The 144,179-nt window shown below is 45.1% G+C and overlaps 4 protein-coding genes across 5 annotated transcripts; all 4 read right to left on the bottom strand.

Moving 5' to 3' along the window:
• Positions 1-31,583: 31,583 nt before the first annotated feature.
• mindy4 (MINDY lysine 48 deubiquitinase 4) lies at positions 31,584-95,959 on the bottom strand. Its single transcript, NM_001079472.1, has 18 exons — positions 95,793-95,959; positions 93,971-94,090; positions 91,641-91,882; positions 88,762-89,029; positions 87,706-88,064; positions 77,525-77,577; positions 72,374-72,483; positions 71,690-71,806; positions 64,407-64,486; positions 61,530-61,631; positions 60,640-60,703; positions 56,682-56,747; positions 55,964-56,031; positions 47,226-47,289; positions 44,897-45,058; positions 37,605-37,785; positions 34,798-34,870; positions 31,584-31,853 (listed from the first exon to the last, which is right to left on the bottom strand). The coding sequence occupies exons 1-18, from the start codon at positions 95,853-95,855 to the stop codon at positions 31,805-31,807; spliced, it is 2,241 nt and encodes a 746-aa protein (NP_001072940.1). The 5' UTR covers positions 95,856-95,959; the 3' UTR covers positions 31,584-31,804.
• Positions 95,960-102,158: 6,199 nt separating this feature from the next.
• Positions 102,159-111,593, bottom strand: selenon (selenoprotein N). The gene is made up of 3 exons (NM_001077433.3): positions 111,581-111,593; positions 103,741-107,449; positions 102,159-103,515 (listed from the first exon to the last, which is right to left on the bottom strand). Exon 2 carries the CDS (start codon positions 107,447-107,449, stop codon positions 105,761-105,763), a length of 1,689 nt encoding a protein of 562 aa, NP_001070901.1. The 5' UTR covers positions 111,581-111,593; the 3' UTR covers positions 102,159-103,515; positions 103,741-105,760.
• A 3,016-nt stretch (positions 111,594-114,609) lies between these two features.
• On the bottom strand, positions 114,610-121,748 carry dnajc19 (DnaJ heat shock protein family (Hsp40) member C19). Of its 2 annotated transcripts, none has more exon segments than NM_001016942.2 (6): positions 114,610-114,782; positions 115,576-115,646; positions 116,880-116,956; positions 118,669-118,742; positions 118,969-119,020; positions 121,647-121,748. In NM_001016942.2, coding segments are annotated over 6 exon segments (348 nt in total). In that variant the 5' UTR covers positions 121,650-121,748; the 3' UTR covers positions 114,610-114,711.
• Positions 121,749-126,127: 4,379 nt separating this feature from the next.
• Positions 126,128-130,931, bottom strand: pomp (proteasome maturation protein). The gene is given in 6 exon segments (NM_001005093.2): positions 126,128-126,415; positions 126,555-126,648; positions 128,838-128,939; positions 129,292-129,352; positions 130,294-130,394; positions 130,837-130,931. Coding segments are annotated over 6 exon segments (429 nt in total). The 5' UTR covers positions 130,840-130,931; the 3' UTR covers positions 126,128-126,347.
• Positions 130,932-144,179: the final 13,248 nt, after the last annotated feature.

The raw sequence follows: 144,179 nt of genomic DNA, 5'->3' as shown, positions 1-144,179 counted from the left end.
TCCGTGCATCTATTAGACAGGGAAGCAGTTCTGTGTAATGAAAGAAGAGACGTCCCGCTAAACGTTTAGTCAAATATTTATTCTTCTTTGCACAATATTTTCATGCATTTGTAGGAATTTTATTGCACATTTTGTCGCCTAGAACTGTTCCGCTGCCCCGAGGCGAAGCTTTGAGCAGGTTCTCCAGCGTTCTACTTCCAAACAAAATGAATTCAAATGGAACCCAAGTGCCGTTTGTGCCAGAAACAATTCTCTTCCGATGGGAAAAATCTCACTCGCAAGTAAATATATTTTCCTTTGTTTCTAAATTGCCGCCAGTAATAGCAAATTCCATGGGATAAAAGTCTGGAAGAAGGTCCGGCTTCAGAAGGGACTATTTCTCAGATATTAGTGCGACTGATCTTTATTGTTCTAATAACATTAAATATTCCAAGATTAAGGTACAAATGCCCCTGTGCCCCCAATCCCTCAGCTTAATGAAGATGCTGTATGATCCTTAGGTCCATTACCTGGGGGAGCTTTGCCCCGGAGAGTAATAATATTGTTTCGCTGTGAAGTTTAACTCTCTTTTTATTGCTGCTCCTTGGGTGGAGGGAGATTAATTTGAGGAATGTCTCTATAAAGGAGGAATGTTCTTCCCCTCTTAGGACTTTTTATCTCTTGTGATTTTTGGTTTATGACTGTTCAGTCCAGTTTCCCTCGGTGCGAACCCGCGGGAGCCGCTCATGTCTCTACGGGGATTTGTTTGGATGTTTGTAGCCAAATCTGCGCTTAGGGAACGTTCTTATCAAACATGGCTGACCGATGCCCCCCAACGGCTACGGGTCTCGGCTATTTCATTAGTCTCTGGTGAAGCAACTGCGTTTATTCTTCATTTCTCCTGAATACGTAACCAGCAGATTCCAAACTGGAATATATATATATCAGTAAATATTGCCCTTTTACATCCTTTCCCTTGAGCCGCCATTTAGTGATGGGCTGTGTGCCCCCTCAGAGATCAGCTGACAGGAAGTGATGCAGCTCTAACTGTAACAGGAAGTAGTGTGGGAGCAAAAGGCAGAACTCTGCCCATTCATTGGCTGATGGGGCCTAGCATGTATGTGTGCCTTGGCTTGTTTGTGTGCACTGTGACTCCTATGATCCCAGGGGGGCGGCCCTTAGTACTTTAAAATGGCAGTTTTATATTTAGGATTACCCAATGGCACAGCAAAAAATTGTTCCATAGACATTTTACCCAAACTGAGGTCCATGATGGTCATCCACTTCCATTTGTTTATTGTCTTTCTTGGAAAGCCAGCCTCACAGTGTAAAGGCCCCCATACACGGGCCGATTGTAGCTGCCGATATGGGTCCCTTGGACCGATTCGGCAGCTATTGGCCTGTGTAGGGGCAGGAACGCGGGGCCTGAAATTGGCCAGATATCGATCAGCCAGGTTAGAAAATTCAGTCGGATCGGGGACTGCATCGGCTCGTTGATGAGGTCCCTGAACCGACTGCCCCATTGCCGCCAATATAATTCGATATATTGGTTCGAAATTAGCAGATTTCCAACCAATTAGATATTTGGTTCTTAAGGTCCCCATACACGTTAAGATTCGCTCACTTGGCGAGTGCCCTGGGGCCCTGGGGCCAAACGATCAAATTAGCCTACACTCTCCCTGATATCGCCCACCCGTAGGTGGGGATATCGGGTGAAGATCCGCTCGCTTGCCGATCTCGCCAAGCGAGCAAATCTTAACATGTATGGGGACCTTAAGAACCAAAGATCTAATTGGTTGGGAATCTGCTAATTTGTTTAGAGAATGGGGCAGAACTGAGTACTCTCTTTCTGCAAAAAGGTGGATACAACAACAAGTTCAGGAGGACCAGGTTCTTAGGTTGGAAGAAGCCCCTGGAATAATGGGTCTGTAATGAGTAGCGTTGAAGGAGGGATAATATAACAATGCACAGGGAGAGGGGGTGCCTGGTACTGTGGTTCTTGGGGACAAATGTCCAAAACGACAGAACTTTAGAATTAATTTCTATATTCCAGGAATGTTTTGTGCCCAATACATACAGTTTGGGACCTTACTGGGACATCCCAGTGCCGTCAATGCAGAGGAAGATGAAAGCAAACAGGTTTGTCACATTCAAGCTCTCTCCAAGGGAACAGAGATAATAAAAAAGGCACATTTTGGCATCATTAGTTGCAAACGCAGAAGTTGGCTCAGAGGTCGGGTTCTGGCTGTGAATAAGGGATCACAATCTCTTACTGGGCCCACGTTGGAATTCCATTGTCCTTTCCTTCTGTACTTGGATGAGTAACTTGCTGACCATCCCTGCCTGCCCTGGCCAGCTAGTATTAATGATTTATTTCTACGTAACAGTGTTGCGCACACAGTCGTCAAGGCACATTGAATTCTTGCACCCTAGAGATAACCTTTTTCTTTTTTTGCTTGGTGCCAGAGGCAAAATGAACCTGCCCAAGGCCACAAGCAATGACACCGAAGCCATTACTGGGCACTAAACCCCTTGCCTTAGCCACTGTGCCATTACTGGGCACTAAACCCCTTGCCTTAGCCACTGTGCCATTACTGGGCACTAAACCCCTTGCCTTAGCCGCTGTGCCATTACTGGGCACTAAACCCCTTGCCTTAGCCACTGTGCCATTACTGGGCACTAAACCCCTTGCCTTAGCCACTGTGCCATTACTGGGCACTAAACCCCTTGCCTTAGCCACTGTGCCATTACTGGGCACTAAACCCCTTGCCTTAGCCCCTGTGCCATTACTGGGCACTAAACCCCTTGCCTTAGCCACTGTGCCATTACTGGGCACTAAACCCCTTGCCTTAGCCACTGTGCCATTACTGGGCACTAAACCCCTTGCCTTAGCCACTGTGCCATTACTGGGCACTAAACTCCCTTAGCCACTGTGCCATTACTGGGCACTAACCCTTGCCTTAGCCACTGTGCCATTACTGGGCACTAAACCCCTTGCCTTAGCCACTGTGCCATTACTGGGCACTAAACCCCTTGCCTTAGCCACTGTGCCATTACTGGGCACTAAACCCCTTGCCTTAGCCACTGTGCCATTACTGGGCACTAAACCCCTTGCCTTAGCCACTGTGCCATTACTGGGCACTAAACCCCTTGCCTTAGCCACTGTGCCATTACTGGGCACTAAACCCCTTGCCTTAGCCACTGTGCCATTACTGGGCACTAAACCCCTTGCCTTAGCCACTGTGCCATTACTGGGCACTAAACTCCTTGCCTTAGCCCTGTGCCATTACTGGGCACTAAACCCCTTGCCTTAGCCACTGTGCCATTACTGGGCACTAAACTCCTTGCCTTAGCCACTGTGCCATTACTGGGCACTAAACTCCTTGCCTTAGCCACTGTGCCATTACTGGGCACTAAACCCCTTGCCTTAGCCACTGTGCCATTACTGGGCACTAAACCCCTTGCCTTAGCCACTGTGCCATTACTGGGCACTAAACCCCTTGCCTTAGCCACTGTGCCATTACTGGGCACTAACCCCCTTGCCTTAGCCCCTGTGCCATTACTGGGCACTAAACCCCTTGCCTTAGCCGCTGTGCCATTACTGGGCACTAACCCCCTTGCCTTAGCCACTGTGCCATTACTGGGCACTAAACCCCTTGCCTTAGCCACTGTGCCATTACTGGGCACTAAACCCCTTGCCTTAGCCACTGTGCCATTACTGGGCACTAAACCCCTTGCCTTAGCCACTGTGCCATTACTGGGCACTAAACCCCTTGCCTTAGCCACTGTGCCATTACTGGGCACTAAACCCCTTGCCTTAGCCGCTGTGCCATTACTGGGCACTAAACCCCTTGCCTTAGCCGCTGTGCCATTACTGGGCACTAAACCCCTTGCCTTAGCCGCTGTGCCATTACTGGGCACTAAACCCCTTGCCTTAGCCGCTGTGCCATTACTGGGCACTAAACCCCTTGCCTTAGCCGCTGTGCCATTACTGGGCACTAAACCCCTTGCCTTAGCCACTGTGCCATTAATACTCCATAATCAGCTTCTGCTTCATCCCCATTTGCTCAGCCTCCCCCCTTAGTTTGTATATTGCCACGAAAACATGATCAGAACAAATACCCTGTAATAGTTTTGATAATATTCTCAAACTCCCCAAAGGTCACCTTAATTAGAAATCTTCCCCAAAAGTCACCCTAATTCGAATCTGAACACCCCTAGAGTCGTTTCCAAGGGGAAGGCTACTCAGGGGAAGGCCGATTCATGAAAACACGAGTTCGGATCGTGAACGGGATAAATTCGGATTGGATACAATCATTTCTGAAGATCGCAAATATCACGAAAATGCTTACGAAAAAAATCGTATTAGACACGATAATATAGTATTGGCCATCGGAAAGTTGCAAAATTTTCGTACCGAACAATTGTAAACAGCGGCGAAACCTTTACGATTTCCAAAAAGTCGTGCAAACGTCGAAAAAATTTAGCGAAAATAGGCTTGGAGTGTTCCAATGAACGCTCCAAGGGTTCGTGTCTTAGACTGGTCTTCACGGCAAATCTAGCAATGGCAATAAATGCGCCCTCTCCCTCCTAAATCTCATACTAATGAGCCCCGCTGCTCCCTTCTTCAGTCCCCCAATGGGCACCAGTCCCGTAATATAGAAACCACGTCCTTAGAAAGAAATACCCTACCTGCTTTCCTACAATTGCCCCCTGGGCACCTCTGAATTGATGCCATGGCAAACCCATTATTTGTATTGCCCCAGCCTTATGCCCAAACAGATTGTCCGCGAATGTATCCGGCCGTTCCAGACTAGCGGACTGAGTGCAAGGGACGTTCTCCCATTAGGGAACCCTATAAACTAATTATGACCCTGCTAATGAGTTTTAAAGCCGTCGTCACTATAGCAACCCACATGGATGGAAAGTCAAGTTCCTAATGATACAAGGTCATTCCGGCCCCACCTTGGCCGCCGGCGGAAAGAATCCTCAGGTGATTTGCTCGTCCTTTACTGAAAACACAGGGTCCCTGCGGAATATCCGCCGTGCGTAGATCGTTACATTCTCAAGAACCCCTAAAGGATTAAAAAGCGAAATAAACAAAGGAGTGTTGAGGTAAATTACGCAAAGTAGGCAAGACGCTGCTCTGATTACCGTTAGACTCCTTCCTTTTTCCTTTCTCAGACGTACCCTTGACCAGCAATAGGAAATATCACATAACGAGTATTTAATGGAGCGCTAAATATAGCTTTCTGTAGCGCTAATGAGGCGTTGATGAGCTTCAAAATATTTTGGAAATGGAGAATATTTGGTATCTAGTAATGTATTGGGACCAGTACAATAAACGCTGTATAATAGCCGGGACTGGGGCCACATTATATAAAGTCTATGTAGCAACCTGCAGCCCATCTTTGTTTAACTGTAGCTCCCAGCATCCCCTTCAGCCGAAATAGAAGGTGTTCATCAGCTGAAGGGGGCAGGTTGTACAGACCTAGAATAACATGTCACTGGGACCATCTTGTCTTACTAAACACACTGTCCCACAGTTCCTTCCCAAGAAATGCAAAAGAGCATAGAGTTGGGTTGCCAGTATATGACCAGCCTAGCCAGTAAATCACCAGTTAAGGTCGGCACTGGTATAAAAATTTTACTGGCAATGTATTTGGTAATGGTCTACAAATCCCTCCCTTCCCTGACCCTTTCCACTGCCGATCACCCAACTATGGGCCCGCCTCTGCTCCGCCCATAACCCCAACAGTCTGCCCATTTCCCTAGCCCCATCCACCTTTCCCCCACACAGCCCACCCATTTCCCTGCCAGTTATACCATAGCCCCACCCCCAAATGGCATCATGTCACGCCCCCAACCCAAAGGCCCGTATTAGTGGAGAAAAGGGTGGCAACTCTAGCTCTGAGGTAGGAAAAGAAAGACCTGATAAGTAGGAGTAGGGTTTTCAAGCAAAATGAGTGATGCCCCCACCATTGCAGGCCGACTGTACCGCCACCCTCATACCCTGTACATGGGTTGCTCTGTAGGAGACATGAAAGACTTGGAATAATATTAGCAGGAGATGAGAACTGGCATTTGAATTACTGCCATCTTCCACATTCTGTTCGGCACTACTAATTACCCTAAAGCAGGGGTCCCCAACTTTTTTCACCTGTGACCAACATATAAATATACTGTCTGGCAGTACACATGGTCTTTATGCAACCAAAAATTGCCACCAAGCCAGAAAAAAATCCCCTGCTTTGAAGCCACTGGGGGCAACATCCTAGAGATTAACTTTTCCTTGAAAAGGGGTGAAATAGAAACCAATGAGGGGATTAACTTCCTCTTGAAAGTGGGTGAAATAGAAAACAATGAGGGGATTAACTTCCCCTTGAAACTGGGTGAAATAGAAACCAATGATGGGATTAACTTCCCCTTGAAAATGGGTGAAATAGAAAACAATCATGGGATTAACTTCCCCTTGAAACTGGATGAAATAGAAACCAATGATGGGATTAACTTCCCCTTGAAACTGGGTGAAATAGAAACCAATGATGGGATTAACTTCCCCTTGAAAATGGGTGAAATAGAAACCAATGATGGGATTAACTTCCCCTTGAAAATGGGTGAAATAGAAAACAATGATGGGATTAACTTCACATTGAAACTGGGTGAAATAGAAAACAATGATGGGATTAACTTCCCCTTGAAACTGGGTGAAATAGAAAACAATCATGGGATTAACTTCCCCTTGAAACTGGGTGAAATAGAAACCAATGATGGGATTAACTTCCCCTTGAAACTGGGTGAAATAGAAACCAATGATGGGATTAACTTCCCCTTGAAACTGGGTGAAATAGAAAACAATGATGGGATTAACTTCCCCTTGAAAATGGGTGAAATAGAAAACAATGATGGGATTAACTTCACATTGAAACTGGGTGAAATAGAAAACAATGATGGGATTAACTTCCCCTTGAAAATGGGTGAAATAGAAAACAATCATGGGATTAACTTCCCCTTGAAACTGGATGAAATAGAAACCAATGATGGGATTAACTTCCCCTTGAAACTGGGTGAAATAGAAACCAATGATGGGATTAACTTCCCCTTGAAACTGGGTGAAATAGAAACCAATGATTGGATTAACTTCCCCTTGAAACTGGGTGAAATAGAAACCAATGAGGGGATTTACTTCCCCTTGAAAATGGGTGAAATAGAAAACAATCATGGGATTAACTTCCCCTTGAAAATGGGTGAAATAGAAAACAATCATGGGATTAACTTCCCCTTGAAACTGGATGAAATAGAAACCAATGATGGGATTAACTTCCCCTTGAAACTGGGTGAAATAGAAACCAATGATGGGATTAACTTCCCCTTGAAAATGGGTGAAATAGAAAACAATGATGGGATTAACTTCACATTGAAACTGGGTGAAATAGAAAACAATGATGGGATTAACTTCCCCTTGAAACTGGGTGAAATAGAAACCAATGAGGGGATTTACTTCCCCTTGAAAATGTGTCAAGGACAGGCTGTCACTGATTATTCTATTCCTTTATATAAATCTCGAACGTTTGTTCGTTTCTCAAATTTTCCAATAAAATACTTTGCATTATCTCAAATTTTTCGAGACAAAACTGAAACGGTCGTATAACGGGCCCCTGAATGTCGGCATTGGAGCCTGATTGGATGCAGTTATAAACCCCAGATTTGTCGTAAACCATTAAGAAAACGCAATTCTTTCGCTACTTAATGAACCCTTTCCCCACAGGGGGCCCCGCAGCTCGGGATCCATGTAAATCCATTCACGGGGGCCGCAAAATAAACTGCAGCCCCAAAGATGAGCTTCCACACAAGCAGCCATTGTATCTCCCCATGCAGATTTATGGGCTGCCCTGCCCCGGGGCAACAATACCTATGTGGGGCCCATTATGCCCCTCGCTCGTGTTGCTGGGGAGTCCGTGTCGACTGGGTGAAGGATTTTGTAACGGGTTCAGAGCTTTTTTTTAAAGAGAACTAATAAACCCTGAAGGAGTTTACAGCCCCGGCACTTGTTATCCTGTTGTTGGAAGGAACTGGCAGTTGGAAGGAGGAGGATAACAACCCAACAAAAACAGTAATAAATGGGGTGTTAATGCCCTCGCTGCTGCTCACTTCGTTTATTATAGCAAAATGTCATTGGAGCAGCCGTATAAAACATTGCATGCAGGTAGGATCGGCCTATTAGGGACAATATTCAACGCGTTTCGCGCCCCTGCGCTTTTTCACATCACGTCACATTTACTCTTATATACCAATCCTAATTAGCCCATTATAATTCCAACTCCAATTGGGTTAATTAATTAGGATTGGTATATGAGTAAATGTGACGCTATGGGGGCGTTCTTGAAAAACGCAGGAATGTGAAACGCGTTGGATATTGTCGGCAATAGGTATTAGAAAATATTATTGATATATTGGCACATTCCATAGTGAATAGTCCTACTCTGTATCCCTGTTTTAAATATAGGAATATCTGGGGTATTTTACTTCTTTATCCTTCTGTGTATATGTATATACCGGCAGTGTTATAACCCAACCTGATTGGTAAAATATACGTATGGTGATGGATTGGGGCAGGTTTTTATACGTAAAATGTTACCATTTTTTTTCAAAATGTCAGTTTAATAGAGGAGCCTGCAAATAGCCAGCTCAGATGGTCAGTTGTGTGCAAGTTGTAGGGCAGGTTTATCTGTTTGCAATCACTTCATCCATCCTTCAATGGCGCCCAATCAAAATCTTTTGTCTCGCCCGATTGACTAGACGACCGATATCCAAAGCATATACAATATCGGTCACCTCATCAATCCACAGTACTCACACCGACTATCGTACAAAGCCTCGTTTCCCAAGGTGAAGAGAGGAGACACAGGTAGAAGAGAGGAGGCGCAGGTAGAAGAGAGGAGACGCAGGTAGAAGAGAGGAGGCGCAGGTAGAAGAGAGGAGACGCAGGTAGAAGAGAGGAGACGCAGGTAGAAGAGAGGAGACGCAGGTAGAAGAGAGGAGGCGCAGGTAGAAGAGAGGAGGCGCAGGTAGAAGAGAGGAGGCGCAGGTAGAAGAGAGGAGACGCAGGTAGAAGAGAGGAGACGCAGGTAGAAGAGAGGAGACGCAGGTAGAAGAGAGGAGGCGCAGGTAGAAGAGAGGAGGCGCAGGTAGAAGAGAGGAGGCGCAGGTAGAAGAGAGGAGACGCAGGTAGAAGAGAGGAGGCGCAGGTAGAAGAGAGGAGGCGCAGGTAGAAGAGAGGAGGCGCAGGTAGAAGAGAGGAGGCGCAGGTAGAAGAGAGGAGGCGCAGGTAGAAGAGAGGAGACGCAGGTAGAAGAGAGGAGGCGCAGGTAGAAGAGAGGAGGCGCAGGTAGAAGAGAGGAGGCGCAGGTAGAAGAGAGGAGGCGCAGGTAGAAGAGAGGAGGCGCAGGTAGAAGAGAGGAGACGCAGGTAGAAGAGAGGAGGCGCAGGTAGAAGAGAGGAGGCGCAGGTAGAAGAGAGGAGGCGCAGGTAGAAGAGAGGAGACGCAGGTAGAAGAGAGGAGACGCAGGTAGAAGAGAGGAGACGCAGGTAGAAGAGAGGAGACGCAGGTAGAAGACAGGAGACGCAGGTAGAAGAGAGGAGGCGCAGGTAGAAGAGAGGAGACGCAGGTAGAAGAGAGGAGACGCAGGTAGAAGAGAGGAGACGCAGGTAGAAGAGAGGAGGCGCAGGTAGAAGAGAGGAGGCGCAGGTAGAAGAGAGGAGGCGCAGGTAGAAGAGAGGAGACGCAGGTAGAAGAGAGGAGACGCAGGTAGAAGAGAGGAGACGCAGGTAGAAGAGAGGAGGCGCAGGTAGAAGAGAGGAGGCGCAGGTAGAAGAGAGGAGGCGCAGGTAGAAGAGAGGAGACGCAGGTAGAAGAGAGGAGGCGCAGGTAGAAGAGAGGAGGCGCAGGTAGAAGAGAGGAGGCGCAGGTAGAAGAGAGGAGGCGCAGGTAGAAGAGAGGAGGCGCAGGTAGAAGAGAGGAGACGCAGGTAGAAGAGAGGAGGCGCAGGTAGAAGAGAGGAGGCGCAGGTAGAAGAGAGGAGGCGCAGGTAGAAGAGAGGAGGCGCAGGTAGAAGAGAGGAGGCGCAGGTAGAAGAGAGGAGACGCAGGTAGAAGAGAGGAGACGCAGGTAGAAGAGAGGAGGCGCAGGTAGAAGAGAGGAGGCGCAGGTAGAAGAGAGGAGACGCAGGTAGAAGAGAGGAGACGCAGGTAGAAGAGAGGAGGCGCAGGTAGAAGAGAGGAGACGCAGGTAGAAGAGAGGAGGCGCAGGTAGAAGAGAGGAGGCGCAGGTAGAAGAGAGGAGGCGCAGGTAGAAGAGAGGAGACGCAGGTAGAAGAGAGGAGGCGCAGGTAGAAGAGAGGAGACGCAGGTAGAAGAGAGGAGGCGCAGGTAGAAGAGAGGAGACGCAGGTAGAAGAGAGGAGGCGCAGGTAGAAGAGAGGAGGCGCAGGTAGAAGAGAGGAGGCGCAGGTAGAAGAGAGGAGGCGCAGGTAGAAGAGAGGAGGCGCAGGTAGAAGAGAGGAGGCGCAGGTAGAAGAGAGGAGGCGCAGGTAGAAGAGAGGAGGCGCAGGTAGAAGAGAGGAGGCGCAGGTAGAAGAGAGGAGGCGCAGGTAGAAGAGAGGAGACGCAGGTAGAAGAGAGGAGGCGCAGGTAGAAGAGAGGAGACGCAGGTAGAAGAGAGGAGACGCAGGTAGAAGAGAGGAGACGCAGGTAGAAGAGAGGAGGCGCAGGTAGAAGAGAGGAGACGCAGGTAGAAGAGAGGAGACGCAGGTAGAAGAGAGGAGGCGCAGGTAGAAGAGAGGAGGCGCAGGTAGAAGAGAGGAGACGCAGGTAGAAGAGAGGAGGCGCAGGTAGAAGAGAGGAGACGCAGGTAGAAGAGAGGAGGCGCAGGTAGAAGAGAGGAGACGCAGGTAGAAGAGAGGAGACGCAGGTAGAAGAGAGGAGGCGCAGGTAGAAGAGAGGAGACGCAGGTAGAAGAGAGGAGGCGCAGGTAGAAGAGAGGAGACGCAGGTAGAAGAGAGGAGGCGCAGGTAGAAGAGAGGAGACGCAGGTAGAAGAGAGGAGGCGCAGGTAGCGGTGGACAAGTAGGTGACATTATTGGGAAGACAAGAGAGAAGACAAAGGGAATATTGGGGGGAATGACAGGCAGAAGTGTGGGTACTTGTAGTTCTACACTCACTACCCTCTCATTACGATGCACCGGCCTCATTCCCACTCACAGAGGTGGCACCTCGCGTTACGTTCTCATGTGAACAAGCGCTGCTCTCTCGCTTGGCCGGGCTCCCACAGCTCCAGTTGGGCATACCCTAAGCGTGTTTGATCCCCCCTTACATTCCTGATCAGTGACATCAGATTGCCCTAATGTTTGTCCCCCCCACCCCCCCCAAGGGGAAACAGCCGAAGGCCACTGTCACTTTGTGGAGGCCACTCGATGTGGTAATGATCCCCCTGTGCCTGTTTGGCCGGCGACCAATTCCGTGAAGCCCTTGGCTGTTTGCTCCGAGCCTCCCTTGTCTCCCAGTTGCTTAGCATTGGCCACATTTCTTCTTTTATTAATGAGCCGATTGTTTTCCTTCCAGGCTTCTCCTCGCTCCCAGAATGGCGCCCGGCTCATTTGCACTCACTAACTGTCACTCCATAACAACGAAATCCTTCGGCCCCGCGACAGGCCCTTTCTTCGCCTCTGTTTGCCTTTCTCCTTATCTGGAGATACAGACCTTCTATATTTTCTTTTTTGCCCAAATACATTACTCGAGGTGCTTAAACAAAATGGCACGGGCTTCCCTCATTTTTTAATGCTTCCTTTACAATGAGTTGTAAAAATACAACAGGCATAATAACCCGCGTATTGTGAGACATCCGATGGGTGGAAGTAAACAGGAATGAGGAGGATATGGACACAAAGCCCAGCACCGAGGTGGCAACGTTAGGGTGTCGGGGAGAGGATAAGGTGCTAAAAGCAAGACGAGAGCTGGAAGTAGCGGCTCCACCCTGGGATAATGGGCCCCGTTTTGCTCTTCCTTTCTGGTTTCGCCTGCTGTTTGCGTGTTTATTTTTTGTTTTCCTGTCGTTTCAGGCTGAGTGCATCCGGCGGCCCAGAGGGTCCAATGCGGAGGGTGAAATGGTCATTGTGTAGACCAGTGCTGTCCAACTGGCGGCCCCCCTCTGTGTGGCCAGGGCCGGATTTGTCTTTGGTGCGCCCCGAGGCCGCCCCTGTGGGAGTCCCCCATGCGCATGCGCGAACGCGCACCCCAGTGCGCATGCGCAAACGCGCCCCCAGTGCGCATGCGCAAAGCGCCAGCTCCCCATTGCGCATGCGGAAAGCGCCAGCTCCCCATTGCGCATGCGCAAAGCGCCAGCGCATGCGCGAACGCTCTTTTTAACTCCCATACGGAGCAGTGGGGAGAGGTCCCGACTGCTCCGTATGGGAGCAAAATTAAAAAATGTTCTTGTGGCGGGGCGGCATGCCGCCCCTAAACTTCTGCCGCCCTAGGCCCGGGCCTTTGTGGCCTCTCCACAAATCCGGGCCTGTGTGTGGCCCCCCACCTGTCTGGCTGCTTTGATGGCTTACTTTTGTGTAAGCTTTAAATGGTATCAGTACTGAGATTAACTGCCCCCCTGCATGGTTCTCACCTCAGATTCAGGCTGTAATCAGGCTGTATTGTTTAAATATGTAATTCCCTGTGTTGTTCACACCTTTTAATCTCTGCATTGTTCCCCCCCTGCAGTGTTCACACCTCAGGCTCAGGCTGTAATCACCCCCATTGTTCACCTGTTCACACCTCAGGAGCAGTAGAAACCCACAAATAATCCCTGCACACTACAAAAAGGACATATACTGAGGTGGTACTGCAATTAAAAAGTTTTTTAATATATAGTTATTGTGCAGACTGTAGGAGCAGTGCCAGCATTGTGTCACTGTATGCTGCCTGTGTGTGCCATACACACAGGCAGCATAGGGCAAGCAGAGTATGGCACACACAGGCAGGGTAGGGAAGGCAGAGTATGGCACACACAGGCAGGGTAGGGCAGGCAGAGTATGGCACACACAGGCAGGGTATGGCACAAACCAGCCAAGTATGGCACACAGGCAGGGTAGGGAAGGCAGAGTATGGCACACACAGGCAGGGTAGGGAAAGCAGAGTCTGGCACACACAGGCAGGGTAGGGAAGGCAGATTATGGCACACACAGGCAGGGTAGGGCAGGCAGAGTATGGCAGGTTTTTGCTGTACTACAACCATTAACATGGGTATGGTCATGTGATAACATGGGTGTGGTTTCAAGTGGGTGCAGTTTCAAAAAGGGGAGTGGTCAAAACTGGCTTCCATTATCGGCCCTCCACCACGTAGGTCGGAAAAATTCCGGCCCTCAGTACAACAGAAGTTGGACAGCACTGGTGTAGACGATGGAAATGAGTCCCATTGCGCTGTTTGCTTTGGGTGGCACCCAATGGATTCCAGTTGGGAGATAAGGGGACAATACAGTGGCCGTTAGGCATTTAGGATACAAGAGAATGTTTATTATAAGTAGTGATGAGCGAATCTGTCCCGTTCAGCTTCAAAAGATCTGCGAAGCGGCGAAAAATCAGCGAAACGGCAAAAATGTTGCACGTCAAAAAAATTGTCGCCTGCGACTATTCTTTTGTCGCATGGCTATTCTTTTGTCGCCCGCGGCTATTCTTTTGTCTCATGGCTATTCTTTTGTTGCGCAGCTATTCTTTTGTCGCATGGCTATTCTTTTGTCGCACGCGGCTATTCTCTTGACGCACGGCTATTCTTGACGCACGGCTATTCTTGTCGCACGGCTATTCTTTTGTCGCCCATGACTATTCTTTTGTCGCACGGCTATTCTTTTGTCGCACAACTATTCTTTTGTCGCACGGCTATTCTTTTGACGCCCACGTCTATTCTTTTGTCTCATGGCTATTCTTTTGTCGTCCGCGTCTATTCTTTTGTCACCTGCGGCTATTATTTTGTCGCACGGCTATTCTTTTGACGCCCACGTCTATTCTTTTGTCACCTGTGTCTATTCTTTTGTCGCACGGCTATTCTTTTGGTATAGCCCATATATTTGGGAGATATGTCTTTCATGCTTTGCACATTTTCCCACTTGAACTTGCTCCTTGTATCTCAACCAGGAGTGGGCCAAGCCGACCAGGTGCCGTAAGTAACCCGGTCAGCCCTCTCGTCCCTGGGTGTGATGCGATAGGTCATTGCCCCCACTGCGTAATGACATGGAGAGGCTCCTGCCTGGCACCCTCTATTCGATTTGCCCAAGGCAGCCTACCCCTAGTTCCAGCCCTGACCTCAACACACAACCTTCTGTGCCCCTAGAATGGAGGGCAATGGGTAGCACCCCTCAGTATGGCCAGGGGGTGGACAGAATAGAAGGGGTTCCCTGGAATGGCCACATTGATAATAGGCAAGCTAGGGAACCCCAGGGGACCGGGGTCGGACTGGGGAGGTGCAGGGCCCACTGGGACTACTGCCACAAGGGCCCTTGTACCGCCCAATGGGTCCCAAGTCGGACCCTGCACATAAGGGCGCTCTAAAGGAGCTGTCTGGCACCCAAGTCGCACATAAGGGCGCTCTAAAGGAGCTGTCTGGTACCCAAGCCGCACATAAGGGCGCTCTAAAGGAGCTGTCTGGCACCCAAGCCGCACATAAGGGCGCTCTAAAGGAGCTGTCTGGTACCCAAGCCGCACATAAGGGCGCTCTAAAGGAGCTGTCTGGCACCCAAGTCGGACCCTGCACATAAGGGCGCTCTAAAGGAGCTGTCTGGCACCCAAGTCGCACATAAGGGCACTCTAAAGGAGCTGCCTGGCACCCAAGTCGCACATAAGGGTGCTCTAAAGGAGCTGTCTGGCACCCAAGTCGCACATAAGGGCGCTCTAAAGGAGCTGCCTGGCACCCAAGTCGCACATAAGGGCGCTCTAAAGGAGCTGCCTGGCACCCAAGTCGCACATAAGGGTGCTCTAAAGGAGCTGTCTGGCACCCAAGTCGCACATAAGGGCGCTCTAAAGGAGCTGCCTGGCACCCAAGTCGCACATAAGGGCGCTCTAAAGGAGCTGTCTGGCACCCAAGTCGCACATAAGGGCGCTCTAAAGGAGCTGCCTGGCACCCAAGTCGCACATAAGGGTGCTCTAAAGGAGCTGTCTGGCACCCAAGTCGCACATAAGGGCGCTCTAAAGGAGCTGCCTGGCACCCAAGTCGCACATAAGGGCGCTCTAAAGGAGCTGTCTGGCACCCAAGTCGCACATAAGGGCGCTCTAAAGGAGCTGTCTGGCACCCAAGTCGCACATAAGGGCGCTCTAAAGGAGCTGTCTGGCACCCAAGTCGCACATAAGGGCGCTCTAAAGGAGCTGCCTGGCACCCAAGTCGGACCCTGCACATAAAGGAGCTGTCTGGCACCCAAGTGCAACCGACTGAACTGAGCGCGTTATGTTCCTTCCCCGCGTATGCGCAGCGGAAATGTGCACAATATTCACAATGGTTTGTCATAATTTGTGTCCTTGGCATTGTTTGATAATAGAAAGAAAGGCGAAAGTGTTGACAGATATTAATATTTTGGCAAGAGGTGGAAATGTTTGCGTGTAGAGAAGGGAGCAGCCGTTCCCACAAGGAACCCCCCGTACCCACACACAGACGCCGGGGGGCTGCAAACAATGCTCGGCTTCACTCAAATATCACTTCTACTGCAGCGGCGCCTCCCCTGCACTTCAAGTATTAAATCCAAGTATTAAGTATTAAGCTAGGACTAAAGGGGAACTATGACTGGGGGGGACTAAAGGGGAACTATGACTGGGGGGGACTAAAGGGGAACTATGACTGGGGGGGACTAAGGGGGAACTATGACTGGGGGGACTAAAGGGGAACTATGACTGGAGGGGACTAAGGGGGAACTATGACTGGGGGGGACTAAGGGGGAACTATGACTGGGGGGACTAAAGGGGAACTATGACTGGGGGGGACTAAGGGGGAACTATGACTGGGGGGACTAAAGGGGAACTATGACTGGAGGGGACTAAGGGGAACTATGACTGGGGGGACTAAAGGGGAACTATGACTGGGGGGGACTAAAGGGGAACTATGACTGGGGGACTAAAGGGGAACTATGACTGGGGGGGACTAAGGGGGAACTATGACTGGGGGGGACTAAAGGGAACTATGACTGGGGGGGACTAAAGGGGAACTATGACTGGGGGGGACTAAAGGGGAACTATGACTGGGGGGACTAAGGGGAACTATGACTGGGGGGGACTAAAGGGGAACTATGACTGGGGGGACTAAAGGGGAACTATGACTGGGGGGACTAAAGGGGAACTATGACTGGGGGGGACTAAAGGGGAACTATGACTGGGGCTAGGGGTGGGGGGACTAAAGGGGAACTATGACTGGGGGGACTAAAGGGGAACTATGACTGGGGGGGACTAAAGGGGAACTATGACTGGGGGGACTAAGGGGAACTATGACTGGGGGGGACTAAAGGGGAACTATGACTTGGGGGGACTAAAGGGGAACTATGACTGGGGGGGACTAAAGGGGAACTATGACTTGGGGGGACTAAAGGGGAACTATGACTGGGGGGGACTAAAGGGGAACTATGACTGGGGGGACTAAAGGGGAACTATGACTGGGGGGGACTAAAGGGAACTATGACTGGGGGGACTAAAGGGGAACTATGACTGGGGGGGACTAAGGGGAACTATGACTGGGGGGACTAAAGGGGAACTATGACTGGGGGGACTAAAGGGGAACTATGACTGGGGGGACTAAAGGGAACTATGACTGGGGGGGACTAAAGGGGAACTATGACTGGGGGGACTAAAGGGGAACTATGACTGGGGGGGACTAAAGGGGAACTATGACTGGGGGGACTAAAGGGGAACTATGACTGGGGGGACTAAAGGGGAACTATGACTGGGGGGACTAAGGGGAACTATGACTGGGGGGGACTAAAGGGAACTATGACTGGGGGGACTAAGGGAACTATGACTGGGGGGACTAAAGGGGAACTATGACTGGGGGGACTAAGGGGAACTATGACTGGGGGGACTAAAGGGGAACTATGACTGGGGGGGACTAAAGGGGAACTATGACTGGGGGGACTAAGGGGAACTATGACTGGGGGGGACTAAAGGGGGAACTATGACTGGGGGGACTAAAGGGGGGAACTATGACTGGGGGGGACTAAAGGGGAACTATGACTGGGGGGGACTAAAGGGAACTATGGCTGGGGGGACTAAAGGGGAACTATGGCTGGGGGGGCTAAAAGGGGAACTATGAACTGGGGGGGACCTAAAGGGGAACTATGACTGGGGGGACTTAAAGGGGAACTATGACTGGGGGGGAACTAAAGGGGAACTATGACATGGGGGGACTAAAGGGGAACTATGACTGGAGGGGACTAAAGGGGAAACTATGACCTGGGGGGACTAAAGGGGGCACTATGACTGGGGGGGACTAAAGGGGAACTATGACTGGGGGGACTAAAGGGGAACTATGACTGGGGGGGGACTAAAGGGGAACTATGACTGGGGGGGAATAAAGGGGAACTCTGACTGGGGGGGAACTAACAGGGGAACTATGCTGGGGGAACTCAAGGGGAACTATGGCTTGGGGGGACTAAAGGGGAACTATGACTGGGGGGACTAAAGGGGAACTATGACTGGGGGGACTAAAGGGGAACTATGACTGGGGGGACTAAAGGGGGAACTATGGGGGGGCTAAGGGGGAACTATGACTGGGGGGACTAAAGGGGAACTATGACTGTGGGGGGACTAAAGGGGAACTATGACTGGGGGGACTAAAGGGGAACTATGACTGGGGGGACTAAAGGGGAACTATGACTGGGGGACTAAAGGGGAACTATGACTGGGGGGACTAAAGGGGAACTATGACTGGGGGGGACTAAAGGGGAACTATGACTGGGGGGGACTAAAGGGGGAACTATGACTGGGGGGGACTAAAGGGGAACTATGACTGGGGGGACTAAAGGGGAACTATGACTGGGGGGGACTACAAGGGGAACTAGAACTGGGGGGGACTAAGGGGAAACTATGACTGGGGGGACTAAAGGGGAACTAATGACTGGGGGGGACTAAAGGGGAACTATGACTGGGGGGGACTAAAGGGGAACTATGACTGGGGGGGACTAAAGGGGGAACTATGACTGGGGGGGACTAAAGGGGAACTATGACTGGGGGGGACTAAAGGGGAACTTATGACTGAGGGGAGACTGAAAGGGGAACTATGACTGGGGGGACTAAAGGGGAACTATGACTGGGGGGGACTAAGGGGAACTATGACTGGGGGGGACTAAGGGGAACTATGACTGGGGGGACTAAAGGGGGAACTATGACTGGGGGGGACTAAAGGGGAACTATGACTGGGGGGACTAAAGGGGAACTATGACTGGGGGGGACTAAAGGGGAACTATGACTGGGGGGACTAAGGGGAACTATGACTGGGGGGGACTAAAGGGGAACTATGACTGGGGGGGACTAAAGGGGAACTATGACTGGGGGGACTAAAGGGGAACTATGACTGGGGGGGACTAAAGGGGAACTATGACTGGGGGGGACTAAAGGGGAACTATGACTGGGGGACTAAAGGGGAACTATGACTGGGGGGACTAAAGGGGAACTATGACTGGGGGGACTAAAGGGGAACTATGACTGGGGGGGACTAAAGGGGAACTATGACTGGGGGGGACTAAGGGGGAACTATGACTGGGGGGGACTAAGGGGAACTATGGGGACTATGCTGGGGGGACTAAAGGGGGAACTATGACTGGGGGGGACTAAAGGGGAACTATGACTGGGGGGACTAAGGGGAACTATGACTGGGGGGGACTAAAGGGAACTATGACTGGGGGACTAAAGGGGAACTATGACTGGGGGGGACTAATGGGGGAACTATGACTGGGGGGACTAAAGGGGAACTATGACTGGGGGACTAAGGGGGAACTATGACTGGGGGGACTAAAGGGGAACTATGACTGGGGGGGACTAAAGGGGAACTATGACTGGGGGGGACTAAGGGGAACTATGACTGGGGGGACTAAGGGGACTATGACTGGGGGGACTAAGGGGAACTATGACTGGGGGGGACTAAGGGAACTATGACTGGGGGGGACTAAGGGGGAACTATGACTGGGGGGACTAAAGGGAACTATGACTGGGGGACTAAGGGGAACTATGACTGGGGGGGACTAAGGGGGAACTATGACTGGGGGGGACTAAGGGGGAACTATGACTGGGGGACTAAAGGGGGAACTATGACTGGGGGGGACTAAAGGGGAACTATGACTGGGGGGACTAAAGGGGAACTATGACTGGGGGGGACTAAAGGGGAACTATGACTGGGGGGGACTAAAGGGGGAACTATGACTGGGGGGACTAAGGGGAACTATGACTGGGGGGGACTAAAGGGGAACTATGACTGGGGGGACTAAAGGGGAACTATGACTGGGGGGACTAAGGGGAACTATGACTGGGGGGACTAAGGGGAACTATGACTGGGGGGGACTAAAGGGGAACTATGACTGGGGGGACTAAGGGGGAACTATGACTGGGGGGGACTAAAGGGGAACTATGACTGGGGGGACTAAAGGGGAACTATGACTGGGGGGGACTAAGGGGGAACTATGACTGGGGGGACTAAAGGGGAACTATGACTGGGGGGGACTAAAGGGGAACTATGACTGGGGGGGACTAAAGGGGAACTATGACTGGGGGGGACTAAAGGGGAACTATGACTGGGGGGGACTAAGGGGGAACTATGACTGGGGGGGACTAAAGGGGAACTATGACTGGGGGGGACTAAGGGGGAACTATGACTGGGGGTGCTAAAGGGGAACTATGACTGATATAAAATTGACAACACACAAGCCATCCAGGCAAACTGATGTGGCTTCAAAATAAGTTCTTAAAGTCGCAGTAGGGCTTTATAGTATGTTAGAGAATGGCCAGTTCTCAGCAACTTAGTCTTAATTATTGGCCTCTTTTTTCAGACGTTTCCAGCTTTCAAATGGGGGTCACTGACCCCGGCAGCCAAAAACGATTGCTCTGTGAGGCTCCAGTTTTGTTATTGTTACTTTTTATACCTTATTTTTGAATGTAGCCCCTCTCCTGTTTATATATCAGTCTCTCATTCAAACCACTCCCTGGTCACTAAGGTAATTTGGTTCCTAGCAACCAGATCGCTGCTGAAACTCCAAACTGCAGAGCTGCTGAACAAAAAGTAAAATAATTAATAATCTAGAAATAATAAAAATGAAACGTATTTTTGTGCTGAAAAAGAACTTTTTAAAAAGTGCCCATTTGAAGAAATTTCAGCAAAATTTTGTTCTTTTTACAGTTTCGCGATTTTTTTTGCTAAAGTGAAGTGGGCTAATTTCGCTCATTACTAATAGGCAACCTCAGTGGGTAATAGCCCAGGCTCCACCTCTAATACTATCCCAATTTATGTCAGCCAATCACCATCTACCTCCTTGCCCCCAGCAATCCTTAATGGCTGACCCGGACTTTTCCAAGATGGTGGTCTCTTTGATAGGTTTTGGAAAACATGGCGCATAATTTGAGCAAAATTCTCCAGTTAGATCAGCCGACAACTGTAGAACATTTATCAAAGAGAAGTCCTGATTAGATCCCCAGTTCTGTTCTTCACATGGGTCTTTAGGCCGTCTGGGTTCTAGAGCTAGAGGTGAAAGGCTTGACTATACAGCTTCCATATTGGCTCATCTCTGGTTCTAGATGATAGAAAGATGTTCTGAAAAGGCAAAGTCAAGAATCATTGGAAAAGTTGTAAAAATATTGATTGGGGGGGGGCAAAGGCAAAATGTGCAAAAACCAAAAAAGAAGCAGCTTCCCCATGGGGCAGAGGGTTTATGTTTCCGATATCCTATGTTTGTCCCGCAGCTCGCGCTTGTGCTATCCTCGTCCGTTACCAACTTTAAACTCTATTCTTCGTGCCCTCGGGGGAGGAACAAGGTCAGGAGTTGAGCAAACACCAGTGGAATAGGAAACACTCGTCTTTGCCACTCCGACTGGGGAGCCATTAATCAGCACAGCGGCACCTCAAATCTCCTACATTTGCTTTGGAACGGCCTCTTGTTGACTTGCTGCGTTTCAGGGCAAATCCCTGAAGTCCTGTGTGACCGGTTAGAAAAACACGAACGTCGGCCCAACTGGTGATTATTATATAGTGATTACGTCCAGATAAGCAAACGCTCCGGTGCCGCCATCATATATAGGAAATATTCTGTAGTGCAGATACAGCTGAGAAAGGTCCAGTCCGGTATTCGCCTATAATTATGGTGGAACAGTTTGTCATGTGAATTTGTTTTTTACTTAGACATAGACAGTATATAGAAGTGCTGCATCTCATTGGCTGGCTACTTTGTGTGCTCTGGTTGGTAACAATCACATTGGGCAATCAAATTGGGTAACTGATATGAGCCCTCTCATTGGCAGCCTGTTGTCTTTCAGTTGCCAGTTCCTTTGGTTCTCTATATATTAACGGCAATGTGATGCGGTGGTGAGTTACCCCAAGTATTTCGAGATAATCATGTCCTGACCTTTGGGGTAAAAGAATAAGTCTTAACCCACCCCTGGAATCCCCAAATGATGAGCTGGAAATGTCATAAAATCAACTCCATGTCAATCAAAATCAACCAACCATCAACTCCAATCAAAATCATCCATGTCTATCAAGTGTTTATCAGAGTTTTTATGACACCTGCAAGTAGGGTGGGTTCGGGCCGACCAACTCCTCCTCTAGTGGGTGGGTGGCAGGCCTGACTCTTCCTCAGCTAAGTATACCCTCCTTACCCTGCCCAATCCTAACCCCCTTTTCTAACTCCCAAAAGTTGCTGAACACCTAACCCCCACACTAGGGTTGCTACCTTTCCGGTTTTGACCCGGTCAGACAGGTTTTTTGGTAGGGCCTTATTTGGAAAACCTAGTAGGATTCTAAGACTGATGCGACGATTGGCCAATTGCAGATCCCTGCGTCATAGCCCCACTCATGTGATGGCATGCACCGCCTCCCTAACCTGAGTTCCCGGGCAGGAGAAGTGGCAACCCTACCCCACACTCATATCGGAGATGTGCCGAAGTGTGTTCCCCGGTGTTTATTAGAGTATAAAATGCCGGCGGTTTCACAGATCTGCACGTCTCTGGTGGTTGTATGATTTCTGGCTTTGAAAAGCAATTAGCGGAATACCAACCCCCTAATTTGCATATTCAAATTCTTAAAAAGTTGCATCACCCGTGAACAAAAGAAATATGTTGCATTCAGTTGTCTCGAGCATTAAAGTCACATGTCCTGGTTTAAAACGTAGGTTTCTGCTAATTCCAAATCTTTCAAAATGTGCTAGAATTTGGCAGAATTCTGGATTTGGCGCATCGCCAATTCTTTGCTTTGTTATAATTCTCCATTTTTCTTTCAACCCCACCAGCCCCAACCAATATTTTGCAGATATGTTGTAGAAAATCCCTCGCCGCCCCATTAGCTCTGCCCTACATATTTGCACAATCGATGATTCTCTTTAATAACTGGCGCTTTTGTGAAACTCGTTATCTGCTCCCATGAATCCTTTGTATCGTGCATTTTAATGAATCTGCCTCCCCGTTAATAAACTATAGTTTCCGGATGAACGACTTCACTACGATGCATTAACCCAAAAAACTTCCGTCCGTCTATGGAGCGCAGAGGTTTCCAGGCATGAGAACTAGTTGGGCCAGATGGGCCCCGTAAGTCGGGGAGCTGTAATTGGTTGTGGCAGCAGGATTTGACACTTGCAGTTCGATGACAATAACATGAAAAAAAGACGTGTGACCTTTTGACAGGGGCCATATTGGTTTTGAAAGGCTTTGGATTCTTTGATAATTGTTGGTTCTGGAAAACACGGCACCCATTTTTTAATCAAAGATTCATTTTAAAAACTTGAGAGAGTGGATCTCATTGGCTAACAGAAGGCAAAGAGCTGAAGAATGCAAGTTTTTTATCCACAAAATATAGTTTTTTCTTAGAATCCAACATCGACATTATCAGAAGATAGCAGCAATGCATCAATAATGGGATAAACCATGGCTGTAAATCAGGAGTAATCCGTGATCAATGGGGTCATTGTTTGGGAGTATGTTCTTATGCTCAGTGGGTGCATATCAGATGGGCGCCAGTATATTCAGTATCCAGGATTCATAGCAGTTCCTTGGTTCTAGTAACCACATGAGTTCCAACAACACCCAAGACAGGTCTCCTTAGTGGCTTTCCTTTGGGACACACACTGGAAGCTGGCCATAAATGCACTGATATAAAACTAAGTTTCCTATGATTTTCAGACTGTGTGGGCTCCAAATTATTGTCCCGATAATTTTCGTACCATGGCGATCGGTCAGTCGAAAATTTCGGTCAAATAAGGATAAAATCTGCCGATACCCTTAGGGGACATACAATGGAAGTCACTTTCGTATGATTGGTGCCTGCTGACTATTTCATGTTCAGAACATCCTCCCATTTGTTATTTTTAGGGCTTTATCCTACAATTTCAGGCTAAATATTTGTTTTTGATCGTTTCATTTAAATGTATGATCGATATCCGAACGTTCATCGGAAGAAGGCTGAAATCTGAACATGTATGGGCAGCTTAAGTCCAGGCACTAGAGTCTCTATGTTGGTGGATTCCTCACCCAGGGTACCCAGCAAAGCTTCTTACTAAATAGCCTTCAGATTACACTCTTACCGGTACCAACGGGTCTGTAACCCACTCACTGTATAAAGGGTATGGCATTGCCTCCTGTTCAATAGGACTCCTACATAGTAAGACATCACAAAAACTCAATCCCTGGCCTCCTATTTGGCCTAAATGCCATACTACTCCCCTGCATGATGTTATAAAGTTATCATTTCATACTATACTAATTATAAGGGAGTTACAGACCCCTTTATTCAAACCACCATACTTTATTCTCTGTGGAACAACATGGCGTGACCTGGATACTGATGTCCAGCCTCGGGCAGAGCTATTCTGTTGTTCGTGCTTCCAGCACAGCGGCCAACTGGCACTTTATTCTTCGACCAACAAGCAGCAAAGCCCCAGAAGCCGAAGCTTCAAACGCTACAGTACACTGCTTTACACCACAGCCCTTGTACATTTGAGTCAAAGGGAGATGTCTGTGCTGGGATTTGGCATTCAGCACTTGCTGGCAGCAGTCGGGGTTGGCACCACAGTACAGTAGGTCAGAGAGATTTGTCAATTTGCTCCAGTGAAAAAAAACCCAAGTTCCACAAATTTGTTATATCCTGTTCAACATCGTACGCTATTAACATGAATGGCATGCAAAGTACTTAGTGTGCCTTCCTGAAGAGCAGAGTTAAGAAGCAACAGCCTATTTATTGGTCATTTTATTTTATTCCCATGGCCAACACCTTTATTTATTGAAGATTTTCAAAGTAGTCCGTTCAGGTGGGAACAAGTGTTCAGAGACTCCATTTATACCCACCTGCTGCATTATATATGCCATTGTATAAGGGTTCTAGAACCTTTCAATAAATATAACAAGGTTACTTAATCTTTTTTGTATTGATTTATTGAAAGCCACTCGGCCCGGGAGGGGCAGGACTGATGGCCACTGGCGATGGCCAACCAAGACTTGGCATGGATCTGACCAATAGTTGGAATTGTTTAATCTTTATTCTCCTTCATTAATCAGACCTTGAGCAATCCAAAATAATTCCACTATGATAATGCCAAACAAAATAACTTGTATATAGAAGGCACTGATCTATTGGTAGAAATAAAAGATGAGAAGACACTGATACTTCCAACAGTTTCTTTCCTTTAGCTCCAACCACACATTTTGCCCATTAACATGGTTTCCGCCCAACCCAATCCAACTCTTTAGCTTCTGTGGCAGTTCAGGCCACCTGGTTGAACAGAGCTCCTGGCAATCAGGACTCAGTTATTGCCACCGTGCCTGTTAACTAGGGATGCACAAAACCCAGGATTCGCCCAAGTTTAGGCCTTTTTCATCAGGATTCGGCCGAATCCAAATTCTTGGATATGCAAGTAGGATTCGGATTCGGTATTCGGCTGAATCTTTCGCAAAGGATTTTGGGTTCGGCTGAATCCCAAAAGAATGGATTTGGTGCACCCCTACTGTTAACATCAACTGAACACAACCCACTTAAGATTCTTGTTCCATGGGAAAGCACACTTATTACAATAATAACCTAAACAAAATATTCCCTAGAAGCCATTGCTGAGCAAAGTAAATGAGGTATCAGTCCAAAAATATTCAACAAACAATACGCCGCATTCTTTGTTTTGAATGTGACACTTGCGCAGCCCTTTAGGTATTTCAACGATTCTTCTTCGAAGCTCTGTTAGTTTACTTTTTTGACTTTCCATTAGGGTTCCAGTTTGGAATTCCCAGACCTGCTTCAATCTGTGCCATATAAAACGATTAGCAGGGACAAACACAAAAAGCTGTGAGAATTCAGTCAAATTTTGTGAAAACCCCATCACTTAACCTGTGCCAAAATGGTCATTTACGCGTGACCTACGGGTCAGGTCTCGAGAAGAAACTTCCTAGCAAACAAATGTAACAAGTCAGCTCGGATTCTCATGGGAACCCAGTTACAAACATCAACGCTTAATTATTGGGATTTCCTACATCAGCCTCGCTTGGCACCAGATGAAGACAAAATGCAATAAAATGAAGGAAGTACATTGTTTTAGTTTGTCCTGTCCAACTCATGTTCGAAGAGGCGTTGGTCTTCAGTAAAAATGAATCTCCCTGAGTATTGTTCATTCTGTGTGTCTCCGAATCGCTCTGCGGCATCCCAAATGCCAAGGCCGTCACGTGACGTCAGAAATCTGCATTATGAAATATATGAACGCTTTTTTGAGAGACAATTTGCCTTCCATTAGGAAAAAGTTGTGCCTGGGAATAATGTCTGGAAATGGAAAATGTGTTATGTGCTGATTAGAACTAAAGGCTGCTTTGGATTCAATGAAATGACGTTCGATTAAACAAAGGCCATGGAGCAACTCGGTGCCGGTGATACAAATATTGTACCAAGCTTGTGTGTCATAATGTGGGAAAGAGATTCCAAAAGGAAAAAGGTGTTGTTCAAGACCTCTTGGTGTTCTTATGGGTCATCTTAAAAGCCCATATGACTAACTAGGCTCCAGTTTGTCCGAGAGGTATGCAGTGACTGCCAAAATCTTATCCATCACCAGTAAAGACTCCAAACGATTTTAGTGATGTTCTCACAAGCTTGGGAGGATCGGAGGCAAACCAACTTTATATTACCATCTATGATGCCACATATTGGCAGGAATAGTGTAATGGTCACTGCCATTTGGGCTCTGGTGCAGTGGAAACACATCCTCTGGTGCAATAAATGGCATTTTACTGATGGACTGAAAATTTGGGATTTGGCAGATACTAGCGGAACACAAGCTACTTGACTGTATAATGCTGATGCTAAAGTTTGGTGGAGGAGGAATAATGGTCTGGGGCTGTTTTCCATGGTTTAGGCTTGGGCTCCTGCTTCCATTGAAACCCAACCTTAAGGCCACAATGACATTCTTGACAATGTGGGCTTCTCCCTTTGTGGCAACAATTTGGGGACGGCTCTTTTTTGTGCTTCAGCGTAATAATGTTCCCATGGACAAAACCAGGTACATATGGAAAGGGTTTGCTAAAATGGGAGTGGAAGAACTTGACTGGCCTACACACAGCCCTGACCTTAACCCAACTGAACCAAAGTGGGATGGTGTGGAATGATGCCTGTCACCCAGGCCTGATCCTCAACATAAGTGCCCAACCTCACTAATGCTTCTGTGGCTGAACACAAGCAAATCCCACCCACAATGTTCCAACATCTAGAGGGACCTTCCCAGAAGAGTGGGGGCAGTTATAGCAGCAATGGAAGGACTTCATATTCATTTCCTTGGTTTAAGAATGAGATGCTAGGCAGGCAGGAATCCTGATACTTTGGTCATATAGTGGATTTCACCATCTGATGCAGATGGACTGAAAAGTCAGGGTTTGGCAGATACTGGGAGAATACAAGCTACTTGACTGTATAATGGTGATGGTAAAGTTTGGCGGAGGAAGAATAATAGTCTGGGACTGTTTTCAATGGTTTAGGCTTGGGCCCCTGCTTACACTGAAACCCAACCTTGAGGTTACATTAAGGCAACATTCTTGACAATGTGGGCTTCTCACGTTGTGGCAACAATTGGGGAAGGATCTTTTTTGTGATTCAGCGTAATAATGTTCCCATGGACAAAACCAGGCACACATGGAAAGGGTTTGCTAAAATGGGAGTGGAAGAACTTGACTGGCCTACACACAGCCCTGACCTTAACCCAACTGAACCAAAGTGGGATGATGTGGAATGCTGACTGTCACCCAGACCTGATCCCCAACATCAGTGCCCAACCTCACTAATGCTCTTGTGGCTGAACACAAGCAAATCCCACCCACAATGTTCCAACATCTAGAGGGACCTTCCCAGAAGAAGTTATAGCAGCAATGGAAGGACTTTATATTCATTTCCTTGGTTTGGGAATGAGATGCTAGACAGGCAGGAATCCTGATACTTTTGGTCATATAGTAAATTTCACCATCTGATGCAGATGGATTGAAAAGTCAGGGTTTGGCAGATACTGGGAGAACACAAGCTACTTGACTGTATAATGCTGATGGTGGAGGAAGAATAATGGTCTGGGGCTGTTTCCCATGGTTTAGGCTTGGGCTCCTGCTTCCATTGAAACCCAACCTTAAGGCTACAATGACATTCTTGACAATGTGGGCTTCTCACGTTGTGGCAACAATTTGGGGACGGCTCTTTTTTGTGCTTCAGTGTAATAATATTCCCTTGGACAAAAACAGGCACATATGGAAAGGGTTTGCTAAAATGGGAGTGGAAGAACTTGACTGGCCTACACACAGACCTGACTTTAACCCAACTGAACCAAGTGGGATGGTGTGGAATGATGACTGTGACCCAGGCCTGATCCTTAACATCAGTGCCCAACCCCACTAATGCTTCTGCGGCTGAACACAAGCAAATCCCACCCACAATGTTCCAACATCTAGAGGGACCTTCCCAGAAGAGTAGGGGCAGTTATAGCAGCAATGGAAGGACTTTATATTCATTTCCTTGGTTTGAGAATGAAATGTTAGACTGTCAGGTATCCTGATACTTTTGGTAATATAGTGGATTTCACATCTGATGAAGGTTTCAAAGTCTATGATGTGTCAATCAAGGGCCAGCTTTCTTTCCTTCTTTTATCTAATATACAAGGAAGGAAGTCTATTAGTATTGGAGAATAATCATGATTCGGCATATAGTGCAGTCATTATTGAGGCTGTGTCTGTAGAACAGAGGCAGGTCTTTGTTATAGTAAGCAGGTTAGTGAGTTGGTTATGAACAGGTGGAGGGTAGATTTGTTTGTTGCAGACAGAAATGGCAAAATATTAAGGTTTGGTTGCTGCCATTAAACATTTTCCGTGTGTTTTGCCAAGAGTACGACTTCTTATCCCACAAGTCTGTCTGTTCTGCCAACAATAAATTCTGGCAAAATGTGTCATATGGCATTACTCATGGCATTACTCATGGCATTACTCATGGCATTACTCATGGCATTACTCACGGTATTACTCATGGTATTACTCAGCCAAGTGAAAGCACCTAAATACATAGAAAGTCAAATAAAAACTAATGATTACAAACATTACCCACTGATCTATCATTATCTGTGGGTGCCACAATGGTGACTCCACGTGCTCTAGACCTCCGTGCCGAGACATGGAAATACTAATCCTCCTTGCTCAATGTCAAAAAACAGACAATGAATGTGGCTCATAGAGGTAATTAGTTGGTCTGTTTCTTAATACCTTGCATTGTATTCACTACTTGGCAGTACGGTGGCTCAGGGGGCAGCAAGGTGGGTAGTGGGTGGACCCATGCCTGACTCTAACCCGCCCACTCCTGACCCAACCCCGGGAGTCACCCCTCCATTTCAGATGTGCGCCTAGAAATACAGGCTGCCAGAGGTGGAAGGGGGGTATAGTAAGGTTTTAGGGTCGGCAGATCACAGAGTTTGGGCCATCTATGTGGATGTCGGCACAAACCCATGAGTGGTCCATGAGTATCCACATATGTATTCATTAGATAAATAAATCTATAACTATAAATACAGGCTGTCAGAGATGAAGGTATGGTATAGTAAGGTCGTGGATGGGGTGGGCAGACCCCAGACGGAACCCGTCCTTGACCTGCAAAGAAAGTGTTGATGTTGGGCCAATCCTGCCCGACCCGCACATCAATAGTATTGACCCTCAAATTCCTAGAGGGACAGACCCACGGGTCGATGACTACTGGTTTAAAGTGATAGATCTACGTGTACCATCTGTTGCAGACCGACTATGATGAAATGAAGTCCTGCTGGACGAGATACCATAGAAAGTTTGATGCTCTATGGGTGGCCATAAATATAATTGCCAGTAAATTTGCAATTCCTCCTATTTCCTAAGTTTCTCCCCCTACATTTACCCCTGACCCGCTCTTAATGAACAGGACCTCTCCACGGACCCAACATCCAAATTTGCCAACCCTGACACACATATTCCTTACCCCCAACATGTCCACTCCCTACCCCCAAAACACCCAATCCCCGCCCCATGATGTAACCCCTCCCTAAACACAAGCCAGCATCTAAGGGGGAAAATGGTGGCAACCCTAGTTCTGGCCCAAGCCTTAAGCACCAACATTTTCGGCAACGCTGTAACACTACAACCAAAGTTATCAAAATGTGAGATTAGAACGGTCACTTAAGCCACTTCCTATTCATTCCTACAGGATTTTTAGAAGTGCATTAATCAAATGGTGAAATTTTGCTAAATCTGCTAATTAATAGCTCGGACTTCATGCACTTACAGCTTGGCTACGTTATTTCATGTGGGCTGAAAAGACAACTGCCTCTGTGCGCACAAAGCAGCTTCCTCGGTTTATCCAAGTTATTCGCAGTTGGGTACGAGTGAAGTGGCCAATACAAACAAATACAGCGCGATCATTTGTACATAGGAAGTGCTTCCTGCTGAGAAGGGATGCTGTTGCTTACACTGCCCGCCCCACAATGGAGTTCTAGAGAAGTCAATGAAGGTTCCTTATCTGTGTGCTCCCCTCCAATCACTGCCCAAGCATTATACCGACTGTTTAACCTGTACATTCCAGTAAGGAGCCTTATCCTGAATGCAACAGTCACCCATCAAATGAACAAACTGACCCCAATGAGTTTGAGCAGCCAAATCAGTCGGGCCATATACAGAATATATCCATACCGATTGCAACATTGCCCCATTGCCCTGATTAGGGGGGCAAAGGATGAGATGTCCATGGGTAATGATAATATCAGGGATCAAAGGCCATACATCTGCCACTTGAACGGATTCTGTCATGATCTTTATGGGGCACTGTTTATCTCTAAATGACACCGTTACACAGCAAATAATTCCCTCTGCCATTTAACCTTTTATTCTTCAACCAACAAATGTATTTGTAGCTGTAATATTGGTGTGTAGGCGCCATCTCAGTGCCTTGTGCCTGAGTCTGAGCTTTCAGCCAGCGCTACCCATTAGAACTGCTTTCAGCTAACCTATTGTTTCTCCTACTCCCATGTAACTGGAGGAGTCCCAAGCCGGACTTGGATTTCTTACTATTGAGTGCTATTCTGATACCTACTGGGAGCTGCTATCTTGCTCCCTTCCCATTGTTCTGCTGATTGGCTGCTGGGGGTGAGGGGGGTGGGGTACCACTCCAACTTGCAGCGCAGCAGTAAAGTGTGAGTGAAGTTTATCAGAGCACAGGTCACATGGCTGTGGCACCCTGGGAAATGAAGAATATGGCTAGCCCCATGGGAAAAACAGATTACAATGCAGGAGAAGCTCTATTAACTGATGGGTTTTGAAATAAACATGTTTCCCCATGTCAGTATCCCTTCACAATACACTGGTTTTGGTGAATTTGGCTTCTCTTGCATTTTCAGACTTTGGGGCTACAATTTTATTGTTACTTTTAATTTTTTATCTTTTTACTTAGTCATACTCACACCGCTGCCTAGTTGCTTATGTAAACAAGACCCTAGCAACCAGATAGCTGCTGAAATTCCAAACTGGAAAGCTGCTTAACTAAAAGCTAAATAACTGAAAAACTACAAAAAATAAAAAATGAAGACCAATTGCAAATTGTCTCAGAATATCATTGTCTACATTATACTAAAAGTTGATTTCAAGGTAAATCAACCCCCAAATGTGCCGTTGAACCAAATCCAAGCCCAAAACATACAGCTAAATCCAAATTCTTGAAAAAGTGTCAGCTCCTGAGCTCAGCAGCTCACAATATATACATCGATACCTTTAAAGTGCTCTCTCTTTGCCACTTGTGGTGGCCATGAACTGGAAGCAGAAGACCACAAGGGATAAATATTCTTCTGCTCCAATAAATGAGCAGTAAATAGAGTAGAACATTCTGGAAGCATGCTAAAAAGATGAAAAAAGGCAATTTAATAACATATGGGAGAATGAGGGGAATTAGGAAACATGAGTTCTGCGGAAGAAAATAATAAAGGCCCCACGGTGACGTCATGTGAGGGACAGAGGTCTCCGTTCTGCCCAATGAAATCACTGAATGCCCTCACATGATTCCTGGCACCACGACTGCTCCAGCCAGAGGTTTCCCTTTATCGCTGCTCATCAGGGCGCCTACAGGATGGGTTCTGTGCCGTTCCAGTCTATCACTGCTCCTTTCCATCTGCAAAACAGAGATATCCAATCCCATCATTCACTCTGCTCAAGCGACATTCCTTAGGTTCATATAAGATATACATAACCGGGATCTTAAAGGAAAGTCATTTTGGCATTTTACTGCCAATAGATTAGCCACATTAGTGCCACCTAGAACCCTATATTTATTCTGCAGAAACCATTACCATACCTGACTAACAGCCCTAGAAAATTTCTCCCTTTGTTTAAGATAGCAGCTGCCATTTTAGGTAGCTTCCTGCCTGCAGTCTGGCCGTTATAGCTCAGATTACACATTCCTAAAGGAGTGGGGGAGGGAGTTCTTAGCATTCTGGTGGGAGGGGGAGCAGGGGAGAGAAGAGAACTCCGCAGACTCCAGCCCCGGGAATTAAGGCTGTTTCTGAGAGAGTAAGTCAGACACTGGAACATCCTGTTTACAAAAATAGAGACAAGAAATCCTGTGTTTCTTTTGATAGAGGACTCAGTGGAGCATTACTGTGAGTGCTTATGGCTGTATTTACACAGACCTTTCTGATAAAGCTTACTGAGTTTTTACCTTTCCTTCTCCTTTAATGGATAAATGATGATGCCCCGATCGTGCTTTATATAGTAAATGCGGTCATTGTCCAATGGGTCTCCCTAGGCCTAACAATGGTATCAGCCCAGAATGTGAGTGGCCAAATCAGGGCCAGATCCACTCATTTGGAGACTTTTTCTAAACAAACGGATCTGGACCTTTACGCACCCAGTGAATCACAATCAAACACTGTTTGGAACCCGCACTCTGGAGGTGACGCAGCTCAAATTGCGTCCTTGGGAGTGTGCCCACAATTATGCTGCGATTATTACAAAGAAAAACAGCATTCTGGGTAAAAAACACAATGATTTGTGTCTGAAATTGCACTCTGCACATGTATTAGCAAATGACCCCATTTCTGTTCCCGTTCTACAACATCTGGATCCTTTTAATGGCTCACTGGGTTGACCGACTTACATATGGAGATTAGGAACGGATACATGTTCACTCATTGCCAAGTAGTGAATGGATGTAGAACAGAGAGAATCCAGAAATGTCCCTTGCCCCAGTGTCTGTCCATCTACCCCACCCAACTGGCCCTTCTCCACTCTGACTTTTCCTGTTATGAAAATAGACTCAAAGCTACAAACAGCAGGTGTTATGGAACCATTAGAAACCTCAGAGACTCTCAAGCGGTGAATGATTAGGATGTGTGTGGAACGGGCACCGCTGGAAAAGCAAAATAAAGATTGAATTCTAAAGATGATATATATATATAATGATATACAGGTATGGGACATCTTATCCAGAATGCTCAGGACTTGGGGTTTTCCAGATAAGGAGACTTTCCATAGTTTGGATCAACCATACATTAAGCCTACTAAAATATCATTTAAACATTAAATAAACTCAATAGAATAGTTCTGCCCCCAATAAGGGGTAATTATATCTTAGTTGGGATCAAGTACAGGTACTGTTTTATTATTACAGAGAAAAGGGAATCATTTAACCATTAAATAAACCCAATAGGGCTGTTCTGCCCCCAATAAGGGGTAATTATATCTTAGTTGGGATCAAGTACAGGTACTGTTTTATTATTACAGAGAAAAGGGGATCATTTAACCATGAAATAAACCCAATAGGACTGTTCTGCCCCAATAAGGGGTAATTATATCTTAGTTGGGATCAAGTACAGGTACTGTTTTATTATTACAGAGAAAAGGGAATCATTTAACCATTAAATAAACCCAATAGGGCTGTTCTGCCCCCAATAAGGGGTAATTATATCTTAGTTGGGATCAAGTACAGGTACTGTTTTATTATTACAGAGAAAAGGGAATCATTTAACCATTAAATAAACCCAATAGGGCTGTTCTGCCCCAATAAGGGGTAATTATATCTTAGTTGGGATCAAGTACAGGTACTGTTTTATTATTACAGAGAAAAGGGAATCATTTAACCATTAAATAAACCCAATAGGGCTGTTCTGCCCCCAATAAGGGGTAATTATATCTTAGTTGGGATCAAGTACAGGTACTGTTTTATTATTACAGAGAAAAGGGAATCATTTAACCATTAAATAAACCCAATAGGGCTGTTCTGCCCCAATAAGGGGTAATTATATCTTAGTTGGGATCAAGTACAGGTACTGTTTTATTATTACAGAGAAAAGGGAATCATTTAACCATTAAATAAACCCAATAGGATTGTTCTGCCCCCAATAAGGGGTAATTATATCTTAGTTGGGATCAAGTACAGGTACTGTTTTATTATTACAGAGAAAGGGGAATCGTTTAACCATTAAATAAACCCAATAGGGCTGTTCTGCCCCAATAAGGGGTAATTATATCTTAGTTGGGATCAAGTCCAGGTACTGTTTTATTATTACAGAGAAAAGGGAATCATTTAACCATTAAATAAACCCAATAGGGCTGTTCTGCCCCCAATAAGGGGTAATTATATCTTAGTTGGGATCAAGTACAGGTACTGTTTTATTATTACAGAGAAAAGGGAATCATTTAACCATTAAATAAACCCAATAGGGCTGTTCTGCCCCAATAAGGGGTAATTATATCTTAGTTGGGATCAAGTCCAGGTACTGTTTTATTATTACAGAGAAAAGGGAATCATTTAACCATTAAATAAACCCAATAGGGCTGTTCTGCCCCCAATAAGGGGTAATTATATCTTAGTTGGGATCAAGTATAGGTACTGTTTTATTATTACAGAGAAAAGGGAATCATTTAACCATTAAATAAACCCAATAGGATTGTTCTGCATGCATTTTATACACCGCTTAGGGAAGAAACATGTATACTGCTTACATGTATACTGCAGAGGCAGTGCTCCCAATATTGCTGAACTACATCCACACAACATACACAGAAGCCGCTGGGGGGGACACACACAATGGATATGATTTCATGGAATAACTTACTTGGTTCTTATACAGTGCTCCAGAGGCGGTGTCAGATCATTCTCTTGCTCTTCTATATACGTTGCGGCCGTGTCTGACAATAACAGAGGAACAGGAGCTTAGTAAAGGCATTACGGTTCCATAAAAAGCCCTTTAATATAGAAGCGGCGAGATTTTCCTAAAAGAACTGGAGTAAATCCCTTAAAGACTGTCATTTTGTTTACATATTCTAGAATACAGACGGGATTAGCGATGGCTGCTGTATCGCGGTGCCGGACACGTCTCTACGCACGATATTCACTTTGGCAGAGCTTTCTTATTATTTTATCAAATACCTTTATAAGGAGAGACATCTCTGTGACTGGCTAGGAGATAAATGAAAGGATTCGGCCATTGAAGACTGGAAAAAGAGCGTTCTAGTGGAGACAGTGCCTGAAAGACTATGGCACGATAGCCATGATATAGAGATCCCCATTAGAGGAATACACAGGTATAGTAGCCATGATATAGAGATCCCCATTAGAGGAATACACAGGTATAGTAGCCATGATATAGAGATCCCCATTAGAGGAATACACAGGTATAGTAGCCATGATATAGAGATCCCCATTAGAGCAATACATGGGTATACTAGCCATGATATAGAGATCACCATTAGAGGAATACACGGGTATAGTAGCCATGATATAGAGATCCCCATTAGAGGAATACACAGGTATAGTAGCCATGATATAGAGATCCCCATTAGCTGAATACACGGGTATAGTAGCCATGATATAGAGATCCCCATTAGAGGAATACACGGGTATAGTAGCCATGATATAGAGATCCCCATTAGAGGAATACACGGGTATAGTAGCCATGATATAGAGATCCCCATTAGAGGAATACACGGGTATAGTAGCCATGATATAGAGATCCCCATTAGAGGAATACACAGGTATAGTAGCCATGATATAGAGATCCCCATTAGAGGAATACAGGGGTATAGTAGCCATGATATAGAGATCCCCATTAGAGGAATACACAGGTATAGTAGCCATGATATAGAGATCCCCATTAGCTGAATACACGGGTATAGTAGCCATGATATAGAGATCCCCATTAGCTGAATACACGGGTATAGTAGCCATGATATAGAGATCCCCATTAGCTGAATACACGGGTATAGTAGCCATGATATAGAGATCCCCATTAGCTGAATACACGGGTATAGTAGCCATGATATAGAGATCCCCATTAGAGCAATACACAGGTATAGTAGCCATGATATAGAGATCCCCATTAGAGGAAAACACGGGTATAGTAGCCATGATATAGAGATCCCCATTAGAGGAATACACGGGTATAGTAGCCATGATATAGAGATCCCCATTAGAGCAATACACGGGTATAGTAGCCATGATATAGAGATCCCCATTAGAGGAATACACGGGTATAGTAGCCATGATATAGAGATCCCCATTAGAGAAAAATTACATGAAGAGATCCCCATTAGAGAATACACGGTATAGTAGCCATGATATAGAGATCCCCATTAGAGCAATACAACGGGTATAGTAGCCATGATATAGAGATCCCCATTAGAGGAATACACGGGTATAGTAGCCATGATATAGAGATCCCCATTAGAGGAATACACAGGTATAGTAGCCATGATATAGAGATCCCCATTAGAGCAATACACGGGTATAGTAGCCATGATATAGAGATCCCCATTAGAGGAATACACGGGTATAGTAGCCATGATATAGAGATCCCCATTAGAGGAATACACGGGTATAGTAGCCATGATATAGAGATCCCCATTAGAGGAATACACGGGTATAGTAGCCATGATATAGAGATCCCCATTAGAGGAATACACGGGTATAGTAGCCATGATAAGATCCCATTAGAGGAATACACAGGTATAGTAGCCATGATATAGAGATCCCCATTAGAGGAATACACAGGTATAGTAGCCATGATATAGAGATCCCCATTAGAGGAATACACGGGTATAGTAGCCATGATATAGAGATCCCCATTAGAGGAATACACGGGTATAGTAGCCATGATATAGAGATCCCCATTAGAGGAATACACAGGTATAGTAGCCATGATATAGAGATCCCCATTAGAGGAATACACGGGTATAGTAGCCATGATATAGAGATCCCCATTAGAGGAATACACAGGTATACTAGCCATGATATAGAGATCCCCATTAGAGCAATACATGGGTATACTAGCCATGATATAGAGATCCCCATTAGAGCAATACACAGGTATAGTAGCCATGATATAGAGATCCCCATTAGAGCAATGCAAGGGTATAGTAGCCATGATACAGAGATCCCCATTAGAGCAATACACGGGTATAGTAGCCATGATATAGAGATCCCCATTAGAGGAATACACAGGCATAGTGGCCATGATATAGAGATCCCCATTAGAGGAATACAAGGGTATAGTAGCCATGATATAAAGATCCCCATTAGAAGAATACCAAGGTATAGTAGCCATGATAGAGAGATCCCCATTAGAGGAATACCAAGGTATAGAAGCCATTTAAGAGCAGCTGCCCCCTATAAATACTGTGCAGCTAGAGAATGGCAGTAGGCAGTGCTTCAGTGTGGCAGCCTAGCGGTTCCATGGGGCACACAGTACAAGGACATGGCATACATAATTCATGGAGCACAGAATAAGTAGACAATGGAATTCCTGCAGAAAATGAGATTCCAGTCCAAGTGCTGCCATGCATTCCTCAGTAAAGCTGATGTCCCATAGACGTGGCAGGCTGGCTTTTTCCCACATTGACTGCTACATATACTGCTATTAGTTACCGACGGTCAGGCGTATCTCGTCCTGCTGGTTGGCCAGCCCGTCATAGTAATACAGATCAAACCGTCGCTCCATTTTCCAGTCGCTCATTAGCTCACGGCGCACACAGAACAGGACACTGAAGTGGCTCTCACTGCATATCACCCAGATCGGGAACCTTGGTGTTTTCAAATAGGAGCCGACCTGTAAAGCATACATACGTGTAAGTGTCAGTATGTAATAATACCATTAAAGTGCCTGTCGGTGCAGCCCAGATCCGTATAGTGTTTCTCCTACTCCCATGTAACCGGAGGAGTCCCAAGCCGGACTTGGATTTCTTACTATTGAGTGCTATTCTGATACCTACTGGGAGCTGCTATCTTGCTCCCTTCCCATTGTTCTGCTGATCGGCTGCTGGGGGTGAGGGGAGGGATATCACTCCAACTTGCAGCGCAGCAGTAAAGTGTGCCTGAGTCTGAGCTTTCAGAAGGAGCCAGTGCTACACATTAGAACTGCTTTCAGCTAACCTATCGTTTCTCCTACTCCCATGTAACTGGAGGAGTCCCAAGTCGGACTTGGATTTCTTACTATTGAGTGCTATTCTGATACCTACTGGGAGCTGCTATCTTGCTCCCTTCCCATTGTTCTGCTGATCGGCTGCTGGGGGTGAGGGGGGGGGGGATATCACTCCAACTTGCAGCGCAGCAGTAAAGTGTGCCTGAGTCTGAGCTTTCAGAAGGAACCAGTGCTACACATTAGAACTGCTTTCAGCTAACCTATTGTTTCTCCTACTCCCATGTAACTGGAGGAGTCCCAAGTCGGACTTGGATTTCTTACTATTGAGTGCGATTCTCGATACCTACTGGGAGCTGCTGACCTTATTAAAGGGGGGCTGAGTGCAACACGCAGGTAATTATGGTTGTTGGCATGTAATTATGTTATAATAAGCCTGGGAACAAGCATGGCCTAATATTGCTGCTATGCATCAAAGCGCAGAGAGAGATTTCAGGCTTGAGTTCTGATTAAATCTGCAAAGACAACAAGGCATATTGTGGCCCCAGGAATTGGCCCCCAGGTGTGCCGTACGTTCTGCCGTTCCAGATGTTCGATGTGGATAAATGGCTAAATGTGTCACTTGGCATTGAGTTAAGACCTGATCAAAGCAGAGGGCATGTTTCACCCTTGCCGGGCTATTAAACTTATCACAAACAGAGCCGTATGAATATGAGCCCCACTAAATCCCCCCCCCACTTAGCTAATCTCACTGACAGCGAGCGCAGATGTTTAAAGCATATTACTTTTGTTCAGGACGGACATTCCTGCATTCTCTTAAACTCTGTGTGAGGGGGGGAATTTCCTTTGCGAGAGATTTCAGGATCTGCCGTTCGACCTCAGGGCTCCGAGGGGGGTCACCGCCAGTTGAGCCCGAATGAATGGACGGCAGGACATTCCTATTACATAACCTGCCCCAAGTTACCGGGGAATGGGGGGGTGGCGGGACGGGGTTGGAAAGGCCTCTGTTCTTTGGCAGGGATTCCTGCTTTTTATTGCTGGCTGTTAGGCCTGTGTTTGGCAGCGGCACAGTGGAACCTGCGGGTCTCTAGATGGTGATGTTCCACCTGCTGAGCTTTCTATGTTGCTTGAGGGCCACAGGGCGACCCATGTTGAGCTACAGATACAGCCGGTCTGTTGCGGGCATCTAAGGCTTCCAAGTGACTACAATAAAGGGGTTGTTCACATTTGAATTAGTTTTTAGTATGATGTAGGGCAGTGATCCCCAACCAGTGGCTCCTGTGCAACATGTTGCTACCCAACCCCTTGGATGTTGCTCTCAGTGCCCCGAAACCAGGGAGTTATTTCTAAATTCCTGACTTGGGGGCAAGTTTTGGTTGGATAAAAACCAGACATACTGCCAAACAGAACCTTCTGTAGGCTTCTAGTCCATATAGAGGCTACCAAATAGCCAATAACAGCCCTTATTCGGCACCCGCAGGAACATGTCTTATGCTTGTGTTGCTCCCCAAATCTTTTTACATTTGAATGTGGCTCACAAGTAAAAAAAGGTTGGGGATCCCTGATGTAGAGAGTGATGTTCCCAAACATTTTGCAATTGGCCTTCATTTTTTATTATGGGCATTTTTTAAAATGATTTTGCTCTCCAGTATGGAATTTCAGCAGCTATCTGGTTGCTAGGGTCCAAAATACCCTGGCAACCAAGCAGTGATGTGAGCGAGACATTAGAATATGAATAGGAGAGGGCCTGACTAGAAATGCAATTGGACTGAGGACTGCATCAACGAGCCGAGGCGGTCCCTGATCTGATGGGAAAATCAAACCTGTCCAATTAAGACCTGCCCAATTTCAGGCCAGATCTTGAATTGGCCATAGACAGGGCAATTTGTAGTTGCCAATATCGGTCCCTTAGAGCGACTCGGCAGCTTATCGGCCCATGTATGGGCTTAACTGGGTAATATAGCCAAAGTCTATGCCCAAAGCTAATTAATACATCTCTGATACAAAATGCCCCAACCCCAATCAATACAAAGATAGAGTGAAAGCTGGCAGAGTATTATCCAGCACAATTGCACCTTGTTAGTGCAACACTGATCCCGAGGGAGAGTCTGAACCTAGAACCTTCTAGACGAGTTATAGAACATACATCTCCACATTGGCAGCTTATCGGCCGTGTATAGGCACTGAAGACGGGCCTGAAATCGGCCATATATCGATTGGGAAGGTTTAAAAATTTAGTCGGATCGGGGACCGCATCGACTCATTGATGCAATCCCCGAACTGACTGCGCCTATACTTGTCGTTCTAATTCGATCGTTTGGCCCCAGGGCCAAACAGCCGAATTAGTCAATATCGCCCACCCATAGGTGGGGATATCGGGAGAAGAACTGTTCACTTGGCGACCTCACCAAGCATGTGGATCTCAGCGTGTATGGCCAGCTTTGGTCAGGTAGGCCCAGCGGGGGTGCCCATACACGGGCAGATAAGCTGGCAAATCGGTCTGAAGGAGCTGAATCAGCAGCTGAAATCTGCCCATGTATGGGCACCTTTAGAGGACAGTAGGGAGACAATTTCAATAGAAAGAGTTTCACTGGGTAATATAGCCAAAGTCTGTGCCCAAAGCTAATTAATACATCTCTGATATAAAATGTCCCAACCCCAATCAATACAAAGATAGAGTGAAAGTATTATCTAGCACAACTGCACCTTGTTAGTGCAACACTGATCCCGAGGGAGAGTCTGAAAGAACTAGAACCTTCCTGCCGAGTAATAGAACAAACATCTCCGGAAGAAAATTCCATTTGATGGGAGATCTGGATAACGGCAATCACTTGTATAAAACAATTGTCCAGCGGTTCAAAACCGCAAGTATCTCTGGATCCGAAGAGCTGGCCTCTTCACAGAGAAGGAAAGGAGCCGTTTGGTGATTATCCAATGAAGAATTGTCCGCTATAATGCGCTGCAAAATCTTCCTGTCAACATGTTGTTCTGAAAATTACGCTTCCCAGTTTATCTTCGGTTTATGTGGAACTCCCATTACAAGTATCGAGTGCATCCTATAGTGCAGTGCTACTGAATAAGTAAAATAGAGTTTAAAGGACAAGTCAAGCCAAAAAATATATTTTTTGCCTAAAAGAAAACATAATTCCAAGCAACTTTTCAAGATACATTTTTAAGTTATATATAATGGCTTTTAAAAGCAGTGTTTGCCTGTCTGTTTATATTCCCTGCCCTGGCATATGAAACAGTGTAACACAAGGCAGCAGCCTGACAGACCTGACTCGCTGGGGGAGACTGACCCCTGAAACATTGTAAGACAAGGCAGCAGCCTGACAGACCTGACTCGCTGGGGGAGACTGACCCCTGAAACACTGTAACACAAGGCAGCAGCCTGACAGACCTGACTCGCTGGGGGAGACTGACCCCTGAAACAATGTAACACAAGGCAGCAGCCTGACAGACCTGACTCGCTGGGGGAGACTGACCCCTGAAACAGTGTAACACAAGGCAGCAGCCTGACAGACCTGACTCGCTGGGGGAGACTGACCCCTGAAACATTGTAAGACAAGGCAGCAGCCTGACAGACCTGACTCGCTGGGGGAGACTGACCCCTGAAACACTGTAAGACAAGGCAGCAGCCTGACAGACCTGACTCGCTGGGGGAGACTGACCCCTGAAACAGTGTAACACAAGGCAGCAGCCTGACAGACCTGACTCGCTGGGGGAGACTGACCCCTGAAACAGTGTAACACAAGGCAGCAGCCTGACAGACCTGACTCGCTGGGGGAGACTGACCCCTGAAACACTGTAACACAAGGCAGCAGCCTGACAGACCTGACTCGCTGGGGGAGACTGACCCCTGAAACAGTGTAACACAAGGCAGCAGCCTGACAGACCTGACTCGCTGGGGGAGACTGACCCCTAAAACACTGTAACCCAAGGCAGCAGCCTGACAGACCTGACTCGCTGGGGGAGACTGACCCCTGAAACAGTGTAACACAATGCAGCAGCCTGACAGACCTGACTCGCTAAGGGGGACTGACCCCTGAAACAGTGTAACACAAGGCAGCAGCCTGACAGACCTGACTCGCTGGGGGAGACTGACCCCTGAAACAGTGTAACACAAGGCAGCAGCCTGACAGACCTGACTCGCTGGGGGAGACTGACCCCTGAAACAGTGTAACACAAGGCAGCAGCCTGAGAGACCTGACTCACTGGGGGGAGACTGACCCCTGAAACACTGTAACACAAGGCAGCAGCCTGACAGACCAGACTCGCTGGGGGGAGACTGACCCCTGAAACACTGTAACACAAGGCAGCAGCCTGACAGACCTGACTCGCTGGGGGAGACTGAGTCCTGAAACACTGTAACACAAGGCAGCAGCCTGACAGACCTGACTCGCTGGGGGAGACTGACCCCTGAAACACTGTAACACAAGGCAGCAGCCTGACAGACCTGACTCGCTGGGGGAGACTGACCCCTGAAACACTGTAACACAAGGCAGCAGCCTGACAGACCTGACTCGCTGGGAGAGACTGACACCTGAAACAGTGTAACACAAGGCAGCAGCCTGACAGACCTGACTCGCTGGGGGAGACTGACCCCTGAAACACTGTAACACAAGGCAGCAGCCTGACAGACCTGACTCGCTGGGGGAGACTGACCCCTGAAACACTGTAACACAAGGCAGCAGCCTGACAGACCTGACTCGCTGGAGGAGACTGACCCCTGAAACAATGTAACACAAGGCAGCAGCCTGACAGACCTGACTCGCTAAGGGAGACTGACCCCTGAAACACTGTAACACAAGGCAGCAGCCTGACAGACCTGACTCGCTAAGGGAGACTGACCCCTGAAACAGTGTAACACAAGGCAGCAGCCTGACAGACCTGACTCGCTGGGGGAGACTGACCCCTGAAACAATGTAACACAAGGCAGCAGCCTGACAGACCTGACTCGCTGGGGGAGACTGACCCCTGAAACAATGTAACACAAGGCAGCAGCCTGACAGACCTGACTCGCTGGGGGGAGACTGACCCCTGAAACACTGTAACACAAGGCAGCAGCCTGACAGACCAGACTCGCTGGGGGGAGACTGACCCCTGAAACACTGTAACACAAGGCAGCAGCCTGACAGACCTGACTCGCTGGGGGAGACTGAGTCCTGAAACACTGTAACACAAGGCAGCAGCCTGACAGACCTGACTCGCTGGGGGAGACTGACCCCTGAAACACTGTAACACAAGGCAGCAGCCTGACAGACCTGACTCGCTGGGGGAGACTGACCCCTGAAACACTGTAACACAAGGCAGCAGCCTGACAGACCTGACTCGCTGGGAGAGACTGACACCTGAAACACTGTAACACAAGGCAGCAGCCTGACAATTTGATTGTAAGCTCTACAGGGCAGGGGCCTCCTTCCTCTTGTTTCTTTGACACTTAGCTCTTAATCTTTAATGCAGGTGTACTTAATACTGTAATGAGTCTGGTTTGTTCTATTAATTTGTTGTTCTGGTAGCTTTATATTATAGCAAGCAACTCCATTATTGATGAATTATCACCTTCATCAAGAGAGCTGGGTGATAAGAGGCCCCACTAGCCAGGGTTTGGGAGGAGGAGCAAGTAATACCCACCCACTCCAGGCCCCTCCATGGGCAATTAACTATTTGCTCCTCCCCAGAAGAGAATGGAAGTAACACATGACCCTACTTTTGAGCCATTTTCCCTCCACTAGGCTTGGGATATATTTAAACTGTAAAGCACTTTTTCTGCGAGAAATGTGAAAAAGTAGATACGAAATGCTAAGCTGATTTATCTGAACTTTGAGGGAAAACTAATAGAGATTTAATGCTGAAACAATGTGCCTAATAAAGCAACTTTCCCCAGCCTAATGCCCCAGTGTTTATCTTTCCCTGAACAGACTGTTTTCCCAATGTGGCCATGTAACACGGGTCAGCTGGAGAGCTTCACAGAGAACAAACATGTGGGAAATAGGTTCTTAGCGTTGGCTGGAACAGATCTTGGAATATCTGATGTATCCGTGTAATGACTTGCACAGTTTTTGTCGTAGGGAAAAACGGGGCTGCTCTGAAGAAGCAGCACATTTGCCCAAAATTCAGTCAAAATTTACTGCTGTGCTGCAAGATGGAGTGATATCCCCCCCCCCCCTCACCTCCAGCAGGCGATCAGCAGAACAATGGGAAGGGAGCAAGATAGCAGCTCCCAGTAGGTATCAGAATAGCACTCAATAGTAAGAAATCCAAGTCCGGCTTGGGACTCCTCCAGTTACATGGGAGTAGGAGAAACAATAGGTTAGCTGAAAGCAGTTCTAATGGGTAGCGCTGGCTGAAAGCTCAGACTCAGGCACACTTTACTGCTGCGCTGCAAGTTGGAGTGATATCCCCCTCACCCCCAGCAGCCGATCAGCAGAACAATGGGAAGGGAGCAAGATAGCAGCTCCCAGTAGGTATCAGAATAGCACTCAATAGTAAGAAATCCAAGTCCGGCTTGGGACTCCTCCAGTTACATGGGAGTAGGAGAAACAATAGGTTAGCTGAAAGCAGTTCTAATGGGTAGCGCTGGCTGAAAGCTCAGACTCAGGCACAAGGCACTGAGATGGCGCCTACACACCAATATTACAGCTACAAATACATTTGTTGGTTGAAGAATAAAAGGTTAAATGGCAGAGGGAATTATTTGCTGTGTAACAGTGTCATTTAGAAATAAAAAGTGCCCCATAAATATCATGGCAGTGTCCCTTTAAGGGGGGGAATAAAAGGAGCCAGGGTGGATCTAATATACCTGGCACACATTGTAGTGCTCAAACAGAGAAAGGAATCCGATGTCGGTGCGGTGAGCGACTCCTCTGAGAAGGGTGATGTTCCCGTTACCAGAATCGAGCTCCACGACATCATTGAACACGTTGGACACGGCTCTGCCGCTGAGGATGAGGTTCACAAGCTCCTGGTTTTAAAGAGCAAACAGAATTAGCAAATAAAGTTGTGTTTAAATTGAATATATGCTAGGAACATTGCTATATGCATTACCTCCCTCCCCTCCAGAAGATGGAACACTTGCCCTTTAAGCTGACTTTTTGTATGTTACAGAATGGCCCAGTTTTTAGCAACTTTTCAGTTGGTCTTCATTTATCCTTTGAATAATTTCCCTTCCTCTTCTGACTCTTTCAAGCTTTCAAAAGGGGGGTCACTGACCCCGAAAGCCAAAACGTTTTCTCTGTGAGGCTCCAGTTCTATTCAGGCCCACTCCTATTTATATTCCACTTTCTCATTCAGAGCAAAAATGATCATAATCTGTAACAATGGCCCCTTTATTGGAGCCCCCTATAGATCCTCTCAGGTCCCTGTCTGTGTTTCAAATGAAGGGTGGGCGTGTCCTAACGTCCCCTGCCAGAAGCGCAGTAGGAGGGGCAGAGCCAATCACAGCCCTGCAGTCTCCCAAGCACAGACAGGCTTCAGTTCCCTATCAGCTCAGCCTAGCTGCTGATTGGTTCTCCCCAGCACCTTTATAGATGATTATTTCCCTCCAAGGTATACTTGGTGGGGGTTCGTTGCTAAAGTAACGTCTAGCCTTTTCATGTGTGCCCCAGAAGAAATATTGTGGTGATACTTAATGGCTGTATTTACAGCAACCTTTCCTTGTTGCCATGGGTTACCATATAGATTTTCAGAAAGCCACCGTGACATAAATATAAGAGCAACCACCAGTTAATGAATATGCGATTCACAGTGATTGCTATTGTTGAACCCTTCCAGGGAACAAATAATCAATAATTTCCTTCCGTTTGAGTCACTCAATCTTGTTTATCTCTCCTTCTTATCTTTAGATTCAAATCTACACATACTTTTAGCAGAAACCACTGGTATTAGGAAAGGAATACTTCCTACCACTGATATCATATCCACACAAATGGCTTCCTACATTGCCCAGCAATGTTTGCTTATCCGTTGTAGGACACTCTGGTCCATGCTGGTTCCCCACAGCTATTCAGCATTTATCTGAGGCTTCAGAAACTGCCTCCATGCCTGATATAGGGCTCATTTAGAGTTGTCAAGTCCCCCTTGTAGGACCTGAATTCCTTATCTAGCTCCTTATAATATTCCTGTTCATCGTCTAGTCTCCCTGGTTCTGTTCTAGTTCTGCTCCTGTTTATTCCTATTGTTTGTCTATTTATCTGACTTCCTGCTGGACCCTAGGCCTGCTTGACCTTGTCGATCTCTAAGTGAACCTGACATGTGTCTGTTCTCTGTTGTAGGATGCTCTAGTTGATGCTGGTTCCCCAAAGCTATTCAGAATTTATCTCATCTGAGGCTTCAGAAACTGCCTCCGTGCCTGATATAGGGCTCATTTAGAGTTGTCAAGTCCCCTTTGTAGGACCTGAATTCCTTATCTAGCTCCTTATAATATTCCTGTTCATCATCTAGTCTCCCTGGTTCTGTTCTAGTTCTGCTCCTGTTTATTCCTATTTTTTGTCTATTTATCTGACTTCCTGCTGGACCCTAGGCCTGCTTGACCTTGTTGATCTCTATAGCTGGCCATACACGGACCGATAATATCGTACGAAACCTCGTTTTGTACGATATTCGGTGAGTCAACCGATATCGCAGGAAGCTGCTGATATCGGACGACTCACCGATCGGGCGGGTTAAAAGATTTTGATCGGGCGCCATAGAAGGTGCCTGAGCAAAATCTGCCTTCAGGGCTGAATCAGCAGAAGAAGGTAGAAATCCTATTGTTTCTACCTCCTTATCTGACGATTCAGCCCTGAACGTTAGTGGTGGATTGGAACGATCTTTCGTGTGACCATCGAAAATCGCCACCTGACATGTGTCTGTTCTCTGTTTCTACCCCTTACTGGTACTTTTACAACATCCTGTGAACTTAAGCCTCTTCCTATTAACCCCCACCTCTCACTTGCCCTTGTGGGTGCATTTGGGGCCCTGCTCTATGGGCTCATAGGGCTCCTTACAAAGGGAAATGGGGCACTTATAGACATAGGAGCGTGCCACGCCTTGGCTCATTCAGCTTTTGGGTAACCCGACGGGACATATTTTGGAATTCCTAGGTGTATGTTCTTCTTCCCAAGATAAATACGAAATGAAAGCCTACTTACTTGTGTGCAGTAGGAGTGGGCGCCAATTAAGCAGTTTGTGGAAACGTCAAAATCCTTCTGCACTCTGCAACAAACGGCAAATTACAATTCAAACATTTTCCTTCCAGATAAGCAACAAAAATGTGTCTGAGGAACACGTCGTGGCCAAATCACGTTAGGATAGGTAAATAATATACGCGATTTGGGAATTCAGGAAACTCGGAATAGTTTATGGGGAGTGTTTTTCCTGGCAGATAATTAGAAAGTCGTTAATCTAAAGACAAAGGTGAATCGGGGGCCATCTTACGTATCAGAACGTACAATAGGCGAGATACTGGTAAAACAACACACGTTCTGAATTAGGAAATAAGCTGTTCTTTATATTTCCTAGATTCTAGTACAACAGAACATGGGCTGATTACGAGCGTTTGTTATCAACATCAGTTCGTTGCTGCATCCGGCAAACCAGATGGTGAATCCAAGCGTCCAACATGGCCGCCCTGAGGGTTACAAAACACTCAATCGTCTAAATTCCCCATTAGCTCTTGCTTTCCAGCATTGCATCACTAGCAAAGAAACTCTAATGTACCCTACTGAAGCATTGGAACATTTTGCTTCAAGAACCAAAGTACATACACCTCACTGGGCCAACTGAACAATCCTTCTTACACTGGGGGGGGGGGGGGGGGGCTGTTATCCTTATTACAGACAAAAATAAAGTGATGAAATAGTAATACAGATATTTTTTTAATCCGGAATGGAAGAAGGTTGGCTTCATCCACAGGACAGCGGCACAGAGGAAATAATCACCGTAGCGTCTCTACCCACCGGGGCTCATGGTTTGTGGAATATCCCAGAGGAATATTACAAAACCTGTAGAACCGTGTTAGCCAGTAGCAACAATAATAAAGGAAAACACAAAAACTGTTATTGAAATGATACCTATTTTGGCTAACAATAAAAAATGCTGGTAGCTCAGATTACACCGCACATTTGGGAGGGGGAGCAAGAGATGATGGGACGAGGAGGAGGAGAAGGGAGGGGGAGAGAGGAGCAAATTGAGCAGACTCGTGCCCGTGCCCTGAAGGATTTTTCTGAGAGTAGAAAGTCTGACACAGAAGGACATGTTTACACAAAAGAAAAGAAATCCTGTGTTTCTTTTGATAGAGGACTCTGTGTTCTGTAAGTGCTTATGGCTGTATTTACATAGACCATTTGGATAAAGCTTTTGGGGTATTATACATGGCATAGGCACTGTATTTATCCTGCCATGTGCACAAAAGGAGACAAAGTCCTGTGTTTCTTTTGATAGAGGACTCTCAAGGCTGTATTTACATAGACCTATCTGATAAAGCCTACTTAGTTTTACCTTTTCTTCTCCTTTAAAGGAACAGTAACACCAGCAAATAAAAGAGCTTTAAAGTAATTAAAACATAATGCACTGTTGCCCTGCACTGGTAAAGGTTTCTTTTGATAGAGGACTCAGCGTTTCGGTTAGTGTTTATGGTTTAATTTACATACACCTTTCTGATAAACCTTACTTAGTTTTTACCTTTCCTTCTCCTTTAAGGCCCTGTCTTAATGTGTTAAATAACTCCATACACTTGAATTGATAGATCTTTCTTTCTCGTTCTGTTTTAAAGTTTCCTTTTAGAATTAAGACCCTATTTGTAACTTTCTAATTTATTTCTCATGAACCCTACTCTCTTACCTAAAGGTACACTCGCTTGGCGAGCGGATTTTCACCCGATATCCCCACCTACGGGAACGTGTAGGCTAATTTGATCGTTTGGCCCCAGGGCCTATAACGAAGGGTATAGGCAAAGTCGGTTCGGGGACCCCATCAACGAGCCGATGCGGTCCCCGATCCGACTAGATTTTTTAACCTGCCCGATCGCTATCTGCCCTATTTCAGGCCAGATATTGGTTGGGCAGGCCCGTCGGTAGTGCCCCTACATGAGCCGATTAGCTGCCGAATCAGTCTAAGGGACCCATATCGGCAGCTAGAATCAGCCCTTAACAGTATATATGCTGTGCCATTCCAGCTTCCATTTGCATTTTGCCTGACGAAGGGGCCTTAGAGCTCCAAAAGCCTGCAATGTATTTGTATTGTTAGCCAATATAAGTCTCATTTACAGAGGAATATTGGGATTCCCAGAGGAATATTGGATTTCAAAAGCTGAACTAAACACTGAATCACGAGATCAGCAGTAAACATTCTATACAAGTCTGACTCGGCAATGATCTCCCCCCCCCCCCGCCCACTCATTAAAAACCGACAAGGGGAATAGACACATGGTGTAACATCTCCCCAGAACACCGTTTATAGAAGCAGAAATCTGAAATGGAGAGCCTTGATTCCTCTTGTTTTATCAGTAGGGCGAGAATCCAAGCTAATTAAAGAGTTTGGGTGCAGCTTTCAGCCATGGCATGGGTTATTACTAGTACTCAGTATACCAAGTGATGGAGGCAGGGATCTGCTGGAGAGATTAGGTGCCTGTGACAAAAGGAGGATATTCCGAGTGCATGTTTAGCAGTAAACACTATGGGAATCTACAAACCATCACGAGAAGTGCACCTGCATAACGAATTATCTCCGAATGAAGGAAGTCCCAATCAGGAGGGCTCGGCAGGAACGTGGCTGCCAAGAAACACCCCAGATTAACTGTTCTCTCCTAGGTGCACTTACTCCTAACACAATCTGGGCAGTGACTATAAGAATAGCTAAGACACAAATAGTTGGGAATTGAGCTCATAATTTCATGTTAATTTCAAACATCGGGATGGTTCCCCATAGTACTGTATGGTTCCGTATAGGGCAGGGGTGGGCAAATTATGGCCAGCGGGCCACATCCGGCCGTTTGCCTCTTTAATCCGGCCCCCTTAAAAGAATGACAGGCCCTGATTGGTTGCGCCCCGTGCATCCTTTTATATCCTTTATCTTTATATAAAAGGATGCAGTGGGGAGGCTGGGGACAGAAGCAGCCAAGGACGGAGGTAGTAGGGGGTTGCTGGAGGAGGGAGCTGGAAGGGGCCCAGGGAGGGAGGGGAAGATGGAGGATGCTGGGGGGAGCTGGAGGGAGGATTTTGAGGAGAAGCTGGAGGATGCTGGGGGGGGGGGAGCTGCAGGATGCTGGGGAGTGGAGCTGGAGGATGCTGGGGAGTGGAGCAGGAGGATGCTGGGGGGAGGGAACTGGAGGATGCCGGGGAGTGGAGCTGGAGGATGCCGGGGAGTGGAGCTGGAGGATGCCGGGGAGTGGAGCTGGAGGATGCCGGGGAGTGGAGCTGGAGGATGCCGGGGAGTGGAGCTGGAGGATGCCGGGGAGTGGAGCTGGAGGATGCCGGGGAGTGGAGCTGCAGGATGCTGGGGTGGCGAGTTGCAGGATGCTGGGGAGTGGAACTGGAGGATGCTGGGTGGGAGCTGAGAGGCCCCATGATTTCTGATGGCAGCCCTGGGTGTAACGCTGGCCAGGCCCATCTGTAAGTCAATGTGGCCCTTGAGCAAAAAAGTTTGCCCACCCCTGGTATAGGGGCAGAGCTCAAAAGCTATTGGCAGCTAAGAAATTTGAATGTGAACCTAATGAACTGCAGCACTCGCACATTATTCGACAAATACAACTCATCCTATCTAGTGATTGGGTATTTATTTCTATAAATATTATTACTATAAAACATTTTCCACCAATACAGCTCCTAAATGAATGTTGGAAACAGTGGCACCAACCTAGAGGCACCAACCTACATAACCCAATTAGGTGACTGATGGGCCCATCTGCAAGGGACGTGGAACAGTACAGACTCACAGATTGAGAGAATAAACTTATTTGTCTGGAAACATCACTCTCCAACTGCTTCACAAACTCTGAGGTTGGCCATACATGTAACTATCCGCTTGTTGGGCAAGGCAGTCAAACAAGCAGAATTTTTACAGATATGACCACCTTGAGGTAGATGATATTGGGTTGATGGTTCCCAATGCACTACAAGCAGGCAATTGTGGTGATGATCAATGAATCGATGCATCCCTTGCCCCAATGGGGTTTTTAAACCTGACAAATCAACATCTGGTCGATTTTCAGGCAGATATTGGATGAGGGAGCCTTGTAAGGCCCCATACATGGGTCTGTCGGCAGCTTTTATTGACCCATGTATGTAAAAAAGTCCCATCGGTAATCTCAAAAGTAAAAATAGTAACTTTCTGACTCTCTTTTTATACAACCTCCACTTACTTTGTTGCTGGAAACCTTATTTAGCCATGTTTATGTTTAAGGTTAATGACTATATGACCATTTCTCCACAATGACCAAATGACTGCCAAGGTCCACCATGGCCTCCTCATCTGTCTTACAGCAAAGAACCCAGCATTGATTGATGTTGTTTCTGTCTGGAAACATCACTCTCCAACTGCTTCACAAACTCTGAAGCTGGCCATACACGTAACAAACCACTCGTTGGGCAAGGCAGCCAAACAAACAGAACTTTTATAGATATGACCACCTTTAGGTAGACAATATTGGGCTGATGGTTCACAATACACTACAAGCAGGCCGTTGTGGTGAGGATCAAGGCATCCCTTGCCCCAATGGGGTTTTTAAACCTGGCCAATCAACATCTGGTCCATTTTCAGGCAGATATTGGATGGAGGAACCTTGGATGGTCCCACATGTGGGTCTGTCAGCAACTTTTATCAGCCCATGTATGGCCACCTTTAAAAAAAAAAGTCCCACCAATTATCTCAAAAGTGGAAATAGTAACTTTCAAACCCTTTCTTTATACAACCTCCACCTACTTTGTTGCTTGAAACCTTATTTAGCCATCTTTATACTAAACTCTATGGTCTGTAGAAGCTTAATGACTATATGACCATTTCTCCACAATGACCAAAGGTCCACCATGGCCTCCTCGTCTGTCAAAGAACCCAGCATTGTATTGAACATTTCATGTTGTATTAACAAAATAAATCAAACCAACCTAGGATATAATAGTATATAGTGTACTCTTCCACTAACCTAAATAATCCGTTTATGGGTATCTTTAGTGCATTTTGGCTTAAATAACAACTACAAATGTCCTGACATTACTTGGCTTTGTGGGTTATTTCACTAGTACATTAGGTCTAGTTCAAGTGATATTATAATCTAAAATATGTTCAGCACTGATAACCACGGGACTAGGAGGGTTGGCTGTATACACAAATGATAAAAAAATCTTATACTATTAAGAGCACGGATGATAGTGGTGAGTTTGATAAAAACAAACATTTTAAAAATGGTATAAATATTCATAATTAAAAAAATGGAAAAAGCACCTGACACTTTAAAATTACTCCTATCTTTCAAGACTGATTAAGAAGTATACAGAATAAAGGGAAAGTTATCCCTTATCCAGCTACCCAAAAGCTGGGGCTAACTTTGCCCGTGTTTGGGCACTTCGGGGCTGATGAGTATTGAAAGTGATGTTCGTTGGAAAGTCGTCCTGCTGTATTCTGCTCTTTATTTCTTCCATTTGATTCTGGAATCGTTGCACTCTGAAGAAGGTGTGTGCTGCGAAACAGCAGTGGGAGTTCACCGTGATTCTGAAATGTTTGAAGAGTGTTGGCAAAACCCCAAAAGGTAATTTACGACCGGTGCAATTATAGAATGGCAAAGTACCTTGGGATCAGTGGCAGAAGTGGGTAAAAAAATAAAAATAAAGGAGGGAAGATGGTATGCAGCATGCAAAAGCAATAAGCCCCATGCACTGTGAAACAAGGCCTAACCCAACCACATGGCCTTTGTTACACCTTTTTTAAAGATTCCAAAATAAAATGAAAATGTTGGATTGAGGATAAGGCCTTTTATGGCACAGAAGCCCCAGCAGTTGATGGCACAGTGTTGCCCTAACAAGTATTTATATTAGACATGTACTAGCCTCCTCCCAACCTTGCTTGTCCCCTGTGCAAAGCTTCCCCCTGATGTGTTTTCCCACTGCCAGGCCTCCTCCTCCTCCTGGCACCACCCCTATACATGTAGGTCACCCCTATACATGTAGGTCTCTTTTTCTTTCCACTCTTTAACATCTTCCCTGCGCCTCCTGTCCCAGATGCCAACCCTCCTTTCTGTGCTGTCCAGATAGTATCCAGTATTCAAAAATGTTGCATTCTGCATGGTTAAAACAAGCTCCTATAATCCCAGAGACTGATCTGATCATTGGTCTCCTAGGCCAATGATCAGATCTACACAATTTGACCAATGCAAAAAAGTTAGGCACACCCAAGTTTTTGTATTTACTTGCCATATAAAAGTATGCCAGGTGGAGACAGAAGTCGGAGGATGCCAAAGTAGCCGCACCGCGCTGTAGGTCCCTGGGGGGGGGGGGGGGTGGAGCATTCTGGGAAGGACGCTGGGGGGAGGATGCTGGGGAATGAAGCTTGATTATGCTGGGTGGAGGAGCTGGAGGATGCTGGGGGCGGAGTTGCAGGAAGCTGGGGAGTGGAGCTGGAGGATGCTGGGGTGGGGAGCTGGAGGATGCTGGGGAGTGGAGCTGGAGGATGTTGGGGAGAATGCTCGGGTGATGAGCTGCAGGATGTTGGGGAAGATGCTGTGGTGGGGAGCTGCAGGATGCTGGGGAGTGGAGCTGGAGGATGCTGGGGTGGGGAGTTGCAGGAAGCTGGGGAGTGGAGCTGGAGGATGCTGGGGTGGGGAGCTGTAGGATGCTGGGGAGTGGAGCTGGAGGATATTGGGGAGAATTCTGGGGTGAGAAGCTGCAGGATGTTGGGGAGGATGCTGTGGTGGGGAGCTGCAGGATGCTGGGGAGTGGAGCTGGAGGATATTGGGGAGAATGCTGGGGTGAGGAGCTGCAGGATGTTGGGGAGGATGCTGTGGTGGGGAGCTGCAGGATGCTGGGGAGTGGAGCTGTGGGATGCTCGGGGGTAGCTGAGAGGCCCCGTGATTTCTGACGGCAGCCCTGGGCGTAACACTGGCCCGGCTGTACGTGAATGTGGCCCCTGAGCCAAAAAGTTTGCCCACCTCTGCTATACAGACTGCATTATCTCTGTTAAAACAAACTATTGGGGAAGTGATGGAGATGGAGTAAGGGGGGAAAAAACAATGACCAGAGTCCCCCCCTTCAAAGTAGTTTTGGCACGCCTTGGTCAAACTAAGAACTATGCATACTTTCCAAGTCATTAAAAGATATAGCAGACAATATCAGTATTGTTTGTTCATGGCCATGTGATGTTATGTAGCAAATCTGAGATGATTAATTGGATGGCAGACATTTTTGATAAACAGTGAAGACCTCCCCGGCTGGTGGAAACGTGATAAATACAGACCAAATCCAAGTGTCCCTCCCTGACTCTCCGGCCTGTGCCAGAACTATGCCAGTTATGTAAACAGAGTTTAGCCCAAAATAGTGGTACCAGCAGCCACAGGTACAGGCTTCTCAGCAGGTCAAATGGCGAAATTCACTTTCATTAGGGGAATAAATCAATTACTGCAAATGTCATAGAGGGCTGCTTAGTTCTAATGCTGGTGTTAATAACATTCCATAGCTGGGAATATAAAATCAGCAGATTAGAAGATAAATATTTTAGAAGTAAATCTACAAAGAAGTGTGTACCTAAGGAATCATCCAATCACAATATCTTTTTAATTAGAGTTTCCCAAATTGTAGTGTGGCCCACTCAGAGGGGCTGGCAAAGCAATAAATGGCGAGGGCAACCTAAAGGCCACTAATGGTGACAGGTTGGGGTAAATATTTCATATCAGTCTTTGATATTTCTTAACATTCACCAGGAAAGCCAAACCAGCTTGTATTTAGGAAAGAACACTTATCTGTTTTAGACAATAGCAGCAGGAAACATAACTTTATTTTCATACATTTGTATCCCTGTTCTACATTAATGGGGGTTGGCATCACCTGTAGATCCACGAGGCTGCTCCTACCTGTCAACTTTTTAGGAGACAGCGCCGGATTTCTAATGGTGCGCCCAGAGGCCGACCCCCCACCACCCCCACCCCCCCTCTGCGCATGCATGAACCCCCGAAACACGGACAGTAAAAGTCCCATACGGAGCAGTGGGGAGAGGTCCCCATTGCTCCGTATGGGAGCAAAATTTAAAAATTGTGCTGTGGTGGGGCGGCATGCCCCCCTAGGTTTGTGCCGCCCTAGGCCCGGGCCTTTGTGGCCTCGCCACAAATCCAGGCCTATCAAGAGACACAAACACTAAGGGGCAGATTTACTGAAACTATATGAAAAACGAAACCAAAAAAAAAAAATAAAAATCAAACTTTTCTCAGAAACCCCAAGACTAACCAATCTATTGATTTATTTTTTTGGAAAGTTAAGTATATAAGACTATGGCCATATTTGGTACTAGTCGCTAGATCAGCGTAAAGCCCTATGTGTTTCAGTTCAGATACAAAGTGCTAAGAATATGCTATTATGTATAGTACTGACAGGGAGAGGCAACAATAGTGGCCAGGAAACCATTTGGGGCCATGTGTTTTGGTTGCAGGAAAAGGTCAGAAGAAACAGTAGCAGAACATTAAACATACAGAATACATCATACAAACATATAAAAAGGTCCTAAGAACTTGGCATCAAACAGGCAGTGTTTCAAGGCGTTGAAAGATCAATCTCTGCTGTTCAACCGGACTTCCCTGGGCTAATTATAACTGATTTGATGACCGTGCCAAATGGAAGCCCACAGACCACTGGCATTATATTTATCATTAGCAGGAAACAGGCAACTTCATAGGACAAAAATAAATACTTACAGTTCAACAGATCTTGAGAGAACAACCGACAGCGTGAGCAGGGTGCAGCCAAATGGGCCCAATTCAAACTGAAAAGACAGAATATCAGGTTAACTGACCCAGTGTAATCCATAATGGACCTTGTAGATAATAAACTTGGCTGTAGCAAGCAATGCCAGGCAGCAGCTGCAAGGGCAAACAGGGTACTGAGCTGTATTAAATGGGGCATAGATTCACGGGAGGAGGGGGTTATTCTTCCCCTTTACAGAGCGCTGGTAAGGCCCCATCTAGAATATGCTGTTCAGTTTTGGTCTCCAGTGCTCAAACGGGACATTATTGAGTTAGAGAGGGTCCAGAGAAGGGCAACTAAGCTGGTAAAGGGCATGGGAAGTCTCAGTTATGGGGAAAGGCTGGCCCAGTTGGGTCTGTTTATACTGGGGAAGGGGCGCTTAAGGGGGGATATGATAACTATGTATAAATATATAAGGGGATCATATAATAACCTCTCTAATGCTTTATTTACCAGACTAAAGAGCAATAGAGTTGCCAAATGTTTGAGGACATTCCCCCTATAACATTCCAGAACCTCAAATGTGTCTTTCTGAAAAGAGGTGCAAGGCATCCAATAGGGAAACACACAAACTGTCAAAGAAATTATTATCACGGAATTCCACAGTCTTTTGCAACAGGAATAACAAGGTCATTCTGTTAGGCTCGTGGCCAATAGGAAGGGATTTACCTGGCTGATGTGCTGTTGTACAAATCCCATGAGGTCTTCGTATTTTCTTATCTTGTACAAGATTAACTGGGAAAAAGTATATTCATGTCAACACCTGAATATTTAAATATGGTACAGGTATGGGACCTGTTATCCAGAATGCTCGGGACCTGGGGTTTTAGTTGGGATCAAGTACAGGTACTGTTTTATTATTACAGAGAAAAGGGAATCATTTAACCATTAAATAAACCCAATAGGGCTGTTCTGCCCCAATAAGGGGTAATTATATCTTAGTTGGGATCAAGTACAGGTACTGTTTTATTATTACAGAGAAAAGGGAATCATTTAACCATGAAATAAACCCAATAGGGCTGTTCTGCCCCCAATAAGGGGTAATTATATCTTAGTTGGGATCAAGTACAGGTACTGTTTTATTATTACAGAGAAAAGGGAATCACTTAACCATTAAATAAACCCAATAGGGCTGTTCTGCCCCCAATAAGGGGTAATTATATCTTAGTTGGGATCAAGTACAGGTACTGTTTTATTATTACAGAGAAAAGGGAATCATTTAACCATTAAATAAACCCAATAGGGCTGTTCTGCCCCCAATAAGGGGTAATTATATCTTAGTTGGGATCAAGTACAGGTACTGTTTTATTATTACAGAGAAAAGGGAATCATTTAACCATTAAATAAACCCAATAGGACTGTTCTGCCCCCAATAAGGGGTAATTATATCTTAGTTGGGATCAAGTACAGGTACTGTTTTATTATTACAGAGAAAAGGGAATCATTTAACCATTAAATAAACCCAATAAGGTTGTTCTGCCCCAATAAGGGGTAATTATATCTTAGTTGGGATATATATACAGCAGACCCAGTGGTTGCCAGGGGGGGCCTGGACCGCAGGGTCTGCTGTATATATATATATATATACAGTGGTGTGAAAAACTATTTGCCCCCTTCCTGATTTCTTATTCTTTTGCATGTTTGTCACACTTAAATGTTTCTGCTCATCAAAAACCGTTAACTATTAGTCAAAGATAACATAATTGAACACAAAATGCAGTTTTTAAATGAAGGTTTACGTTATTAAGGGAGAAAAAAAACTCCAAATCTACATGGCCCTGTGTGAAAAAGTGATTGCCCCCCTTGTTAAAAAATAACTTAACTGTGGTTTATCAATGTCAATTTTCAATTTCAATATCAATTTCTGTAGTCACCCCAGGCCTGATTACTGCCACACCTGTTTCAATCAAGAAATCACTTAAATAGGAGCTACCTGACACAGAGAAGTAGACCAAAAGCACCTCAAAAGCTACACATCATGCCAAGATCCAAAGAAATTGAGGAACAAATGAGAACAAAAGTAATTGAGATCTATCAGTCTGGTAAAGGTTATAAAGCCATTTCTAAAGCTTTGGGACTCCAGGGAACCACAGTGAGAGCCATTATCCACAAATGGCAAAAACATGGAACAGTGGTGAACCTTCCCAGGAGTGGCTGGCCGACCAAAATTACCCCAAGAGCGCAGAGACAACTCATCCGAGAGGCCACAAAAGACCCCAGGACAACACATCTAAAGAACTGCAGGCCTCACTTGCCTCAATTAAGGTCAGTGTTCACGACGCACCATAAGAAAGAGACTGGGCAAAAACGGCCTGCATGGCAGATTTCCAAGGCGCAAACCACTTTTAAGCAAAAAGAACATTATGGCTCGTCTCAATTTTTCTAAAAAACATCTCAATGATTGCCAAGATCAATATCTTGTGGACCGACGAGACAAAAGTTGAACTTTTTGGAAGGTGCGTGTCCCGTTACATCTGGCGTAAAAGTAACACAGTATTTCAGAAAAAGAACATCATACCAACAGTAAAATATGGTGGTGGTAGTGTGATGGTCTGGGGTTGTTTTGCTGCTTCAGGACCTGGAAGGCTTGCTGCGATAGATGGAACCATGAATTCTACTGTCTACCAAAAAATCCTGAAGGAGAATGTCCGGCCATCTGTTCGTCAACTCAAGCTGAAGCGATCTTGGGTGCTGCAGCAGGACAATGACCCAAAACAAACCAGCAAATCCACCTCTGAATGGCTGAAGAAAAACAAAATGAAGACTTTGGAGCGGCCTAGTCAAAGTCCTGACCTGAATCCTATTGAGATGTTGTGGCATGACCTTAAAAAGGCGGTTCATGCTAGAAAACCCTCAAATAAAGCTGAATTACAACAATTCTGCAAAGATGAGTGGGCCAAAATTCCTCCAGAGCGCTGTAAAAGACTCGTTGCAAGTTATCGCAAACGCTTGATTGCAGTTATTGCTGCTAAGGGTGGCCCAACCAGTTATTAGGTTCAGGGGGCAATTACTTTTTCACACAGGGCCATGTAGGTTTGGATTTTTTTTCTCCCTAAATAATAAAAACCCTCATTTAAAAACTGCATTTTGTGTTTACTTGTGTTATCTTTGACTAATAGTTAAATGTGTTTGATGATCAGAAACATTTTGTGTGACAAACATGCAAAAGAATAAGAAATCAGGAAGGGGGCAAATAGTTTTTCACACCACTGTATATATATATATATACACAGGAATGATGGCCAGCACTCACGATAAATAGTCCTTAGTTGCCTGGGTGCAGTCCCCTTTCACTTCTTTAGATATTCGGACAAAATGGTACAATAACAGCTCAATATTTCGTTAGACATAAGGCTAGAATGTTCAATAAATCGGGACAGAACCAAAAAACTGTCCTTAGTGTAAAGCATGATCTGATCATAACTGTAATAGTACAGTTATCCGAATGGAGGCATATAAAACCTCCCTTCAATCAAGTATCCCCAGTACAAGCGGGGAGTTATACACTATCACCCCAAAAAGTATAAAGAGTACGGGAAAAAAAAGGAAACAAGATTAAAATGGAGTCTATGGGAGATGGGCTTCCTATAATTCAGAGCTTTCTGAATAATAAGTTTATAATAAGCCCCTTCCCTACCTTAAATTTAGTGGCGCAGTTAGGACTGGGAGGTGCAGCACGCTGGGGGGGGGGGGGGGGGGGGGGGGGGAACTGGCCGCACCAGGCCCTCTCAAAAGACTTTTCTGCAGGGGGGCCCAGTGCAACCAAGTTGTGCCGCTGGATATATTCCATCTTTAATGGTGGCAATGCAATCCTAAGTTTGTTTAATAATTTAAAGCAGACGCAAATTATGGAAATACCCTGGAAAACTCCAGATCCCGGGCATTCTGGATAACAGGTCCCTTACCTGTATATATATTCTTAAAAAATGTACACACAGAAAATCGGATGAATACAAATTGATTGGTATAGGAGGCATTAAGCACAATCTTTAGAGAGCTAATATTACAAAGTTACAAGTGGCAAGGCAGATTAACGTCAGTTACATCCATTCGACCTTGTGCTCCGGCTCTTACTCAACATATTTGTGTGGCAACAACTACATTTGATAGAACTTAAAGGAGAACTAAAAAAAAAAAATAATATGGTTATAAATTATGTATTTTATATGGACTGTCCCTATAACAGTAATGATCGGGCCATATATGTCCCCAGCAGCTCCCCATCTTGGATCTTGTTAAGTCATCTTTTGTGTGTCAGTGGCACTGCACGTGCTCAGTGGGCTCTGGGCTGCTGCTGGGTAACTTAAGGGTTAGGGGGTTGTTAGAAATCACTAAACATTAGCAGAATGGTATAAAACATATACTGATATTTAACCAATTCCGACCCTTATGTGTACAGATCTCCCAGGCCAGAATCCGTACGCATCCTTTCCCCTGTAGGCTGAACACTATCAAATACTAATCTTCTCGGGTTGGCAGTACGCAGGTTAAACAGACTCATTTTAAATGTTAACAAAAAACTACAATGGTGACCCTTGTTCCCTTATCAGTCAGGTGAGGCGCCACTTGTGGGAAAATGTAACAATTCCTATGATTAATGCACGTGTATGTAATATATTAATCTTACGCTCTCCAATATCCCATCCGCTTTATATCTCCCGGCTGGACTAAACTGCGGCCTTCCACATGATCTAAAAGAATCGGAAAACACAAACAGTGAAACCACACGAATGTGACGCAGGGGGTCTAATCTACAATTATAGAACAAAATCTCCTTTCACTTTCAAGACCTTGAACCAACAAATGTATTTGTAGCTGTAATATTGGTGTGTAGGCGCCATCTCAGTGCCTTGTGCCTGAGTCTGAGCTTTCAGCCAGCGCTACCCATTAGAACTGCTTTCAGCTAACCTATTGTTTCTCCTACTCCCATGTAACTGGAGGAGTCCCAAGTCGGACTTGGATTTCTTACTATTGAGTGCTATTCTGATACCTATTGGGAGCTGCTATCTTGCTCCCTTCCCATTGTTCTGCTGATCGGCTGCTGGGGGTGAGGGGGGTGGGGATATCACTCCGACTTGCAGCGCAGCAGTAAAGTGTGCCTGAGTCTGAGCTTTCAGCCAGCGCTACACATTAGAACTGCTTTCAGCTAACCTATAGTTTCTCCTACTCCCATGTAACTGGAGGAGTCCCAAGCCGGACTTGGATTTCTTACTATTGAGTGCTATTCTGATACCTACTGGGAGCTGCTATCTTGCTCCCTTCCCATTGTTCTGCTGATTGGCTGCTGGGGGTGAGGGGGGTGGATATCAATCCAATTTGCAGCGCAGCAGTAAAGTGTGAGTGAAGTTTATCAGAGCACAGGTCACATGGCTGTGGCACCCTGGGAAATGAAGAATATGGCTAGCCCCATGTGACATTTCAAAAATAAATATAAAAAAAATCTGTTTGTGTTTTGATAAACTACCTCTTTAAGAGATGATTATGGACAGGAAATAAAGGGAAATAAAAATCACTCACAATGCAACAACTGCTTCTTTATTATCTCCGGCACGCCATAAAATATCAGCGATGGCTTTACACAAACAGCTTGTCCTCTGGGAATCCGAAGGCTGCAGCACTCTGCAAACAACAAAAATACCGGACAATCTGTGAAATACACAAGGAAAGTAAGAAAAGCCCAAACAGAATGAACAGTGCAACGGGGCAGGGTATGGGCAATATGGCACCAGAGAAGCAGTGATTGGGTGAGGGTTGGGCGCTGCGGGGTCTCTGGTGTCTTTTCTTGATGTCAGCGGTCACTTTGGTGCCAAATTCAAACTCAAATAGGGTGTACTTGTTTGTTTTCATTGGCCAAGCTGGGACTGAGTATCCAGACCTTAGCTAAAGGTCCCCATACACGGGCCGATTCTAGATGCCGATATCCGTCCCTTAGACCGACTTGGCAGCACATCGGCCCATGTAGGGGCACTAACGACGGGACTGCCCGACCGATATCTGGCTTAAAATCGGGCAGATATTGATCGGACAGGTTTAAAAATTTAGTTGGATCGCGGAACATGACGGCTCATTGATGCAATCCCCGAACCAACTGCACATATACCCGTCGTTCTAATTCGACCATTTGGCCCCAGGGCCAAATGACCGAATTAGCCCCATATCCCCCACTGATATCGGGAGAAGACCTCGCCAAGCGAGCGGATCTTAGCGTGTATTTTTTTTACTCGTTGCCTAATTTTTTGACACTGAATCTTCGCTGCCTGGCCTTGACCCTTTGCCTGACTGACGTTGCCGCTGCCTGGGGTTCCCATGGCTCCTATATTTCACCTAAAAGGTTGTTACTGACTGTCTATGGGCCTCCTCATATTATGGTCCGTAACAGGGGGGGCAGTTTTGGGCTCCAGTCCTTAAGAAGGATATTAATGAGCTGGAGAGAGTGCAGAGACTGCAACTAAACTGGTAAAGGGGATGGAAGGGTTAAACTATGAGGTTAGACTGCCGGGGTTGGGGTTGTTTTCTCTGGGAAAAAATATTTAGGGTACAATTTGCACAAAGTGAGAATTGTTGGCGGTAATAGTAAATTCATGAGGGAAAAAAACGAACGCCGTTGGCCGGCCGCAATAGATCGAGACATTTTAGAATTTTTTATGATGAACCCCCCCCCCCCCAGGGTTTAACAGCTGCAGCCGCAATAACTCCCAACTCATCATTCATACTGATAGTGCCGGTGGCAGGGTGCCTTGTAATGGTTAATAAGTAACAGGGGGCGGGGCTAGAGTTCCAGGGTTACTCAAAAAGCACAAATGGAGAGAAGATTTAGTGAACAAAATATGAAAGAATAAAATGTGAGGGGGGGAAGAGTAGGTCTGTGTTAATATTAACTATATTAATATCTAAGATTGTATCAGTGAGACAGAAGCTGATGGAAATGGAAGAATAGAATACGGAAAAAGCGAGAATAAATAATTATTTACTTACAGAGAAATGGAGGTTTGTAAATGAAGTAGATTATTGATATAGCACTGCGCATTTGTGGCTGGGACTGAACTCAGGGCCCCAGCGCTGCAAGGCAGATGTGCTAGCCCCCGAGGCACTGAGCCGCCCCTAATGGGAATATTACATGTGAAAATAATAGTGACGGCATCACTACTAACTTGTATGGTGGAAATGGGAACTTCAATAAGTCAGCCCCTTACAGAGCTGCTGTGCTAATAAGGCTTGGGGTCAGACTCACTGGGGTGTGCGAGGCCCACCAGGGCTGCTACCCCAGTGGCCCCCTCACCCCCTCTGGGGCCCCTGCTCCCTCCTGGGGGCTCCAAACCCCTTCTGGGGCCACTGCCTCCCTCCTGGGGGCTCCAAACCCCTTCTGGGGCCACTGCCTCCCTCCTGGTGGCTCCACACCCCTCTAGGGCCCCTGCTTCCCTTTTTGGGGGCTCCACACCACTCTGGGGCCCCTGCTTCCCTTTTAGGGGGCTCCACACCCCCTCTGGGGCCCCTGCCTCCCTTTTTGGGGGCTCCACACCCCCTCTGGGGCCCCTGCCTCTCTTTTTGGGGGCTCCACACCCTCTCTGGGGCCCCTGCCTCCCTTTTTGGGGGTTCCAAACCCCCTCTGGGTCCCCAGCCTCCATCCCACTCCCCCACAGTCAATCCCTTCTGCACTTTATATTTACTTTTGACGTGTTTATGGGCTTCAATTTTCTTTAAAGAAAACATATTTCCCACAGTTCTACTGTGGCTGAAAGACAAGGAACTGCCCAGTAGGACCATGGGTGTATTAATTATAAGGCACATTTTGGGGGGGTGGCCCTCAGGGGCCTATATTTTCTTTTTTTATTAAACAAATAAATGCCCCTATCCTCTGGTGCAGATTTCCATAGGAAATCCGGGGACAGAGCTGGAGAGGGATAGGGGGTCGCGGGCTTTGCGGAAAAGACACTCACGAAGTAGGGGCGTATTTAGGTCCGGTGCCTAAATCCAAATCCAAAGAGAGAATAATGAGCAAAACATTCAGTTTGGAAGCATAATCCAGGGCAGCCTAAATACGCCTGTGAGTAAACGCAAAAGCAGAATTTACAATTGCAAAGTGGATGAATACAGAGCTGCCTATGTTTGGAAGTGCTGTATTCATAAGGGGAGAAGAAGGGTAGGCACACAGACGCCCCCCTGCCCACCCCCATAAGTAAGGGAAGGATGACAGACACAGAGCATAAGGAATAAGGCCCAAGGCAAAAGTGATACCTGAATGAACACTAACGGGTGCACCCTTGTGTTACCCTGAGCTCTTACACTTCTGCCCAGGGACTTTATAGGAACCATACTGAATTTGCAGCCAACAATTACAAATGGCTTTAGAATTTGGTCGGGGTATAAAAATAAAAAAAAAAATAAGAGGCTTACCTCAAATCAGCATCTTTCCCAAAGAGGAGGTTCTTCAGAACACAGCCTTGGACTGCGGCCAGAACTCCACACGGGCCTCCCTTAAATAGGCAAATGGTACGGTCAGACACTAGGGGCCACGTGGAGCCCAGTAGGCCAGTTCCCAGGAAGGTCCCCTCTCCCTAATAGCACCTCTGTGTATCCTGAATCCCCAGCAGCCTGCGCTGTGCTTATTATATCTGCAATAACACCGCGCCACAGCTGCAGATACTATTAGTGGCTAGAAATATAACCAATGGCAGTGTGGGAAACGCTTATTGAAACCAATCCAAATGGAGAATAATGAGCGAACCGTTCCGTTTGGAACCATAAACCAGTAATGGGAATTCTGACGCTCTGTGGTACATGTGGCCTTGTTAGCGCCACGGCGCTCTCGGGAAAAATACGCTTAGAAGCTGTTATAGGGGAGGTTCACCTCTATTGTAACGTTTAGTATGTAACACTATGGTCAATTCTAAACAACTTTTTCAATTAGTCTTTATTTATTTATTTTTTTAATGGGGGTCACTGACCCCGGCAGCCAAAAACTATTGCTCTGTTAGTTTTACTGTATTGTTGCTCTTTATAACTTATTTTTCTATTCAGTCCCTCTCCTATTCATATACCAGTCTCTCATTCAAACCACTCCCTGGTTACTACAGTAATTTGGACCCTAGCAATCAGATAGCTGCTGAAACTCCAAACTGCAGGGCTGCTGAACAAAAAGTGACATAACTAAAAAAACTACAAATAATAAAACATGAAGACCAATTGCAAATATTACTCTCTACATCATACTCTCTGCAAAGGTGCTGTACTGGGGTACAATGGTGCTGTACTGGGGTGCAACGGTGCTGTACAGGGGTGCAACGGTGCTGTACAGGGGTGCAACGGTGCTGTACTGGGGTGCAACGGTGCTGTACTGGGGTGCAACGGTGCTGTACTGGGGTGCAACGGTGCTGTACTGGGGTGCAACGGTGCTGTACTGGGGTGCAACGGTGCTGTACAGGGGTGCAACGGTGCTGTACAGGGGTGCAACGGTGCTGTACTGGGGTGCAACGGTGCTGTACTGGGGTGCAACGGTGCTGTACTGGGGTGCAACGGTGCTGTACTGGGGTGCAACGGTGCTGTACTGGGGTGCAACGGTGCTGTATTGGGGTGCAACGGTGCTGTACAGGGGTTCAACGGTGCTGTACAGGGGTGCAACGGTGCTGTACAGGGGTGCAACGGTGCTGTACTGGGGTGCAACGGTGCTGTACTGGGGTGCAACGGTGCTGTACTGGGGTGCAACGGTGCTGTACAGGGGTGCAACGGTGCTGTACAGGGGTGCAACGGTGCTGTACAGGGGTGCAACGGTGCTGTACAGGGGTGCAACGGTGCTGTACAGGGGTGCAACGGTGCTGTACAGGGGTACAACGGTGCTGTACAGGGGTACAACGGTGCTGTACTGGGGTACAACGGTGCTGTACAGGGGTACAACTCGTTTAACATAATGTTACAGTGTATCCATCCCCCAGCACTGCACTTACACTTTGCTCTTACACTTTTATTTTATGTTGGTGACAAAATGTTACTTTATGTCCCCTCTGCCCTCACCAGGTTCCTTTGGGTTTCCCGCACCCCCAGCCCTGACCGGCCCATGATCCCTCTCTAGTTCCTGGCACTTTCCTGTCAGTGAGATCCGTACCGGGAACTAACTGGATTCCCCCAGCGGCCTGCTACAGGCACAAACAACTGGGCTCGTGTAAACAAACCCATAAAGGAACGGCCGTATCACTTAAGAATGGAGGGGCAGGAGGGTACCTGGGACACGAGAGGAGAGCCTATCACTTTCCCATCAGTCCCTGCCCCAGTGAGCTTACAATCTAAGGTCCCTATCACTTTCCCATCAGTCCCTGCCCCAGTGAGCTTACAATCTAAGGTCCCTATCACATTCCCATCAGTCCCTGCCCCAGTGAGCTTACAATCTAAGGTCCCTATCCCATTCCCATCAGCCCCTGCCCCAGTGAGCTTACAATCTAAGGTCCCTATCACATTCCCATCAGTCCTTGCCCCAGTGAGCTTACAATCTAAGGTCCCTATCACATTCCCATCAGTCCCTGCCCCAGTGAGCTTACAATCTAAGGTCCCTATCCCATTCCCATCAGCCCCTGCCCCAGTGAGCTTACAATCTAAGGTCCCTATCCCATTCCCATCAGCCCCTGCCCCAGTGAGCTTACAATCTAAGGTCCCTATCCCATTCCCATCAGCCCCTGCCCCAGTGAGCTTACAATCTAAGGTCCCTATCACATTCCCATCAGTCCTTGCCCCAGTGAGCTTACAATCTAAGGTCCCTATCCCATTCCCATCAGCCCCTGCCCCAGTGAGCTTACAATCTAAGGTCCCTATCCCATTCCCATCAGTCCCTGCCCCAGTGAGCTTACAATCTAAGGTCCCTATCCCATTCCCATCAGTCCCTGCCCCAGTGAGCTTACAATCTAAGGTCCCTATCCCATTCCCATCAGCCCCTGCCCCAGTGAGCTTACAATCTAAGGTCCCTATCACATTCCCATCAGTCCCTGCCCCAGTGAGCTTACAATCTAAGGTCCCTATCACATTCCCATCAGTCCCTGCCCCAGTGAGCTTACAATCTAAGGTCCCTATCACATTCCCATCAGTCCCTGCCCCAGTGAGCTTACAATCTAAGGCCCCTATCACATTCCCATCAGTCCCTGCCCCAGTGAGCTTACAATCTAAGGCCCCTATCACATTCCCATCAGTCCCTGCCCCAGTGAGCTTACAATCTAAGGTCCCTATCACATTCCCATCAGTCCCTGCCCCAGTGAGCTTACAATCTAAGGTCCCTATCACATTCCCATCAGTCCCTGCCCCAGTGGAGCTTACAATCTAAGGTCCCTATCACATTCCCATCAGTCCCTGCCCCAGTGAGCTTACAATCTAAGGCCCCTATCACATTCCCATCAGTCCCTGCCCCAGTGAGCTTACAATCTAAGGCCCCTATCACATTCCCATCAGTCCCTGCCCCAGTGAGCTTACAATCTAAGGTCCCTATCACATTCCCATCAGTCCCTGCCCCAGTGAGCTTACAATCTAAGGTCCCTATCACATTCCCATCAGTCCCTGCCCCAGTGAGCTTACAATCTAAGGTCCCTATCACATTCCCATCAGTCCCTGCCCCAGTGAGCTTAAAAATCATGGCGACTCCCTTTAACATAAAAGCTGCACGGGACCCATGCCTTCTCAGGGAGCTCCTATCACAGACAGCGATAATAAAAGTAACAGATTTTGGCAAGTGTGGAGCTGAATACAGCCACTACAGCGCGGCACAAAAGCGGCCATTACAATACCCACAATGGTCAGAAGGGGAGTATTCACAGTGACACAATTTGCTCTATTCAATAAAAAAAAGGTAACACATAAATTAGGTGACTGCTCGGGGCCGTACGTGAGGGGCCACATATGCCTGCCATTCTGCGGCCCTGTGGGAGAATCTGCCTGAATGGAATTAATCCACGCATGAATTAGCGTCGCTCTCTGGCCTCTATACGTTCATTTTTTTTTGGGAAATGGAATTTTGGAAATAATCCAATTCTCTTCTGAAAGATACAAAGGAGAGCTCAAATCTCCTCTCGCATTCCCTTTAATCAGGGCAAACGCAACATGGAAATACTGTAACCAGCAGTGAATGGCGTTTGTGGGTACCGGGCCCCCCGAGATTAGAAATTGTGCATCTCTAACTATCCTATTTCATTAAAGAGGCTGCTCACCTTTGAGTATGATGTAGAAAGTAATATTCTGAGACAGTTTGCAATTGGCCTTCATTTTTTATTATTTGTGGGTTTTTTTTTAATTATTTTACTTTTTCTTCAGCAGCTCTCCAGGTAGGAATTTGAGCAGTTATCTGGTTGCTAAGGTTCAAATTATCTTAGCAACCAGGGAGTGGTTTGAATGAGAGACTGGTATATGAATAGGAGAGGGGCTGAAAAGAAAAACAAGTAATAAACAGTAACAGTAATAATAAAATTGTAGCCTCACCGACACACGCAACCACCCACCCACCCCTTCACCGTCACCACCCGCGCACCCACCCGCCCCTTCACCGTCACCACCCGCGCACTCACCCACCCCTTCAACGTCACCACCCACCCCTTCACCGTCACACCCACCCACCGTCACACCCACCCACCTCCACCATCACACCCATCCCCCCTCACCGTCCCACACCCACCCCCCTCACTTTTCGGCTTCCGGGGTCAGTGACCCCCATTTAAAAGTAGGAATAAGAGTCAGAAGAAGAAGACATATCAAAAAACTATAAAATAATTAATGAAGACCAATTATAAAGTTGCTTAGAATCAGGCATTCTATAACATACACTACTAAAAGTTAACTTGTAAGTGAACCACCCCTTTAAAATTGGATTTATTTCTGCTGCTTTCCTATTTCAGCCATTGTGCATCATTCTAGTACATTTATAGAATTTCATCAGACTTTTTGGCTCCAATTCCCATGGAAATGTTCTTAGTGTGGTTACCCAGAGTGGGGGAATCGGCAGCCAATATAGCGGTTATTAAGGACAGTACATTAAAGGTTTCCATGGAATGAAGGGTTGGATAACATCTCTACAAACCGTAGCAAACTGAGATGCATGTGTAGGAGATAAATAACAGTAACCAAGAGCCTTGTGGCACGAGGGAGAGAACAAAGGAATGGGGGTCAGAAATGCTAAATAAGATGAGAAAATGTTTGTTAAAGAGCCCAAACCCCTAATACCCCTATCCCTGTAATCTGTTCCTTCAAACAGTAGGAATAAATCCCATGTTTATATGCTGAAATCCAGCTGCAAAACTGTTCTACTCTTTCTGTATCATTGGAAATCCTGGCAGGGGAGGAGGGACTAAAACACTGATGTTACAAATTGTAACCACTTCCCCACAGCTTACAGACAGCATGCAGGAACTACATAACCCACAATGCATTGCACTGGGACATTCCTTTCCGTATTGACATCACGTGTGCAGCAGGGAATTGTGGGATTGGGGGGATGCAGGCTGAAGGCAAGCTGAGGACAGGCGACTACTGTTACATTTTATTTGAGTCACAAAGTAGCCAGCCAGATCAGCAGGGGAACATGGGGCGAGGCTTAGGGAACAAGGGGTGGGGCTTAGGGAACAGGGGGAGGGGCTTAGGGAACTGTTCCAAACCAGATTATTACATTAAACATCATGACAAGGCTGCAGATTGTTTAACTGATGTATATTGCAAAGTTGCTTGAAATTATGTTTATTTGTCAAAAAGCTTAATTTGTGTTTGGGTGAAGTTCCCCTTTAATGTTGCCTTTTCTGCCTGGTTTCTAAGGTTGATGGCCCACACAGCGAGTTACTCGCCCGCTCTGAAATGAATCCAGCCCAGTTTGGCTCAGAATGAGGTTATAGATGCAGGAGATGTTTGGTGCATCAGCCATAGCTACAAGAATATTTAGAACTTGGAATAAGTTCTCACCCCAACTGTCACCTTAATTGACCTTAAAGTTGGGCTTTCAGGTGTATCTAAGCCAGCAAGTAGGCCTTGTGCCCAAATGTCCCCTCTTTGGCCTTCAGGCTGAGCATAGGATAAACAAATAACCCCTAACCCTGTAGGCAATTATGAATAATACACAACACTGTGCTGGTTTCCCTTTGGGCTAAACATTAACCCTATCTGTAACAATGGCCCCTTTATTGGAGCTCCCTATAGATCCTCTCAGGTCCCTGTCTGGGTTTCACATGAGGGGTGGGCGTGTCCTAACGGTCCCTGCCAGAAGCACAGTAGGAGGGGGAGAGCCACTCACAGCCCTGCAGCCACACAAGCACAGACAGGCTGCAGTTCCCTATCAGGTCAGCCTAGCTGCTGATTGGTTCCTATCCTACAGTGCCGCCGCCCCCCCAGAGAAAGGAGACAGCAGGAAGTGGAACAAATGTGTGGGGCTAGTGGGGTTTTTGGAGAAATTAGAAAATCATTTCATGGATCAAATGCACATAGGAATTGGCACTGAGCAATTATCCCACTGGCACCAACTGAAATGGCAGTAAGTGAATTGGTGAGGAGTCAATAATCAGCAATTGGATTAGTTAAAAGGGCATAAAGGCAAGTTTATTAGCTGTACGCTTGTGTGGAGATTATACCATGACAAGCAATTAAGCGGGTGGCTCAAAAAAGTAAAATAAAAACCCATTTATTAGCATTTATCCTATGTTGGGGTTGCTTGGCAACACAAAGATTTTGAGCAGATATTGGGAGCTAATTAATACATTCTTAGCCCTAACACCTTTGCTCTACGGCAACAACACTGGTTTGTATTATCCATTATAGTAGCATATTTATGGGCTCATACATTTACATCATTTACCCACAGCAAGCAGAATTATGTGTTAATAATAGAGCCACTTGGGCCATTAAAATAGCAGAACAGTTACTAAGGGTTACTGCAGGGGGTAGTGGCTTTCAATACACATTGCTGCTGTATAGGGGCGTTTGTGCAGCAGCCACAGGAAAAAAAGAGATACACAGAAGGAAAAACTTTATATCAAGGCTCACTTATTTCACCTTTAGGTTACCGGTAACTTTTAACAGAATGGCCGATTCTTAGCAACTTTTCAATTGGTCTTCATTTTTTATATATATATATTTTTTTAACTATCTGCCTTTCTCTTCAGACTCTTCTCAGCTTTCAAACAGGGATCACTGACCCCGGCACCCAAATAACTATTGCTCTGAGAGGCTCCAGTTTTATTGTTATTGTTACTTTTTATTACTTATTTGTCTATTTAGGCCCTTCTCTATTCATATTCGTGTCTCCTTTTCAAATCACTGCCTGGTTGCTAGGTTAAACTGGACCCTAGTGACCAGATAGTGCCTGAAATTTTAAACTGGAGAACTGCTGAACAAAAAGCTAAATCCACAATGGTCATGATCTGCCAACCCCCCCCACCCACCTTACCTTGTCCCTTTATATATACTAAGAACTGTCACCCCATAACCGATATCGGCAAAAGGCTTGGAAAAGCGGTGTCTTGACGATCTCCCAGGGTGGAAAATTTTTATCGGGCGCCCGAACATCGGATTAGGTTAATGCTGATTCGTCAGATAGGGGTAGAATTCAGTTGTTTCTACCTGTATATCTGGAGGTTCAGTTCTTACCGATAGTGGAGTGGAAGTAGGAATAACTTGTATGGACCCCTAATGTCATATTTGTGTGCGAAATGTATAAATAAAATAAAACCCACCTTTTTTTGGATAAAGCCGTATCTAAGTGGCTGGTTATTGTTAAACGTAAAGCTCTGAATTTTCCATTCGTCGCTGAAGCAACAGAAGCTCGAACCAAACAGGATTTTTTTTATTTCCTGAAAAAGAAAATGAGACGTATCAAGTAAAAAGACACTCACTTTTCAATTGGTCGCCATTTTGTATCATTTATAGTTTATAAATTGTCTTTGCATTCCATTTTGGAGTGAAGGGAGCAGTGTGCATTCAGAAAAGTACATTTTTTTTTTTTTTGCCAAACATAAATACACTAGAACTTCCATTTCATTTTTTTTTGCATGGGAAAACCTAAAATCAGGGGCTGTAAAATTGAGTTTTCACTGTATTTGGATCAGTAATTTGGTTGATCTACACAAATTCCCTTGATTGACTTGTGCCACCTCGGACCCCCAAGAAGGAAAGGACCACTTTTAGACCAGTAACACAATTTGTAGGTAACCGGATGCAGTTAATATAATATTACCAAACACAAATGACATTGCGCAGAGAGGAAACTGCAGATAAACCCGCACCACCTGAAACAGTAAGCAGTATTTGTGTTTGTTATTTATCTTTTATTGCTTCCTGCACACCCTTCCTACATACATTTCCCCAGTGGGGTGGGAGACACAAGGACATACAGAATGGTGTAACAAAGCAACACTTACCACTGCCTGGGCTAAATCAATAGGTTTCCCTTCAATCTGCTTAAGATTCCCGGGAAGAGCAGTTGGAATATTACGGATTTCCTCAGTTACTAAACAGTCCTCAACATCATCTGAAAGAAAACAAATACTTGCGTAAATGGCGAGAGCCAAGGCAAATGCTTTCCAACTGTTTATTAACTAGATTATTGCCCTGCAAAAACACAGACATTATATAGGGGCTCATTTATATACTTGTTCCCAACTAAGACATAATTAGCCCTTATTGGGGGCAGAACAGCCCTATTGGGTTTATTTCATGGTTAAATGATTCCCTTTTCTCTGTAATAATAAAACAGTACCTGTACTTGATCCCAACTAAGATATAATTACCCCTTATTGGGGCAGAACAGCCCTATTGGGTTTATTTAATGGTTAAATGATTCCCTTTTCTCTGTAATAATAAAACAGTACCTGTACTTGATCCCAACTAAGATATAATTACCCCTTATTGGGGCAGAACAGCCCTATTGGGTTTATTTCATGGTTAAATGATTCCCTTTTCTCTGTAATAATAAAACAGTACCTGTACTTGATCCCAACTAAGATATACAGTGGTGTGAAAAACTATTTGCCCCCTTCCTGATTTCTTATTCTTTTGCATGTTTGTCGCACTTAAATGTTTCTGCTCATCAAAAACCGTTAACTATTAGTCAAAGATAACATAATTGAACAAAAAAATGCAGTTTTTAAATGAAGGTTTATGTTATTAAGGGAGAAAAAAAACTCCAAATCTACATGGCCCTGTGTGAAAAAGTGATTGCCCCCCTTGTTAAAAAAAATAACTTAACTGTGGTTTATCACAAATGAGTTCAATTTCTGTAGTCACCCCCAGGCCTGATTACTGCCACACCTGTTTCAATCAAGAAATCACTTAAATAGGAGCTACCTGACACAGAGAAGTAGCCCAAAAGCACCTCAAAAGCTAGACATCATGCCAAGATCCAAAGAAATTGAGGAACAAATGAGAACAAAAGTAATTGAGATCTATCAGTCTGGTAAAGGTTATAAAGCCATTTCTAAAGCTTTGGGACTCCAGTGAACCACAGTGAGAGCCATTATCCACAAATGGCAAAAACATGGAACAGTGGTGAACCTTCCCAGGAGTGGCTGGCCGACCAAAATTACCCCAAGAGCGCAGAGACAACTCATCCGAGAGGCCACAAAAGACCCCAGGACAACATCTAAAGAACTGCAGGCCTCACTTGCCTCAATTAAGGTCAGTGTTCACGACTCCACCATAAGAAAGAGACTGGGCAAAAACGGCCTGCATGGCAGATTTCCAAGGTGCAAACCACTTTTAAGCTAAAAGAACATTATGGCTCGTCTCAATTTTGCTAAAAAACATCTCAATGATTGCCAAGACTTTTGGGAAAATATCTTGTGGACCGACGAGACAAAAGTTGAACTTTTTGGAAGGTGCGTGTCCCGTTACATCTGGCGTAAAAGTAACACAGCATTTCAGAAAAAGAACATCATACCAACAGTAAAATATGGTGGTGGTAGTGTGATGGTCTGGGGTTGTTTTGCTGCTTCAGGACCTGGAAGGCTTGCTGTGATAGATGGAACCATGAATTCTACTGTCTACCAAAAAATCCTGAAGGAGAATGTCCGGCCATCTGTTCGTCAACTCAAGCTGAAGCGATCTTGGGTGCTGCAGCAGGACAATGACCCAAAACAAACCAGCAAACCCACCTCTGAATGGCTGAAGAAAAACAAAATGAAGACTTTGGAGCGGCCTAGTCAAAGTCCTGACCTGAATCCTATTGAGATGTTGTGGCATGACCTTAAAAAGGCGGTTCATGCTAGAAAACCCTCAAATAAAGCTGAATTACAACAATTCTGCAAAGATGAGTGGGCCAAAATTCCTCCAGAGCGCTGTAAAAGACTCGTTGCAAGTTATCGCAAACGCTTGATTGCAGTTATTGCTGCTAAGGGTGGCCCAACCAGTTATTAGGTTCAGGGGGCAATTACTTTTTCACACAGGGCCATGTAGGTTTGGATTTTTTTTCTCCCTAAATAATAAAAACCCTCATTTAAAAACTGCATTTTGTGTTTACTTGTGTTATCTTTGACTAATAGTTAAATGTGTTTGATGATCAGAAACATTTTGTGTGACAAACATGCAAAAGAAAAAGAAATCAGGAAGGGGGCAAATAGTTTTTCACACCACTGTAATTACCCCTTATTGGGGGCAGAACAGCCCTATTGGGTTTATTTAATGGTTAAATGATTCCCTTTTCTCTGTAATAATAAAACAGTACCTGTACTTGATCCTAACTAAGATATAATTACCCCTTATTGGGGCAGAACAGCCCTATTGGGTTTATTTAATGGTTAAATGATTCCCTTTTCTCTGTAATAATAAAACAGTACCTGTACTTGATCCCAACTAAGATATAATTACCCCTTATTGGGGGCAGAACAGCCCTATTGTGTTTATTTAATGGTTAAATGATTCCCTTTTCTCTGTAATAACAAAACAGTACCTGTACTTGATCCCAACTAAGATATAATTACCCCTTATTGGGGCAGAACAGCCCTATTGGGTTTATTTAATGGTTAAATGATTCCCTTTTCTCTGTAATAATAAAACAGTACCTGTACTTGATCCCAACTAAGATATAATTACCCCTTATTGGGGCAGAACAGCCCTATTGGGTTTATTTAATGGTTAAATGATTCCCTTTTCTCTGTAATAATAAAACAGTACCTGTACTTGATCCCAACTAAGATATAATTACCCCTTATTGGAAGCAAAACAATCCTAGTTGGTTTAATTACTGTTTAAATAATTTTTTCAGCAAACATAAGGTAGGAGATCTGAATTACAGAAAGACCCCTTATCCAGAAAACCCCAGGTCCCGAGCATTCTGGATAATGGGTCCCATACCTGTACTGTATGGCGAATCTTATACTGTATGGCTCGCTGGTCAGAGTGAGGACCCTATCAATCAACCAATGTAGTCCCCGATCAGAATAAATAAATCAAACCTGCCTTATCAACACCTGCTGGATTTTTGGGCAGATATTGATCAGGTAGGGCAGTTGGGGGGCCCATACATGGGCAGATAAGCTGCTGAATTGGTCTACAGGACCATGTGTATGGCCACCCATAAACAGTTATCCCAAATCCAGCCATAATTGGCCTTTAGGCTGGGTCCCCCCTCCAGCAGTCGCACAGCACGGCAGTCTTATTCATATATTCACAATAAATACTGTTAATGTATTGCACCCTTTGCCCTTTATGTTTGATGTGTTGCACTGTGCTGATGATTTATAGCCTGGTGTATACATGAAGCCTTCCTTTATTGTACTCGCAGGCTTCTATAGACTGAAGAACAAACAGCCACTGAGCGTGTATTTATTCAACTTGTCGGGATTGTGCCCAGACAGGAAGCTATGAGAGGAATCAGTTGCACTCATGGTCAGGCTATTGCTCTATAGAACGACATGGAAGCGGAAATAAATGATTCTACATTGCTTTGATGGTGGCAGGGAAAATAGGTCTCCGAATGCCTCCTTCTGTAATGTCCTTGGAAATTCCATGTATCTCTGCTCTGGTTTATCTGAAACTAGAATGCATCATATCATGGAAAACTTCATGCAAACCAAGGCTGATTTTCACAGCAGAAATTCTGTTGGAAAATTCTGATTAAAAAAAAAACAACAGGAAGCCTTAACGATTAACAAGATAGTTGGAAGCTTGACGCCTGATGCAGCCCCACCCAAGCGCAAAAGACAGAAAATGATCGAATGCCAAATGGTTTATATAAAGTGATCCCTCGGGTAAATCTTTGTGCGTCTCCTTCACTCCTACAGGTGTAAGCCTGATGTACCGGTTAATCAGGGCGTAACTATAGAGGAAACAGACTGCAAGGGGGCCCAGAAGGTATAGGGGGCTGCACAAGACCCTAATTAACGAGCAATTTAAATTGGTAAAACAGGCCGACCTCTGGACATTTTGGGGGCCCCAAAATGACTTTGCTGTGGGGCCCAGTAACATCTAGTTACTGCTGTTAATGTAAAAAGAGGCAAAAAGAGTATCTACTCTTTACCCCGCAGTGCTTTATGGAGATTATTCATTATTCCTATCAGTCCCTGCCCCAGAGGAGCTTACAATCTAAGGACTCTATTCACACATAATATGGTCAATTTAATCAGAAGCCAGTTAAACTGCCTGTATGTTTTTGGAGTGTGAGAGGAAACCCAGGCAGACACAGGGAGAACATACACACTCCTTGCAGATAGTCGCCCCGGCGGCCCAGACCAGACCCCCGCTGGGTGCTCCCCCGAGCCACCGGTCTCCCACCCCCAACGCACTCAAGGTAAGAATTAGATGGCATGCACCCCCCCCTTTTGCTAATCAGTGCTAAATTCTGTTGCAAATTTCCACACCAATATTCAGCAAATGCATTAAGGGGTGGTTCACCTTTAATTTAAGTATGTTATAGAAAGAACAATTGTAAGCAACTTTTCAATTGGTCTTCATTATTTATTTCTTATAGTTTTTTTTAAATTATTTACCTTCTTCTTCTTCTGCCTTTTTGTAGCTGTCAAATGGGGGTCACTGACCCCGGCAGCCAAAAACTATTGCTCTTTTAATACCTTTTTTTTTCTATTCAGTCCCTCTCCTATTCATATATCAGTCTCTCATTTAAGCCACTCCCCAGTTGCTAAGGTAATTTGGACCCTAGCAACCAGACAGTTATTATAACTTTAAACTGGACAGCTGCTGAGCAATTATTGAAATAATTAAAAAACTACAAATAATAAAAAATGAAGACAAATTGCAAATTGCAAAAAAATTGTCAAATTTTACTCTCTACATCATACTAAAAGTTAACTGAAAGGTGAACCACCCCTTTGATAAACAAGAGGATTATTTAGTATGGCAGCAGATACAAGTGCTGGAGCAGTAAGGGCTTCTGGGGTCTGGCCATGCCCTTGTTTTTCACTTTGCCCCAAAGCCCTTTCAGCAATTTGTAGATTTTTGTAACACAATTTATTGGGATAGGAATAAAAAGCTGCATACACGGGGGTCACTGGTAGCAGATAAACAACACCCCCCCCCCCCAACTCAATATTCGCTCATCAGGCTGGAGTGATACAAACCTAATTTTAGATCTTCCTTATCATTTCTCTCTCGATGAAACGGCAACGTTTTCCTGAAAAATTTTAAAATATGTATATAAGTAAAACAATTTAGAATTTTAGAAAAATTAATAATTATAAAAAAAAAAACACAGATTCAGCAAGGGGGGCAGACCCAGTTGCCACTGTCTGATTCCAATGACACTGGAATAAAAGTAAAAATACAAAGTTAATTAGAATCCTTGGAAGTGCCTTATCACCCACAAAGGTGCCCATACGTGGACAGATTTCAGCTGTGGAACTCGGCAGCTTATCTGTATGGGGCCCTCGGACAGATCCAACAGATATCTGGCCAGTAATTGGGCAAATGTTGATTGGACAGGCTTGATTTGTCATTGGATTGGGCGACCGCATCGGCCCCCGCTCCGACTTTTCCTATCCCCTTCATTGCAATTAGTTTGGCCCTAGGGCCAAGTGATCACATTAGCAGGATATCGGCCACCCAAGGTGGGAATATTGGAGGAAAGATTTCCCCCAAGGGTAAGTGCAACATGGTCTTCCTGCTCAGTTAAACTCTTTGCTGGGGGACCTTGACGTAGCACATGAGAATACATATTTTGGCCAAGTTGTGGCCTCATTTTTTTTTTTTTTTTTTGAGTACAAATAATGGCTTTGTATCATTTCTAGCAGCTGCTCAACTCCAGAATGTGAGTTAGACTAAGCGCTAGCACAAGGATGCTTCTAGCAGCCGCTAAATTGTCATCTTCCAAATGGCTTCCCACCCATCACATCGCTTCACAGGACTTCAGAAAAAGAAGCGATGTGATTCCACCGGAGACTCCTACTGCTGCTGGTGGAAAGGCTTTTTGGAGCGGTTAGTCCAAATAGCAGAGATCTGTTGTGGGCAACTGAACCACTCCATAGGTCCTTAGCCTAAGGGCAACAACCCATGGAAAGGCTAAGTCGCTATCTCTGCTATCGCGGGCGACAAACCATCCTGAAAAGGCTTTCCACCGGCAACAACAGGTGTCGCTGGTGGAAAGCCCTTCGCATCACTTCTTTTTCCGAAGTTGCGTGAAGTTGTCCGCAGGAGGAAACTTCTAATTACCGAAGTGATGTAAAGGGCATCACATCGCTTCACAGGACTTCGGAAAAAGAAGTGTTGCAATAGCCTTTCCACCGGAGACTCCTACTGTTGCATTTTAGAGCGGTTAGTCGATGTGATAGCAGAGATCTACTCAGGGCAACTGAACCACTCTGTGGGTCCTTAGCCTAAGGGCAAGAACCCATGGGAAGACTGAGTTGCCCGCAATAGATCTCTGCTATCATGGGCGACAAACTGTCCTGAAAAGGCTTTCCACTGGCAACAACAAGTGTCGCCGGTGGAAAGCCCTTCGCATCACTTCTTTTTCCGAAGTTGCGTGAAGTTGTCTGCAGGAGGAAACTTCTGATTACCGAAGTGATGTAAAGGGCTATCACATCACTTATTTTTCCGAAGTCCTGCGAAGTGATTTGATGGCCTTTCCACAAGCCGTAGGTTCTTACCTTTAATTTCTATTGTTATATTAGTTACTGCAGTATCTGCCTGGCTGTTTACATTCTCTGCACTGCTGGTTGTCACACCTGAATCTGGGAAGCAGCTGAGTAAGAGACCTGAGTTTGGCGGCACTGTACGGAGAGTCAGGCCATTGTGCGGTTATTTCTGGTGAGGTTCTTTCACATATAACGCTCACATCCTGCTAAAGGGATCTATAAAAAGTGAGAGGTAATTACAGGCTTCACCCAAACAAATCAATTGTTCCAGCAATGCAGATAATTCCCAGTTACTCTCCTTCCTTTCTTGTCCTGCCGGGTTTTCCTGTACAAACACGCTGAAAAGGAAGCAGGAGCAGAACAAGTCGTACCCACCGGTCTTTCCTACCCCTGCCCATAAGTCTGGGTCTCCAGAGATAAAAAACTGGTTTGTGTCAGAAAATCAGCGTGTATATATATATAGATGGGAGAAAGATATCCAGGCGTGAGAAAGAGGAGAGAGATAAACAAAAGGGAGAATAGAGATAGGGGGGCAGCAAGGGGGGTGATTGTGCCAACGGGCTAATGAGGGGAGAGTGAAGAATGAATAAAGGGCAAACATAAAACAAACATTTTGTCTGGAATCCTTTCAGGAATGAACACATGCTATATGCTACATATGGGACCTTTTATCCAAAAGGTTCGGGACCTGGGGTTTTCCCGATAAGGGATCTTTCTGTAATTTGGATCCCTATAACTTATGGCTGATAAAAATCAACTCAATATTGAGTGAACCCAATAGGGCTGTTCTGCCCCCAATAAGGGGTAATTATATCTTAGTTGGGATCAAGTACAGGTACTGTTTTATTATTACAGAGAAAAGGGAATCATTTAACCATTAAATAAACCCAATAGGGCTGTTCTGCCCCCAATAAGGGGTAATTATATCTTAGTTGGGATCAAGTACAGGTACTGTTTTATTATTACAGAGAAAAGGGAATCATTTAACCATTAAATAAACCCAATAGGGCTGTTCTGCCCCCAATAAGGGGTAATTATATCTTAGTTGGGATCAAGTACAGGTACTGTTTTATTATTACAGGGAAAAGGGAATCATTTAACCATTAAATAAACCCAATAGGGCTGTTCTGCCCCAATAAGGGGTAATTATATCTTAGTTGGGATCAAGTACAGGTACTGTTTTATTATTACAGGGAAAAGGGAATCATTTAACCATTAAATAAACCCAATAGGGCTGTTCTGCCCCAATAAGGGGTAATTATATCTTAGTTGGGATCAAGTACAGGTACTGTTTTATTATTACAGAGAAAAGGGAATCATTTAACCATTAAATAAACCCAATAGGGCTGTTCTGCCCCAATAAGGGGTAATTATATCTTAGTTGGGATCAAGTACAGGTACTGTTTTATTATTACAGAGAAAAGGGAATCATTTAACCATGAAATAAACCCAATAGGGCTGTTCTGCCCCAATAAGGGGTAATTATATCTTAGTTGGGATCAAGTACAGGTACTGTTTTATTATTACAGAGAAAAGGGAATCATTTAACCATGAAATAAACCCAATAGGGCTGTTCTGCCCCAATAAGGGGTAATTATATCTTAGTTGGGATCAAGTACAGGTACTGTTTTATTATTACAGAGAAAAGGGAATCATTTAACCATTAAATAAACCCAATAGGGCTGTTCTGCCCCAATAAGGGGTAATTTTATCTTAGTTGGGATCAAGTACAGGTACTGTTTTATTTTGGGCATGCTGTGTTTAGTCTCTGATGGCAGGTTCTGGCCGCCCTATTCTTTTACCCCTTCCTGAATGGCGTAAGGCAGAAGTGCTGGCGTCAGGGTAGGATAGAAAGCCGCCTCGGGACTTATTGGGGATGCGGAGCTGTGAGGATGTGAAGCTGTCAGACCGATGGGAAAAGTCACGGAAATGGAATCAAGACCGATGATCTATTCTTTGCTATTGACAGTTTATGGTTGTGTTATTTAGCCCTTTCCCTCCATTGTCCATTATTTCCTAAACACAACGGCGCTAACAACAATAAATACACATTCACGTTTGCACTGGTTCTTGTTTTGATAACAATAAAGTTTTCATTCGAACACAAGTGATGCTAAAGGGGTTGTTCACTGTTCACTTGTAGGGGGTAATATTCTGAGACATTTTGCAATTGGTCTTCATTTTGTATTATCTATAGTTTTATTTAGCTGTTTTACTTTTTGTTCAGCAGCTTTTTAGTTGGGAATATTAGCGGTTATCTGGTTGCTAGGGTCCAAATGACCTTAGCAACCAGAGAGTGGTTTGAATGAGAGATATGGGTATATGAATAGGAGAGTGACCTGAACAGAAAACAGTTATAAATATGAGCAATAACAATAAAATTGTAGCCTCAGAGGGCAATAATTGATTTATAGGCTTTTGGGGACAATAGAAAAGCCAAATGTGCTGCCCGGTTTAACTCCAGACCCCCTGGTTAAGCAGTGCCCCCCAATTGCAGGATAAGCACCCAGTGAGTGTGTTGGGGAAGCAGGGATTTTACTATAAGTCTTAAAATTTCCCCTTCTATGTATCCAAGATGTTGGAAAGGAAGGTGCTTAGTGGGGCCTAATGAGTGGCAGCGTTACCCTACCCGGCCCCGGCACTCTCACTCCATATAAACACCAGCACTGACCCAGGCTCACTGTATAGGAGGCATCTGAAACCCCAATGGTCAGACCCTTCCCAATCGTGCCACTTTCATCTGTGCATCAATGTCCATTCCCAGCCCAGAAAGGGGCACGAGCCTTACCCATTCCCTTATCATTTCCTGTCTAGACTTCTGCAACTTTCCATGATTCCACACAAGCCTCCATCTCTGCATCATTCAGTTCTAAATACTGGATTCACCCAGCAGCGCCACAGCCCCACAGCTCCATATCTGCTTATTCCCATGCAGAAACTTTCCGTGGCTCCTATGCCAATTATACTGAATTCAAACTCTTAACCCGAACATTGAAAGCAACGCCTAATCCCAAACAACTCTCCCTATCCTACTTCAGTCCTTTGCCTCTCTGTATCCCATCTGCCACATTCTCAGCTGCAGCATCTTTCTGGAGCTTGTGCCCTTCCCTGGCACACCCTGACTGGCCTACCTTCCCGTCACCTAGACCTGGTCTACCTCCCCGGCACCTAGAGCTGGCCTACCTCCCCGGCACCTAGAGCTGGCCTACCTCCCCGGCACCTAGAGCTGGCCTACCTCCCCGGCACCTAGAGCTGGCCTACCTCCCCGGCACCTAGACCTGGCCTACCTCCCCAGCACCTAGACCTGGCCTACCTCCCCGTCACAACTAGACCTGGCCTACCTCCCCGGCACACCTAGACCTGGCCTACCTCCTCGTCACACCTAGACCTGGCCTACCTCCTCGTCACACCTAGACCTGGCCTACCTCCCCGGCACACCTAGACCTGGCCTACCTCCCCGGCACACACTTACCTGGCCTACCTCCCCATCACACCTAGACCTGGCCTACCTCCCCGGCACACCTAGACCTGGCCTACCTCCCCGGCACCTAGACCTGGCCTACCTCCCCAGCACACCTAGACCTGGCCTACCTCCCCGGCACACCCTTACCTGGCCTACCTCCCCATCACACCTAGACCTGGCCTACCTCCCCGGCACACCTAGACCTGGCCTACCTCCCCAGCACACCTAGACCTGGCCTACCTCCCCAGCCAACCTAGACCTGGCCTACCTCCCCAGCACACCTAGACCTTGCCTACCTCCCCAGCACACCTAGACCAAGCCTACCAAGACCTTCCCCAAGTCCAACGAATAAACACCGTTTCTCCCAAGCAAACTCATGAGTCAACTGGCCCTAAAACCTTTAGACTTGCAGTCTAGATGCCCAACCTGAAGGCAAGATAAGAGATTTGTAAGGAACATCCCAGTGCAATGCATTGTGGGTTATGTAGTTCCTGCATGCTGTCTGTAAGCTGTGGGGAAGTGGTTACAATTTGTAACATCAGTGTTTTAGTCCCTCCTCCCCTGCCAGGATTTCCAATGATGCAGAAAGAGAAGAACTGTTTTGCAGCTGGATTTCAGCATATTAAAATTGTATTTATTTCTACTTTTTGAAGGAACAGATCACAGGGATAGGGATATTAGGGGTTTCTGTCTTGTCTGGGGCTCTTTAACAAATTTAGCCTTAAAATATTAGGTTGCAAACACTCCAAGTGCAAGGAAAAAGCTAAAGAACATGGAAGAGTATATATGCTGAGGACTTCCCATACCAGTCAGTTGAACTGAAGAAGCTGCTCGGATGAGTAGTGAAACGTCTTCAATGATTACCAAACAAGTCCAGTTGCTTTAAATTTATTTATACTAGATAAAGAACATGGAGTTATCCTGACATCAAGCGTTCCTTATAAGGATAACAATTCAAATAATGTCAGTCTGTAGAGCTTTTATGTGCAACTACAGGATTGAGGCAGGGCCAATATAAAAGCAGCCGCTAAGGTCACGTATTCTTTACCGAATCCCTTAAAAACAGTGCAGGTCGAGCCCCAAACTGGGGAATGAATGAACATGTGCTGCCACCTGGTGTTGGCTTGTAGAATAGGCTGAACTCTTTTTTATTTGTTTTTTTTTTTTTATTATAACAAATTTACCAAATTCATCAGTTTCAGTACGATGTAGAGAGTAATATTCAATTTGCAATTGGTCTTCATTTTTATTATTTGCAGTTTTTAAATTATATCACTTTTTGTTCAGCAGCTCTCCAGTTTGGAGTTGCAGCAGCTATTTGGTTGTTGGGGTCCAAATGACCTTAGCAACCAGGGAGTAATTTGAATGAGAGACTGATATATGAATAGGAGAGGACATTAATAGAAAGATAAGTAATAAAAAGTAACAATAACAATAAAATTGTAGCCTCACAGAGCAATAGGATTTGGCTGACGGGGTCAGTGACCCCCATTTAAAAGCTGAAAAAAAAGGCAAATAATTCAAAAACAATAAAAAAAAAAAATAATAATGAAGACCAATTGAAAAGATGCTCAGAACTGGCCATTCTATAACATGTTAAAAGGTTAACCAACTCTTTAAAGAGGTTGTTCACCTTTAAATTAGCTTTTAGTATGATGTAGAGAGTGCTATTTGCACTTGGTCTTCATGTTTTATTAATTGTGGTTTTTGAATTATTTAGCTTTTTGTCCAGCAGCAATGTGGGTTGGAATTTCAGCAGCTATATGGTTACTAGGGCCCAATTTAACCTAGCAACCTGGCAGTGGTTTGAAAAAGAGACTGCAATATGAATAGAGGAGCCTAAATAATAATAAAAAGTAACAGTAACAATAAAACTGGAGCCTCACAGAGCAATAGTTCCAGGCTGCCGGGGTCAGTGACCCCCATTTGAAAAAAAACTAAAATAGAAAATAAATAAAGGAAACCAATTGCAAAGTTGCTAGGAATAGGGCATTCTATAGCATACTAAACATTAACCCTGAAGGTGAATCTCCCCTTTAATGTATGAGTTGGTAAGAATTACATTTTCATTATTTGATGTTTATGCGGCAACACACAGTGCAGCAGATCCAAGAGCCACTGAAGCCCAATCAAAGGCACGGGGGGGCGCCTCTGCGTATGGAATAATTCCCACACCCCTATGTATATATGTGAGCGGATGGTTTGATGCTGTACCCTTAGGCTATGGTACCAGAGGGGAGGGATAGAGATTCCAGCAGTGCGAGGGTCTCGCTGTAACACTCACTGTAACACTCATACATATGGAGAGATCAGTAATACATTCATACTTCTGAGGGATTATTCATGCTACATGGCAACGGCTTATTCCCCACCAATCCCTTATGATCTCTCAACTCCATACCCTGCTATAGACGTGTCTCTTTGCAGCACTTCCCTCCATTTCAAGTGCTAATATAACCCTCTCCGACACTAGGGGCGCGTGCCCAGCAACTCTCATGGGGAAGGAGAGAAGCAAAAGTAAAAGACACATTTGGGTAGCGATGGTTTTAGGGTGGACCGTGGGCACCCCGGGATCAGGGAAGCGCCTTGGGGTGAAGAACAAAACAAAAAGTACAATTGATATTCTGTATTGTATACTGAGACTGACAGCACCCTAGTGATACCCCAATGTTGTTGGGGGGGTTTCTGCAAGGGCCCCCTCTTGCCTAACACAGGGGAAAGGTAAAAACTAAGTAAGCTTTATCAGAAAGGTCTATCTAAATACAGCCATAAGCACTCACAGAAACGCTGTACTGAGTCCTCTATCAAAAGAAACACAGGCTTTCTTGTCTCCTTTTTTTGGGAACATGTTCTTCAGTATCAGACTTCATCTCTATTAGGGCTCCTTCAGGTTTGGGGCTTGAGTCTGCTCAGTTCTCTCCTCTCTCCCTCTTCCCCCTCCCTAAGGAATGTGTGATCTGAGCTTTTAATGGCTGTAACTGCAGCAGAAAGCTACGATCTATTACACAGAGGTCCTTTCATTTGACATCTCACCAAACAAGCAGTCATGATATGCTTAAAAGGGTGGTTCACTTTTAGTAGGCCGATTTTAAGCCATTTTCAATTGGTCTTTATTATTTGTAGTAATTGTACTTATTTTTCTATTCAGCCCCTCTCCTATTCATATATCAGTCTCTCATTCAAAACACTCCTTGGTTTAAAAGGTAATTAGGACCCTAGCAACCAAATAGCCGCTGAAACTCCAAACTGGAGAGCTGCTGAACAAAAAGTGAAATAATTAAAAAACCCGCAATGAATGAAAAATGAAGACCAATTGCACATTGTCTCAGAATATTATGCTCTACATCAGTGCTGTCCAACTGGCGGCCCGCGACCCCCCTCTGTGTGGCCCCCCACCTGTCTGGCTGCTTTGATGGCTTACCTTTGAGTAAGCATTAAATGGTATCAGTACTGTGATTAACTGGCCCCCTGCATGGTTCACACCTCAGATTCAGGCTGTAATCCCTCTGTATTGTTTAAACATGTAATCCCATCTGTTTTTTACACCTTTTAGTTTCTGCATTGTTCACCCCCTGCAGTGTTCACACCTCAGGCTCAGGATGTAATCACCCCCATTGTTCACCTGTTCACACCTCAGACATTGTATGTAGTGCCTGGACTATGCTGCCTGTGTATATGGCACACACAGACAGCATAGGGTAGGCAAAGTATGGCACATAGGCAGTATAGGGCAGGGAGGGTATGGAACACACAGGCAGCATAGGGCATGGAGGGTATGGAACACACAGGCAGCATAGTGCAGGCAGAGTATGGCACACACAGACAGCATAAGGGAGGCAGAGTGCTGCCTGTGTATGCCATACTCTGCCTGCCCTATGCTGCCTGTGAGAGGTGAACCTGGCAGGGGTTTGTTCTGGGAGTTTGTTGGGAACAGCCATTAAATGGTCCCTAAGGTGTGTAAGTATGTGCTGGGGGTTGCTGTGCTATCCACAGGGGAGGAGGAGGCATATGGATTTAAGGGAGTGTTTTAATATGACATTATATAATTCTTTCATATATGAATAACTGTTCATATCCCCGCAGTGAGGACCAAGCATTTGGGTTTTTGCTGCACTACCACCATTGTGATAAAATGGGAGTGGTTTGAAGTGGGTGTGGTTCAAAAAAAGGGGAGTGGCCAAAACTGGCTTACATTAGTGGCCCTCCCCCATGTATTCTAGAGAAATTCCGGCCCTCGGCACCGCAGAAGTTGGACAGCACTGCTCTACATCATCCATGATATTTGATCAATACACCAAATATCAGTTGGCCAATACATGGGCCAACATGTTGCTGGTGTAACTGTCATTACTGGCCTACTGGGCAGGCAATATGAGTGTGCATATGGCTAGCTTAATTTCCTGTGATTGGCTATTAGGTGCCTCTATGCACACTATCAGCTTACAGAGGGCTTTTGTTGTTTTCTTCTTGTTTTTATTCAACCAAAACTTGCCCCCAAGTCAGGAATTCAAAAATAACTCCCTGGTTTGGGGGCACTGGGAGCAACATCCAAGGGGTTGGGGAGCAACATGTTACCCCTGAGCCACTGGTTGGGGATCAGCTGATCTAGCTAGAGTAACATCAGTACTGTGGCAGGTTATAAAAATACCTGGGCCCAAAGATACTCCTGTTTTAGCCCAGCTGTTTGCACAGGCAGAAGGGAACAATACTATATATACCTTATTATTTGTTGATAATTTATGGGAACACTCTAAAAAGAATGCTAATGTGATATGGCCAAGGAAAGGACAGCAAGCACACGCGTCAGCTGATGAAGACCAATGAAGACCAATGAAGACCATGACCAGTCTAAGGGCAGTCTAGTAGGCTTTGGTGTGGAGCTATAAATGGTAACACTGACGGCACTGGGCCTGTGTAGCCCTGGCAATACCCTGCCCTCTGCACATTACTGTCATTTTTTTAAAGACCTACTTGATGTGTCCCAGTAAGCAGTGGAAAAAGATCCAGAGGCGACTGGACACAAAGGTTCATCAACTCCAAGGCCACAAGGAGATGATTCCTCTCTGAATCCAGTGACCTGAGTACTGAACCCCTAAGCACCATAAATAAAGGCAATATAAACAGTAGAAATATATAAAACAAACAGATAATTCTGCTTAATTAGATTTCATCTTTTTGAATTAAATTTTTCAAACGGGATACCCACTTGGCTAAGGACGCGGAGTTCAAATCCATATTGGAAAATCCTGAGCGTCTTCGGTGTTCGTTTGAGGCATACGGGGAGGCTTCTGTTGCGCCTTTTCCATCTGCGGCAGTTTCGGCGGCAGCGAAGGCGTTTGGCTTGGGAACGGCGTTCGTAGAACAGAGAGAGACATTTCTTAGGTTCTCAGAAGTGGATAAAAGCTTCGCAGCAAATTCCTTGCCAAGTTTTAGGGCTGTATTGGCAGGAGCAATGGTACTCGGCTCCCCCATACCCCCCGTAATCTCACTAAGAACTTCCCCTTTGATGGGATTTGGGGTGTTTGCCGCAGCAGATCGCCTTGGTCCTCGCTTTTTCAAGGAATCCTAAAGGCAAAAAAAATAATGATGGTGTCAAGTGAGAATACAGGTCTGAGTTTGAAAAATCTAAAATAAAAAGCACCGGTATCACTCATGTATTATAAGGGATAATGTACCCCCTACTGTAAATGATAAGGATATTAGCAGTCACTGAGGGGTTCTGTGCCCATATAAAGGCACAAGGCTGCAGGCTGAGTTATACAGGGAACTCTGAGTATCACTCATGTATTATAAGGGATAATGTACCCCCTACTGTAAATGATAAGGATATTAGCAGTCACTGAGGGGTTCTGTGCCCATATAAAGGCACAAGGCTGCAGGCTGAGTTATACAGGGAACTCTGAGTATCACTCATGTATTATAAGGGATAATGTACCCCCTACTGTAAATGATAAGGATATTAGCAGTCACTGAGGGGTTCTGTGCCCATATAAAGGCACAAGGCTGCAGGCTGAGTTATACAGGGAACTCTGAGTATCACTCATGTATTATAAGGGATAATGTACCCCCTACTGTAAATGATAAGGATATTAGAAGTCACATTTAAGATCCATGACCAAACAATTGCCATATCCTCATTATATTATTGTCACAGAAATCCTGGGTGACTGCGGTGCATTATATCAAGGTGCCATATAGTATTACTGTTATTAGAATGCAGAACAAATCCCCAGAATGCAGTGTAACCTATGAAACCAAGTACCTCTTGGGAGCTGGCAGTCGGGCCAGACATCATTCCCCTCACCATCCGGCTTGATCTGGGCCTTTGTGTTTCACTTCTAGAGCTTTTTGCTCCCAAAGCCATTTCCCAGCTCTCCCTTTCCTGGTGTTCCCGAATGTTCACTCTCGGGGGCATTAATTCTCCTTCGCTGCACACCCCCGTGCTAGTCACACCGGCCTCTGTTTGCTTCTGTTTGCGATCTGGGCCTTTCAAATGATTTGACTTATTAAACTGCAGGTCATTTTGGCTTCTGTAGAAAAATATATATATATATGTGAGAAAGCTAAAGATAATCTATTTATCTATTGAATCCTATGGAGGTTTAGAATAGTAGAGGAATAGAATAGTCAGTGACAGCCTGTCCTTGGCACATTTTCAAGGGGAAGTGAATCTCCTTTTTGTTTTCTATTTCACCCACTTTCAAGGGGAAGTTAATCCCATCATTGTTTTCTATTTCACACAGTTTCAAGGGGAAGTTAATCCCCTCATTGTTTTCTATTTCACACAGTTTCAAAGGGAAGTTAATCCCATCATTGTTTTCTATTTCATCCAGTTTCAAAGGGAAGTTAATCCCCTCATTGTTTTCTATTTCACCCACTTTCAAAGGGAAGTTAATCCCCTCATTGTTTTCTATTTCACCCACTTTCAAAGGGAAGTTAATCCCCTCATTGTTTTCTATTTCACCCACTTTCAAAGGGAAGTTAATCCCATCATTGTTTTCTATTTCACACAGTTTCAAAGGGAAGTTAATCCCATCATTGTTTTCTATTTCACCCACTTTCAAAGGGAAGTTAATCCCATCATTGTTTTCTATTTCACACAGTTTCAAAGGGAAGTTAATCCCATCATTGTTTTCTATTTCACACATTTTCAAGGGGAAATTAATCCCATCATTGTTTTCTATTTCACACAGTTTCAAAGGGAAGTTAATCCCATCATTGTTTTCTATTTCATTCACTTTCAAAGGGAAGTTAATCCCCTCATTGTTTTCTATTTCACACAGTTTCAAGGGGAAATTAATCCCATCATTGTTTTCTATTTCACACAGTTTCAAAGGGAAGTTAATCCCATCATTGTTTTCTATTTCATTCACTTTCAAAGGGAAGTTAATCCCATCATTGTTTTCTATTTCACACATTTTCAAGGGGAAATTAATCCCATCATTGTTTTCTATTTCACACAGTTTCAAAGGGAAGTTAATCCCATCATTGTTTTCTATTTCATTCACTTTCAAAGGGAAGTTAATCCCCTCATTGTTTTCTATTTCACACAGTTTCAAGGGGAAGTTAATCCCATCATTGTTTTCTATTTCACCCAGTTTCAAGGGGAAATTAATCCCATCATTGTTTTCTATTTCACCCAGTTTCAAGGGGAAGTTAATCCCATCATTGTTTTCTATTTCACCCAGTTTCAAGGGGAAATTAATCCCATCATTGTTTTCTATTTCACCCAGTTTCAAGGGGAAGTTAATCCCATCATTGTTTTCTATTTCACCCAGTTTCAAGGGGAAGTTAATCCCCTCATTGTTTTCTATTTCACCCAGTTTCAAGTGAAACTTAAACTCATTATTGTTTTCCAAGAATTGCCAATGCTCCTAAAATGGCCGCAGGAGCACGTCCTGTTTGGGAAAAATAAAGGGGATTTACGGAAAGAATGTCTATTTATACTGGAATTTTTTAACTAAAAAAAAAATAAAAAATCGGGATTTTCAAATTTAAACTTGAAATTTTTGTACGAATGATTCAAGCATTATCGAGACACTTTATTAGGGATGCACCGAATCCAGGATTCGCCCTTTTTTGACAGGGTTCAGATTCAGCTGCATCCACGGTCCTGGCCTAACTGAATTCTAATTAGCACATGCTAGTAGGATTTGGAAGGGTTAATGTTGCCACATCAACATGAAAGTGTAAAATTTTTTGCCGTGCACAGCAACATTTAACAATTCCAAATCCTAATTAGCATATGCTAATTAGGGATGCACTGAACCCAGTTTTTTTGGGTTCAGCCGAACCCCCAAATCCATCCCAAGGGATTCAGTCAAATGCCGAACTGAATCCGAATGCAGCAGACCATTGTTTTTGGGTTCCTCCGGATCAGGCCAAATCCCGAACCAAATCCCAATTAGTATATGCTAATCAGAATCGGAAAGGGTTAATTTCCCCCTAACATTTAACCCTTCTGAATGCTAATTAGCACATGCTAATTAGGATTCGGATTTGGTTCGGCGCAGAGCAAAGATTCGTCCGAAACTGAATACTTTGGAAAAAAAGGCTGGACCCGGCCCGAATCCCGAACAGAATCTGAAATTCGGTGCGTCCCTAATTAGGATTCAGAAGGGGAACATCTTTTTCACTTAACTCCAAATCCTAATTAGCGTATGCTAATTTATTCGGTTCGGCCAGGAACATGGATTCTGCGAATACCAAACGAAATCCTGGATTCGGTGCATCCCTAATGCTAATTAGGATTTGGATTTGGCTCTGTATTCGCCCGAATCCGTTAACATAGATTCGGGGGTAGATAACTAAAAAAAAAAGAAGACCAATTGCAATTGTCTTAGAATAGCACTCTCTACATCCTACTAACAGTTATCTCAAAGGAAAATAACCCCTTTAATACACTGGTAGGTGTGTCAAATTTTGGCAACCCCCGTTGTATTACCCTTTCCTTGTCCTTTCAAGATGGATGCGCCTAATTTTTTCACCAAGTACATCTATTTCTTCTGCAATGTGTCTGTGATTTACAGCAGGAAAAATGTCAGACTGAGGGATATCACTAAGGAAATGTTACATATTTTACAATCAGATGTACAGTTGCCCAATAACAGCAGCAATCCCAGATGGTGGCGCCAAAGGTACCTGTAAATCTCTGTTTTACTCGTATCCGACACGGCGCTGCTCTCTCCAGTTTCATCATCAGATACATCACACACCGCCATCATCAAATCCCCGGCGTGTCTCTGCTGTAGATTAGTAGCGAGACCCTTTGGGGGTGCGGGGTTCTGCTCGCCTCTCATGTTTAAGGCTTTTGTTTTTCCCGAGTGTTCTAAAAAGTACTTTGTCATAATTTCCAGAAGGGTTTTCAATGGTTTCTCGGTCAACTGCAGAAAAAGCAAAAGGGTGAAGCGATTCTAATTTAATTTTGAAGCATTCCATGTGTAACACTATTTCTGTACAGTAACACTAGACACTTGGGTGTAGAACTGGGTCACATAAATGTTACAGAAATCCAAGTCTGGCTTGGGACTCCTACAATTACAGGGGAGTAGGAGAAACAATAGGTTAGCTGAAAGCAGTTCTAATGTGTAGCGCTGGCTCCTTCTGAAAGCTCAGACTCAGGCACACTTTACTGCTGCGCTGCAAGTTGGAGTGATATCCCCCCCCCCCTCACCCCCAGCAGCCGATCAGCAGAACAATGGGAAGGGAGCAAGATAGCAGCTCCCAGTAGGTATCAGAATAGCACTCAATAGTAAGAAATCCAAGTCCGGCTTGGGACTCCTCCAGTTACATGAGAGTAGGAGAAACAATAGGTTAGCTGAAAGCAGTTTTAATGTGTAGCGCTGGCTCCTTCTGAAAGCTCAGACTCAGGCACACTTTACTGCTGCGCTGCAAGTTGGAGTGATATCCCCCCCCCCCTCACCCCCAGCAGCCGATCAGCAGAACAATGGGAAGGGAGCAAGATAGCAGCTCCCAGTAGGTATCAGAATAGCACTCAATAGTAAGAAATCCAAGTCCGGCTTGGGACTCCTCCAGTTACATGGGAGTAGGAGAAACAATAGGTTAGCTGAAAGCAGTTCTAATGTGTAGCGCTGGCTCCTTCTGAAAGCTCAGACTCAGGTGAAAATGTTTGGTCTTTGATAAACAACAAACTGCATCAGAAAACTAGATAATCTCACTCCCATTGGTTTTAACATGGAATATATACAATGGGACACCTTCTGATTGTCTGAGAGATAAGTGAAATACACTGTATCTTTGAATTGTATAATAACTGAACACTAGGTGGTGCTGTGTTGCACAGGATATAAGGAGATCACTTACACTTGGCTGTTAGTTTGATAGAGCCAATTAGGCTCGAAACATTGCTGTTGCCCAAATTGTAATAATAAAGGCGTTTTAAAGAGGACCTGTCACGCACACAGAAATAGCTGTTTAATGAAACGTCCCTAATTCTTTATTTTATTAAATCATCCATACCAGTTCTAAATGCATTTAAAAATCTGAGCTGTCAATCATATATTGCTTGCCCCGCCTCTATGCCTCCGGCAGGCAATATATGATTGACAGCTCAGATTTTTAATTACAATTACTTTAACTTTCCATTCAGCACTTCCTAGATATCATCTAGATGGCAAATGTATACGATTTTGGGGGGATACAAAGCTTTGCCTTAATAACAGTGTATACAAAATGGCGCCGGCCTGCTGGCTGTGACTGTAAATTCCAAGACTGAAGGAAAAATAAATGTAATCATTTATACAGTGTAATTAAAGTTTATTTTGCTTTACTAACATGACAGAAAAGGATTTATTTCTTAGGGTGACAGGTCCCCTTTAATAAAATTAAGGAATGCTGCCTGTAACCATTTCAAAACAACAAACTGCATCTAGGAAGCCATGGTAAAAACAGGTGGCCTACCACAGACTTAGGTGGCCCTTGCTGGCCCTTTATAATCACATCTGCTAAAAAACAGCATTGATAGCTATTGGATTAGCAGAGAATGTATTTTCTGCAAAATTAGAACCTAAATTGCACCCAGTGGGCTGAAATAGTAGCACCCTATAGCAGCCAAATACCTCTGTAACCCAAAACATATGATATGGTATGGCAGTTGCCTACATATACAACTAAATGCTCTGTGTAAACTGCCACCATAGGTGCCCCACACCCACCCAAGGGATCTCCACCGTGTTCCCCACACACCCCATCCGGCCCCCGCGGCTCACCCAACCCCCTCCCCCAAGCGCACAAACTTAGGCGCGTCAGACAAGGTGGACCTGCAGGTCCCGGAGCACCCAGCAGGGATCGGTTCTGGTCGGCAGAGCCCAACGGTTTTTTCCTGGTTTCCCACTGGCCCAGTTGGACCCTGACAGCCATAGACACACTGACTACAGTAAAGGCCACAAGAATATGGTGCAAAATAATTCAGATTTTACTGATTGGGGTTTCTCTGTGTGCTTTGTCTTTACCTTGTTCTCTTTATACAGACGGTCCAAATGTAGCGCCGCCCGCAGTTCGTTTCTGGTACTGATGCTCCGGGGAGCGCGAGGAAGCTCCTCCTCTAGTGTCAAGCTGGTCTTTTTTAGACCCTACAGAAAACAGGACATGGGTTAAAATATATAAGAGCAGTGAAAGCAAAGGACAGAAGCATAGCGTAAAAAAATACGAAAACCTCCAAAACCCCAAAGCAAAGACTTGCAACAGACTTCTACATGATCTCAACAGCTTTAAGATGGTGTATTTTTGCGTTTGGATTTGTTGTGGTATTATCACTTAATTAATTATGGTGCCAAATTGGCAATAATCACCCCTCCCCCCGGGTGCCCCTGTCGAATATTGAACTGAAAAGTCCTGCCCTGTATGTGTGTATAGCTTTAAACAAGTAACGGTCTAACCATAACTATATATAGTTATATAGGATTCCCTTTTCTCTGTAAAATAAAACAGTACCTGTACTTGATCCCAACTAAGATATAATTACCCCTTATTGGGGCAGAACAGCCCTATTGGGTTTATTTCATGGTTAAATGATTCCCTATTCTCTGTAATAATAAAACAGTACCTGTACTTGATCCCAACTAAGATATAATTACCCCTTATTGGGGCAGAACAGCCCTATTGGGTTTATTTCATGGTTAAATGATTCCCTTTTCTCTGTAATAATAAAACAGTACCTGTACTTGATCCCAACTAAGATATAATTACCCCTTATTGGGGGCAGAACAGCCCTATTGGGTTTATTTAATGGTTAAATGATTCCCTTTTCTCTGTAATAATAAAACAGTACCTGTACTTGATCCCAACTAAGATATAATTACCCCTTATTGGGGCAGAACAGCCCTATTGGGTTTATTTCATGGTTAAATGATTCCCTTTTCTCTGTAATAATAAAACAGTACCTGTACTTGATCCCAACTAAGATATAATTACCCCTTATTGGGGGCAGAACAGCCCTATTGGGTTTATTTAATGGTTAAATGATTCCCTTTTCTCTGTAATAATAAAACAGTACCTGTACTTGATCCCAACTAAGATATAATTACCCCTTATTGGGGGCAGAACAGCCCTATTGGGTTTATTTAATGGTTAAATGATTCCCTTTTCTCTGTAATAATAAAACAGTACCTGTACTTGATCCCAACTAAGATATAATTACCCCTTATTGGGGCAGAACAGCCCTATTGGGTTTATTTAATGGTTAAATGATTCCCTTTTCTCTGTAATAATAAAACAGTACCTGTACTTGATCCCAACTAAGATATAATTACCCCTTATTGGGGGCAGAACAGCCCTATTGGGTTTATTTCATGGTTAAATGATTCCCTTTTCTCTGTAATAATAAAACAGTACCTGTACTTGATCCCAACTAAGATATAATTACACCTTATTGGGGGCAGAACAGCCCTATTGGGTTTATTCAGTAAATAATTTTTAGTAGACTATCTCTAGACTAGACTAGTTACGGAAAGATCCCTTATCCAGAAAACCCCAGCATTCTGGATAACAGGTCCCATACCTGTAATCTCTTTCTCTCTACATACTTTTTTTTTTTACCTGGCCCCCGGCAGCTATCCTATTTTGATGGGTTGTGTTCCTCTCTGCTCTTTATTTTTTAAACAGATTGTAAGCTCTTTAGGACAGGACTGTGTAATGCAGACCCAGCGGTTCCGCGCATGCGCAGTAACACACATATATACCCAGCGCACACACTATTATTCCCGCTTCCCACATTACAGTATCAATTGCAAATAAATACGCAGCTGCCGCTATGTCGGCCGAGCAGGGACCCACCTTCCTACTGAGGAACTCCCTGACCAGAGAAGAGGCAACCTCCTGTACATAGCAGATCTCCATCTATAGGGGCAATGGCTTCCCTCTCACTCCTCCCCTGCCTGCCCGGGGCCAAGTTGCTACCCAGCCGCCAATGGACTTGCGGATAGATGTTTAGGCCAGGCCGGTTACCAGGGAACGCGGGTACCATAGCAACGGCGAATTCTTCCGGTCATGTGACGGTGGGGGAAGCGCAAGGAATCTTGGGAGTTTAGCACTGGAAGGGAATGTTGTGAGGGAGGCGCAGGGGGTTATGGGAGTTGAGCGCTGGAAGGGAATGTTGTGAGGGAGGCGCAGGGGGTTATGGGAGTTGAGCGCTGGTGTGGAAAACTTCTTGTTTCTGGAAATATTTAATCATTTTCCCCTTGTTTCCTTATATCCTCTTACTTCTGATTATGTCTTCTTACCCCAGCAGGGCCGCCATTAGGGGGGTTACAACTGTACCGGGCCCTATAAAAAAAAAAAAATCTTTCTAAGGGGGTTTTGGTGCCGTTGCGAAGGTTACGCAATTTGCGTAAGTTACGGCTAAAGTGACGCCGAAACTTACGATATTTACGGAACTTGCGCAAAAACTACTTAGAAAGCTATGTAACATGCCTTGGACTTAAGTAACTTGCGTAAGAAGCAAAAGACAATGCCAGAGAGGCTTTGCAGAGACAAACTCCACTGACCAACAATTGATTAAAGAACTTAATGTAAATCTCACTGCCCCCAATGAACTGACTGACTTATTAACACTTTATTATTCATTGTAACTATATGAGCTTCTTAGTATAGTAAAACATCAACTGTTTATATTGCACGCACAAGGGGTGTGGCCACTATTTTGGTACTGCGGCTTGTGTTCATGGGGGGCCTCATAAAAATGACTTGTGTGGGGCCCAAAAGTTTCTGATGGCGGCCCTGTACCCCAGCCCAAATTAGTTTCTTCCCTCCTTGTTTTTTAAAGGGCAAGTTAAGTTAAAACCACCAGAAAAAAAGTTACCCACATGTGTAACTACCCTGACCAGTTTGCTTTTTCCGCCCCACAGCCAGGCTCAAAAACAGCCTAAGTCCCGATAACAATGATTTGGTCCCTTTCTGGGCAATTTCAATATCTATGGGGCCCATTTACTAAACCTTGAATTAGTATTTATGAGATAAAATCATATTTTTTCTAACTGATCGACCATTTTGTAAAGTCCACGATCATTTCGTTAAAATTTTTCATGGTTTTCATTAACTTCCATGAAAAAGTTGTATTTTTCACAATGACTGTGACCATTTCGTTATTCATTCAAGCTTTTGTATCGTGACTCTCTTTTGGCCAGGTTGGATTTGTACAGTACAGTGCCATTGAGTCCTATAGAAGGCTTCCAAAACCAGACATTGAAGGCTTCAAAGCCAGAAAGGTCTTCGCGCCGTTTACGAATGTTTGGATCCAAAAATTTAGTGACTTTCGGACATTTTAGAACATAAGAAATTATCGTGATTTTAAGCCCAAAAAATTCGGACTTTAGTGAATGGGCCCCTATATGTGTTGCTAAATGCCATTGGCTTTGCCCACAGCTGAACCTGCCTTTATATGAGCAGCTTCAGTTACTATAATGAATCTCTTTCCCTACCTCAGCCTGTAACAGTATCCTGCCTTCCACATTAACATTTCAATTATTCAGGTAGGTTCCCCTTTATTTTTATTAATCTGTAATCCAACAGTTATTCGTCCGGGGATATTGTCCAACATAGTGGCTCAAACTTTTATATAAGTGTCGTCTAAGTTCTCTCCTTACATGCACCTTCAGCTTTTAGTATAATGCCGACAGATTCTGAGACAAGTTGTCTCACAGATACTGAATTATTTAGTTTTTGTTCAGCAGTTGTCTGGGTGCTAGGATCCAATTTACCTTAGCAACCAGGCAATGGTGTGAATGAGACACTGGGAGATGAATAGGAGATGCCTGAACAGAAATATAGGCTATAAAAAGTAATAAATTGTAGCCTCACAGAGAAGTAGTTTTTGGGATGCCGGTGACCCCCATTTTGAATCTATATGCAATATGTAATGTACAGTATTGTGAATGTAAAATAAATCTCTGTTCTATTGATGCACATCAATAAAATGCAGTTCTGAACGCACATCAGTACAAACAGGAAGGGTTGGATTGGGTGTGCAAGGCCCACCCGGGCCCCCACACCCCCTGTGGGGCATCCACTGCCTGGCCTGCTCACCTGTTGCCAGCCCCAACAGTTATTTAATTATTTTTGCCATGATCTGGGGAGGGCAGTGGCAGAGCAACAGGAGATGGCAGTTAGGGACTGGGTCTGGGTCGGTGACACTGAATTTTTAATATCCTTACAAACTGTCCTCAGCCTGCATCCTCCCAATCCCAAAATTCCATGCTGCAAACGTGGGGTCAATAAGGAAAGGAACATCCCAGTGCAATGCATTGTGGGTGATGTAGTTCCTGCATGCTGTCTGTAAGATGTGGGGAAGTTGTTACAATCTGTAACATCAGTGTTTTAGTCCCTCCTCCCCTGCCAGGATTTCCAATGATGCAGAAAGAGTAGAACAGTTTTGCATCTGAATTTCAGCATATAAACATGGGATTTATTCCTACTGTTTGAAGGAACAGATTACAGTGATTGATAATTTGGGGATAATTTGTCTTTAACAAATTTTGGTTTGAAAGCCAGAGTTCACCTTTAACGGAAATGGGGGCCTTGTACAGGTATGAGATCCCTTATCCAGAAAGTTCCGAATTAGGGAAAGGCCATCTCCCATAGATTATAAGATTTCTCTGTAATAATAAAACAGTACCTGTACTTGATCCCAACTAAGATATAATTACCCCTTATTGGGGCAGAACAGCCCTATTGGGTTTATTTCCTGGTTAAATGATTCCCTTTTCTCTGTAATAATAAAAAAGTACCTGTACTTGATCCCAACTAAGATATAATTACCCCTTATTGGGGCAGAACAGTCCTATTGGGTTTATTTAATGGTTAAATGATTCCCTTTTCTCTGTAATAATAAAACAGTACCTGTACTTGATCCCAACTAAGATATAATTACCCCTTATTGGGGGCAGAACAGCCCTATTGGGTTTATTTAATGGTTAAATGATTCCCTTTTCTCTGTAATAATAAAACAGTACCTGTACTTGATCCCAACTAAGATATAATTACCCCTTATTGGGGCAGAACAGCCCTATTGGGTTTATTTAATGGTTAAATGATTCCCTTTTCTCTGTAATAATAAAACAGTACCTGTACTTGATCCCAACTAAGATATAATTACCCCTTATTGGGGCAGAACAGCCCTATTGGGTTTATTTAATGGTTAAATGATTCCCTTTTCTCTGTAATAATAAAACAGTACCTGTACTTGATCCCAACTAAGATATAATTACCCCTTATTGGGGCAGAACAGCCCTATTGGGTTTATTTAATGGTTAAATGATTCCCTTTTCTCTGTAATAATAAAACAGTACCTGTACTTGATCCCAACTAAGATATAATTACCCCTTATTGGGGGCAGAACAGCCCTATTGGGTTTATTTAATGGTTAAATGATTCCCTTTTCTCTGTAATAATAAAACAGTACCTGTACTTGATCCCAACTAAGATATAATTACCCCTTATTGGGGGCAGAACAGCCCTATTGGGTTTATTTAATGGTTAAATGATTCCCTTTTCTCTGTAATAATAAAACAGTACCTGTACTTGATCCCAACTAAGATATAATTACCCCTTATTGGGGCAGAACAGCCCTATTGGGTTTATTTAATGGTTAAATGATTCCCTTTTCTCTGTAATAATAAAACAGTACCTGTACTTGATCCCAACTAAGATATAATTACCCCCTATAATATTTAAATGATTTTTAGCAGACTTAAGTTATGGAGTTCCAAATGACAGAAAGATCCCTTATCGGGAAAACCCCAGGTCCCGAGCATTCTGGATAACAGGCCCCATACCTGTATAAGTAAATCTAGAGCGACTGGAATTGCCAATAATCATTGGGGGCCATTCCCTAAACTAGCATTCTGCCTACCCAATCAAGTTGGATCAGTTGGTCCCTAGAGCCACTTCTCAGATCCTTGCGCTGCTGTGGGTCCGGCCGAATCAGAAACAATAAGGAAATGGCCAAACTGCGCGAATCCACTTCCAGAGATGGATTATCAATTCTGTATGGGTTTCAGAAACTGTTTAATCTTTAGAGGATTAACCTCTGCAGTTAATGCCCACATCATCACGCGCTGATTTATTGCCCGCTTTCAGGGCACTCGCCGCTGTAAATACACTTTTAATATATCAATAATAAAACAGAACACTCATTAAACACTCTGTAATTGGACTAATATCCCTTGGCCCCCGAGGAGGAGAAACCATAATCTAAGATACGGCTGTTAATACCAGCGCCGTGCCAAGAGCCATTTCAGCACCAGACTGTAAATCAATATTATTTAATCGTAAAAAAAAAAGTGAAACGTTTGTTTCCAGTTAAGAGGCTTTTCTATTACAATTTCTCCCGACCTTTCACCGGCTCGCTGAGCATGCTGGGAATTATACTCCAGTTCTAAACCCATACAGTCGCAGGGAAATGTTTGTGACCCCTTGGGTATTAAAAGGGTTGTGCTATTCTGAGATCATTTGCAATTGGTCTTTATTATTTAGCTTTTATTTAACTTTTTTGTTTAGCACTTCTCCAGTTTGGAATTTCAGCCGCTTTCTGGTTGCTAGGGTCCAATTTGACCTAGCAACCAGGCAGTGGCTGAAAGAGAGAGATATGAATAGGGGAGGGCCTAAATAGAAAGATGAGCAATGAAAAGTAAGAATAACAATAAAACAGTAGTCTCACAGGGCAATAGTTTTTTGGCAGTGACCCCCAGGCTGTGCAGGGGGGCGGCGGCACTGTAGGATAGGAACCAATCAGCAGCTAGGCTGACCTGATAGGGAACTGAAGCCTGTCTGTGCTTGTGTGAGTGCAGGGCTGTGATTGGCTCTCCCCCTCCTACTGTGCTTCTGGCAGGGACCGTTAGGACACGCCCACCCCTCATTTGAGACAGTGACCTGAGAGGATCTATAGGGAGCTCCAATAAAGGGGCCATTGTTACAGATAGGGTTAATGTTTAGCCCAAAGTGAAACCAGCACCGTATATTATTCATAATTGCCTACAGGGTTAGGGGTTTTTCATTTATCCAATATGTCTCCTTTAACTAGTGCTGCATCTTTCCAACTTTTAAATGGGGGTCACTGACCCCGAAACCAAAAAGCAATTGCTGTGTGAGCTTACAAACGTACTATTATTGTTACTTTTTATTCTTCATTTTCTTATGCAAGTCCATCACCTATCCATATTCCAGTCTCTCATTCAAATCACTGTTCGGTTTCTAAGGTAGACAAGACCATAGCGACCAGATAGCTGCTGAAATTCCAAAATGGAGAGAGCAGCTGAAAAAAAAGCTAAATAACTGAAAAACCACAAAAAAAAAATGAAGATCAATTGCAAATTGTCTCTGAATATCAATGTGTATGTTATAGTAAGAGTTAATTTAAAGGTGAATTACCCATTTAAATCCCTACTCATGGCTGGCAATTTGGATTCGGATTCACATGAATCCACACTCCTGGCTAAACTGAATCTGAATCCTTAAAACCATGTGACTTTTTGTCACATAAAGTGTATAATAGTTACCAAAGTGGGTGAAATTTTGATATTACTACAAAAAAAAACACATTTTGGTCGAGGAGATACCCACCTTATTTATATGGCAGGCAGGTAACATACGTGGCAGTATAATTACAGATATAACTTTGGCTTCAAGTCTAGTAACCAATCAGATTTCTGTTTCAGCAGACTGCTAAATGCTACCTAGCGACTGGTTACAATAGGTTACTCTTGCAAAGCCTTTTGCATTAAAGGAAAACTACACCCCCAGAATGAATACGTAACCAACAGACAGTTTATATTATGTTTAGTGGCCTATTAAAGAATCTCCCCAAACTGGAATATATATATCAGTAAATATTGCCCTTTTACGTCCTTTCCCTTGAGCCGCCATTTAGTGATGGGCTGTGTGCTCCCTCAGAGATCAGCTGACAGGAAGTGATGGAGCTCTAACTGTAACAGGAAGTAGTGTGGGAGCAAAAGGCAGAACTCTGCCCATTCATTGGCTGATGGGGCCTAGCATGTATGTGTGCCTTGGCTTGTTTGTGTGCACTGTGACTCCTATGATCCCAGGGGGCGGCCCTTAGTACCTAAAATGGCAGTTTCCTATTTAGGATTACCCAATGGCACATACTGCTAAAGTATATTTATATGAAAATGGTTTATTTAGATAAAGCAGGGTTTTACATATGAGCTGTTTATGTGATATATTTTTATAGAGACCTATATCGTTTGGGGGGTATAGTTTCCCTTTAAAACTGCAGAAATATTCCATTTGCACATACATTTGGCACAGAATCAACACCAGAGGCCAATGACACATTTTCTTTAATTTCAACACTTAACAGTACAAAAAAACCAGACAATGCATAAATCCTGAGAGGAACGCTGGGAGCGGCATTTACTGTGTGGTTGGGAAAAAAAAAACATTTATTTTAGGCAGAGAGGATGGAGCCATTTCTTATTGCGCAGAGTTTAGCTATTCGGTGGGCTCAGGTCTGGTCCATTATCGGGGGTAACTTTAAGATCAGACCTTCATGGAGAATAGGGAACCCCTGGAAATAGAAGATAACGCATCCTTCCTGCCGTGATACAAAAATACAAATATAATTCATATATTTAAAAAAAAAATAAAAGTTCTGGCGCTCCGCTCCCTTGGCCGTCCAACTCTTTGGCCAACGAATGTGAATATTATGCAGTAAACATGCAGAGAGTATCAAAATAACCATCTTACAAACAAAAAAACGCATCCTATAAAACGCGTCAGTGCAGTAAATATTGTAACCGTGCTGTTTAAAGAACCAGTAAGACTTTGGATTGGAATTTGTATCCCGTAAAAGTACAGTAATGATAAAACTCCGAGGTGACTTCTAATCCCAGGAGGTACTCTATTATAATATAGAAGTTTTAGCGAGTCATGTGACAGAAATGACATCACTAAGCACCATTTATAAGGATATAATTTACACTTTGGCCCTATAGGGAAATGGCCCAACTGTATATTATAAGGATAGAATTTCCAGGCTATTTATGGCTCTTGTGTATTATATATATTTATATAAAAAAATATGGATATTAGAAGTCACCATGACCGTTATAATAGTACAGGTATAGGACCCGTTATCCAGAATGCTCGGGACCAAGGGTATTCCAGATAAGGGGTCTTTCCATAATTTGGATCTCCATACCTTATAAACTTTAATTAAACCCAATAGGGCTGTTCTGCTCCCAATAAGGGGTAATTATATCTTAGTTGGGATCAAGTACAGGTACTGTTTTATTATTACAAAGAAAAGGAATCATTTAACCATTAAATAAACCCAATAGGGCTGTTCTGCCCCAATAAGGGGTAATTATATCTTAGTTGGGATCAAGTACAGGTACTGTTTTATTATTACAGAGAAAAGGGAATCATTTAACCATTAAATAAACCCAATAGGGCTGTTCTGCCCCCAATAAGGGGTAATTATATCTTAGTTGGGATCAAGTACAGGTACTGTTTTATTATTACAGAGAAAAGGGAATCATTTAACCATTAAATAAACCCAATAGGGCTGTTCTGCCCCAATAAGGGGTAATTATATCTTAGTTGGGATCAAGTACAGGTACTGTTTTATTATTACAGAGAAAAGGGAATCATTTAACCATTAAATAAACCCAATAGGGCTGTTCTGCCCCCAATAAGGGGTAATTATATCTTAGTTGGGATCAAGTACAGGTACTGTTTTATTATTACAGAGAAAAGGGAATCATTTAACCATTAAATAAACCCAATAGGGCTGTTCTGCCCCAATAAGGGGTAATTATATCTTAGTTGGGATCAAGTACAGGTACTGTTTTATTATTACAGAGAAAAAGGAAATCAATTTTAAAAATCTGAATTATTTGATTAAAATGGAGTCTATGGGAGACAGGCTTTCTGTAATTTGGAGCTTTCTGGATATTGGGTTTCCGGATAATGGATCCCATACCTGTACTTCAGTCTCTTGCCTTAATGTTTATGCAATTTTTTGGGTTGCTACTATTATCCTTATATTTTTTATCAGAGGGTACATTATTCCCTGAATAAATACACCCCTTATCGCCTTGTAATGTGATTATTTCTGTGATTGGGATACAATTCATGCTTTATAAAGCATAAATATTTCAGATGCCTTTATAAAGAGGCCTCTGTGAGTAGGCTACAAATTAAGGCCATTACTTACTGGTTCTATAAACCCACATGGTGCAGTGTCCCCAAAGGGAACATTAAAGGACAAGCGCACACTAAGCGGATTCACCGCAGGCGTTTTTTTAAAGATACAGAGGCCCTTTTTTGCACACCTCTATAGCGCCAGTCACAGACCCAGTGCTGGCCTGCTTGGGGCTAAAGTAAAGAAAACGCAAATATATTCATTTTTGTGCCAATATCCGCTCTGTGTACACACAGGCCGACATGGGCCGGTCAATGAAGCTACAGGGGTGTGCGGATAAGGTAGATCCGCGTCTATAAAAACCGCCCGCAGAGAGAAGCAGCCAATGGGCTTCGTGCGCCCTTGCCCTAATACTGTAACCTAGCATCAAGGCTAAGTGTGGTTCAATACCATTGTGGGGAAAAAAAACTAAATAAAGAAAGCAGGGGGTGAGCTGATCTTCTCATCCCAAACGCACGACTGTCGAGAAAGTTCAGGCCTGACCCGTTTACACTTAAAGATTAGACCCTCATGCTGTACAGCCGGCCCAGGGACTGAGCAAGTATTTCCTTCCCCTCCGCCTCGGTATAAAAATATAGAATCCAAATACAAAAAAGGCATCTTATATACAGAGCTGCAATACTGCATGTGGATAACACGACCAGGCATAGGTTACACGTACATATAAGCATATGTGGGGACTATACATGTATGTATGGCGGCCCGCCAATTCTGGCCAATATATGGTTGGATGGAACATTGCAATCGGTCTTCATTTTTTTTTTTTTATAGTGCATTTTAGTTATTTCACTTTTTGTTCAGTAACTCTCCAGTTTGGAGTTTCAGCAGTTATCTGGTTGCTAGGTTTCAAATTACCTTAGCTACCAGAAAGTGGCTTGAATGAGAGACTGGTATTTAAACAGGAGAGGACCTGAATAGAAAAATAAAAAGGTGAACTACCCCTTTAGTTAATTTTAGTATATTATAGAATGTCCAATTCTGAGCAATTGTTCAATTAGCTTTTATTATTTATAGTTTCTGAATTATCTGCCTTCTTCAAACTCCTTGCAGCTTTCAAATGGGGGTCACTGACCCCGGCAGTCAAACTATCGCTCTGTGCAGCTACAATTTTATTATTTTTTATTACTTATCTTTTTCAGTCCCTCTCTTATTCATATACCAGTCTCTCATTCAAACCACTCCCTGGTTGCTAAAGTCATGTGAACCCTAGCAACAAGATAACCACTCAAATTCCAAACTGAAAAGTTGCTGAAGAAACCATAAATAAAAAATAAAGACCAATTGCAAACTGTCTAAGAATATTATTCTCTACATCATACTAAAAGTTAACTCAAAGGTGACCAACCCCTGTAGAGAAGTATAGCAGACCTAAGCTATGGTCTTTTGCAAATATTTCTCTGGGGTTTTAGTTCACCTTTAATAAGGATATTTCAGCCACAGCCACATGAACATTATATGTAAGTTAACCCAACACATAGGGTCTCCAAAAAAAGATGGGTCCTACAGAAAATGGACGCCCTATACAAAATACAGCTCATTAACACTTCATAAACAAGAACTGGGCTTCTACTCAATGTGCCATCATCTAAGAATGCAAGAATGGTTTGGCCTTCTCTAGCCCTTCCTTTAGGAACTTGATGTAAGTGACGGTGGACAAATCCTCCACGCCGTCGGAGAAGCTAAACAGGTTGGTCTCCACTTCATCCGGCTTCAGAGAGGTGATGTCCAGGAAGTAATTTGCGTTGATGTGATGAACCACGGTTCCGTTGGGAAGGCAGATCATCATCTCCACCGGGAAGTTGTACTTCTCCAAATGGAGTGAAGCAAACGTTGCGTAGGAGTCTTTATTGCTCTGAAGCTCCTCGAGCTCCTTCACTAACGACCAAGTGCTAATGAAGCTCTCGTTCAGCAAAGCAAGGACGGGCAAACTCTCTAGGACGGTCTCCCGGAGAGTTCGCCCCGAACCTCAGCAAGATTGGTCGTCCAGCGCCCCCCAGAGCAAAACCGAATGCACGAGTTTCTTCTCTGCCAATGCACGGTCAAAAGCTTCTGGAAAAGGGTAATAAGAAACCCTTTTAAATGGGTACATGGTGACCTCGAGTTTTCTGGCTGCTTCTTCAAAGGTCATCTCCGACTGCCAGTTTATATCTTCAAACACAAACTCTATAGCCTCTCCTTCTGCATTCCGGCTTTCCATGATATTCCCGTTCTCGTCGTAGATCGTGGACGGGATGGACGGTCCTAAAGATTCGATTTCCATCTGCGGCAGGTAACCGATGTCGACCTCCATATTGCTGCTCTCGCTGGCGCCGTACAGCCACTCCATGTCCACGTTCAGGGTGCGGTTATTGGGGACGAAAAGCTTAAAGTGCCGGACGTGAGCGGCGTCTTTGGAGATGACAATATTGCCGGTGAACTGACCGGGGGAGAACCAGAAAGGAAAATTTGGAGGTTCGTTGAGCTGAAACTCGGCGTGAATCCGGAAAACGATGTCGTAGTAGAAATCGCTGATGGCTCGGATGCACGCTACGGAGCCTTGAGGGGCAAACCGTGTTTTTATAAAAGGACGCGGATGAAACATGGACAAAAGTTTATGGATAATCACCTCCTTCCCTTTGGGAGGCGGGGGATAAATTCTGTTATTAGGCAGGTACCCTGTAAATATGCTTAACTCGCTAGGGATTATCCACCAAGGATTGCCCACCTCTAACTTGTTCTTGGGTGGAAGGAACGCCTTGAACTGTCCGGCATAAAACACATTATTGGGCACCACCGGTGTAGTCCAGTTCCTAAGTCCAGAGAGAGCACTGTGAGTGATACCCAAGAACCCGTCTTTGCTCTTTGTCATGGTCTCCATGAGCAGAGGCTGGAAACGTGAAGCCACGGACAAGGTCTCTCCATTTGGATCTAGCAGCTCTTCCTCTTCGTAGTCGGAGGTGGTGGAAATCCCGGTCAGCTTCTCCGAAATTGGCTTAAACTCTTCAGGGCTGATGTGCATGTCATTGTCTGTGTCCAGCGAGGAGAAAAGGAAGAGGCCCTCTGCCCCTAATGTCCTCAGTGCTGCCTCCTGCTGCCTCACCAGCTCATTATCTCTATGAATCTTAATCCCAAAAAGCAGAGCGATCAGCAGCAGCCCGAGCAGCAATTTCCAAAGGAATCTATACCTGCAGGAGCTCGGCTTTTCTTTCTTGTTCTCTTCTTCAGCCTGAGCTTCCTGTGGGGCATCATTGTCAGCAGTGGTGTCTTTTTTTCTTTTTCGAAGATCTGCTGACATCTGTAAAAAAAGGAAAATCCAATAAGATAAAATATTCTTTCCCAGGGTGCCACAGCCATGTGACCTGTGCCCTGATAAACTTCAGTCACACTTTACTGCTGCGCTGCAAGTTGGAGTGATATCCCCCCCCCCTCACCCCCAGCAGCCGATCAGCAGAACAATGGGAAGGGAGCAAGATAGCAGCTCCCAGTAGGTATCAGAATAGCACTCAATAGTAAGAAATCCAAGTCCGGCTTGGGACTCCTCCAGTTACATGGGAGTAGGAGAAACAATAGGTTAGCTGAAAGCAGTTCTAATGTGTAGAGCTGGCTCCTTCTGAAAGCTCAGACTCACGCACAATGCACTCCTGCCAAATCGGTCTAAAGGACCCATCATTGACACGGCAATAGGGCACAGGGCAAAGCCAAAGCAGCTCTCATTGGCAGTTTCCTCTCAGAGACAACCTGTACGACAACTCCCAGTATCCCTCTGTTTGACTGGATGCAAGCCCTACTGCTTCTGTGGTATAACTAATGTGGAAATCCACTGACCTTTTGTGCTTTAAAGCAGATACACACAGGGTTTGGCCCTTTCTGTCTGTTCAACACTTTACCCTGGGCTCCACTGAGCACGTGCAGTGCCACTGGCACACAATAAATGGCCTAACCAGATCCAGGATGGAAGCTCTGGGGACAACTTTGAAGGCCTGGATTATTCCTGTTATAGGGCTGCTGAATCTCTGGGATGGTACAGTAAGTACAGTATATAAAATACAGCATTTTAAGTTAATTGCTACGGCTTTAGTTGTCCTTTAACCCATAGGCAACCATATTTTAAAGGCCACACTTGCAGCTCAGCCGGCTGAATAGTTACGGTTACATTTAAAACCCGCCCAAGCGAAACGTGTAAAGAGCTGCTGGTAAAGGGGAGACTAAGCCAAGCTGATTTATATTCTAAAGGAGTTTAGCGAGAGCCATTTCTTGCATGATTAACCGATCCCCTTTCATCCCATTGCACCGCGCTGGATATGGATCTCTCGGGAGATTATCCGACCGGTAACAAGCTCTCTGCAATGACAGCCGGATCACTAATAAGCAGCAGAGGAATGAAATCTAATGTTCAGCTGGTTTAAAAATCACTATAGAAGTAAGTGGCCCTCGGTCACAACTCCAAACTCCAGCATTCCCAGGGGAGTCAGTGGAGGATGCTGGGAATTGTAGTTTCATGCTTGCATGACCGTTTCTATGGGTACGTCAGTTTCCATCCTCTAATGCCGGGCTGGACAGAATGACTTCATTGATGGAAGCCAAACAGACAGGGGGCCTGAACGGCAACATACGGGGATCATTTTACTGCATAATAAGGGAAATGGAATTCTAAGCAACTCCCTTCACATCACTGTGGTTGTGACTAGTCAAATGGGGCTGTACATATGTCCCCTCTACAGCAGATTGTAGTTAATATGATCTAATGGGAACAGCCCCCTAAGCCTGTACAGAGAGATACCATAAAACTATGGCACATAGGGATTCCCCTGTACTAAGCACAATTCAGCAGGAACAGCCCCCTAAGTTTGCTCATAGCCTGTACAGAGAGATACCATAAAACTATGGCAGCATAGGGATTCCCCTGTACTAAGCACAATTCAGCAGGAACAGCCCCCTAAGTTTGCTCATAGCCTGTACAGAGAGATACCATAAAACTATGGCACATAGGGATTCCCTTGTGCTAAGCACAATTCAGCAGGAACAGCCCCCTAAGTTTGCTCATAGCCTGTACAGAGAGATACCATAAAACTATGGCACATAGGGATTCCCCTGTACTAAGCACAATTCAGCAGGAACAGCCCCCTAAGTTTGCCCATAGCCTGTACAGAGAGATACCATAAAACTATGGCACATAGGGATTCCCCTGTACTAAGCACAATTCAGCAGGAACAGCGCCCTAAGTTTGCTCATAGCCTGTACAGAGAGATACCATAAAACTATGGCACATAGGGATTCCCCTGTACTAAGCACAATTCAGCAGGAACAGCCCCCTAAGTTTGCCCATAGCCTGTACAGAGAGATACCATAAAACTATGGCACATAGGGATTCCCCTGTACTAAGCACAATTCAGCAGGAACAGCCCCCTAAGTTTGCCCATAGCCTGTACAGAGAGATACCATAAAACTATGGCACATAGGGATTCCCCTGTACTAAGCACAGTTCAGCAGGAAACCTGGAGGGCATATTGGCCAGCTTGAACAAGCTTAAATCTTAAAGGCCCATGTAAGAGGTTAACAAAACTGCTTGTCTGAATTATGTTTGGTGCTCTCATGTATTATAAGGGATAATGTACCCCCTACTGTAAATGATAAGGATATTAGCAGTCACTGAGGGGTTCTGTGCCCCCCATATAAAGGCACAAGGCTGCAGGCTGAGTTATACAGGGAACTCTGAGTATCACTCATGTATTATAAGGGATAATGTACCCCCTACTGTAAATGATAAGGATATTAGCAGTCACTGAGGGGTTCTGTGCCCATATAAAGGCACAAGGCTGCAGGCTGAGTTATACAGGGAACTCTGAGTATCACTCATGTATTATAAGGGATAATGTACCCCCTACTGTAAATGATAAGGATATTAGCAGTCACTGAGGGGTTCTGTGCCCATATAAAGGCACAAGGCTGCAGGCTGAGTTATACAGGGAACTCTGAGTATCACTCATGTATTATAAGGGATAATGTACCCCCTACTGTAAATGATAAGGATATTAGCAGTCACTGAGGGGTTCTGTGCCCATATAAAGGCACAAGGCTGCAGGCTGAGTTATACAGGGAACTCTGAGTATCACTCATGTATTATAAGGGATAATGTACCCCCTACTGTAAATGATAAGGATATTAGCAGTCACTGAGGGGTTCTGTGCCCATATAAAGGCACAAGGCTGCAGGCTGAGTTATACAGGGAACTCTGAGTATCACTCATGTATTATAAGGGATAATGTACCCCCTACTGTAAATGATAAGGATATTAGCAGTCACTGAGGGGTTCTGTGCCCATATAAAGGCACAAGGCTGCAGGCTGAGTTATATAGGTCAGGGAACTCTATTGTACATGTACTGTATACGTGAATAGACAGAACAATAGTGGGACAGGAGACCAAGAGGGTCACATTAATGCTTCTCCAGTTCATAATACTACAAATAACTATTACCAACATACAGCGCTGCGGAATATGTTGGCGCTTTATAAATAAATGTTAATAAATAATAATATTATTCCGCAGAGTTGTACAATGAATGGGTTTATACATTAAAACACACAAGAAAGCATACATAGTATATAGTAAGTAAGTGAGCATTAAAATAAAGTGCAGGGTATATAATCCCATAATGGGGATTTCCATGTATCGGGAGAGAATGCAGTTCAGCCGTGCAGTACTAACCCACAGTGCAGGGACAGAGCTTTTGCCCCCGGGGGCAGGACACGCAATCAATAGCACTGACCTGCGCTGAAGGTTGAATGGAAATGGCAGGAGCAAGAGAATAAAACGATACAATGTACCCAGTGCTGTTATTAAGATATAATTAACCTAAATGTTTAATTTAATATTGTATAACGGCTTTAGTGGGGGGAACAGCTGGAGACGTGCAAGTTGCATTGTACTGAATGGGCCCCATGTGGCACTCTGGCCCCGCCCCCAGGGGCACATTTAGCCAAATTGTAGTTTAGAGCTTAATACATAGAAACTCACCCACATTCTATTCATTCCTATGGGATTTTTAGAAGTGTATTGATCAAAAGGTGAACTCCCATGGTGCATGAAACCTTCCAGGATGGGAAGGGGCTCATCTCTGATTACAGCTGTGTCAGAGAGGATCATGGGAGTTGTAGTCCAAAAGCAAGAAGATAGGAACCCCACAGCATGGGCACTAGTGACCCCCCAAAGGGAGTTGCAGGGGGATAGAGCAGGACAGTCATGTGACTACAGAGGATGGGTGCCCATCAGGGCAGGGACCTCTTGGCTTGTAGCACTTACTCATGAATGTAACTGTATTTATATAATATTATTATACTGATCCCTGCCTGTGCTACAGTGAGAAGCATAATATAAACATAAGTATATACAGACACAACTACACACCGAGCAGCACTCACTCCCACCGCTACTCACCTCCTCCGCTCCCCTCACACTGAGCTCCGCTGCCTCTACACCAGCCCTTCCATCTGCCACAGGGAAAGCCCAATAAACCCCCCCTCGCCAAATCTGCCCACCGGAGCCACAGCTCGGCCCCCTATATACTCCTTACCATCCGCTTCCACCTAATATAAGATCTTCCGGTGTTGTAGGGCAAAGAAAGAATCGCACTCGACAGAAAAATAGATTTCACCCCCCCCTCTAACCAGTGCAATGGTATAACCCAATGCCTGAGCCGCTCTGCCCCCTTCCCGCTGTTTAACCCCTGCAGTGCTGCGCTGCACCTCTGGATATTTATTCTGAAGGGATGTTTGGAGAAGGGAAAAGTGACTGCACCTAGGATTAAAGGGCATACAAACCCCCAACATTATTTTTTTTTTCATAATGAAAGAAAAAGTTATTCTGAGCAGCTTTTCTATGCGCAGCTTTTCTATACACCTTCATTCACATTTTCCAGTGGGTTAAAGGTATTAGTGAATGTAAAGACAACTGAAAACACTAATAATTGGGGTATATTTATTATGCTGTGGAAAAAGTGGAGTAAAACATTACGGGTGATGTTGCTCCTAGCAGCCAATCAGATGCTTTGCTTTGGTTTTCTAACTGTTGAGATCTCATTGCTGATTGGTTGCCCTGGGCAACATCACTGGTAATGCTTTACTCAACTTTTTACACAGCATGATAAATATACCCCTAAGGGTGAAGACACACGGAGCTACTTAGTAGCAGCTACCAAATGCCAGAAAATACTCTGCCATAGACAATATTGAGAATTGCCCATTCACTGGAATTGGTTCAATTTGCTCATCTGTGTATGGGCAGTGTCTGACCAATCAGGAGCATAACTGGCCCTGTGTGTTATATTATTATTATTAACATTTATTTATAAAGCGCCAACATACTGGACATACAGACTGATATATATATAAAACAATCAATAATCGATACAAGAGGGGAAGAGTGCCCTGCCCAAAAGAGCTTACACTCTACAAGGAGTAACATATAAAGCAATCAGTAACCAATACAGGAGGGGAAGAGAGCCCTGCCCAAAAGAGCTTACACTCTACAAGGAGTAACATATAAAGCAATCAGTAACCGATACAAGAGGGGAAGAGAGCCCTGCCCAAAAGAGCTTACACTCTACAAGGAGTAACATATAAAGCAATCAGTAACCGATACAGGAGGTGAAGGGAGCCCTGCCCAAAAGAGCTTACACTCTACGTTATAATAAGATCCAAGTGACTATATGGGGGGTATGAAGAGCAAACAAAGGGTTACTGGGAGGGGTAGGGTAGGGGAGTTGACTCTTCTAAGCAAAAAGTCCCACCATCTGTGTATATATACTGTGTATAACACCCAACCTGTAGCTGTTTCACAGGAAGGTGCAAATTAAACCTCCATTTTAACTCCAATTTGCCCCAGGGGGTTAAAAAAAATTTGTGCGGGAAATAGAAAGGGCAAATAGAGCAGAAAGTGTTGATGTGTCCAAGAGCAAGATGGCAGATAGTGAGTTAAGGGATAGTGAAACTCAGAGACCATTTCCCTGGGAGCTGCAGGGGGAACATTCCATGTGGGAACTGCCTAATGTACTAATGGGCCGTAAATTCCCCATTCATTGTAATGGCAGGGCCAACATCTGCTTGCTATTTCACACCCTGCCTTCAGGAAGTCCCAGGCAGCTGCTGAGTGCAATCAGTATGGTATTCTCTGCCTGCTGGGGAGTAACTCTATATTTGCACACACACATTAGTACTTAGGGCTTTTATTTGCCCTGTATGGCAACTGAGAGATTTCATTCAACCAAACCTTGTCTCTGTTAACTTCCCCAGCCCTGCAGCGAGGCTAGGTACGCTGACCTGTTATTCCCTTAGGAAGCCAAAGTGGCAGGTCTATGAATTGTAAGCAGCAGCCCTGCCCTGCTTTATGGCTGAGATTCTAGCTATCTGTATAACAGAGCATTCTGTCACAGTGGCACAGATCCTATCTGATCCCCCCATTGTAAGCAGCAGTCCTGCCCTGCTTTATGGCTGAGATTCTAGCTATCTATATAACAGAGCATTCTGTCACAGTGGCACAGATCCTATCTGATCCCGCCCATTGTAAGCAGCAGTCCTGCCCTGCTTTATGGCTGAGATTCTAGCTATCTGTATAACAGAGCATTCTGTCACAGTGGCACAGATCCTATCTGATCCCCCCATTGTAAGCAGCAGTCCTGCCCTGCTTTATGGCTGAGATTCTAGCTATCTGTATAACAGAGCATTCTGTCACAGTGGCACAGATCCTATCTGATCCCCCCCCCCATTGTAAGCAGCAGTCCTGCCCTGCTTTATGGCTGAGATTCTAGCTATCTGTATAACAGAGCATTCTGTCACAGTGGCACAGATCCTATCTGATCCCCCCATTGTAAGCAGCAGTCCTGCCCTGCTTTATGGCTGAGATTCTAGCTATCTGTATAACAGAGCATTCTGTCACAGTGGCACAGATCCTATCTGATCCCCCCATTGTAAGCAGCAGTCCTGCCCTGCTTTATGGCTGAGATTCTAGCTATCTGTATAACAGAGCATTCTGTCACAGTGGCACAGATCCTATCTGATCCCCCCCCCATTGTAAGCAGCAGTCCTGCCCTGCTTTATGGCTGAGATTCTAGCTATCTGTATAACAGAGCATTCTGTCACAGTGGCACAGATCCTATCTGATCCCCCCCCCATTGTAAGCAGCAGTCCTGCCCTGCTTTATGGCTGAGATTCTAGCTATCTGTATAACAGAGCATTCTGTCACAGTGGCACAGATCCTATCTGATCCCCCCATTGTAAGCAGCAGTCCTGCCCTGCTTTATGGCTGAGATTCTAGCTATCTATATAACAGAGCATTCTGTCACAGTGGCACAGATCCTATCTGATCCCCCCATTGTAAGCAGCAGCCCTGCCCTGCTTTATGGCTGAGATGAAAAGGAACGCTAAAAAAGATTAAAATTAACGACAATAAAAGGAACAAGTCATAGAAATTGTAGTTGAATTTATTGTGAGCAGTAATTTCTAAACCAAAATCACAGAAGAGAATAAAAAGTAACATTTCCAGTGGTTGCACAGAGAACATTTTATCGTTTTGCTTGGCCTTCCAATAGATCTTTTGCTTCATTAATCTTGGCCGCCAGGTAGGGAGATCCGCCTACAGAGAGAAATTATACTTTAGTCACATTGTAAGTAAATGTGGAAGGCAAATATTGCAAAAACCCACCGTTCTGCACCCAGTGTTGCCTAATGCATCACTACACACTGGTACAAACGTCGCCATCTAGTGGTCACCAACATATGGCGCAATTCTGCATAAGTCTGTGGGCATTGTCTGTGACTGCTCTCATTAATAGATATAGATACAAATATGTAACAGAATCCTGCCGGTATCATGAGAAATGGTAATTTAGTAACACTTTCTAATGGTAATATCCAACATGCATGGGGGGGGGGGGGGTGAGGGGATGTTGGGAGGTTTTTGTGTTACACAAACAGCAGTCAGGCAGGGTTTTTTTTTTTTTTTGCACTCTCTTTTCACTTGTTACTCAAATGAGCACTTATGTTAATAAATTCGCCCATAATCTTATACATTTTGCCATAAGGCCTGTGGTAGACGGGGAGATTAGTCGCCCGCGACAAATCTCCCCGTCTACCACGGCCCTAAGGCTGCTGTGCCTTGCGTGTGTGCAGCCACCATACGATACACATTTTGTAGTCGCGACAAGTAAGTAGCTGCTACTAAGTAGCTTAATGCCAGAAAATACCCATCTATAGACAATACTGAACACACATAGAGGTAATTATCAGTATTACCTATTTTATAGCCATGACAAGTAGCTCTGTGTGCCTTGCCCTTAGGCTACAAGGCATCTTATTACATGGGCTTTACTTAAGTAAATTCCTTCATATTAGGTTCCTGAGCTACCGCAGGGGAAACCTCCTGTTACCTTTATCTGGATGGTTAAGCAGCATGATCCGCCGGTGAGCTTCCCTTATCTTTGTTTTGTTGGCAGTGGGGCTGGAATGAACAAAAGGATATGAGACGGTAGCAGGAAACAGTACACCACTACACAGCAGCAAGTACTGCACAAAAGCATGGCTTTATCTATCACAAGATGTTTACAAGCTAAATACAATATATTTCTCTGGATAAGTCACATTCATTGGCTAATGCCTATTCAGGTTGAGATTCACACAATTCATCTGCGCTCCCATCATACACCACTGGTCACAGGACTAGCAGCATATGTCAACCTCTCACAGAATTTGTTGGCAGCTTAAATGCCAAGTAGAGACCCAATTAAATATTAGCTGCTAGTTCTGCCGCTTCCCATTGCCTCTTTATTTACCACCCACTGATTAACCCAGCATAGCTTTCCAGGCCTTTAGGTTGAAGACAGACTGAGCTACTTAGTAGCAGCTACGTGTCACGGCTACTAAAAATTCCCTGCCATAGACAATACTGAGAATTGCCTCTGATAAAACATACGTAGAGACAATTATCAGTAAATGATCAGCATTGTCTATTTTAGTAGCCACAAGTAGCTGCTACTAGTAGCTCCGTGTGTCTTCACCCTTCCTGGCCTGTATTCAGTAAGGGCAATGGTACACACAGTGACTATGGGCATTTTTTTCTCCCCAGTGATTAATAACTTTTTGGGTAAGTGACTAAAACACTCCTGAATCCCTCCTATTGGTTTGAAAAGAACAGCGCATCCCTGCACAAGTCTGGGAGTCAAAAAAGGGCTCCGGCATTCCCAGTACACAGAGGCCCAAACTGCCCCCCACCGGCCCAATAAATAGTGACTGTCTATGGCATCTTACAGCAGCCCCTCTGGCATTTGCCAGAATACAGATTGCCAGTCCAGACCTGCCCATGAGGCTGTGCCTTACTACAGTCAGTTGTGCCTACGGCTTGTGACCTAAAACTCCCAGCATCTTTTAATAGTGAAGACACACAGAGCTACTAGTAGTAGCTACAGAAACAGACAATGCTGATCATTTACTGATAACTGTCTCTATGTGTGTTTTAGCAGAGGCAATTCTCAGTATTGTCTATGGCAGGGGATTTTTCGGTGTTTAGTAGCCATGACAAGTAGCTGTTACTAAGTAGCTCAGTGTGTGTTCACCCTTAGGGAAGAGCTTTATGTAGCACTCAAATGGAAGCACAGAGCCGCCAGTAGCTTTGTGCTTTTTCCCCATTCCCAGGAGAGTATGACAGTTAGTGTTTAGGAGCCCACGTATAACCTACCTGATTCCCAATACTAATGAAGCTTCTCGTTTGGTCATCTTGGGATCAAATCCGCCTTTATAATAACCACCGAAGGCCTAAACCAACAAGAAAATCAACTTTAAATGTTTCAATTGGTCTTCTTTTATTTTTATGTATATATATTTTTTTTTAATAATTTGCCGCCTTCTTCTGACTCTTTCCAACTTTGAAATGGGGGTCACTGACCCCGGCAGCCAAAAAACTCTTGCTCTGTGAGGCTATGATTGTATTATTTAGAAAAATGCAAAAAAACCATGCACTGTGGTTCCGGGGTGCACAGTGTGTTGTATCAACAGAACAGAAAAGAGAGAAAAAGACACACAAAAGTCTTTTGCTGGCACACCCGTTGTTTCCCAATAAAATGAAGCCTTTATTCAATCATTTAAAATCTTGTTTTAAAACCCTTAGATAGAAAGTAGGAAAAGATACTAAAATAACTTCTCTATTGACTGGGCTAATCGTAAAAGTTGTTGCTACTGTAACAACTATTTATTTTATATGTTATACGCCACAGTTGCAAATTCCTCCAGGGAGTTCAGGATATTCGTTACAAAGTTACAATTGTTTCAGTGCAATTCTGAGAAGTCGGAAGGTTTGCCTCAGTCACCTGTGCTTATCTGCATCAAAAATGATCCTGAAGGTGGGTGTTTTTTTACTGCATTTATTAATAAAGATTTGTTCCAAAAACCCCTATATCGCTCTCTTATTGCCTGCTATACTCTCGGCAATATTTGTGTGCAATTGTTTTTCCAGGGTAAGTATTGTAAGTTTAAAATTGCTCCACTTAGGTTTCTATCCGTGTGGGCCCATGATTAGCAGTTATCCAACCGTAAAATTCAGGTAAGTAAATTAAACACAAACCTCTGTGACGTAATGTCACGCACCTTATCCTATACCCAATTTGCACAATAATTCTCTTTACTACGCGTATCTGAGAAGAGAAACACCAGGAGGAAAATTCAGGCACACTAAGGGCTCCCAGTGTTTCTATGCAGTTGCGCTTATAGTAACAACCGTTGTATTACCTTTCCGGCAGTTATCCCAACAAACTCTTATTCAGAGATAGTGTCAAAGCTTCCACCTGGCTATCTTTAGCCTGACCATTACTACCGTTAAGACACAAGTGAAGCCGACCCCTAAATGGATATTAAGTTGGGTGCGGGGAGCTATAGGGAGGATCGGTGGTACTTAGTTCAGCTATTATAAGATAGTTAGTCGCCCCACAAAAATATTAATATAATCTTGGGGATTTCCGGAGCATAGGGCACACAAATTACACAGAAACTTAGGGGAAAGGGTATTATTATAAGTCTGAGCAGCCTGGAGTCCTTACGTTCACTGCGCTAAATGCACAGCTTGGACTACCGGCTTAAAGTTACTTATGATGAAACGCTCTCACCCCACCAGGGGAATCCCTCAAGTTTTCTCACCATTACTCACCCCTAATTAATGGTGAGAAACTTGAGGGATTCCCCTGGTGGGGTGAGAGCGTTTCATCGTAAGTAACTTTAAGCCGGTAGTCCAAGCTGTGCATTTAGCGCATTTAACCACTGCCTGGTTGCTAGGGTAAATTGGACCCTAGCAGCCAGATAGCTGCTGAAATTCCAATCTAGAGAGCTGCTGAATAAAAACCTAAATTCAAAAACTACTGCAAAGTGATTTAGAATATCACACTCTACATCATCATACACTTATTATATATATATATATGCAGCTTATTTTACAGGATGCAGAGGGGTTCCATCCTCATAAATGTCTCAAACGTTACCGTTTTTGGCAGGGTCTGGAGAGCTTGTTTCACTTGCGGCTCCATCTGCTTCATGGCTTGCACGGCATAGCGACCTGAAACACAGGAATGCATTACTAATCATATGTAATAGGGAGTTGCCATACCATAGCAGCAGCTCAACAGTGTTCTGGGGGGTCAGTATCTTTAATTCCACTTATGCAGCTTCTCTATGGGGAATGAGTGGACTGTACAGTTAATATGCTGATAAATAATAATAATAAGTCAGTCTGTAGAGACAACAGGCAAGCCAAGCTAAGTGAGTCTTACAGTTCTACTAACCCGCAAATCCTGCAACAGCGATGGTCAGTCCGGCCGCTATCAGGGTGCTCGCCTGCAAAGAGAATGAGCCTCTGTAAATAGGGGTGCCATCTTCTTCTGCAATCCCAGCCTTCCTATATCCCCCTTCCCTATTACTAACCCTGTATCCCTACAATCCCAGCCTTCCTATATCCCCTTCCCTATTACTAACCCTGTATCCCTACAATCCCAGCCTTCCTATATCCCCTTCCCTATTACTCACCCTGTATCCCTACAATCCCAGCCTTCCTATATCCCCTTCCCTATTACTAACCCTGTATCCCTACAATCCCAGCCTTCCTATATCCCCTTCCCTATTACTAACCCTGTATCCCTACAATCCCAGCCTTCCTATATCCCCTTCCCTATTACTAACCCTGTATCCCTACAATCCCAGCCTTCCTATATCCCCTTCCCTATTACTCATCCTGTATCCCTACAATCCCAGCCTTCCTATATCCCCTTCCCTATTACTAACCCTGTATCCCTACAATCCCAGCCTTTCTATATCCCCTTCCCTATTACTAACCCTGTATCCCTACAATCCCAGCCTTCCTATATCCCCTTCCCTATTACTCACCCTGTATCCCTACAATCCCAGCCTTCCTATATCCCCTTCCCTATTACTAACCCTGTATCCCTACAATCCCAGCCTTCCTATATCCCCTTCCCTATTACTCACCCTGTATCCCTACAATCCCAGCCTTTCTATATCCCCTTCCCTATTACTAACCCTGTATCCCTACAATCCCAGCCTTTCTATATCCCCTTCCCTATTACTAACCCTGTATCCCTACAATCCCAGCCTTTCTATATCCCCTTCCCTATTACTCACCCTGTATCCCTACAATCCCAGCCTTCCTATATCCCCTTCCCTATTACTCACCCTGTATCCCTACAATCCCAGCCTTTCTATATCCCCTTCCCTATTACTCACCCTGTATCCCTACAATCCCAGCCTTCCTATATCCCCTTCCCTATTACTCACCCTGTATCCCTACAATCCCAGCCTTCCTATATCCCCTTCCCTATTACTAACCCTGTATCCCTACAATCCCAGCCTTCCTATATCCCCTTCCCTATTACTCACCCTGTATCCCTACAATCCCAGCCTTCCTATATCCCCTTCCCTATTACTCACCCTGTATCCCTACAATCCCAGCCTTCCTATATCCCCTTCCCTATTACTCACCCTGTATCCCTACAATCCCAGCCTTCCTATATCCCCCTTCCCTATTACTAACCCTGTATCCCTACAATCCCAGCCTTCCTATATCCCCTTCCCTATTACTAACCCTGTATCCCTACAATCCCAGCCTTCCTATATCCCCTTCCCTATTACTAACCCTGTATCCCTACAATCCCAGCCTTCCTATATCCCCTTCCCTATTACTCACCCTGTATCCCTACAATCCCAGCCTTCCTATATCCCCCTTCCTTATTACTCACCCTGTATCCCTACAATCCCAGCCTTCCTATATCCCCCTTCCTTATTACTCACCCTGTATCCCTACAATCCCAGCCTTCCTATATCCCCCTTCCCTATTACTAACCCTGTATCCCTACAATCCCAGCCTTCCTATATCCCCCTTCCCTATTACTAACCCTGTATCCCTACAATCCCAGCCTTCCTATATCCCCTTCCCTATTACTAACCCTGTATCCCTACAATCCCAGCCTTCCTATATCCCCTTCCCTATTACTAACCCTGTATCCCTACAATCCCAGCCTTCCTATATCCCCCTTCCCCCTGGCATCATGCAGCCCAGTCAGTATTAGCCCAGCATCTATGGTATTAGCCCAGCACCTACAGTGGGGGGTACAATTAGAGGGCAATATGTGCACTTTAAGCGCCAATGTAACCCCCCAGCCGATACAGGGCTAGCGCCCCCATACACTGTATAGGCACAAGGGCACTGCTGCCACATATCCTGCCATAGGATTTTATACACACAGACACAGCTAGAACCCCCTGAAGGCCAGTCCTGCTAGTCACCCCTGATTCGCTATTACACTATGGCTACCTGCCTATATATATATATTACACTATGGCTACCTGCCTATATATATATATATTACACTATGGCTACCTGCCTATATATATATATATTACACTATGGCTACGTGCCTATATATATATATATATATATTACACTATGGCTACCTGCCTATATATATATATATATATTACACTATGGCTACCTGCCTATATATATATATTACACTATGGCTACCTGCCTATATATATATATATTACACTATGGCTACGTGCCTATATATATATATATATATATATTACACTATGGCTACCTGCCTATATATATATATATATATTACACTATGGCTACCTGCCTATATATATATTACACTATGGCTAACTGCCTATATATATATATATTACACTATGGCTACCTGCCTATATATATATATATATATTACACTATGGCTACCTGCCTATATATATATTACACTATGGCTAACTGCCTATATATATATATATATTACACTATGGCTACCTGCCTATATATATATATATATTACACACACTGCCTCACTGCTGCCTGACTTTCAGTGAAGTTGAGCCGCCCTGTCCTGTCTCACAGAGGAAATGGTTGCCCAGTGGGCCAGTACAGGGAGGAGCCAGCTGAGCCCCCACTTACCATCCTTACTCCTCACTGCGGGTTATAACCCCGGGGGGGGCAGTAGCTCAGAGCCCTTATCCGGGGGAGCAGAGGGGATCCCGGCTCAGCCCCGCCTCCCGCATGGGCCCGCTCTCCGCTGACAGCAGAACAAGGCGACTTTCCAAAGGTTACGGACTTACGACGTCACTGCCCGGGCTGTGTGCGGGGCGGCGCCATGTCACTAAGGGGCGTGCCTAACTGCTATTGGTGCCGAGTAACCGCACCACGTGACTGCCAGGGATGTACTGTATAGGGCTGCGGGGGGAGGAGCCACTGACAGGGCGGAGTAATCCATTCGAAGCTGATGTTTTGCTTGCTTAGTCACTCACAATTGGTTCGTTTATCACTTATTTGGATTTACTACACTATTATTGTTCTCTTTTTTTGTTTTTTATGCGCTTGCATGATGTCCTTTGTCTATCAATCAGAGGCCCATTTAAAAGGGGGGGGGGGGAAGCAGCAAGGCAGAAGATTTTTATATAGTAGTGGTGTTTGATAAGAGACACGTCCACTGAGCTCAAACTGTTCTTCTAAATCAGTGATCCCCAACCAGTGCCTTGGGGGCAACATGTTGCTCTCCAACCCTTTGGATTTTGTATTCCTAGCTTGGGGACAAATTTTGGTTGCATACAGGGTAGGGTTGGGTTGGGTTGGGTTGGGTTGGGGGGGGGTGCAGGGACCACCGGGGCTTCCAGCGCAGCCCCCCCCTCCTCTGAGCATGCATACTTAGGCACGTCAAGAGAGGTAAATACAAAAAGACAAGAAGAGTGTATTATCCATGTCTTATTATTCCTATCAGGCTCACACCGGGTGTTTCCCACCCAAATCAATAATAGAAAACAGAAAAAAAAAAAAAAAAAATGTTGGTGTTGTGCCCTAAAATCAACAAGCTTTATTATAGACTTTAGTTGAAATAGACAATAATTGTCATAATCAGTGCATAAAATCAATCAACTGCAACCACAGTTGATAATGTTTCAATTAACTAATTAACTCCAATGGAGCATGGAGTGGCAGAAAAGGGCGACTAATTTATTGGTGGGTGGGTGATATGCACTATATACTATATACAAGAATGTGCAGAGATGTAGGGGTCCACAATATTTATTCCATATAGGGATTCACATTAATCACTATAATGACCATAATAAATCATTAGATTACGTGGTCCATAATAAATTCATTTTTATAGACATCAATTCAATCCCTGATGTATAAGAGAGAGGACCTACGGGGCCCAGAGCACCCAGCAGGGATTGGTTCTGGGCCAGGGGGGGCCCACTGGGTTTTTTCCTGGTGTCCTGCCGGCCCTGGTTGCATACAAACCAAACAAAGCCTGTAGGCTGCCAGTCCAAATAGCCAATCACAGCCCTTATTTGGCACCTCCTGGAACTTGTGCTTGTGTTGCTCCCCAATTCTTTTTACATTAGAATGTAGTGCTGGGCGGTATACCGGTTAACACCGAATACCGGTGTTTTTTTTTAAAATTATATTCATTTTGCACATACCGGTGTGTCACGGTACTCACGTGCGGCCGGTCTTGCGCGCCTCCTTGCGCTTTCATGATACAAAAAAGTATTTTTAATAAGCTCTCTGGCATGCATGCGTCATTCCCGGTGCAGATCCCGGGAGTTGAAGCTTAAGAGCCGGAGGGCGGAAGTGCTTGGGATAAGGTACATGCCGGGACTTTGATGGAGCGCGAGAGAAATTTGATCGCTGGCAGAGCTTCACCCGTTACCATAGCAACCGCAGCCGGGGCACGGAGGCATAAAGCGTGTGCTTACATAAGCCGGGAATCGGCTGGCAGCTGTGTGAGGCAGTACTGCTGAGACCGGCGCAATGAATAGGAAGAAAGGGGACGAGGGCTTTGAGAGCCCCCGACATTACAAATTATAAGTATCCTTCTTTATGGCCCTCTTATTGTGCCTATCAGTATGTGCTGTCATATATTATTTATTTGTGTGATACGTTCCATACATACCTGGGGGGGGGCATCTGAGTCTCACCCTCTTCTTATAAATCTCCCTCTAGCATTGACCTGTGCCTCCCCGTGTGTCTGTACCTGTGCCTCCCCGTGTGTCTGTACCTGTGCCTCCCCGTGTGTCTGTACCTGTGCCTCCCCGTGTGTCTGTACCTGTGCTGCCCAAGATCATGCATGGAAAAAAAAATACCGTCAAATACCGTGACACCGATATAATTTTGAAAAATACCGTGATATAAATTTTTGGTCATACCGCCCAGCTCTATTAGAATGTGGCTCAAGGTTAAAAAAAAAAAGATTGGGGACCCCCATTCTAAAGGAACCATGTTTAAAGGGGACCCATCACCCACACAAAAAGCCACATAATCACAGTCCTTTGCAAATTAAACATCAAGCCCCAATTTTTTTTGTTAAATTCATACCTGTATGAATTGTATTTACAAATCTGAGCCGTTAATCATATATTGCCTGCCCCGCCTCTATGCCGCAGGTCACCCGGTGCAGGCAAAATATTTCATGGGCAAAACCTAAGGAAATTTGGAAGTTTCCACTTTCTTATAAGCCTGAACACTGGTGCAAAAGGGGTGGCTTAAGTAAGCTTTTTATTTTAAAATCCCCTAAAATGACTCTGTACAGCTCCCAGAATAACATACCTTTCTCCCTGCATGCAGGTTTAGTTTGTTTCTCTATTACAACAGCTGAACTGCAGCTCTTTTACTGACTTCTTTGTGCAGCATGAAGCTCCACCCCTTTTATAGTCTGAGCCCTCCTCTCTCCTACTATGATGACCTCAAGCGGTGCCTACTGGGCATGCTCATGCCTCTGCTCCAATTAAAATCAGGCAGCACAGTAGGCACCTCTTTGAGGTCATTATAGTTGAAGAAGAGGAGGAGGGCTCAGTAAGCAAAAGGGGTGAAGCTTCACTTTAGATAAGGAAAAAGAGATGTACCGTATATACTCGAGTATAAGCCGATCCGAATATAAGCCGAGGTACCTAATTTTACCTAAGAAAACTGGAAAAACTTATTGACTCGAGTATAAGCCTAGGGTGGGAAATGCAGCCGCTACTGCTAAGTTTCAATAATCAAATAAATAACAGATAAATAAATATATAACTTTAGGGAAAGAAAAATGCTACAGCAGCAGACCAAAGCAAGTTTGGGAACACTAAGGAAGCTGCCATACTAATTATCATCAATTATTATAAGTACTTGGACACCAGTGTACAAGTCCCACCACAGTACTACAATAGTAGTTACAAGGGCAAAATAATTCTTGATGCTGGACTTCAAGTAGATTAACAGTTATAGGTTAGGTTAACAGTTATAGGTTAGGTTATATTTAACTAAGCTATGCAGCTTATAAGTTAGAAATAGAAAAACATCTTGTTTTGTTCATTCCTTGATATATTGCACAATAAACAAGAACTCCCTTCAATAAAACTCAATGGAGTGGCAAAATACTTCTATGGTGCTACCGTATAAACTTCTCTGTGTAGTTTTCAGTATCATTATTCATATCCTCCACTGTCACTGGCATCAGTTAGTCTGTGTAACCTTCCAGCTAACTGTGATTCCTGGCATTGGTCTCAAATAAAACAGGCAACCCATAGTTGACACATGTGCCTTTGAGAAAAGCAATATTATTATTAACTGCCACAGCAGAGGTTTAAAAGCATATTTCCCATTATGCACCCAACATCCTCCATCATTTAACACAAACGTGCTTAGCACTGGGACTATCAAGCCCTATCTGTACCTGTGTAATTTGATTTCAGCTACAGCACAAGGTGACTTGTTCATCACAGCAATAGAAGAAACTTTTAGGAAGCACAGTCTAACTCCGCGACTAGAAGGCAAAGTACAGCGGGGAGGCAGCGCCACTTCCGCCTTCAGTGTGAGTCAGTCAGAACACAGCGAGTGAGCGCACAGCACCAATTGGTTTAAGTAGCGCTGGAGATGTAACGCGCACTCACCCCTTGGACGCAGATGAGCGTGTGCGTGCACAGCACCAATAGAGACAGCAGAAACTGGGGGCCCAGTTGAAGTAGCGCTAGAGATATAACGCGCGCTCACCCCGTGGACACAGGTGAGCGAGTGCGCACACAGCCCCAATTGCTTTTAGTTGCGCTGGATCTGTAACACGCTCGTAACCCACCCCCGTCCGCTCGTAACCCCCCATCGGCAGATCGAGAGTCAGACACAAGTGGAGGGAGGGAGGTTGGGAGAGGTATACTCGAGTATAAGCCGAGGGTTACTTTTTGAGCACATTTTTTGTGCTCAAAAACTCGGCTTATACTCGAGTATATACGGTAGTTGAACTGGTCGTAAAGAAACTAAATCTAGATGCAGGGAGAAAAGTTATGTTATTCTGGGGGGCCGTACAGTCAGATTCGGGGATTAAAAAATAAAAATAGTTTACTTGTTCTTTAACCGGCCTGTGTGTGTTTGGGAAAGGAATGGGCGGAACATACAGACTCTTTGCAGAACCCCAACTTTATTTATGTATTCATCAGCCCCAAACAAGGCATCTGTTAGTAAACAAGTGTTTATTGTTCATGGAAACAGAAATAATGATGCTTCCCACGCTGCCCCCCGAGCGGCCTACAGCCCCACAGTGTGACAGAGACCACTGCAGGAAACCAAAGTGGGGAATTTGCAATTATTTACAAAAGTTATTTCCCTCCCCCCACAAACCAGTTACAATAACCCCAGTTTATATTCCATCATCAAGTGCGGCTCTCCCATCCCCTCGCTTTGTGAGGGATCTGCAGAAACAAAGAAAACATTTTTATTAGACTATGCAAATCAGTATTAGTTGAATATCTGGCACAGGATTTCCCAGCATCCCTACTTACTATAGATTCACAATGAGGCTAAAGAAGGCGGAGCTCGCCGCCGACTTACCGTTGAGTATATCCTCAAAGCCGATGCTCTCATCGGTTCCCCTCAGTGTATCCAAGGCAATGTTAGAACTGGGAAGGAATGGGAGACGCTGGACCTGCCAGGGTGGATAAGAAGAGAGAAACAATCACAGGACTCTCCAAGCAGCAGTGCTTTAAAAAGACAGAAGTCTTTCCCATAAAGAGACGACAGTTACGATCTGAGTGTAAGGGTGGCCAAAAACGTTTGGCGTGGTCATCAAATGAGCGGATGTTCTTCCAATATGCCCAACTAAAGGTGGCTGACATCACGCTAATTAGATTGTTTGGTTCTAGGGCCAACGGCGGGCATAGGCGCCAATAAGTCCACAATTCGACAGGAAAATCATACCTGCCCAATTGAGATCTGCCCAATTGAGATCTACCCAATTTTAGGCCAAATTTTGGTTGGGGGTGTCCATACATGGACAGATAAGCTGCCGAATTAAGGTTCCCATACACGGGCTGATCCACTCCAGATATCCCCCACCTACGGGTGGGAGATATCGGGAGAATCCAGGGGACAACGATCGAATTATAATGACGAGTATAGGAAAAGTCGATCTGACTAGATTTTTTAACCTGCCCGATCGAGATCTGGCCGATTTCAGGCCAGATATTGGTCGGGCAGGCCCGTCGGTAGTGCCCATACACTGGGTGATTAGCTGCCGAATCAGTCTAAGGGACCCATAGCGACAGCCAGAATCGGCACCTTTAATCGCTGAAGGACCTCAATCAGCAGCTGAGATCTGCCCGTGTGCGGCCCCCTGAAGGCTACTTGTTTGATGAAGCTGCCAAACAAAAGGGGGGTCTTTATCCGGTTTGTCTACAAAGTCACTCTGATCTGTTTGTTCCCCCAGACAACAATCACAACATAAAAGGGGCCTATGAAACCCCCATTAGACAGGACAGCATCAGCCCAGTTATCAATCCTCACCTGAGGGGATATTGGTAGGACATAATCTCAGCCCTATGCAACCAACTGGGGTGTTTAGTTCTCAACAAATCCTGCCTGCTGATTGGCCTGTGTGAGTTACTGGAGCTTGGACAAGCTTTCTTTGACCAGTTTGTGAATGAAAAATGATATTGGTGATGTGTGGGCCAGCCTGACACCTGTGGGTTTACACCATTGTCGGGTCCGCCTCCATGCATGCCTTTAGACTTGTGCCTGCTTGGCCCCACCCCTTTCACAACATCATAACAGGGTAGGCACGGGTCTTTGAAGGCATGCTGGGTTAGGGTGGGTGGTGGAGCAGCTGGTTAGGGTGGGGTGCGGGTGGAGGAGCAGCCGGTTAGGGCAGGGCGCGGGTGGAGGAGCAGCCGGTTAGGGTGGGGCGCGGGTGGAGGAGCAGCCGGTTAGGGTGGGGCGCGGGTGGAGGAGCAGCCGGTTAGGGTGGGGTGCGGGTGGAGAAGCAGCCGGTTAGGGCGGGGCGCGGGTGGTGAAGCAGCCGGTTAGGGCGGGGTGCGGGAGCAGCCGGATAGGGCGGGGAGCGGGTGGAGGAGCAGCCGGTTAGGGTAGGGTGCGGGTGGAGGAGCAGCCGGTTAGGGTAGGGTGCGGGTGGAGGAGCAGCCGGTTAGGGTAGGGTGCGGGTGGAGGAGCAGCCGGTTAGGGTAGGGTGGGGTGCGGGAGCAGCCGGTTAGGGTGGGGTGCGCATGGAGGAGCAGCCGGTTAGGGTGGGGTGCGCATGGAGGAGCAGCCGGTTAGGGTGGGGTGCGGGTGGAGGAGCAGCCGGTTAGGGTGGGGTGCGCATGGCGGAGCAGCCGGTTAGGGTAGGGTGCGGGTGGAGGAGCAGCCGGTTAGGGTAGGCTGGGGTGCGGGAGCAGCCGGTTAGGGTGGGGTGCGCATGGAGGAGCAGCCGGTTAGGGTAGGGTGCGGGTGGAGGAGCAGCCGGTTAGGGTAGGGTGGGGTGCGGGAGCAGCCGGTTAGGGTGGGGTGCGCATGGCGGAGCAGCCGGTTAGGGTGGGGTGCGCATGGCGGAGCAGCCGGTTAGGGTAGGGTGCGGGTGGAGGAGCAGCCGGTTAGGGTAGGGTGGGGTGCGGGAGCAGCCGGTTAGGGTGGGGTGCGCATGGAGGAGCAGCCGGTTAGGGTGGGGTGCGCATGGCGGAGCAGCCGGTTAGGGTGGGGTGCGGGTGGAGGAGCAGCAGGTTAAGGTCAGGGGCAGGACTTTTTGTCGACCCGCACATCACTATTACTGATAACCGATTTGCCTGAATCACAGACAAAGTGTCAGTTTTATTCTACGCATGGCAGTTGATATTTCAGACTTACCTGCCTGACTGCTTTAAACTCCATCTGCAGTTTGAGTGGTGCGTGCAGCCCTTGGATATTCCTGACAGTGGAGAGATTCACTTTCTCTTGGTTTATCTGGAACTGCAACATTCACTCATTTTTACAACATTGAAATATTTATTTTGTTTTTCTTTTACACAAAACAGCAAATTTAACTTCCCCACAGCTTACAGACAGCATGTAGGAACTACATAACCCACAATGCATTGCACTGGGATGTTCCTTTCCTTATTGACATCACGTCTGCAGCAGGGGATTGTGGGATTGGGAGGAGGCAGGCTGTGGACAGGCGACTACTGTTACAAGTCACAAAGTAGCCAGCCAGATCAACAGGGGATCAGGGGGTGGGGCTTATGGAACAGGGGGCGGGGCTTAGGGAACTGTTCCAAACCATATTACTACTTTAATAATGACGAGAAATCCAAACACTTACGTTTTTCTCCGAGAGCTCCAAAGGATGGCTGGGCATGAGTTCACTCTGCACGCTTGTAAACCTGGAACAGAAATTGTACCCACAGGTTATAAAAGTGAATCCATGTAAAGCTGAATATATACAGGTTTTCAGAGGCACAAACCCTGCCTTCAGCCTGCCTCCTCCCAATCCCACAATCCCCTGCTGCACACGTGATGCCAATAAGGAAAGGAACATCCCAGTGCAATGCATTGTGGGTTATGTAGTTCCTACATGCTGTCTGTAAGCTGTGGGGAAGTTGTTACAATCTGTAACATCAGTGTTTTAGTCCCTCCTCCCCTGCCAGGATTTCCAATGATGCAGAAAGAGTAGAACAGTTTTGCAGCTGGATTTCAGCCTATAAACATGGGATTTATTCCTACTGTTTGACGGAACAGATTACAGGGATAGGGATATTAGGGGTTTCTGGGTTGTGTGGGGCTCTTTACCATATTTTGGTTTGGAAGCTGCAGTTCCCCTTTACCCATTATAGTTTTCTAATCCGTTTACTGTGTTCCTACTAAGGCTGCCATACACGGGCCGATTGTAGCTGCTGATATGGGTCCCTTAGACAGATTCGGCAGCTTATCAGCCCGTGTAGGGTCACTAATGACGGGCCTGCCCGACCAACATCTGCCTGAAACTGGGCAGATATCGATCGGGCAGGTTTAAAAATCAGTTGGATCGGGGACCGCATTGGCTTGTTAATGCGGTCCCCGGACTGACCAACAACTATACCCAAGTTAGCCCAATATCACCCACCCGTAGGTAGGGATATCGGGACAATATATGGCCACCTTTAGTCATAGGACGGGGGTCCCCTGCTTGGGATGGACAGATGTAGCACTCAGCTGCTCTAGAACCTACGTAGCCACACAGAGCCTTATGGGTAATACGCTGGCTTTATTCTCACCACAAGAGGAATAAGGAATAGCAAACACTACTGGGGGAAGTCAGACGCCCCCCCCATGTATACAAACCTACCCTGTGCGAAGGTTATCATGGACCCCGTATCCTCCATACTGAGTGGAAAGTTCACCAATGGGAATGCTGTCCTTCAGCTGCGATCCGAGGGCCTTGGTATTCTGAAACACACAGCGCAATGATAATTATTAGGCAAAGTCTCCCATTTGTATTTCACGCAGATCAAAACATTGATTCCCCGGTATCTGTACTGCCAGTTCCGACTCCTGAAACTATGTAGCAAGTCAGCTGATCAACAGACCAAGAGGAATGATTTGTGCTACATTGTTTCAGGCTGGGAATAGTAGGGACCCACAGATAATTCATTTGTATCATGGGGCCCCCAGTAGGAGAGTATAGGCTATTGATAACAATGTACCCAGCACACATAATGATAAAGATGGGAGCAGGAACCGGCAGGAAAGGCCAGTGACACAGCAATTACCGTAAAGCGAAACTGAAAGAACAACTAATGGCTCCAATGAGCAGGCTGGCTGCTGTGGCTAATAGGGAATCATGGGAAAGCGGGCCGGGCCGGTACCGACCAGCACCTCAGCCACTCACCATTGTTACACCTGCTCGTAGCGAACGGAACCTTTTCTTCTCACAGCAGCCGCACAGCTACACACGGCAGGACGAGAGAGAGTCGATACGTCACTGCCATGTGACCGAAATGTGGGCGGGAGAACGTAAAGCTACGTAGGGGCGTGTCTAAGCTTCCATGAAGCGGGCGGAAGTCTGACTGCATTGTGAGTTTTGTAATGGCAGATATATGTAGGCTAGGGGCGCTGTGTGCAACTACAGGTGTGTGAGAAACTAGCACATTGGGGTACTGAGTGATAGGCTGGCTTCTGGTTGCTATTTATTAGTTGTTTCGTGGGCTGTTCCTGCTGAATTAGTACAGGGGAATCCCTATGTGCCATAGTTTTATGGTATCTCTCTGTACAGGCTATGAGCAAACTTAGGGGGCTGTTCCTGCTGAATTGTGCTTAGTACAGGGGGATCCCTATGTGCCATAGTTTTATGGTATCTCTCTGTACAGGCTATGAGCAAACTTAGGGGGCTGTTCCTGCTGAATTGTGCTTAGTACAGGGGAATCCCTATGTACCATAGTTTTATGGTATCTCTCTGTACAGGCTATGAGCAAACTTAGGGGGCTGTTCCTGCTGAATTGTGCTTAGTACAGGGGAATCCCTATGTGCCATAGTTTTATGGTATCTCTCTGTACAGGCTATGGGAAAACTTAGGGGGCTGTTCCTGCTGAATTGTGCTTAGTACAGGGGAATCCCTATGTGCCATAGTTTTATGGTATCTCTCTGTACAGGCTATGAGCAAACTTTGGGGGCTGTTCCTGCTGAATTGTGCTTAGTACAGGGGAATCCCTATGCTGCCATAGTTTTATGGTATCTCTCTGTACAGGCTATGAGCAAACTTAGGGGGCTGTTCCTGCTGAATTGTGCTTAGTACAGGGGAATCCCTATGTGCCATAGTTTTATGGTATCTCTCTGTACAGGCTATGGGCAAACTTAGGGGGCTGTTCCTGCTGAATTGTGCTTAGTACAGGGGAATCCCTATGTGCCATAGTTTTATGGTATCTCTCTGTACAGGCTATGGGCAAACTTAGGGGACTGTTCCTGCTGAACTGTGCTTAGTACAGGGGAATCCCTATGTGCCATAGTTTTATGGTATCTCTCTGTACAGGCTATGGGCAAACTTAGGGGGCTGTTCCTGCTGAATTGTGCTTAGTACAGGGGAATCCCTATGTGCCATAGTTTTATGGTATCTCTCTGTACAGGCTATGGGCAAACTTGGGGGGCTGTTCCTGCTGAATTGTGCTTAGTACAGGGGAATCCCTATGTGCCATAGTTTTATGGTATCTCTCTGTACAGGCTATGGGCAAACTTAGGGGGCTGTTCCTGCTGAATTGTGCTTAGTACAGGGGAATCCCTATGTGCCATAGTTTTATGGTATCTCTCTGTACAGGCTATGAGCAAACTTAGGGGGCTGTTCCTGCTGAATTGTGCTTAGTACAGGGGAATCCCTATGTGCCATAGTTTTATGGTATCTCTCTGTACAGGCTATGAGCAAACTTAGGGGGCTGTTCCTGCTGAATTGTGCTTAGTACAGGGGAATCCCTATGTGCCATAGTTTGATGGTATCTCTCTGTACAGGAGAGTAAGGATTAGAATATCGCAGTATTGCTGTGCTGTACACTAGAGGGCAGTATCAGCCCAAAATTCGATTTCTAGAGTCGTCATTTTCTGTCAACTGCGTCCCGGCAGCCATTGAACAGCAGGTGGCGCTGATCTATCAGATTCATAATATTAGTGTAAAAACAGCTAATAACTTAAAGAGGTGGAGGTTCACTTTTTAAATGTTATAGAATGGCCAATTCCTAGCAACTTTTCAATTGGTCTTCATTTTTTATTTTATATGTTTTTTGAATCATTTGCCTTCTTCTTTTGACATGTCCAGCTTTCAAATAGGGGGTCACTGACCCCAGGAGCCCATCAATATTTGCCCAGCGAGGCTACAATTTTACCATTATTGTTATTTCTTTATTATCTTTCTAATTAGTCCCTCTCCTATTTATATTCCAGCCTCTCTTTCAAAACACTACCTGGTTACTAGGTTAAACTGGACCCTAGCAACCAGATAGCTGCAGAAATTACTAACTGGAGAGCTACTAAACAAAAGGCTAAATAATTAAAAAACCACAAATAATGAAAAAAATTAATTTTTATCATCTGCGGTTTTTGAGTTATTTAGCATTTTATTCAGCAGCTCTCCAGTTTGGAATTTCAGCAGCCATCTGGTTGCTAGGGTCCAAATGACCCTAGCAACCAGGCACTGATTAGAATAAGAGGCTGCAATATGAATAGGAGAGGGGTACGAGAAAGTGGCAATAACAATAAAATTGTAGCCTGAAGGCAAAAAATTAAAAAACAATTCTAAGCAACTTTTCAATTGGTCTTCATTATTTGTTTATTATTGTTTATTGTATTTGCCTTCTTCTCCTGACTCTTTGCAGCTTTCAAATGGGGGTCACTGACCCCGGCAGCCAAACCCTATTGCTCTGTGAGGCTCCAGTTTTATTGTTATTGTTACTTTTTATTACTTTCTATTCAGGTCCTCTCCTATGAATGTATCAAAACACTACCTGGTTGCTATGGTAATTGGAACCCTAGCAACCAAAATGTAATATATTTACAATTGGGCTTTACCGGTGCTTTTTAAAGGGGAAGACCGTGAGTCTATATCCCTTTTAATACAAGACAATGGCCCTTGATAGTTGTATTTAGATCCACTTTTTCCAACCCCATCACTAAGTAAAATTGGCCACACCCTGGTTGCTAAGGTACTTTGGCTCCTAGCAACCATCTAGCTATTAAAGCTCCAAAGTGTGAAATCATTAAAAAAAAACCCCACAAAAAATAAAAAGTGAAGACCAATTGCAAATTGTCTCAGAATATCACTTTACGGGGGGACAACCTCTTTAAAGATCACCCACCCCTTTTATGCCAGAGCCCATGTACACGGGGTTAATAAGAGCGTCACACACAGATGAGTTCAGGGAAGAGAGCACTTAACCCCCTAATGGGGAGCCCCTTCCCGACATAAAGCCCCCATTGTGCCCCTCCCTACACAGGGGGACTGATTTCTGCCCCAACCCTTTGCCCCCCAGGCCGGTGAGTGTCACGTAATCCTTCCCATGCTGCGAGACAGCCCCGAGACCTCTTCCCCAGCGTGATGGATGTGTGGGACCCACAGAGAGCGCTCAGTGTGCAGAACCGGCCCTTTGCTTCCCACCACAAGGTGCCATTGATGGGACTCAATAGGATCTGTCAGTAGGAATCAGATGGTCCAAACAGCCCCCCCCCCCAGAGAGGCATTAACTCCTTCAGCACCAGGGGGCTGGGGGGAATCAATGGCATTCTATGCTGTATACGGCGACTACACCCCCCCGCGGTGCTGTTTATGGAGAGGGAGCCCTAACAAGCCGCCTCTATTTACTGCTGTTTGTTTCATTCATCTCTTATCGGGGGGTATCTCACCGGCCGGGCTCAAGGAAAAGGGAGGTGTGCCGTGTTGGCGTCCCACCAGGCTGTCTCCGCTCGACCTGCTCAGTTCTCGGAAGATTTCATTAGGGTCTCAATGGTTGCTCTTTCATATTCTATAGTCGCCTTTATAGAGGCGTGTCTATGGCTGTAACTTTCTGTCTTGGTTTAAATAATGTGGGTTTATTTCCCCTTTATTTTCCCTGTGCAGATAATACTGACTTTAATTGTAGGTTAAGGGAGAAAAGCGAAAATCCCTCGTCAGAAAATCAGTGTTTTCAAAAGTATTACGTGTCTGTCCCTACGGCTCCTCACAACCGTCCACATTGAATTCCATAGCCCTCCTGCTATGTTACTGTATACGGATAGCAGCAGCAGTAGAAGTTTGCCTGTACAGAGAGATACCATAAAACTATGGCACATAGGGATTCCCCTGTACTAAGCACAATTCAGCAGGAACAGCCCCCTAAGTTTGCTCATAGCCTGTGCAGAGAGATACCATAAAACTAGGCACATAGGGATTCCCCTGTACTAAGCACAATTCAGCAGGAACAGCCCCCTAAGTTTGCTCATAGCCTGTACAGAGAGATACCATAAAACTATGGCACATAGGGATTCCCCTGTACTAAGCACAATTCAGCAGGAACAGCCCCCTAAGTTTGCTCATAGCCTGTACAGAGAGATACCATAAAACTATGGCACATAGGGATTCCCCTGTACTAAGCACAATTCAGCAGGAACAGCCCCCTAAGTTTGCTCATAGCCTGTACAGAGAGATACCATAAAACTATGGCACATAGGGATTCCCCTGTACTAAGCACAATTCAGCAGGAACAGCCCCCTAAGTTTGCTCATAGCCTGTACAGAGAGATACCATAAAACTATGGCACATAGGGATTCCCCTGTACTAAGCACAATTCAGCAGGAACAGCCCCCTAAGTTTGCTCATAGCCTGTACAGAGAGATACCATAAAACTATGGCACATAGGGATTCCCCTGTACTAAGCACAATTCAGCAGGAACAGCCCCCTAAGTTTGCCCATAGCCTGTACAGAGAGATACCATAAAAACTATGGCACATAGGGATTCCCCTGTACTAAGCACAATTCAGCAGGAACAGCCCCCTAAGTTTGCTCATAGCCTGTACAGTGAGATACCATAAAACTATGGCACATAGGGATTCCCCTGTACTAAGCACAATTCAGCAGGAACAGCCCCCTAAGTTTGCCCATAGCCTGTACAGAGAGATACCATAAAACTATGGCACATAGGGATTCCCCTGTACTAAGCACAATTCAGCAGGAACAGACCCCTAAGTTTGCCCATAGCCTGTACAGAGAGATACCATAAAACTATGGCACATAGGGATTCCCCTGTACTAAGCACAATTCAGCAGGAACAGCCCCCTAAGTTTGCTCATAGCCTGTACAGAGAGATACCATAAAACTATGGCACATAGGGATTCCCCTGTACTAAGCACAATTCAGCAGGAACAGCCCCCTAAGTTTGCCCATAGCCTGTACAGAGAGATACCATAAAACTATGGCACATAGGGATTCCCCTGTACTAAGCACAATTCAGCAGGAACAGCCCCCTAAGTTTGCTCATAGCCTGTACAGAGAGATACCATAAAACTATGGCACATAGGGATTCCCCTGTACTAAGCACAATTCAGCAGGAACAGCCCTCTAAGTTTGCACAATTTTTTCACAAAAATGTAAGGTTATGGCAGTCCTTTAAAGGGGAAATCAACCCTTTTAAAAATAAATATAATTGTATAGAATAAAATATAACTCAGAGGAATTGTCTAAAAAGCGCTCAATGGCTTTGGTCTTTGTTTTTTGATGATTTTTGTTCAGCGGGATTCCATTTGGTATTTTAGCAGCTACCTGGTTGCTAGGGTTCAAATTACCTTAGTAACCAGGGTGTGGTTTGATAGAAAGACTGATATATGAATAGAAGAAGAATTGAATAGAAAAATAAGTAATATAATGTAACAATAACACTGGAGCCTCACAGAGCAATAGGTTTTTGGCTGCCGGGGTCAGTGACCCCCATTTGAAAGCTGCAAAGAGTTTGAAAGAATAATTAAAAAACTATAAAAAACATAAATAATTAAGACTAATTGGAAAGTTGCTTAGAATAACATACTAAAGGTTGACTTAAAGGTGAACCAACCCCTTTAAAATGTCCACTAATGTCCAAAAAGGACTCGTGAGAGGCAGAGGTGCAGTTCCAGCACCGGCCAGAAGATGGCAGTAGGTTCCTTATAGAGGGAATCAATTGTTTGGGAAAGCAGAATCTCAATATTCCGAGCGAATGCGACGGATTCAAACTTCAGCTTTGAGCAAAACATCCAGAGTCGGATAAACCCGCCAGCTGGTAAATGTTACGCGGATTATACTTCTAATTTGCAGGATGAAGTTAGGGGAAGGGAATCTAAGGGAGGCCGGCAATTACTCCCAGGAAAGCGGCTTCTCCCCGTAACTGGGATTGATTTTATAATTAGAAGCAGTAATGTGAGAAAGTTACGGGGAACGGACGGAAAGATGGGGAACACTCCGAGCCAATCAGAATGCTTCATTCTGTCCCAGTGGCAGCAGTCCTGCCCTGCTTTATGGCAGTGTGACTGTTACCCCAATGTTTCTATATATCTGTAACCTTGTTATGGGCTAAGGGGGCCCAGCCTGAAGGCCAGTTAGGGGGGGATTTGGGGTGAGTGCTTATTTGTGCCCTGGGTACCCCTGGAACTATAGCGGGGTGACTGTTACCCCAATGTTTCTATATATCTGTAACCTTGTTATGGGCTAAGGGGGCCCAGCCTGAAGGCCAGTTAGGGGGGGATTTGGGGTGAGTGCTTATTTGTGCCCTGGGTACCCCTGGAACTATAGCAGGGTGACTGTTACCCCAATGTTTCTATATATCTGTAACCTTGTTATGGGCTAAGGGGGCCCAGCCTGAAGGCCAGTTAGGAGGGGATTTGGGGTGAGTGCTTATTTGTGCCCTGGGTACCCCTGGAACTATAGCAGGGTGACTGTTACCCAATGTTTCTATATATCTGTAACCTTGTTATGGGCTAAGGGGGCCCAGCCTGAAGGCCAGTTAGGGGGGGATTCGGGGTGAGTGCTTATTTGTGCCCTGGGTACCCCTGGAACTATAGCAGGGTGACTGTTACCCCAATGTTTCTATATATCTGTAACCTTGTTATGGGCTAAGGGGGCCCAGCCTGAAGGCCAGTTAGGGGGGATTTGGGGTGAGTGCTTATTTGTGCCCTGGGTACCCCTGGAACTATAGCAGGGTGACTGTTACCCCAATGTTTCTATATATCTGTAACCTTGTTATGGGCTAAGGGGGCCCAGCCTGAAGGCCAGTTAGGGGGGGATTTGGGGTGAGTGCTTATTTGTGCCCTGGGTACCCCTGGAACTATAGCAGGGTGACTGTTACCCCAATGTTTCTATATATCTGTAACCTTGTTATGGGCTAAGGGGACCCAGCCTGAAGGCCAGTTAGGGGGGGATTTGGGGTGAGTGCTTATTTGTGCCCTGGGTACCCCTGGAACTATAGCAGGGTGACTGTTACCCCAATGTTTCTATATATCTGTAACCTTGTTATGGGCTAAGGGGGCCCAGCCTGAAGGCCAGTTAGGGGGGGATTTGGGGTGGGTGCTTATTTGTGCCCTGGGTACCCCAGGAACTATAGCGGGGTGACTGTTACCCCAATGTTTCTATATATCTGTAACCTTGTTATGGGCTAAGGGGGCCCAGCCTGAAGGCCAGTTAGGGGGGGATTTGGGGTGAGTGCTTATTTGTGCCCTGGGTACCCCTGGAACTATAGCGGGGTGACTGTTACCCCAATGTTTCTATATATCTGTAACCTTGTTATGGGCTAAGGGGGCCCAGCCTGAAGGCCAGTTAGGGGGGGGATTTGGGGTGAGTGCTTATTTGTGCCCTGGGTACCCCTGGAACTATAGCGGGGTGACTGTTACCCCAATGTGTCTATATATCCGTAACCTTGTTCTGAGACAAGGACAGAAGGGGTTAATCAAACAGAATCCTATATGGAGGCATTTAACCTCTCAAGTTCAAGGGCAGGTCGCTATTGTTGGGGAGATTCTAAAAATAAAATCAACTCATTTCCCATTAATGCATAATTAACCAACTCCCATTGCTAAATATACATTAAAATCATTATATTGATGAGATAATATATAGTGACCTTCAAGCCCAGCTAATAATGAGACCTGCAGTGAGTTATTGATTGGTCAGTTCAGGCTCAAGGGGGGTGACATTCACTCCAGCTGTATCTATATATCTGTATATCTGTATATCTGTATATCTGTATATCTGTATCTGTATCTATATATCTGTATCTGTATCTATATATCTGTATATCTGTATATATCTGTATATCTGTATATATCTGTACATTATATCTATATATCTGTATATCTGTATCTGTATATCTATATATCTGTATCTGTATATCTATATATCTGTATCTGTATATCTATATATCTGTATCTGTATATCTATATATCTGTATCTGTATATCTATATATCTGTATATCTATATATCTGTATCTGTATATCTATATATCTGTATCTGTATATCTATATATCTGTATCTGTATATCTATATATCTGTATCTGTATATCTATATATCTGTATCTGTATATCTATATATCTGTATATCTATATATCTGTATCTGTATATCTATATATCTGTATCTGTATATCTGTATCTGTATATCTATATATCTGTATATCTATATATCTGTATCTGTATATCTATATATCTGTATCTGTATATCTATATATCTGTATCTGTATATCTGTATCTGTATATCTATATATCTGTATCTGTATATCTATATATCTGTATCTGTATATCTATATATCTGTATATATCTGTATATCTGTATATATCTGTACATTATATCTATATATCTGTATATCTGTATCTGTATATCTATATATCTGTATCTGTATATCTATTTATCTGTATATCTATATATCTGTATCTGTATATCTATATATCTGTATCTGTATGTCTATATATCTGTATCTGTATATCTATATATCTGTATCTGTATATCTATATATCTGTATCTGTATATCTATATATCTGTATCTGTATATCTATATATCTGTATCTGTATATCTATATATCTGTATATCTATATATCTGTATCTGTATATCTATATATCTGTATCTGTATATCTGTATCTGTATATCTATATATCTGTATCTGTATATCTATATATCTGTATCTGTATATCTATATATCTGTATATCTGTATATATCTGTATATCTGTATATATCTGTACATTATATCTATATATCTGTATATCTGTATCTGTATCTATATATCTTATCTGTATATCTATATCTGTATATCTATATTATCTGTATATCTATATATCTGTATCTGTATATCTATATATCTGTATCTGTATATCTATATATCTGTATCTGTATATCTATATATCTGTATCTGTATATCTGTATATCTGTATATCTATATATCTGTATATCTGTATCTATATATCTGTATATCTGTATATATCTGTACATTATATCTATATATCTGTATATCTATATATCTGTATATCTGTATATATCTGTACATTATATCTATATATCTGTATATCTGTATATCTATATATCTGTATATCTGTATAACACAGACTGTGCCATATATATGATATTCCTCTGATCCTTACTAATTGCCTTTGTTAGTTACCTAGATTTGCTTTTAAGGTTCAATGTAAAATTATAGATATTAAAGGGAAACTACACCCCCAAACAATGTAGGTCATATATCCCATAAACAGCTCATATGTAAAACCCTGCTTCATCTAAATAAACCATTTTCATATAAATATACTTTAGCAGTATGTGCCATTGGGTAATCCTAAATAGGAAACTGCCATTTTAGGTACTAAGGGCCGCCCCCTGGGATCATAGGAGTCACAGTGCACACAAACAAGCCAAGGCACACATACATGCTAGGCCCCATCAGCCAATGAATGGGCAGAGTTCTGCCTTTTACTCCCACACTACTTCCTGTTACAGTTAGAGCTGCATCACTTCCTGTCATGTGATCTCTGAGGGAGCACACAGCCCATCACTAAATGGCGGGGTAATAGGGAACGAGGCTGGTTAGACAGGGTCCCAGTAACTTACCAATCCCCGCCCGGCCCTGGCTGGTATATTACTGGCTAGGCATCCGTAAGTACGGGGCCCCCTGAGGGTCAAACAAGGTTTGAGTGGGGGCTTTGTGCCGAGGGGCCACTTATAAAACAAGAGAGGTTTAATGTTAATGATGCGCCAATATGCAAACAGGCGGGCAGCATATGTATTATTTCCGTTGCCGAGGACACTGCTGTATAGATACCCCTAGCAACACGATCTCATTATGATGTAGGGAGGCGAAGCAATTCCGTTGTCAGGCTGATCCGCTTTCATTCTCGCTGCGCCGCTGATTTAATATGGGAGATGCCGCGGGCAGGATTAGCACTCACCCCTCTCCCTATGGGAAATACAAGCACAAGTGCTTAAATGAACGTAGCCGGTTGGCCGGTTATATCAGTGTGTGTGGCACAGGGGCACAGGGGCAAATAGGGGGCTCTGGGAGGAGCTAATAAATATCTAGCACCCACCAAAAAAGTACTGATATATCCATTGGGGATACCTGTGGGAATCCACTAGTGACACCCGGGCCCCTCTTGTGTGTAAAAGTGGAACTTTAACTGTGCTTTTACTCTTACATTTGTGACATCACTGGCCTTACATGGGTGACATCAGTGGCCTAACATGAGTGATATCACTGGCCTTATATGGGTGACATCACTGGCCTTACATGGGTGACATCAGTGGCCTACCATGAGTGATATCACTGGCCTTACATCGGTGACATCACTGGCCTAACATGAGTGATATCACTGGCCTTACATGGGTGACATCACTTGCCTTACATGGGTGACATCAGTGGCCTACCATGAGTGATATCACTGGCCTTACATCGGTGACATCACTGGCCTAACATGAGTGATATCACTGGCCTTATATGGGTGACATCACTTGCCTTACATGGGTGACATCACTGGCCTTACATGGGTGACATCACTGGCCTTACATGGGTGACATCACTGGCCTTACATGGGTGACATCACTGGCCTAACATGAGTGATATCACTGGCCTTACATGGGTGACATCACTGGCCTTACATGGGTGACATCACTTGCCTTACATGGGTGACATCACTGGCCTAACATGAGTGATATCACTGGCCTTACACGAGTGACATTATTAACCTTACATGGATGACATCACTGGCCTTACATGGGTGACATCATTGGCCTTACATGGGTGACATCACTGGCCTTACATGGGTGACATCACTGGCCTAACATGAGTGATATCACTGGCCTTACATGGGTGACATCACTTGCCTTACATGGGTGACATCACTGGCCTTACATGGGTGACATCACTGGCCTAACAAGTGATATCACTGGCCTTACATGGGTGACATCACTGGCCTAACATGAGTGATATCACTGGCCTTACATCGGTGACACTACTGGCCCAACATGGGTGACATCACTTGCCTTACATGGGTGACATCACTGGCCTTACATGGGTGACATCACTGGCCTAACATGAGTGATATCACTGGCCTTACATCGGTGACACTACTGGCCCAACATGGGTGACATCACTTGCCTTACATGGGTGACATCACTGGCCTTACATGGGTGACATCACTGGCCTTACATGGGTGACATCACTGGCCTAACATGAGTGATATCACTGGCCTTACACGAGTGACATCATTAACCGTACATGGATGACATCACCCAGCAGAACTTTTGGCTTGGAAAAGGTGCAAGTGACTTTATTGGCAGTTCCGGTAGAGCCCAGTCCCTCTGGAGATGCCCGGGGGTGCGGATCCGCTGGGCCGTGTGTGTGTGACAGTTACATTTACAGGAGAAACACACAAGTGACAATTGCGGTGACTGCGCTGTGAGGCCCCCCCGGCATTCCCTTCCGTTCCATTGGGGCGTCTCGGGGGATTCGTTTATACAGAGGAAAAACCATTTGTGACATCGATTCTGTAATTTCATATTTCCAATTTGTTCCCCTCCGCGGGTCCAGAACCAAACGTGATGTTTCCAGAACCCAACGCAACCCAACCGGTGCAAAACATTCACTGCTTGTGTTATTTACTTACATTTAACCCTTTGGCTCTGGGGGGAAAACACCCGACAGATTTCCATTTGTCAGGTAGTAAGTACCTCCGGCCAATGAAACATCACGATTAAGGGGTATTTGGTTCTGTTTTTAATCTCTGGAAATGAATCTCCTCTTGAGATCATTATATTCTGAAGCAGACTGCACTGGCTTCTACGCTGCCATGTCAGGGGAATCTGAATTAACTACAGAAGTTAATATTATACATAGGGGCCTATTTATTGTGCTGAGTAAAAAACGGCAACAAAACTCGCCATAGATTTCCAGCTTGCAACCCGTACAGTGTTTCACCAGTCCAACCAGTACAAACACCAGCCAGGGCCGATATTACATATTTGCTGGTATTTGTACTGTAGTTGCCAATAAATTTGTAATAACTTTCCCAGTTGCCTTTCTAACCCTCATTGCTTCCTATTTCCCCTTGAATGTGGGTCACCGACATCATGCCCCACCCCTGCTTACATCACTGCTCCGCCCCAATGTCATGGACCGCCCCCCCCCCACAACCACCACCACCATGGTCGGTAAGAACATTGATGAAAAGGGTCAACCCTGCCCAGAGTATGTACTGGGAATCAGCAGAAGAGAAGATGGGGGGCTACTGGGGGTATCTGTGGGGGCATAGACCTTTCCTGCTAAAGGGCTGGGGGGGTCATGGGAATGCCAGTTGCTTACAATGAGAGGGGCACACGTGTATTAATGGGGAAACTGGTTTGTTCAGGAGAATAAAACCCCATGTGTCTAGGAAGGTGTTGAGGTTCCCAAATGTTGGGGCTTGGATAGGGAGCTCTAAGCAGCAGAACTGGGTGCCCAGGCTGAACCCCCAGGAGTTTAGGGTGTTACTGCAGCCATGTCAGGGGGAGACAGTGCGGCGCCCTCTTCTGTAGAACTAGTTTTAGATTTTGGTCCAGGATTCGGTTCCGGATCTGGCCAAAATTCGTCCTTTTTTAGCAGAATTTGGCCCGGTTACCAGTAGGGCTCTCAAGGTCAAAACTGGCTGCCAAATTGGAAAACCAAGCAGGATTCTGCGATTGGCGTCATAGCCTCGCCCCCATGATGATGCAGCCCATTCCCATGACATCACTGTCCTACACAGTGACATCATGCCCTGTCTCCCTGCCAGGAGTTCCTTGGCAACCCTATCCATGCCTCGGGCGACCCTATCCATGCCTCGGGCGACCCTATCCATGCCTCGGGCGACCCTATCCATGCCTCGGGCGACCCTATCCATGCCTCGGCCGACCCTATCCATGCCTCGGGCGACCCTATCCATGCCTCGGGCGACCCTATCCATGCCTCGGGCGACCCTATCCATGCCTCGGCCGACCCTATCCATGCCTCGGGCGACCCTATCCATGCCTCGGGCGACCCTATCCATGCCTCGGCCGACCCTATCCATGCCTCGGGCGACCCTATCCATGCCTCGGGCGACCCTATCCATGCCTCGGCCGACCCTATCCATGCCTCGGCCGACCCTATCCATGCCTCGGGCGACCCTATCCATGCCTCGGCCGACCCTATCCATGCCTCGGCCGACCCTATCCATGCCTCGGCCGACCCTATCCATGCCTCGGCCGACCCTATCCATGC

This window comes from Xenopus tropicalis, chromosome 6 (assembly GCF_000004195.4).
Source record: "Xenopus tropicalis strain Nigerian chromosome 6, UCB_Xtro_10.0, whole genome shotgun sequence".
Lineage (NCBI taxonomy): Eukaryota > Metazoa > Chordata > Amphibia > Anura > Pipidae > Xenopus > Xenopus tropicalis.
Note: the sequence above shows the minus strand (reverse complement) of the source record. Positions and strands in the feature narration are given on the sequence as shown.

Coding starts and splice junctions, on each gene's coding strand:
- mindy4 (NM_001079472.1), bottom strand. CDS start 95,855: ATGGAGATCTGCTATGTACAGGAGGTTGCCTCTTCTCTGGTCAGGGAG. Junction 91,883..93,970: donor GTCTGTATAAAGAGAACAAG/GTAAAGACAAAG, acceptor CTTTTTCTGCAG/TTGACCGAGAAACCATTGAA. Junction 45,059..47,225: donor CCCACTCCTACTGCACACAA/GTAAGTAGGCTT, acceptor CTTTAAAACCAG/GAGCTTGTGAACCTCATCCT.
- dnajc19 (XM_012964760.3), bottom strand. CDS start 118,722: ATGAAGCAGATGGAGCCGCAAGTGAAACAAGCTCTCCAGACCCTGCCA. Junction 116,957..118,668: donor TCCAGACCCTGCCAAAAACG/GTAACGTTTGAG, acceptor TTGTTGGTTTAG/GCCTTCGGTGGTTATTATAA. Junction 115,647..116,879: donor TCATTAGTATTGGGAATCAG/GTAGGTTATACG, acceptor TGTTCATTCCAG/CCCCACTGCCAACAAAACAA.